We start from the raw sequence: 120,525 nt of genomic DNA, 5'->3' as shown, positions 1-120,525 counted from the left end.
TGGAAGCTTCTCCTGAAGCCTCTCTAGTACCTGTTATGGGGTCACAAATCCTTTTCTCTTGGGATCCTGGATACCCAGGGTTGGCATTACTGCCCTCTCCCCAACCTGGACAGGAGACGGTTTTTGGTTTTTTTTGCGGGGTATGGATTATGTGCACTCTGCACGTGCCCAGAGGGCTGCCTTCTTATTTTTGTTCTCAATTACTTCACACCTTTCCGGGCCGAATCTTGGCCCTCAAGACCGGTCCCGGTGTTCCTTTTTAAAAATTCCAATTATTTTTGCACCCAGCCCCTGCCCCCAACCCCGCAAGCCCCCTCCTTTCCCCTGGCCTGGCTGGCTGAGGGTTTCAGGGTGCCCGTGCTGGGCTTGGGAAGCCGTGCTGAGGAAGCCCGCTAGATGGCGGCACAGAGAGCCTCGCACGGGTTTTTCCTCGCTCGCTTCCCAGCTGCGGCTTCTCGCCTCGGTGGCGGCGGCGGCCGCTCATTCGGCACCGGCTCGGACCGCGAGCGGGAAGGCGAATCCGGGCCGGGGGTGTCTGGCGGGCGCGAGAGCGAGCGAGCCGTGTGGGACCCGCGGGCAGCGGCCGGAGCGCAGGTGAGAGACAGAGGGGGGCGGCCGCGCGTGGAGGGGGAGACGAGGCCGTGTGCTATCTATACGTGTGTGACAGAGTGCGCGTGAGAATGGGCGTCTAATTGGGGGGCACTCTAGAGTAGGAGGCGGTGGACAAAGAGGGCTCCTCGGAATATGCGGCTGCGGGAGGCTTGGAGGGCTACGGTCGTCTGAAGGCTGAGGGAGCATTGCTGCCTGCAAGCGCAGGAGGGGTGTGTGTGTGTAAGAGAGCGATCTTGGGCTTACGGCGAGGCGGAATATAATGTGTAGTGGGGGGGGGGCTCTGCGCTGGTCACGTATCTGGACCAGGCTTTGGGGTACGTGGGGGGGGGCCGTTATGAGGAGTTAGGATATGGCGGGCAATTGGGGCATCGTGAGAGAAAAGGGGCTGGGGCATTCTGGAGGTCAGGGCATGGGGGGAGGGGATAGGGACGTGGAGGGGAGCAGGCTGAGGTGTGGGGAGCTGACGAGGGGATCTGGGCCAGCCTGGGGCGGTGGGAGCTGCTGCTGGAGATGGAAGCTGCGAGGTGTGCCTCGAGGGCAATCTGCAAGAGGTGGGCTCCATGCTGCGGGCTTGCAACACCGGCTGGGGCTTTAGGGAGGCGGGATTGTTTAATTGTGGAAGCATCTGGTAAGGAGATCGGGAGCGGGCATTGTAGAATACGGAGGCTGGACTAGAGGGGTAAGGTAAGTGGCCCACCGTGGTGGAGCAATCCGTGGGGCAGGATGTGGGATGCTTTAGCGCCCACCCAGGGGCTCATCTGGGTCAGGTCAGGGATTGGAAATGGTGCAGGGTAGGCTGAAGAAGTCTTGGGGGGGGGGGGTCTGCAGCCATTCTCTTCTAGACTCTGGGACTTAATGGACTTACACTCCTCCTGACCTTAAGATGTGATTGTGGCAAGTCAACCCTGCTGCATTTCTGGCCCTCATCTGCTGAGTGGGGCACCAAACAACTGCCTCAAAGTCCTGCCCTGAGAGCGCAACTCTTTGTGTGTGTGGAGATGGGGGGGCAGGGCAAGAACAACATTATGCAATCTCTGGGGCCATGATTTTGTGTAGTAGGGGTGGGATTTAAAGGTACAACTATGGAATAGTAGGTAGGAATACTAGACTGAGAAGGCTATTCTGGAGTGGAGCAGGTTGCTGAGTTGCCATTTTGATGGAGGTTCCTGGATATATGGGAGGAGTGGGCTGTGGAAGAGGCCGATTAAGCCTCGATTAAGGGCTGGGGAATATATGGTGGGAAGTGGAGTGTGCATAGCAATGGGCAGAGGGATCAGCTGACTCAAATGTCAAATATAAGGATCAGCGTGGGGTGTCTGATGTGAAGTGGTCTTGCAAAATCAATGATGTCCCTAATGGTGTGCAGCTGTCACCCTGTGGAATAAGTCACAGTCTTGTGTCCCACTGAAATACAAGGGATCTGGAAGCCTGACCAGCTTGTTCAGGTGATAGAAGGTATGTCAGCCAAAGGGACTGTGTGTCAATAAATAGGATGTGTACATATGGCTATGAGGGCCACTTGATAAATGTAATTTCCCCTATAAAGCTGAACATGTGTAAAAAATCATGTGTGTAATTTAAGTGGGAAGCTGCAGTGGATTCCCAGTGAAAGCAAACTAGTGTGTAATTGTCACATTTCTCTTTCCGCCACACTGGTATAATGTAATAAGGAAAACACTGAACTGGCTCTCAGGTACCTTAAGAGTGGAGCAAGTTGTTTTGTATGTGCAAGATATCTTATGGAGACTCTGATATTGAAGTCACCAGCTTCTCAGTTAGTGACATGGCCCTAAATGTTTCCAATGAAGTTCACAGACTCAAATTGTCCTTCTCACTATCTCAGTTGGTCGAGCATGAGACTCAATCTCAAGGTTGTGGGTTTGAGCCACACATTGGCAAAAGATTCCTGCATTGCAGGGAGTTGGACTAGATTACCCTCATGGTCACTTCCAACTCTACAATTCTATGATTTCTATGAAATCTTCTTCAGCACCATCTTAGGCATGTCTGCTCAGTAGTGAGTTTTATTAAATTCAATGGGACTTACTCCCGGGTTAAATGTGTTTAAGGTGGATCAAGTTTTATTTTGAATGACAGCTAGAAGTCTGTGTCTTTCTCTGTATTTATAGCCTTTGACCTGCTGGGTTCCAGGAGGTTTTTGTCAGTTTAAATGGCTTGGTGAGCTAGACTTAGCCAGTCCTTTAGTTCTATCAATTGGGTCTTCAAAGTCATTTTTTTGTCTTAGCTCAGAAGGTTCTGTATGTCATTGCTGCTTTTGAGGAGGGGGTAGTGAACTAGACATTCAGAGTGCTGCAGTCCTTTCATCAACACCAGCATAAAACTTGCAAAGTAGCTGAGGAGGAAGGAAAAGTGTAGATTTCTCTGAAAGATTGAGAGATAATAATACTTAATGAAGCTACTCTGTTATGACCAACAGTATGAAGGGCTGCTACATGTGTGCTGATTCCCTTCTTCCTCAACCTGTTCCTATTTTTAATGTAAGGTCTCTAGAACTGATGTATTAAATTAGGATTTGAACTTTATGCTGATTTCTTTTTTCTTTTTTTTACCCAAATGCATTGTTAAATAGATCCTACATTTTGCCAGGTTCACTGCAGGTTCTGGCCTGTGTAGATTTTTTAAAATGCCGTACAGTATATCTCTTTTCTTTTTAATTTCTTTAGTCTGGGGAGGGGTGAAAGCACCCCTTTTCGTTGCAGAATCTGTTTGTCTTAACAGCTTGCAAAATGCACAACGAGTCCCTTGTGCTGCACTATTTAATTTTTATATTATTTCTTCTTACAAATCCACCTGAATGTTCCCTTTTGGAAATGTAATGGGTTCTAGTAGTAGTGTGATTTATTTAGTGGCTTTTGGCTGGCTGGCTGTAGTAAGAAGAAACCACCAGAAGCACTCAAAATAATTGATGCCCATCTACTCTGGGCTATGGAAGTGAAAAGCTATGTTACTCACAGGGCTTTCTTTGGGAACCAGGCACTGCAAGTCTGTCTTAGCATCTCAGCAAGTAAGACTTCTGGCAGCTGCAGGAATGGCTTTAACGCAGTCTTTAAAATCCTGCTTCTAAGAGATCTGCCTGAAAATGGACAGTTCTGTGTGATGACTGATGAATTTATAGTAGCAAGGCATGGTTTGGCTTTGTCCTGTTGGGATAAAAGGTGCCATTTTGAAAAGGTGACTTCAGATTGATAGTTGCAAAGAATAAAAGATTGACAATCCTGGCACTGCAGTACCTGCTTTGCAATTGGATCCATGCCATATAGGTCACATCCTTTGACAAGGGAATCCTTGCAACAACTGTGGAAAGCAGGATTGGGGGACCTCAGGCCCAGGGGCCAAATGCAGCCCTCCAGGTTTCTCTGTTGGGCCTCTGGGACTCCTCCCAGCCCCCGGGACTCTTCTGAACTACCCCACTCTTTGCAACCTCCTCGTGGGTTTTTGCCTGGCTAGAAGGTGTAATGAACTGATTATGCTTTTTGCTAATGGAGGTTAGAGAGAGAAGTGAGTGTGAAGAAATTAGCTTACTATACAAAGGTAAAACTGCTCTGTCAACCTCTAACTCAGGCACCACCTATTTCTGGTACATGGCCCCCAAAAGGCCAGCCAGAAGGGACTGTGGCCCTAAGACTGAAAAAGGGGCCACGTCCAAGCTGTAAAGTAAGCCAGTGTTGTTCTTTCCCTCTATTACTGAAATGGAGAGGCTGAAACTGAGAGACAGTGGCTTACTTCCTGGGGAATGAGTGGCTATTTGAACCAGTGGACTACCAGCCATGCCCCTAACACATCTGTATCAACAGATTTGGAAGAGCCATCTTGCCCATTTGGGGAAATGCTAATCATAGAATTGTAGAGTTGGAAGGGACCCCAAGAGTAATCTAGTCCAACTCCCTGCATTACGGAAATCTCAGTTAAAGCATCCATGACAGATGGCCACCCAACCTCTGCTTAGAAACCTCCATTGAAGGAGGAGAGTCCACAAGCTCCCGAGGGAGTCTGTTCCACTGTCAAACGGCTGTTACCATCAGAAAGTTCTTCCCAATGTTTACTCAGAATCTCCTTTCCTGTAACTTGAAGATAATAGTCTGGGTCCTATCCTCCAGAGCAGGAGAAAACAAGCATCTTCCATGTGACAGCCCTTTAGATATTTGAAGATGGCTATCATATCTCCTCTCAAGTGTCCTCTTTTCCAGGGTAAACATACCCAACTCCCTCAACCTCAATAATATCCTCTTATTATTTGGCTACACTGATACTGGGATAAAAGCACTGCACAGTTGGCTCCCTCTAATATCACTGACCAACCTTTTCACCCAAACAACAGAATAAGAGAGAAGCTGTAGAAGAAGCTGTAGGAGAACCAATGAGTGGATAATTTTCATTGGTAAAATATTAGCTGGGTGGGAATGAGGGAAAATTTTCACAGGTAAATTGGACTGGTGGGGGGGGGGGACAGCTGCTTTTCTTAAATACATGGTCCCAGCTGAGATGGGGCTCCCCCCATGGCTGCTTTTGGCTAAAATACAGATAGGTGAACCTATCTTTTATCTTGTCTAGTTTGGCCCTGAGGCTCTATTTATAACTGCACAGTACTTTATTGTTTACTCAGTCACACTAAGTTCAATGAGACTTATAATATATAGTATTGCAGTCTGAAAAGCCCTGTGTCAGACTAGAAGGTTTCTTTTTGAAGAAGGTCAGTAGCACCTAAAGGATTTCGACACATAATAGAGGTTTACCCAACCTGTGTTTAGAAACCTCTAATGAGATGGATAAATCAGTCTGCATCCAATTTGTGCAATTGCCCACCAATTATTTTGTTTCTTTATTATATTTAACCTACATCTATCTTCCTGTAATTTAAGCCCATTAATTCTGGTTACCTGCAGTTGCTGTGGAGACCAACTGGTTTTCAAGGTGTTTAAAGCACCTATTTTTATCTTAAACTGCTGTTCTATTGCTTTGCCCTTCCTCTCACACCCCTTCATCTTGTTGTCATCCCCTCTTTCTCCAGCCTAAATATGCTGAGTTCTTGTGACTGCTCACCCCTCTTCCTATCTACCACCTCTCTCTTAAGTCCACATGCAATTAAGTTCCACTGGCACTCTGGCGTGTCTTTCCAGACAAAATTGGCTTATATAGCACAATAAATGCATAATTATTGTAAATGTGCAACTGATATTCATCGGTTGTGCTGGATTCCTTGTCTTTCAAGGTACTGTCTTTGTTGTGGATTGAGTGAATATTGGAGAAAATGGCAAATACTGTATCAGTATTTAGATACGGGGAAAATGCAATTCATTCCCTGCTAATTATGTTATAAACTTGCCCAGTGGCATTAGGCAAGATGCTATTTCAAACCCCTATTGTATCTGGATTATGCTATGTGTGTGTGTGGTAATATTGAGCAACCTGCTTCCTCTTTAACCAGGCCTTTGGCTGATTGACATCTGATGTCCTTTTAAAATGTGTTGTGAAAGGGAGGAGTATTGCTTAGCCTTTGTTTTTGTTTTTATTATGTAATTTCTGTTTTTTCATATTGTGACTTTATGTTGTGAACTGCTCTGAGATCTACGGGTATAGGGGCAAATTTAATAAACAAACAAACTAACTAACAAACAAACAAACAAACATAAATAAATAAATAAATACAGGGTTGTATGGAATATTCCAAGCTAGTACAGTGTTATCTTGGTTCCCAAACTTAATCTGTTCCGGAAATCTGTTCCAAAACCAAAGTGTTCTAAAACCAAGGCGTGCTTTCTCATATAAAGTAATGCAAAATGGATTAATCTGTTCCAGACTTTTAAAAACAACCCCTAAAACAGCAATTTTGCTAGGTTTTTGGTTTTTTTTGCTACAGTTTTCTTAACCCTATCCAAATTACTGTAGGTTCTTTGAGCTTTAGCTACAAGCCCCTGACACAAGTAATACAGTCATGCCTCGGGCTGAAGTAGCTTCAGGTTGAGCGTTTTCGGGTTGTGCTCCGCAGTGACCCAGAAGTAACAGAGCGCGTTACTTCCGGGTTTCGCCGCTCGCGCATGCGCAGACGCTCAAAATGATGTCACGTATGTGCACGGAAGCGGCGAATCGTGACCGGCGCACGAGCAGAAGCACAGGCGCGGGTTGCGTTCGCTTCAGGATGCGAACGGGGCTTCGGAACGGATCCCGTTCGCATCCAGAAGTACCACTGTATGGTACCAGGTGTATATCACATTTAAACTGTATTCCTATGTACACACTCTTTCTTACCTATGTGTAAGTCCCATTGAACTTAGTGGAACATATTTCTGAGTGCATATGTGTGGAACTGTGCTGCTGGTTACTAACCATGAACAAATCAAAATCAAAATGGTGAATCAGTGGAGGGAATGATTTTTGAAGTGGTTGCTCTGCAGAAATCCGAAATGTGCACATGTAGGGGAAGTGGTTTCAGTAGAAGTGTGGGGAGGGAATTGTGGGGAAAAAGTTATACACTTTTTAAGAATAAGGATTTTGATTACTTTTCTACTTTGCAGTAAACAGAAATGCAGGTGGTCCTGAGACGGGTTGGGTGTATGTTGCTCTCCCCAATGGTACCCCTTGTAAAAATACCTTAGTCAGCTCTTGAAAGCATATAACTGCAAAACTGGGTACTGTGTAAGCTTGAAGCTTTGTCTTAATGGGATTATTGGTGGTGTGAGCCAAATGGAGCAGAGCTTGATTTCCAAGTGTTTGCTTGGTTGCTTTCTTGTGTTTTTTTATATAAGTAAAATTAATGAGAGAGTGCATTAATCGGGGAGAGAATGATAGGGTCTCTTCTGCACTCCCCATCAGAGAACTTCAATATGTACATTGAAAATGTTCCCAGTGTTAAGTTGAAATGAACAGAGACCTTAGCCCACAGATAGTCCAGATTTTAACATTACTGAAAATAGAGGGGTAATGTATTATTCCCCTTCCCATTTGGGGATGCAGAATCCTTCATGCCAGCCTTCTCCAACATGGCTCTGCTGGCTGGGACTGATGGGCGTTTTATTCCAAAACATTAGGAGGATACCAGGTTAGGGAAGGATGCTCTTACATTCTCTATGAATATGGTCTTGGATCAAGTTTAGATGCTTCACTTGCATTCTTACCGACTGGGTAAGGAATTGTAGGTGTTTGTATCTGCTTTGAACCAAATGGTTATTGGAATCTGGCTTTTATAAGCATATGAAGCTAGCCTTGATGGAACAATGCTACTTTTGAAGCTTTAGGCGCTGCTTTCGTCTTGGGGGGAGATAATAGGAATAAGTGACCTGACTTTAAAAGAGACAGTGACAGTTAAAACCTACGGCACTGAACTGCATGCTGCTACAGTCAAGTTATTGCATAAGACTTCAAAGTAATCTTACTGCTTCAAGATTTTGTGTGGAGTGCTGCAGTCACAAAGGCTGTATGGCTCAAACACTGTACAGAGTGTCATGTGTTGCCGTACTTGGAAGGCAGAGAGGGCTGCCTTTACACTGCAGGGCATTGACCCAACTCCTGTGTGGAGAACCTTAGCCACTTCTGCCATAAAGAGTTCTGCATTGTCAAATATAGCCCTGCTAACTCTGATTGCAAGAGAGGCTTTCAAGCATCCGTTTTTCTCCTTCTGGAATGCGTTGGCATCAAAGTGCTCAGGTTGGCCTTGAGTGGAAAAGTATGCTCCTAGCAGGAAGGGCTGGGTGCTGATTGCCTTAGAACTAGAGCTGTCAACTAATTAAATACTTTTTCATTGATTAATCGTCCAACTAAATTAGCATACTATAGAAGGATCAATATAATTGTACAGGTATTTGTGCATTATTGAAGAAACTATGATAATGTACATTTTAATAAACAAAAGTTGCCAATTATAGTTCAAAGAGGCCATCTCTAATACATCATTTTTCATTCTCTGACTGTAAACAGTAACTCAACAGATCAAAAATTAACTTCCAGAAATAAAGTGTTCCCATAATTTTAGCTTCTATTGATTAAAATTTGCCCTGTATCTTAAAATGGATCTATACCAAGTAATCAACCAAAATGTCAGTTGATCTACTAAGCAAACCAATGTTAAAGCCTGGAGTCCTACTTTGAACTGATCCACACAATTGTTTGGAAGGGAGAGAGATGTATATACAGTACAGCCAGCAGAAAATATACCTGGTTTGCAAGCCATAATTTGATTTCCTGCACTTTTGGCTTAGCATCCATACATGCTGCCTGAACACCTGACAGAGTGCTGTCCGCTTGCCTACATCTAACACAGCTATCCAGATCTTTTAGTTAGGCAGTAGAATCATGGCTACATGTACAGCAAGCAGGAGCCCATATGGCTGAGCAAGATGTGCCATTAGGCATGTGTATTCTGCAAAAGTGTACACAGTAGCACAAATCTCAATGAGTGGTATGTGCATTTGGCTGCCACCTTCCGAAATGCCAAGTCCTTGGGGCTAACTTGCTTCACTGTGTTCTTGGCCTCTTGTAGCTATCTATAGCAGTGTTTCCCAAACGTTTTTGGGCAACGGCACACCTGTTTACTGAAAAAAAATCTCGCGGCACACCACCATTAAAGCCCCGCCCCGTGACGTCAGCGCGCAGCGTCACGCCAGGAGGGACGCACAAAAGTGAAAGTTTTTTCCCTCCCCCTTGCCGGGGAACCTCCAAGCTTTGGGCAGGCAGGCAGGCAGAGCTGGGAAGGGGGTTTCCAGGGGACATGGCAGCTCCTCGAAAGGCTTCTCTCAGCTGCGCTCAATCCTCCTCGGAGAGGATTTCCCCTCCGGTCCCATGCCTTCGTTTGGGGCATCGCTCCGGCTGCTCCCTCTCCCGCCGCGCAGGAGCGATGCCTCTCTCTGGCTCTCCCTCCGCGCAGGCTGAGGGAGGGAGGGAGGGGCGCGTGTGACCCGTCTCTGCTGGGAGACCAAACCCAGCGAGGCAGAGTCGCACGGAGGCGCCCAGGCAGCGCTGCCGGCTGCGAGGAGAAGCGCCAGGCAGCAGCAGGAGGCGCGGCCTCTCCTCGCCGCCGCCGCCCCGCCTCTCGCCGCCCGACTTGCCCGCCTCCCTCCAGGCATCTCGCGGCACACGAGGCAACGTCTCACGGCACACTCGTGTGCCGCGGAACACCGGTTGGGAAACATTGATCTATAGTACCTGGTTGTACTGAATCTAACAGGGCTGCTCCTGGGATCCTTGCAAGCTTAAAACATTGCACAAAGGATTGATTAAAGTCCAAATAGTCTCTGGTTCTTCAGGATTACTGTTGTTAAACCTGTTCCCTCTTTTTTTGGATTGAAGGCCAAGATTTTCGAATTTATCCAGTACTCTGCAAGTGTTAATCTATATTGGAAAGTGATTGGAGTTTATAGTTCAAGCCTATTACATGGTATATACGGTGATGGAAATAATTGACAAATGCATGCCATTGTAGAGCTTTAACCTTTATTCGATTTAATTGGATAGGTTAACTGATCAAACATTTTAATCAATTGGAAACATGCCTTTGGTTGATTGGGCAGCAGACTCATTTTATTTTTAAAAAATCTTTTAATGCAAGTATTTATAAAAACTGCAGGGCACAATTGCCATCTTAAAGGGTTTGTAGCCTTTTCAGGCTATCCTGTCCCCTTCAGGTTATTCCCCACTTTCTCTCATATAGAACACCTTTTCTAAGATAATGCCTGCAGCTGCAAGCAAAGAAAGTGTGCTTGTGTTGTAGATTTAATCGATTACTTAATTGCAACTAGTGCAGCTCAGGGTTTACAATTTTCTAAATTTGGTGACAGATCTACTAAATTGTATCTAAACAAGCAGGAATAAGTTGTTGAGCTTTGGACAAACATAGTAATGATATTCCTGTTATGTATGAAGGCATTGTAGGCTGTATGTATGCAATGCAGGCCTAGGCCTTCAGGCCTCCTGTAGCTCAGGAGGTTCAACTGCATAACAAAAGACAGAGAGGATTTTAAAACAGTCCAATGACATTGTTTGTAGCTGGCAGGCTGTCAATCCCTGCTGAGATAGGGCCAGTGTTGTGATTTGCTAATTGCAGGATTAAAGTGACCTATCACAGGTGGTGTGTGTGTTTTGCCTGGGCTGGCTTAAGGTACATATACTGGGCCAAGTGTCCATGTTTGTCATTCTTGTTCTTATTCTTGATGTTCCAATAAATCCTTTTTGAGCTGAATCTTGGTTTTGGGTCATGCCTGAACCCACCTACACTTCAATACCTATTGAACTGTGTTATATTTTTGTTTATTATTAATTACTTGCCCTTCATCCTAAAGTCCCAGGGCTGGTTACAATTAAAACAATATTAAAAACAGTTTTAAACAACTTAGGGAGCACCCCTAAGCTGTGAACCTGCTCCTTTCAGGGAAGTGCAACCCTGACCAGCACAGGCCATCTTCCCACCTCCCAGATTTGTAACACATAATACCTCTATCTTTTCAGAATTACGCCTCAGTTTATTGGCCCACATCCAGCCCATCATTGCCTCCAAGCATTGGTCTTAACACCTCAGCTGCCTCTCCTGATTCTGTTGGAATAGAAAAAAGGAGCTGGGTGTCATCCTTGGCTGTTCACAGCACTTCACTCCAGATCTCCTGGTGTCAGGAATCAGACCATCAGTCTGTTTAGCCCAGTACTGTTGACCAGATGTGGTAGCAGCTGTTCAGAGTCTCAGGTAGAGATCTTTCCCAACCACATCACCTGTGATGGTGATACTCATCTGTACAGCTTAGGTACTACTTTTTTGAACTGTGGATTCTCTCAGTAGAGAAACACCCCACCCCCATCTGCTTAGCCAAACTTTTAGAGTTACACTTTCATGGGGAATGCAGGGTCAATTCACAGTTCACCACCATCACAAGCCCACATGTTAAAAGTCGAAAGAATATTGGAGGGGTGGTGAGCTGATCTTCTAGCTCATGAGTAGGGGACCAGTGCCCCCCCCCCAGTCCTGACTATTGGCCATTTTGGCTGATGACAGTTGGAGTCCAAAAGTGTCTAGAGGGCCACAGATTCCTCACTGCTGCTCTAGCTGGTCAGTTGACCCCATTCAGATCCATAGTTTAGCAGCTTTCAAGTACCATTAGGTCTGTTGCAAACACACAGTCAGAAAGAGGTCTAGAGAAACTCTGCCCCAAGTATTCGTTTGTGTTTTTTATTTCGCTAGTTATATCTTTACCTAGTTGAAAGGAGGGCTCTAGATAGGTGAAGTACAGTGGTATCCCAGGTTACAGATGCTTCAGGTTACAGACTCCGCTAACCCAGAAATAGTACCTGGGGTTAAGAACTTTGCTTCAGGATGAGAACAAAAATTGCGCAGTGGCAGCGCAGTAGCAGCAGCGGGAGGCCCCATTAGCTAAAGTGGAACCTCAGGTTAAGAACAGTTCCAGGTTAAGAACGGACCTCCAGAACGAATTAAGTTCTTAACCCGATGTACCACTGTAATTAATATATAAGATGACATCTCTGTATCAAAGTGTAGCACGTTTTAAGGGGTCCACAATGTGGCTCCCTTAGGTGCCACAAGCTTCTGCTTTTCCAAACTTTTATTACTTTTTTAAATGAGGGGGTTTGGGACCTTTTTTTGTTGCTGTGAGGGAGTTGCCTGGTTTTCTAAAATTTTTGGTCTGGTTTTCATTTGTTATGGGGTAGGGTGGGGAAACGGGATCTGAGCATTGCCCAATTTTCTTTTCTGTAATGGGTATTTCATGGTGCCCACATCAGTTCCTTAGATTTCCAAATGTGCCTGCAGGCCCAAATTTGTTGATTCCACAAAATACAAATCACTCAAGATACAAATCACTCAAGATGCAAATCACAGTATTTGTGTTCTGGAATTGCAAACAACTGATTATGAAAACTGAATATCTATTGTAATTGGGCGTGATTCCATTTGAAGTCAGACTGTAAATGAGATCCTGATTACGCTATTACACTCTCTCTTAAGTTGTTTGCTCACTGTCTTTCATGCGTTTCGGTTTCTGAGACTTCAGGGCCAACAGCACTGAAGCCCTCTCTGAAAAAGAGAAGCTTTTATGTGCAAGTCTCCCCACCTCCCAGCGTCCTATCAATGTTCAATTCTCTGAGTGGTTGATCTGACAGCAGTGACTTCAGCTAGTGGTACAGATTACTGGTAGTCCTTTGAACCACAATGTTGTCTTGTTAGGGTTTCCAATGGTTAAAGGGTAACCTCTTGATAAATAGAAGAGAAATAGAAGAGAAAACATAATATATTTTTAACACTATCCTCCCCCATAGACTGGTGTCCAAGCTAGAGACGATTGGACTCCCCAACTCCACCTGTCTCTGGGTTTTGGATTTTTTGTCAGAACGTTCTCAGAGGGTTAGAGTAGGGTCACATGTGTCCACAGCCCTTAGCCTTAACACCGGCTCACCACAGGGTTGCGTGTTGAGTCCCCTGCTCTATGCTCTCTATACGTACGACTGTACAGCCATCTACTCCAGCAACAAAATCATCAAGTTTGCTGATGATACTACGGTGGTGGGGCTCATTTCAGGAGGGGATGAGTCCGCCTATCGGGACGAGGTGGAGCGGCTCTGTGTTTGGTGTGGAGAGAACAATCTGGCTCTCAATACGGCTAAGACCAAGGAATTGGTGGTGGATTACAGGAAAAAAAAGGCGGACATTCAGCCCTTGTATATCAACGGGGAACGGGTGGAGAGGGTGGCGGAATTCAGGTTTTTGGGAGTGACTATGGATCAGGGCATGACTTGGAGCGCAAATACCACTGCTCTGGTGAAGAAGGCCCAGCAGAGAATTTATTTCCTCAGACTTTTAAAAAAGAACAATCTGAGTGAGAGACTGCTGGTGTCCTTCTACCGAGGCTCCATAGAGAGCATACTTACATACTGTATTTATGCTTGGTTCTCCAGTTGTACAGCTAGGGAGAGGAAGGTGCTCCAGAAGGTCATAACCACAGCCCAAAGGATTATTGGTCACCCTCTCCCACCTTTGGAAGAACTGTACGGTTCCCGTTGCCTTAGGAAAGCAAACAACATCCTGCAGGATCCATCTCACCCGGGATACAGTCTGTTTGCACTACTGCCTTCTGGCAGGAGGTATAGAAACATCAAGTCTAGGACAAATAGACTGAAAAACAGTTTCTATCCAAGAGCTGTGGCCTTTTTGAATGCTGTAACTCGATAGTGAGACCGGGGAGTTTGATGGGTGTGGGTGTGGGTGTGGTTGGAAGGTGGTTTGTTTGGTTGTTGCTGTTGTTTTGTTTTTGTTGTTTTTAAGGGTTGGCATCCAATTTCGTTGCACTTGTGCAATGTTGCACTAGTGTAATGACAATAAAGAATCTATCTATCATCTATCTATCTATCTATCTATAATATATACATCTTTCTGGGTGAGTTTTCACAAAATGAAATAGTGTTTGATATTCTCTGAACTTTGGACCTGAATGAAGTCCACTGTCTAGCTTAAATGAAGTCCACGGTCTAGCTCTTACTGCAACTCTGTTTGTCATGTGATAACTGCAGTCATCACATGGTTATTTGCTTGCGTGTAATGGTGTATTTACCGTTTTATCACCTCTGCACCATACATAACAGTGGCTATATCCTTCTTGATCCCGTGATTAATGGATCCATTCTACTCATTCTCTCAGACTTTGGTATCTGCTGGTCCAAATTAAGCCCTGACATGCATACTAAAGCCAACCGTTTGGGGAAGAAAAAAAGATTGCCAAGGTACTTCAGGTCAGGGGAAGCTAACACGATGCCTTCCAGATGTTGTTGGATTCCCAACACCCATCAACCTCAGCCAGTATGGCCAGTGATCAGGCATTATGGAAGGTGTAGTCCAACAAGTACGGTATGTATCCAAGCATGTAGATAGGGCCAGAGCCAGTCTGAGTGTGTGGTTGCAAAGCCTTTGTGGAGGATTTGCGCAGTGACCCATCACTCTACCTGATGTTGCAAATTACAGATCAGCAAGCAGCGGTTCCATGTGGTAGCAAGCTTTTTGGTGAAGGGCCTTCCCAACTGACTTAAAACACCTGTGTACCCCACCCCCACCCCGATTGGCTGCCCATTGGATCCTTCGGGGCAGGAAGGTGCATAAAGTGCTTCCTGTTCCCTCGGAGGCTTGCTTGGCTACAAGGTCTTCCTGTGATCTGGAGTGCTCCTTTATTCTGGCGTCTGTCCTGACCACTGACTCGTCTCATGGCCCCTGAGTCATTTCAGGGTTGGGTCGTGAACAGCAACAGGCTGGCACATGTTCATGTGCCAATGGATAGTTGGAAGGGATGAGTGACGTTAGTTCTCTGCTTACAGGTGCCATACCTTACTTGGACTAAATTGGGGACATTAGTATGTAGCTGATCTTAAAAAGAGGATTTTCCATCCAGGAGTGTGCTGTCCTTAAACTAACTGAAGAGCGTATTGTTAATCTTTTCCTCCCTCCCTGCAGGTCTGAGCTTTTAATTGTTATAAGCAGACAGAAATTCAGCATGTGAAGTATTTCTCATTATGACCCTAATACACTGGGAAGAGCTTCACCTTTTAAATTTCAGTTTTGTAGGCTGCTGTTCAAAGTCTCAGTCATGGGGGAGGGGAGGTGGCAACCCTGTTTTGTACACTTCATTGTGGCAAGCCCACGTTCTTATTTAATTATGTCACGATTTCCGGTGCTTACCAACTTTCTGACAGCTTCCTGCTTGTGTGTTAGACTGAGTGGAGATACAGCATTTAGAGTTAAGGGGGAATTGGGAAAACACCCTGAATAAATGTTGAAGAAGCACCTGAGTTTCACTGGTCAGAGTTCTGCACCAGGAAGCAACAGGTCTTGGTGTTGCTGATAGGATTCCCTCTCACTCTCCTTGCCAGATTTTTTTTGCTCCCCCCCCCATATGAACCTTCACAAGTGCTGGAGGCTGCTGATTTTCTCCATGTTCAGCGTTCCTGTGAATTAAAAATTGCTGGAGGGTGGAGTGGGGCTTTTTACAGTGGAAGAAACCCAGTTGCAGAATGCTCTCCAAGAGAGGCCCATTAAACATAATGTTGTCAGGTTTTGACTTGCCTTCGGGGGAAAAAACCCTACATCAGTTTACACAGGCATTTCTAGGCTATTAGTGGTTGGGCCTCTTTTTGTTTTATCCTTGTTTCATATTCCTAAATGGTTTTATTTTTAAAAAAGAGAGAAATCATGTTGCCATGTAAAGTATACACAAACAGAACTCCAGAGTCGTCTCAGATCATTATTTCTTTTAATAGGAAATACATATAACAATCTGAAACACAAATTGGTAACAACAAAGAAAAGCATCAGAGCAACAAGGAGTATAATACAAGCCTGAGCCAGGACTGGAAAAGGAGTGAAAGGTAAATATTTTCAGTACATTTTTAAAGAGATTCTCTATTTAAGACGGGGTGAGGAACTTCAGGTCTGTGGTCCAGAAGTGACTGTGACCCTCTGGCTGAAAAAGGGTTTTTATCCCTAAATTAGAGGATGTTGTCTGATGATTATAAAAATAAGGTTCTGTGCTTTGGTTTAATAGGTCTTAAAAGAACCTCTTCTCTTTGATAGTTGCACTAATAATCTGGTTTCCTTATATAGGAACAATTTACAGTGGTGCCCCGCAAGACGAATGCCTCGCAAGACGGAAAACCCGGTAGACGAAAGGGTTTTCCGTTTTTGAGCTGCTTCGCAAGACGATTTTCCCTATGGGCTTGCTTTGCAAGACGAAAACGTCTTGCGAGTGTTCCGATTTCCCCCCGCTTCCCCCCTTTTTCTAAGCCGCTAAGCCGCTAATAGCCTTTTAGCCGCTAATCCGCTAAGACTTTAATAGCCGCTAAGCCTTTAATAGCTGCTAAACCGCTAATAGCGCTAAGCCGCTAATAGGGTTGCTTTGCAAGACGAAAAAAACGCTAGACAAAGAGACTCGCGGAACGGATTAATTTTGTCTTGCGAGGCACCACTGTAGAAGCATTGAAAAATTAGCATCTGTCCATTGAGAAGTCTGCTCTGGTCTGTTGGTAAGTTTTAATGCCTCTACCAGAAAACAGATCTCCAAACTGTTTGTTAGTGTTTTCTTTCCAAATCTCCAATGTTCATTTTACCCATTTAGGGTTATGTTATGAAACATTGACTTTTGCAGATAAGAAACTCCCAGATTTGTAATGTCATTTTAAAATAATATTCTCAATCTAGATCAGTGCACTTGTTTTAAATAATTTTCTGTACTTCATATTGTATCAATGAATTTGTTTATTTACTGTTTTACTAGTGGATATGATCCAGTCCAAAATAAGCATGTAATAGTTCTGCTGTTCAGAGAGCTTCAATTGAATCTGTTAGCTGCTTTGATTTCCATTTTGTTGGGAAAAGCTCTGCCTGTAATGTTAGATTCACAATTTAGGATTTTTTTTAAAGTTAGGTATGTTAAAAGAGATTGTTATTGAAATTTGGAGGTAAATGAGTCCTTGAAATGCTCAGTGGCTCAAGATAATGATGAGATCCTTTGCAGAAACAGCCTATTATCCAAAAGAGCATTAGTATGCATTTTGGTGTAAAGTATTTTATAAGTATTTGGTGTGAGAAAAAAACCTGATGGAAATGTATCTTTATTGAGTAGGAGAACAAGTATCCTTGATGTCAACTTTATATAATTGGCTCTTGGTACCTTATATAAACATTAATTATGAATCTGAAATGAAGTAAGATTTTTTTAAAAAAAACTATTTGTTTTCAATTTTAGATGCTCTAATGACTTCTGAATGTTGCTATTATAGTCAAGCTCATGCTGAGATGTAAGACTTATTTTGCTTCACCTCACTAACGCAGTGCCAAAGGTTGACCTACTTTCTGATGACTGTGTCATTGTGCCCTTGCAGGTTCCACTTCCTAAGTCTCAATAATGTATATTATTAAACAAGCCTCTGCCTTGCTGGTATCCTTTTATCTCCCATACCTTGTCATTATGTGCTAGGCTGGAGCATACCCATCAGCTATGCCCCTGGAACTCTTGGGATTTTGTGTAGAATCTGGCACAGAACTTGGGTTTCTTGATATTGACTTTTATGTATTTTAAATAAAAATGGTTTTCTAGTTCTCATGGTTAAAAGCAACTAAGCCCCCAAAGTGTTTGGGTAGTGTCAAAAGGCAGCCTAGGAAATCGACCCGAGGACTGATTCTTCCAGGCTTGACTCTGTGACCTCTACTTCCAAGCTCCCTTACACACCTATGGATCTTAGCACCTGTACACCATCCTTATGCTACATTATCACAGTCTCCCCTGCCTCTCTGGGGTAATGTGACAATAAATAGGATAATCCTATGTCTACTGCACTGAGCTCCTTGGAGGAAGGGAGGGATGCCTATATGATGAAAAAAATTATAACGTCCTTATGGTTAAATGAGCCTTGAAGTCTAATGCATTTCTAGCTTGATGTTTGTTAGAAGTCAAATCACTGGGGCTTCCTTCCAAGTAAATGTGTGTTTTTGATTTAGAATCACATATGTAATTCAGCAGTCAGGGCTGTCATGCCAGCTTATTTGCTGCTGGATATAAATGGTTCAGATACTGGAATACAGTATTCAGGGAAAGCTGTCTGTGGCCAAGAGACAGCAACTGCTGTTGTGCGGTCCTTTGTAAGGAGCGATGATTGCATATGTTGGATGCACAGAAGTCTGCCCAAAGAAATCTTTGGACACTTTATACTCATACTTCCACTCTGACTCAAAGATCATTGATACATGGAAATGTCAGCTATCAGACTCTGTGATACTTCATCCTGGTACAAAAGGCAGTGCTAATGGTTCCCAGTGCTACTATGCTGCCTCTTGGCAAGCATACAGATTAAGCTTCCATGTGACACTATTGAGCAGGAGCAAGAGGTTATGAAAGTACAGAAATGTTAGTCTTTGGGAACCCAAATTTCTTTCAGCTAACATTAAGCAGGGTTTTAATTTTGTTGTAATTTTAAATGGGGTTTTGATTGCGATTATTGTAATTAGGGTTGTTAGCTGCTCTGGGCTCCCATGGTGGGCTATGGGGAAGAACGGGATGGAAATGTATGGGAATAAATAACTATTTTTGGGATGCTTTGAAGCAAGGCTACTGCATCATGATGTTCTTTGGGTGGGACTGAGTAAGGTCAATTATGATGGAAGTTTCCTTCCTGGGGTTAATAACACCTGGGGAAAGGGAGCATCAGGATCATGACTGGAGGGTAAAAAACTATTCTTATGCATCTGAGTCCTGATCTTGATTACCCCCATTCTCCTGCTGCAGCTTTTATTGGAATGAAAAAAACTAGTTAAAGGCAAATCATACATTTAACATTTCAGCTAGTTTCAGTCTTGTCTTCTGGCTGTCCACATTTGCAGGGTATTATGCAGTAAAAAAAGAGAGCTGAATTCATTAATCAGGATAAAATATGCAAATTAAGAAATGTGCACAAAATACAGAGTATCTGCAAGAAAGGGCAAACAAGTGAAGCAGGCCATTGATATCTTGCTGTCTGACAGCTAGAAATTCTACTGAGCCCCACTCTAGCTTTGGAAATTTCACCCCACAGTGCCTATTTACTTTAGAGCCCATATTTCAAGCCATAAGGACTAGAAACTTGTTTTGTATTTTTAAATGAAACCTGGATCTCTTTGTTGTTGGATTCTGTGCCTCCTGCTTTGTGGGTGGGTGTGCATCAGTGATCTCCCAAGGCGGATTTTGCGTTGACTTTATTTGATTCCAGTTTCCTTAATATTTCTGTTGTTTCTGCTTTCCTTATGAGCTTTTTCTCATTCTGTATATTTCATGGTTAAACTTTCCCTCTGGCAACATTTGATAGAGAATTGTCCTTTTTTTGCCATGGTTGGCAGTTCTTCCCTTTAAAATAAATATCTAACCTAGATGTCCTTCCACTTTTGCATACTGGGGTTGGTATGCAAAATCACTTTTGGTCTTGTTTCAATAGGAGTTTTGTATAGCAATCCCAGCTTAACAACAGCATCATCTGGAAACCTGGACTTGGCATGGTACAAATCAGGACCTGCTATCCTGCTCCAGTTCTTGGACTTTTCAGTGTGCATATGCTTAATCCAAGCTATCCATAAGAGGGGAAAAACTGTTGCAGATTAAATTTCTGTCTAAAACACAGCTGTGTGAGGCTGGCCTCAATTTATTCTAGCATACTCCTGTTGCTTACACTATTTGAGAATGGAAAATTGGTTAAAGGGTAATCAAGCCCCCCAAACCTTATCATGTCAATAGTTAATACTGGTGTTGGTATGCTCCTTGGTCATGGCAAGCGTCTTTCCCCCCACCCCATTTCTGACTTGGAATTGCTTGATTTGCCTAATGGTCTTTGCCTGACAACTGCTCCCAGCTACTGAAATTTGTGTTGCATCCCACTTGTCTTGGTGGAGCTAAAGGAAACCATTCTGATTCCCGCGAATGGCCAGAGAAAGTTATAGTAGCCTGAAGGGTTGTAGCTGGTAGACATTAAGCAGCCCCCAGAACTGCTGTTGTTTTGGGGCACTGGTACTGCTTTGCTTTGCTTGTTACTGTGTTTTTCTCCCTTTGCTCAACTGGTACGCTCGGCAATAAAGCCTTTTCTCAGTACTCACAAGAGATCTGACAGTGTAAAAGCAAATCCCGTCAGATACTTGAAACAGTAAAAGCATTTGTCATTGCTTTGTCTCTAGCCTGCACTGCATTATTTGGTTTGTTTTTGAGCATTGATACTCTGCTTTTCCAACAAGTGCTTAAAGTAGCTTAAAGAAAGGAGGATAAAACATGAATAGTATAAAATGATACCACTGAGTAAGAACATTGAGAGTTTAATTAGCAAATAGCCTCTACCAGGAAAACATGGTCTCTTGACACAGCAGTTGACAGCATCCAAACTCTGCTTGTCTTGGAACAGCTGGATGTCCCTGCTTCCCTTGACGAGCTGAAAAACTCCATCAACTCTCAAACGTGTGGTAAAGACTCAGGACAGGGCAGAATCCCAACAGAAGTGCTGAAAGCCGGCTTCACTTCCTCCCCTATGATGCACCTCCATGGTATTTACCTGCAGTGTTGGGAAGAAGGATCTGTGCCACAAGACATGCATCTCTCTGCTAAGTACTGTGGGGAAAGCCTTTGCCCAAGTAGTTCTCAACAGATTTATGCTCACTTGCTGACAGGGTCTATCCCAAGTCACAATTTGGCTTTAGAGCTTGGAGGTCAGTCAACAGGATTTTCTCATTGAGCCAGCTGCAGGAGAAATGCTGAGAGCAGAGACACCCATTGCACATCCTTTTCATTGACCTTGTTCAACAAAAAATGACTCTTCACACAGCTCAACAAGATGATCAGGTCTTTACAGGAGAACATGCATGTCACTGTCCAGTATGATGGTTCATCCTTGGACACCTTCCCTATAAAGAGTGGAATGAAACAGGACTGTGTTCTCACCCCAACTCTCTTTGGCATATTCTTCCTGTTGCTCTCCTATGCCATCAGCTTCCATTGAAGGAGCTATGGTGTCTGTTCAGCCTGGCACATCTCTGTGCCAAGACAAAAGTGTGGTGTGTTCTTATCTGAGAGATGTTGATTGCACTTGGTGCAGCCTTGACAGCGCACTCTGTGGGAGCTCTACAGAGACACATCAACCATTTTGCCCAAGCCTCCATGGAGTTCGGCCTCACCATTAGCCTGACAAAGACCAGCAACCTGAATCAGGATGTCACTAGCACTCCACACATCAGCATTGGTGACCACACATGACATGAAGGCTGGCAACATTATGCCTGCCGTATGGGAATCCCTTGTGGACGATTGCAGGGCCTGGAGACATACAGTCAGGTTGTGCATCCACAGCAGTGATCAGAGGAGGAATGACTGTCGGGAGCAGTGTAGAGAGAAGTTTGACTTCATTCCCAAAGATGTACTCTTCCATTGTCTCCTGAGACAGATGGATGCTTACAATTCATGGTTTACAGCTTGAGGTGGGATATCTGGAGTGAAGTTGTACACTATGACTATAATACCAAGCCTTTGGGATATGAGCTGGGATAGCTCAGTTGGCAGAGCATGAGACTCTTAATCTTCAGGTTGTGGGTTTGAGCCCCACATTGGGTGAAATATTCCTACATTGCAGGGGGTTGGACTAGATGATCCTTGTGGTCCCTTGCAACTCTGCAATTATATGATTCTATGATTCTGCTTTGGGTCTTGACTGACCTAGGTTTTGCTTATGTGCCTGTTGGTTGTTGAATTCTAGAAGTCAGGCAGGTGTTTTGTGCAGGTCAGATTAGTTGGTGGCTGCTGCTTTTGGGCTAGAATATGTTGGCCATTGAGATTATTTTCATCCATCTTCTTCCACCAATATCTGAGTATAATAAATATAGTTGGCCAGCATAGATCTTGATTTTCTGCTTTTCATGGATTCCCAAAGATGAGGCAGGATAGTAGGTGAGGAAAATAAATTTGGAGCAGTTTTGGAAGATCTCAGAAATATAATTTTGTGCATATGTGTGTTTGCAGATTTGCATGTGTAATAAAACTGGAGTATGAAAAGACTAAAGTTGGCTAAATTGGTATGTGAACCTTATCCTTTTTCCTGCCCCTTAAATCTTACCAGGGAGCAACCCATATGTAACCTGCAGAGCAAATCCAATTTCCTGTGACTCTGATACTATTGGGGGATGGGGTGGACAGTGGCTGTAAACGTCACTGCACCCTGGGCGATATTTTATAATCATAAGCTGAGCTTTTCCCTTGACTGAACTTTGATGGATGACTTATTCTAATCTTTTACGTAGTCAGATAATCTCCCCTCCACTCCTCTCTGCTGGCATTAAAATGAAAGATTTCTAAGGAGTAAGGACTGGTCTGCCAATCCAATCCAATCCTAGGATGAGTTAACTTCCCAAGATTGCAACAGTTCTAGGTAAAAATTTAACCAGACCTTTATAGCCAATTGCTTGATTGTCCAGACCAAAAGCTACGCACTGATCCCAAACAAATGAGAACCTTGGAAACTGCTGTAATTACAGCTTTACAAAAACACAGATTCCACCATCTGTCTTCTCGTAGACCCTAGATGAGGAAAAGGTAAGCACAAGGAAGGGCTAGGGTGTCCACTGCTGATCTTGCCTGTGTTTCTCTTGGATACCTCTCACAGAAAAGGAGGTTGTTGACTCTGCCCTGCTGCGATGGTTAAATTTTAGTCAATGTTTGTGTTTGCTTTGCGATAAGGGAGGGCCTGCTCTGAGGTTTTTTCTCTACAGGCAAGAGCAGGCTGGGTGTTCTGTCTACAGCCAATCACTTTCTAGAGGAGTAAACAGGAAAGGTAACAGAGTTCACTTCTTATTTGCTTTTTAGAAACCCAATGCTGCTTTTGCTTCATTTGTAACCAATAAGGTGGCATGATTTCCAACTATAGAATGTCTGGGTTGAAGTGCATTCTTTCATCATCCTAGTTTCTTTTTCATGTATGAAGCTAAGTTTTGCCCAACCTGTCTCAAGGCTCTTTAACATGAACATTAGGAACCTGTTTGTTATCAGATTTCTTCTTACTTCAGGTTATATGCACAGTTTGGAGTATAAATGCGGACAAATGAAGGAAAGGCATAATAGCAGCAGATTATGCTTTCTTAACATGGAAGAGAAAAGGGGTTAGTTTGTGAGTTTTGAGGAAAACAAATGGGAGTCACCCTAGAGTTCTTAAATTATTGGTATAGGAACTCAATAGAAGCTTGTTGAAAGCCATGCGGTCTGAGCTGCGGCAACCAGCTCAAACCTCCTCACATGGGAACTGCTCCGTGGCTAACCCTGGCAGGACAGCTTACTCTAGCATTAACCCCTTCGTGCATGCTGGTTATATGATGTTGGTTATCCCATATGTATATTTGTGTATCAATTAAAAAAACTAATGAAACACAAATATTTATTTGCCAGAGGGGTATAACACAACAGAACATTTAAGCACACAGATAGGTGCAGACTGCTACTTGTCTCTGTTGACAGTACTGAGCTAGATGGGTCCAGTGATCTGATTCGGTATAAGGCAGCTTCACATGTTCAGCCTCGTGGCAGTGAATGTCATAGTTTGTAAATACCTGTTCTTTAATTGGTTAAACTATGCATGTAGTTAAAGAATGGGTATTTACAAATGAGACCAGATTTAAGGTGTATTTCCCCCTCTTCACAGATGCATTTTATAATTAACTCCTGCCTCCCAAGTTATATAGGGCACATTCTGACTGATAAGACTTTGTGTGATCATAATAGAAAATAGCACAAGGAGGTGAGGTGATGGTGCACTTTATAGCTTATGATCTGTCAGTCTTTGTATCTCAGTTCCTGGTGTGTTCACACAAATCCTTGCACCTTATTAAAGAGATACACAACTTGCGCAAATGGTTTTACATTGTCTTTGCTGGGAATCGTCTCTTTCCACTTTCTTATCTGAGTGAAAAGCTCTATGCACCAAATTAGTACCACATGCAGCTAGCTGTTTTGCTGTTATTTAACAGAACCTTCACCCTCACTACTCCACTATCCTGTTATTTCACTGTCTCACCTCTGGTTTTGGTTGAAATTGCTGTTGATCAGTAAATTGCCACAAGTCCACAATTTTGGAAGCAGAAAGCAAGGCCATATTCAGGAGTATTTTAAACACTGTGGGATTAAACTGACACGAAATGCAGCAAGTGATGGTGTGAACACAGCCTTAATTTTTGGATGTTCCTTTATATCTTTTATCACTATGAAACTTTCATGCTGAACCTGACTGCTCTCTTGTTCTGGGCAAGGTATGAGACAATGGAATCATGTGAGCAGCACATATGGATGCCAGATGCTTGCAGCTTTTCTAATAACTGGATTTCACAGTGTCAGATGATGAATGAGATAGATGTGTAGAGTAGGAATGGGGAACCTGTGGCCCTCCAGATGTTGCTAGACTACAGCTCACATCATCCCTCTCATATTGGCTATGCTGGCTGGGGCCGATGGGATTTCTAGTCCAACAGTACAGTGGTACGTCAGATTATGAACCGTCCTACTTATGAATGCTTCGGGTTATGAACTCTGCAAACACAGAAGTAGGTGCCATGGGTTGCGAACTTTGCCCCGGGATACGAACATAATGGGCTTCCGGGGCCGCGGGAGGCCTATGTAGGGAATGTGTGCTTTGGGTTAAGTGCGGACTTCTGGAACGAATTAAGTTCGTAACCCGAGGTACCACTGTATATTGGAGGCTCACAAGGGAAGGGCGGTAATTCAGTGGTATATTATCTGCTTTGCATTTAAAGGGTCCCACATTCAATCCTTGGCATCTGTATGTAGGGCTGAAACTCTATGAAGCTGCTGCCAGCCATTGGTCTTCAAGTGGTGAGTTGGGTCCCTTAGTGGGCTGCAGTTTGACCTATGGAGAGATGTGGTAGCAACATTAATATATGATGCAAAATTCACTTGTGGGGCCCCAAATGCAGGTTTGAGTTAAAGGGGGTGTCCCCAGTCCGATAAGCTGAAGGAGTATTGATGTGAAAAAATACTGAGCTAGATGGAGCAATGGCCTGACTGAATAATAATGATGTTTTCCACCTCTGGCAGAGACTTTTTGGTTAAGTGCTCTGCAGAATCACAGTTCTGGCAAATAGCAACCTAGGTAACATTTGAATTTGGAATCCCTATTCCATGAGAGCAGGTGGGTTCATACAGTACCTATACCAAGTACAAAAAGCTAGCTTGACTGTTCCAAAATGGAGTTTGGGAACTTTTAATACGGATGTGACATCCCTATTTTAGAAATCATGGTGTTGACAGGTCAGGATCCTCACATGTCACATCAAGTCAGAGAGAATAATTACATAGTTTTTCAGGTTCTCTACTCTTTCATGACATTTGCACTAAAAATGATGAGCCCAGGAGGAAGCTTCAGGTGACGCTGTTGGATCTGCTTAATGTGCCGTTGGCTCAGAAATGCAAAGAGGATTTCTTGCTAAAACAAGTGCTTGGCTGACTCATCCAGGTGATCATCTCTATATGAAATATTTAAATTGCAGGCAGGGGCCATGTGGGTTACGAGTTCACTTTTGTTGCCTTTTTGCAGTTGTGTGCTTGAGAAGGGACTGTTATTGTCTCTTGTAGGAGATTGTTCTGCCAATAAACATGTTCATCTTGTTTCTTGCATCGTAAATGGTTGAACAAAGGCTGGTTCATGTTGAGCTGTCCATGTAAGAACTCAGAAGGTGGTTGCTGTCTTGCTTTAAGAATTGCCTTTTGTTTCCTCACAAAAGTCTTTCATTTTTCACTCTGCACACATTGGCATGATTTGCAGAAACCAGACAAAATTTGTGTTAGTGAGGCTGTGTGGGCTCCCAGGGAGGAACTCATAGCAACTTTGCTTCATCCTGGTCTACATTGGCCTAAGCCCAATGAAGCTGTGATTCCTAGAAATGACAGCGGCCACACCATCTAAGAGAAGGAAAACTCTGATCCTAAACCTTCGCTACCTTTGAATAAATAAAAGGCCAAGGGGTAAATCAGAGTGGAGTACCTAAGACGGTTGGATGGCATCTTATATGCCTCCTTCTGGCAACTCCTGCAGCCAAGTTGGTGCCAAACTTATTGCTCTGCTTATCTTTGGACCACATCAGTGAGGCCAGGAGGTGGGTCTTATTGTCTGGGCAGCCCAGGACATCCATACACACTACCCAAGCTTATGTCTCGGGGAGGTCACTGCTAACATAGTGGTTTGACTTCACCCTCAGAGGTGCACCTCTCGAGACAAACAGATGCCAACAATATAGTACATTGTAAGCACTGAAAGCACTTCACGTATCTCAGCAATGTGGGAAAGTATTCTTTCTGCAGTGTAGAGCAGCCTTTGCCAACTTGGTGTCCTCCACTGGACTGCCATTCCCTTGGGAAGCTGTAATCCAAAACACCTAGAGGACACCAGGTTGGTGAAGACTGGTGTGGGCGGACGCTGGCACCAAGTGTACACCTGAGACACCGAGTACATGCCAAGAGGAGATTTGGCCTGTGGACTTTTCAGCTGGCATTTTTAGCCACCATAGCACACATCCAAAATGTTGTGTATCAGATGATTTTTACCGAGTTGGATCTGCTGCACAGTTACTTGTTTGCCCTTAGACTACAGAGGAGTACTTTGGGATAGTCTCACGAAACATACATGAATATGATGGACTCCTGTAGCGCACTCTTGCCCATAGAGTGAGTGACCACCAGTACAAAACTAAATTGTGAGACAAAGCATCTGACCATTATGAAAGGCACGACATCTTTAGCAATATAGTAATGCCTGACTAAAATCCAGTGGAAAGGACGTTCATTACGGGACATTTCATTATTTCAGAACTCCCCCACCCTCCACCCTCCTAGGTTCCTTTTCTAAAACCTTTCAGCATCTTGTTTCCGTGTTCCTTTTCATAGTAGAAGAAATATTTGCCACTGGGTAGGCTGTTTGCAGCAAGCCTGTCTGAACAAGGCGTAGGTGTTTGATTTACACATTGTTGTTTTTGTCTGTTGAAGGTAGCAACCCCCCAGAGTAAGCGAGAACCACGTTTAGTTTGCTAAATCGTGATCTCTTGTTCAGAATCTCTTTTCTCATTAGTTGCTTGAAATTAACCAACAGTTCTTCTGATGGCAATGGAGTTAAGCAATGTGGAGGAGATAATATTTTTTGGGATCAAAGCCAAACCAAGCACATGGAAATGAGGCAACAGCATTATGTTCCAGTAAATGGCATTTAATACCTGCTATACCAGCATAAGGGCTGTTCTGTTTAAAATCGGATGCTGGTGAGTGTGGTTGGATCTGCCTTGAATCAATATTTTCCTGTTTTGATCCATGCTAAAGGTTCTGGGTTTCAGTGAGCCTGCAACTGGGAATGGTTGACTAATGACATATTAGCCATTTGAGCCCTGAAAAGTGGTCTTGGATGGCAACCCTGCTCAAAGGCCCTGTTGGACAAGATCATATTGCTTCATCTTCAGTCCAGGGACCTTTAAAATTCTCAATATCAATATGTTCAGGCTGATTTATCTGCTGTATGTAACCCACTAGGCTTGCTGCTTCATGGTTCCAGTCTGCTGTTCCTGGTTATAGTTTGTGTGCTGGATATCACTTCCTCTCTGGTCTTGAGCCAAATCTCACCACAGCATCCACATTTACATTTGACTTTCACCTTGCTCCCTGTTGCCTGATCATCTGATCCAGACGCCCTATGTGCTTCACACACGATGCACCATTAACTTGTTGATGCTTCAGTTACAGATGACGAATACACTCTGCTTGGGTATAATGGCTTCTCCCGTGTGGGAACAAGACTTGATATTCCAAGAAGCCGGTTAAAATGTAACCTCAGAACTTTCAGTTGCAGGAGAATGAGGGGTGTGGCAGAACATGCCTAAGGGAATGCTTTAAATATGCTTTCGTTTTTTATTTGATATTTGATAATTGAAATGAATACAGGAAGAAATAATTGGCAGTTTTGTGAAACGTTGTATATGCCATAGAGTTTTGGTAGCAGTGAAAGGACTTTTGGGTTAACGTTTCCGGAAATGCTGTTACTCAAGCATAGCCTTATTGCACTGCTTCCTTATCTATTGTTTTCACCAGTGTCAAACTTTTTATATACAAGGAAGTTGGGTGATTATCCATTACAGCCTGCTTTAGTTACAAAGGTGTGTCGTTGTGGATAGGTTAAAGTGCAGCCACTAGCAAGCCCTATGTATAAGGGACAATCCCAATTTCATGACAATTGTGCCCAGGGGGTTGCTTTAATTTTTTTGCTAGATTGAATTGATAAAATAACCATTCTGTAGATTTTGATGTTAAATCTCAGTATAGGGCAGCTGCAGTCTGATACTACTGACACATGCATACATGCCAACACTTAGGAGAAGTGTTAAACTCCATTTTACATGCTGCAGCTGTTAAGATGTGAAATGCTGATTATAGGGCAATTGTGGTATTACTGGAATAGCTTTTTAGCCAATGGAGAAACAGTACTCCCCCCCAACTTTTAAATTAGTTTGGGACAGGCTATTGCAGAATAAATAGGTACAGCAGGCAGGGAAGACCTTTCTGAAACATAAAATAGTGGAGGAGTTTTGGAAATTAGCTCCACTGAGATCTTTAGGGCCATTGTTGTATACTTGCAACACTCTTTTGTTCATCTGCAAAATGTTGGAAGACATGATTTTAAGCTGCTGAAAGACAGGATGTTGGATCCAGTAACTTACAGTTCCTCTTGAGAACCTTATAATGTTTGTTGTTTTGAAGTCTGGCAAAGTAGTAACATTGTGTGCTAGGGCTGATACATAGCTTCTGTTTTCCAGATGGGTGTTTGGTGGTGGGGAGAGGGATGGGAAAGAAGGAAGAGAGAGATTGAGATCAAGCGGCTTGCCTGAAGGCACCCAGTGTATTCACAGGTGAGCCAGCCTTTTCTTCAGCTTGTTTTCACAATTGCTTACTCAAGTTGTGTTATAAGCAGTAACGTGATACTGCTGCAAACAAGGCAAAAGGGTCCTTTGTACTGTACTGCATTGTATGTAATATTGGGGGTGGGGTGGGTGCACAGTCATCTACATAAAATTGCCTGTTGTGATGACTCATTCCATGCCGTATCCTGTGATCAGTTGCTAATCTGCACTCTTCTTCCTGGATGCTGTTTTTTAGTTTCTTGCTTGCACCTTATTAACAAGGTAGAATTTTTTGAGCAATTTGTCTAGACAGAAGCGTCCCTCTTCCTGCCTATTGGTTTCCAGAGCTCCTGCATTCCTGCTGCTTTCAGGTTTCTAGTTCTGATGACCAGGCTCATTTCAAAACCAGATGGCAGCAGTATTAAGGAAGGTGATTCTCCATCACTCCCAACTTCTGCTTTTGCTTCCCAAGAAGGGCATAGAAGCCTCCAGCCTGCTCTTCTCATATTTAGACCCTTCTTAGCATGCTGTCCCTGTAATGTGGTTGCTGACAGGCATGTGGCTTTCTGTGCTTCCATATGATAAGCCAGGATGACTTGGAGAGCTGATAGATGGAGCCAGCTGGTAACTATGTTGTGAACCACATCCCCAAATGCTTGCTTCATTAAACGCTAGCTAGTAGAATAAACCTCGTAGATGTCCTCGGTCCTCAAACTAGAGCAAGCAAAATTCCCATGAGAGCATTCTCTCTAGCACACACCACACACAATACGCAAAGCAGCATTTATATTTGATAGCTCTTTTCCTCTTCCTGCAAACCATGTGGGTGTAGCTTTGTTTCTGTGCAAGGACGGTCATTCATTTGCATGCTTCCTTCACACTTAAAAAAAATATTGGCTGGCTGTCCTCTTTTTAAGACCTTAGGAACCACTGGGACCTGGCTGCTGACAGAACGGAATGGAAATGCAGGCAGCTGCTTTCAAAATCCAGTACATGGCATAGATGCTGTTATGCATTAACATCCTGTTCTACTTGTGGTGGTCCTATGCAGTATTTAGGTAGATTAAGCCCATGGTCAAATGCAAATCATCCTTCTTAATACTAGCTGGCCACGTGGGAAGTTCACATGTCTAAAGATGGGAAGGCAGACTGGAGGAGACTTAGAGCCCTTGCACCAAAGGTTAGGGAACCTGTAGCTCTGCAGGTGATGTTGGACTACAACTCCCATCAGCCCCAGCCAGTGTGGCCAGTGATCAGGGACAATAGAAGTTGTAGTCCCCGCAACATATGGAGGGCCACAGGTTACTTAGCTGTGTCTTTCCAGGAAGCAAAAATAGAGGTGGAGTCCCCAGCCACTGGGGAAAGAGGAAGGAGGAAGAATATACTTTTTTAAAAAAGTCAAAAGAAAGCAGACAAACAAAGAAGTCCACCTAAAGCTTTATGTTACAGAGCATTTGATTTCAATATCGTGACCTTGATGCCCCAAAGATGAGCTTTTCAGCTTAGGGGCTTAGCATGTCTCTTGAACATTCCTTCAGTTTAATTTGATGTTTCTCCACATTTTCATGGTCAGTGTCTGGAAGGTCTAAATGACAGAAAAATCCTGGGCAGAGGTTGGGCTATATATAGAGGTAGCCATTGGACATCATGTGGGATTAGGTAATGGGAATAATGTTTTAAAAACCACTTACAAACCTGCTCCAAGCGTAAGGAGGGAGGGTAAGGTGATGACAGGCAGTAATAGGTGCCTTCTACAGCCATCTGACCATCTCGGAAGCTTGCAGAACCAATTTTCTTCCAGAGCTTGCACAGGGAGAGAAAAAGGTGCGTAACAGGTGCCATGTTTCCTTTCAAACTGTCGCCACTGCTCAGAAAATGTTATACAGCCTTAAACTGATTGGGGTCAAGGAGGTTTGAAGATGGCCATGATCTCATATGATCCTGTCTACTTGTTAAGATCTTCAGAGGAGGTTCTGCTCGTCATCCCACTTCTATTTGGTGTTAGGTTGAGAGCTGACCCTGTTGGGCAACAGAATGAAGCAACCTGCTAAATGTAGCAGTGGAGATGAAGGCAGGGATTGGTGTCTGGTACAACAAGTTAAAGGGTTGGCCTTGGGTTTGGAGGGGGGGGCGATTTGAGCACTGCTTCAGGCAGCAAAATGTCTTGAACCAGCAGTAGCTAAGTTGATGGTTGGTACAAGATGAGAGCTTTCAGGCTTGGCTGAACAGGTTTTTTTGGTGGTGACTAGGCTGTAATACTTCCTTGGGATGCCTGCATGTACGGTATGTTTGTTTTTCTGGCATATTATAAACCATTGCCTTTTGGCAGGCTTTTCATGACACCCCCCCCCAATTTTGGATTGTTGTACGTTAGTTCTTGGTGTTTGTGAGTTTTATCTTTTGTTGCTTTTTCGTTATTTTGTCATTTAAAATCTTCCTGCGAGCCACTTCAGGGGCCTTTAGACAACAAAGTGGCATAGAAATGCTATGATAAATAAAATTAATACTTGTCAACACCATGAGGGGGGGAGAGGAGATAATGGGGAAGCTTGCTGAAGGGAAGGCTTCGACTTAACTGCTTTAGGCAGGAATCACTTTGTACTGTTTATCGCTCACTGAACTGCAATGGAAAGGCATAGGTTATGATCCAGCTAAAGTGAAGCCCTTTTTCTGCCCCATTGATTCTAACCAGAGTGATTTCAGCATGTGTTTAACTCCTCCTGTTGAACACAATGGGACAAACTTTGGCTGGATGATAACCATGGTGTTTACCCTTGGTTTTCAGTTTGGCTATTGATAAATCTCTGCTACCAGGCAAGTAGAGGGTCAAAAACAAAAGCTTCACTTTCCAATCTGTGGCTTGTTAAACACTTTTAAGATAAGGATAATTGGCCTTTTGCTGTAGAAGGTCATAAAATGTACCTTACCCTAGTGTCTGTCTGTGGAGAGCATTGGTTGACTGGTGTTGTGGGTTTACACCCTTCTTTCAGAGCTTAGGCACTGCTAGATTCGATAAGATTTGTTAGGCTTGGGCCTTACCATTTTCAGGATAGATCTGAAAACGCCTGTTCTATTGCCCTTGAGTAATGTTTAGTCCAAAGGGACGCGGGTGGCGCTGTGGGCTAAAGCCTCAGCGCCTAGGGCTTGCCGATCGAAAGGTCGGCGGTTCGAATCCCCGCGGCGGGGTGCGCTCCCGCTGCTCGGTCCCAGCGCCTGCCAACCTAGCAGTTCGAAAGCACCCCCGGGTGCAAGTAGATAAATAGGTACCGCTTACCAGCGGGAAGGTAAACGGCGTTCCGTGTGCGGCTCTTGCTCGCCAGAGCAGCGTTGTCACGCTGGCCACGTGACCCGGAAGTGTCTCCGGACAGCGCTGGCCCCCGGCCTCTAGATGTGAGATGGGCGCACAAACCCCAGAGTCTGTCAAGACTGGCCCGTTCGGGCAGGGGTACCTTTACCTTTACCTTTAATGTTTAGTCCACCCATAATATAGGTGAGAGACCATAGCTCAGTGATAGAGCATACACTGTGCATCTCAAAGGTCCTAGGTTCAATCCGTGGCATCTCCAGTTAAAAGGTTCAGGTAGGAAATAATGGGGAAAGGGCTATGCATCAGAAGACAGAAAGCCACTGCTAGTCAGAGTACTGTTCCAGATGGAAAAATAAGCAAAGAACATAGGAAGAGCCTACTGGATCAAGCCAGAGGCCCATTTAGTCCAGCATCTTGTTCTCAAAGTGGTGAACCAGATACTTATGAGAAATTTGAAAGCAAGATCTGAGCACAACAGCACTCTCCCCTTCTGCAGTTTCTTGCAACTGGTATTCAGAAGCACCCCCCCCCCAACAGTGAAGGGAGAACATCAGGGTTAGTTGTCATGAGGCATATTGTGACTTAAGAAGGTGGGGCGGTCCTGGCAGGATCTCTCAGAAGGGGAGGAGGAATGGGTAGAAATTATTGAGTCTGTTGGTGGGAAGGGGTCTGGAGAGTCTGCGGCGAGACTCCTCTGTCCAGCTGCTGCTGAACATCCCCACCCAGCTGCTGCTGAATATCCCAATGGAGGAGGGAGAGTAGCAAGCCAGCCATCACCCCATCTCCAGAGTTCAAGATTGCCCGGTTGAATGCATTGAAGTGAGAGACCCAGCCTTTATTTTGTCTGTCCTGAAATTTACAAAGACCTCCTTAATTGAATGTCCACTGGATTCTAGTGTTAAGAAATAGGGAAAAGACCTTTGCTCTGTTCACGTTATCCATGCCATTAATAAATTTATACACTTCTGTCACTTCACCTCTCACTCACCTTTTCTTTAAACTAAAAAGCCTCAGATGCTGACTTCCTATGTTCCCTGATAGAGGTGGCCTTGGAGGGGTATAGCAGGGGGTCCTCATGTCCTTCAGACCCATAAGTCTGGATAAGGTGTGTTCCAGTATACAAGGGACTGGGGGATGGGAGAGAGCATCTCTCAGGATCTGAAAATTGCCTGTCTTCAAAGCAAAGTGTAGCTAGTTCAGGCATCCAGTCAAGTCTCTTGCCTTGATAGGTGAAAATGATGGAGCTTCTCCACTGGCTACCTTGACATACTTAGTTTTGACTCTCCTGCAAATGCCATCTTTGCTGACTGGGTGCTGGTGTTAAGGTCCATAACGAGTTAGAATAATTGCAATGTTTGTCATTGGCAATGCCATGGGCATTCTTCATTTCAGTAGATGCTCATGATGCTTCTGCAACCTCATTCCAGATGGCCCACTGAAATTTACAGCACCAAGTAGCTGGGGAAAGAATAACACTTCCTCAGCAATAATATATTGTGTGTTGAATGTGAGGAAAAGGCAGTATCCTAAATGGAAGCGTTTCTTTGAATGATGTTATTTGGACGCCATCATCAGGGTAGGTTAGTCTTGAACATTCATTTGTGGTTTTAGGCTGAATGTTCTTCTTTAGCCCTAGCTCGAGTTGGGGTCATGGTGGTACATGAGCTCTGAGGTATCTTTTCTGCAGCTACTTTTAGAAGTCAGCTAACTTAAACCAGTACATGACTTGTTTGAAACAGGTGTCTGACTGTGGTGGAAAGAGAAGGTCGGGTAATAGATTTGGGAGATAGATGAATGGAGTACTGAGCATCCGACACACAATTGTGCTTGTCAGTATTCTAGTGCTAGTCTTGCTGCTTTGCAGAATTTGAGTGGATGAAAGGGAACGCCAGGAGAGGGATCTGTGAGGGCAGCGCCAACAATTGCTCTTGAGCATCATCCTTCTGTGTTCAAATGCTTCAAATGGAAATGTAGCACTACATTGAATTCTCCCTTCTGAAGCTTATGGAGAACACACAGTCTGCCCTTTTACATGGATCCTGTTCTTAGACGTATGGATCAGCCTAGAGGGACTAGAAGAATCCACACGGATGAAAAACAGATCCTGTGAGAGGAAACTAGGTTTTGTTGATATTTCCTGCTGCTCCTCTTTCTCTTTTTGGGTTTAGAGCAGGGATGGGGAACATCAGAACTAGGGTCTGAATTATGGCCTGAATTACAGGTATATCTGTCTGTCCCCCAGCCTCTTCTTGGTCCATGTCGCCTATCCCTAGGCTACAGCACTCTGGCTCTGCTTTGTGCCCCCCATGAGTGCTTTTGCCTGGCTGGAATATAACATGGAACTATGATAATGTCTCTTGTTTGTGTGGGTGGTAGTTAGAGAGATGTGTGGATGTGTGTAGGGTATTGGTGTATGTAGAAACTTCTGGTTTTTACTGTACAAAGAAAAGTTTTGTTGCTCTACTCTCTTTTGCTTCTGGTCCTGCCCAACAGGTGGGATGTGGAAGGTTGTCCCCAGAAGGTTGCCCAGGTGGGAATGAGGCCCTGGGACTGAAAAGGTTCTCTCACATCTGGTTAGAGAGTATAAGAGCCCTTTGCAGAAAGTATCCCAGCAACAGTCTTGGAATACCATTTTTGGACCTTGGTCTATATTTCCTCCTCCTCTTCCTAAAATGCACCCAGCTAGAACATTTTAAGGAGTTCAGAGGTCTTTTTGATGGACTTTTGAATCCTGCACTGCACTGCCTTTCTGTTCACTTTGGAGTGGGCTTTTTTATATCACAGTCATTTATTTATTTTTGGCAGAGATTGAAATCCCCTCCCCCCCGCATAGTGTCAGGGTTCAGGCTGGGCTGTGCTCAACCATCCTGCTTGTTCCCTCCTACTGCTGTGCTGCTCTCCAAGCTGCCAGTCTCACCCCTTGTAGAAGGAAGCATTGGATGGTTGGGTGACCCTGACTGCACTAAGAGGATAAAGCTATGGTGGTTACACTCACTTTCTCTTTTCTAGCTGAGGACCTGTAAAGAACAGAAGAGACCCCAAATCCAGTAGTTCAGAGAGCTGTTGTACAGAGGTTTCAGGTGTTTCCTTCCTAAGCGATACAATGTTGGCCATTTCTCCATCTCTCTCTCTCTCTCTCTCTCTCTCTCTCTCTCTCTCTCTCTCCTGCACCTCCACACATTTCCTAACAAACACACAGGGAAATCTAGTGTCTGCATTGGCAACAACTGAAACACATGTTCAGATGTTCTCTTGAGTCTGTTATTTATATTAGCCATATAAGCATTAGCATATGTTGCTTTACCTTTGTACGTAGGAATGGAGTGCTTCAGGATTTCTTAACATATTTGTGGAGGTCGTTTTTCTTGTAGCGTGTGTTTGTTGGTTTGGTTGGTTTGTTTGTCTTTAATTGTAACGTTTTAACTTGTAATAAAGCAGAATGAAAAGGTGCATGAGAGTAATCCATATATTCAATAATATTCATAATTACTGCTAACCTAATTGAAGTCTGCATGTCAACAAATTTTCAACGCCTTCTGTGTTGCTTGCATTATAATAATGAACTGGCTAATTTGAGTCTCTGCTTTCTCTGGCTTCCTGAATCCTCCACTTCTAAAATGCAGGCTGGATGATGGCAGAAGCTCTGTGTAGAGTTTGTCATAATATAATTAAGAGGGCACAAGTAGTTGTTTTCAGTGTAGTGATGGATATTGTATGTTTCCCTTCTTCCTTGCTCTGTGGTTTTCTGCACCTCTCTTGAAGACCCCCATAGCTACAAATGCACAGCTTCCTGGTTTGTGATCATATGAACATGATCTTATGTGATCATAAGAACATAGCAAGAACCTGCTGGATCAGACCAGTGACCCATCCAGTACATCATCCTGTTCTCATAGTGTCCAACCAGCTGCCTATGGGAAACTTGCAAGCAGGACATGAGTGCAACAGCACTCTGCCCACCTGCAATTCCCATCAGCTGGTATTCAGAGGCATACTGTCTCTGACAGTGGAGGCAGAACACAGCTATTGTGGCTAGTGGCCATTGATAGCTTTATCCTACATTGATTTGTCTCATCCTCTTTTAAAGCAATAAAAGTTGGTGGCCAACTCTACTAACTGTGGGAGTGAATTCCATAATTTAACTATGCACTGTGTGAAGAAGTACTTCCTTTGTCTGTCCTTAATCCTCTGTGCTGTAGGACTGCAGTGGGCAACCTCAGCAGAAAAGTGGTTTTCCACCGCTGTCCTATGGCACGTGTCCCTTGGAGCAAGCAGGGTACCTGAAAGACTGAGATAGGAAATGAAGTTTCTGATCTAGCTCTGTGGAATGGCAAACTCTGTGATCTCAGCCAGTGTCTGTCCAAGCACCTCTGATTTTAAATAAAACCAAACAAAAGCTTACATGATACAAACATGTTTACCTTACCATGCCCACATATCTAGCCTTGCAGACATTCTCCTGTTGTGAATGGCAGAGAGCAGAGAAGCAAAAGCTGTTAGGAGCCCGTCCTACTCTCGAGTAGGACCCTGGCAGAGACACATGCCAGACTGGCATGTTCTCTCCCTCCTGGTCGATCGTTCGGTAGCTTCAAAAGCTTTCTTCTGCCCGAAAATCACAGTGACTGATGCCAACAGACATTGGCACACTTAGGGATGTTTGCAGTTTGTGTAACAGAACTCAGCAACTCAGCATTTTGGCTAATCTACTTTATTTACATATACATGGAGCACTGCAACATGGCTCCCTCTCTCTCTAGCATCAGACAGCAAAGAGAGAGAACAAAGGACAATAGTCCCACTTCATGGAACACAGCAACACAAACATCTTGTCTCCGTCACTTCCCACACTGTGGAGTCAAAACATGCACCGTCATGTGATAGACAACAATCCTATGACTGCAATCATGGAGCAGGAATCTTAACAAACGCCTGGCTCTGTTTTTGTGCTGATTAATGATACTCTAGTAATGTTCATCACTCTGCAAACCCTAGCTTAATGAAAGCTGGTGGCATGAAGGGAGGCTATTTTTTTGCTAACAGGCATGTGGGAGAGCATTTTTAGAGCTGGCAAAAAACAGCAAAACAGAAAGCAATGATTGTTATCTGATTTGAAATATATTCTGAGTTGTCAAATAGAAATGACTCTTCCTTCTTTGCGTGGGTTCCTTCCAGCATCTGTCGGACTTGCATAACTCATAACTAAATGTGTGTGTAGCCTCCAACCAACAGTAATGAGGTTGTGGAAATCTCCTGGATAGATTCTTTTCCTTCCCCAGCCTCTGCTGCTTTTTGTTTTGTTTCTCCTCCTAGAAAACAGCTAAACCTCATAAATTGCTGTCTCTGAGGGTGGCCACCTGCAGCTTTCCTTCTCCCCTGGAGCCGAATTTGAGCCAAGGTGACTTGCACTAATTGGCATGGGTCGGGTGGAATCAGGGAGCAAGCAGGGAGCTTTGTCCTCAGCCTTTCACCTTTGGCAGGTACCCGTTTAAAATTAGAAACCTCCCATAAACAGTGCCATCTGCTGCCACCCCAACAGGCTTCCTTTTATAGCCTTTTCAGTGGTGTTTGGGCGTACCTCCTACTTCAGATACAAAATCACAACAGTGTTGTATCGGTAATGTGTAGCACCAGGGAGGTGGCTAAGGATGGGTAGGCTTGATGGGGGTTTAAATCCACAGACACATTGATGCAATAAAGGAGAAAAGTAGGTGTGTGCACTGCAGAATCCCATAGGCCTCATATACCCAAGGAGAGAAGGTAGTTCAGGACTGAACTAAAGTACAGACTTTTTGTCCCCAACCTCAAGCCCATCAAGAAAGAGGCAGCCCAGAGAACATATTCTTCTTGACTATCATGAATTCACCGGAAATGGTTGGAAAGCAAACAGTTGCTTTCCAACCATTTACAGTGAATTCATGATAGTCAAGAACGTGCTCTCTGGCCTGCCTCTTCCTTTCCGGAAGCAGCTGCAACCACAAATACCCATCTTGGGTTCATATTAGCAGGCAGAGAGAAAGCTGAACTCCCCGAGGGATTTCAGTCCCACCATTTAATTGGGAAATCATTGACTGTTGGGCAAGTCTGAATGTCTCCATGCCACTGGTGGTGTAGACCAGCCAGTTGGGGCAGCTGCCATGTTTGAGAGAATCCTGGGCAAGGTGCCTTCTGGCAGCCCCTGGAAGGGACAGGTGTTGGCAGACAGGCAGCACCAGGGACAGTGCTTGTGAAGAAAAGAGCTGGGCGAGGCTGTTGAAGCCAGTTGCTGCACCTTCATTATCTCTCATGGCCCTGGGCCCTACCTGTGATGGGATAAGGTGCTGAGGACAATGAAGATGGCAGTATCTGTCTCATCTGGTGGTTCTCTTCACAGCACTGGTGCATTAACTTTATTTCTTTTTTAAAGGGATATCAGTGTTGTTCGTGGTGGCGCTCCAGGTGCAGATGCATCAGCACCACGTGGTGCTGATGCCAGCATGGTGATGAGTCCTCAAAAGGTAGAAATGGCTTGTGAAAAGCCAATTATGAGTAGACATTGTGCCCCTGAGCTTAGGTGAAACCTTTGCTTAGCAAAAGGCCAATGAGTCTCTCAAATGGGCAGTTTTAGGAAGTGGGTAGAAAGGGAGAGAAGTGAACTTTGGCTCCCTCCTCAGTAAACTTTGGAACAAAAATGGAAAGTAGTAAAAGATAAGATGGCCACAGCTATGATTCGGGGTGGCTATAAACCCAGTATTCCCATGGGCTCCACTGGAAAGGAGGAAAAAATGTATTAGGGATTAATTCAGATTTTGTTTTTCATGTCAATTATTTACTGGATGACGGTCCTGTCTCTGACATGTTTTTCACCCTATTGTTTTATTTTCTTACGCCACAAATGCAAACAACACAATGAGCAAAATGACTCATAATAAGAACAAATAAGCATAGAAAGCTGCCTTATAATGAATCAGGTTACTGGTTCATCCAGCTCCTTGTTGTCCATACCAACTGGCAGCTGCTCTCCAATATTCCAAACAGATTCTCTTCCGGCCCTTCTTGGAGATGCTGGCAACTGAACATGGAACCTTCTGCATGCAAAGCAGGTGTTCTACCATTGACCTATGGTTTCTCTAAATGGGCAAACTTTGCACTCCCTGATCCATTTGTACCAGGTATCCATGATGTAAGGCAGCTCCAATCAAATAGCTTTTGGCAAAGTCTGGAGAACTGAGACCTTACAGGTGCCTCCAATCAGCCTGCTCCTCCAAAATTCTTCTCTGTCTGAGGAGTGTGAATTCTTCAATGGCTTGCCGCAGATGGTCTCTCTTGCCTGGCATACTTGTGCCAATGAGCAGGTATGTGTGGAGCAGGAGGTATTTGGTTCTTCAGGTGAATTGGGCTCAGGGAGAAGTGCCTGCTAAGCTCCTGACTTGGGTTCTCCATGCTCTTTTCCATTAGCCTCTGGTTCAGAATCCAGAGTCTGGTTCCATTCCTTTTCTTATCACCAGTGTTATTAACATGAAACCACTGGGTGCGATCATTAGTTGATTTGGGGTGAGGGGCTATCTGTATGCTGATGACACTCATTGCTACTTCTCCATAACATCTGAATCAGAAGAGGCTGTGCAGTCCCTGAGCCACTGCCTGGGCACAGTGGTGAGATGGATAAGGGAGAACAAGCTGAGCCTGAATCCTGGCAAGGCAGAGGCACTTTGGGTAAGCGTCTCCCGTGTCTGAGAAACCAGCCAATTGCCTACCCTGAATGGGGATGCACTCCCCCTGAAGGATCAGGTTGGCAGTTTGGGGGTGCTTCTTGTTTTAGAGCATGTGCTTCTTGTTTTAGAGCATGTGCTTCTTGTTTTAGAGCAATGATACAGTTCCCATGTCTTGCTTATGGATGTATGCAAACATCTGAAACAAGCCCACTAGTAAAAAGGCAATCTGCTTTTCTTGTGAGGTTCCTTGCCTGTATGCATAAGATTTATTAGATTCTGCAAAACAGCTATGTCATAGTATTTGCAAGCCTATTATGTAATCGTAAAACTTGCACATTCTTCCAGTTCTGAGCTATTCATAATTTCTCACCTTTCAGCTTGTGAATTATAAATGCTTTATTGTTGGAAAAACTCCACTTTGTTCCATGTGTCATTTAATTCCATGGCACAACCGGCACAGTTAGTAATACACCCCACCTCCATATGGGTTCAGTGGGATATTCTGGCCTAACATTGCCATTTCTGATGAAATTTAAACCCTAGCACAGACTGTGCAGTTATGCATATCAAAGTGTCTCTGCTTCTATCTCCATCCGACTCCATTCCAATTCACCTGCATAAAGAAGCACATTGAGGTCCTCTGTTAAGAGGTTGCATGTATTCCTAGATATGAAGCATACTCCTCTTTCTGTAGAAGCTCCATATTTCCTGTGGATATGATAATGTAACTCTGCTGAACAGGAGTACTGAACACAGCTGATAGCTACAATGCTATTATGTTCACTGCACATTGTGTGATTATAGCTAGCATGTCTGCCCTCCATACTACAGTGGTGCCTCGCAAGACGAAAATAATCCGTTCCACGAGTCTCTTCGTCTAGCGGTTTTTTCGTCTTGCGAAGCAACCCTATTAGCGGCTTAGCGGATTAGCGCTATTAGCAGTTTAGCGGCTATTAAAGGCTTAGTGGCTTAGCGGCTAAAAGGCTATTAGCGGCTTAGCGGCTAGAAAAAGGTGGGGGGAAAGCGAAAAAAATCGCAAGACTCGCAAGATGTTTTCGTCTTGCGAAGCAAGCCCATAGGGAAATTCGTCTTGCGAAGCGCATCGAAAAACGGAAAACCCTTTCGTCTAGCGGGTTTTCGTCTTGCGAGGCATTCGTCTTGCGGGGCACCACTGTAGATGCTTTCCACAGTGTGTAGGTTCAAAATGAAAGATCTTTGTATGTGGTAAAGGGAAGTTTGAAAAAGCTTATGGAAACTCTTTCTTTTATGGAAGCTCATTTTTTAATGTAGCCCTTTTTACTTATGGGTGTTGAAGATTTCTTCCCAGTGGAAATCTGTTCGGCTTCCTCCTAAAAATGTCTAAGGCAGAGGTGGCAGACTTGTGAGGTGGTGTAGTAAATGGTACTTTTCAGACTCCTGGAAGTGAACTGCATGTTAGAATGCCACCCCAGACTTTTGTTGCAGTTCAAAAAAATAGGGGTTGTCTTATACATGGGGGCGTGTTATACACGAAAAAATACAGTACGTACTACTTTTAGAGAAGCCTTTGTCTATCTTTCTGGTGTCCTAGCACTGTAGCTGCTTGGTGAGGAAAGGGTAGGTGAGAAATATGAGGTTTCTTTCTATCTGAAAAGACAGATTTATAGCATTGGAAGGGACTCAGAGTCCCTGTAATCCAACCGTAAGCTGCAAGGCGGAAAAATCCATATAACCATCACGAGTCCCTCTGATCCAGATCATCAAAACACTGCAAGCAATGTTTATTGAAAAGTTCTGTATTTTTTGCATGCAGAACTTTAAATTATTTTGGCACAGATATATGAACATGAGTTGAGAGTATTAATAACAAAGGAAATGAACTGAACAGAACACATCCTTGTCTTGTACTTTCTCTTTTAGCAAGAGTGTTCACCTACTAAACTTGTGACTTTCTTTTTAACCAGTAAAAGGATGCATTTGCTGACTACTCCACAGCTTGCCTTGTTCTTCAACACATTGCTGTAACACATTTTAATTAATACAGCATATGTCTCTGAACAACTGCTGTCGAGAAACACTCTTGCGTGTGATTTATTCTAGTGATTGTGTGCCTGAGATGATGTGCTTGCGTGCCTATGTGTTGATTATGTTAGCTGACATCATGCTGATATTGGGGTATTGGCACGCTCTGCTAAGATCACATGAGGATGGTTCTGGATTATTGCCACATTCCATAAGGAAATTTTCTGTCTCTTATATACAGAATCAACATTTAGCCTTGGAGAGGTCAGATTTCATTAGTGGATGTACATATTTGGTGTTTGAATGTTGCAGGTATCGTGTTTGATAGTGCCTCCAATGTGTTTGCATGGAAAGAAGGCAGAATTGTGTTGGCCATATTGATAATGTGGATAGTATAGATGGTTTTCCTCTGCTACAAGTCTTATGGGGTTAAAATGTCTTTGTTGATTTTGATTTGAGAAATAATGTAGTATTCTGAAACAGCATGTTAAAACCTTGCTTGCTATTTTTTTGCATAATCAAATGTTTAAAAACAAAAGTAAAATATTTAAAATTCCAAAATCTTTTGAATGCTTTTTTTTTTTAATTGTTAGAAGACAAAGAAGAAGTAAACATGGGGAATAACTATTCCAGTTCTTAGGCATGCTTCAACCTTTTGGTCTTCAGTGGCATATAAATATCAATTATCTGATTAGCTGTTCCAGGATTGTCTAAATTGGAAGTCATGTTCTTGAAACAAAAGTATCACATCCTCATTCTTCTGGATATGGATCTTAATTGCAATCCTCCTTCAGGTAAACATCCCGTGGCTGGGATGCATATGGTTTCTTGCCATAGTTCTAATCTGGTGTTCAGAATCCACAGGAACTCATGAAGCTAGCAACATCCCATTTATGATGATTCATGATCTGCTCAGTCTTAATGTGGGGGCGGGAGGCACCCTCTATGCAGGTAGGGTTTCCAGCATGGGTCCGGGAACATTAATTTAGCAAATCTTTGCTGTTTCCTACTTAAGCCTGGTAAGTTAGTCAGTACCTGCGGGGATCAGGCTATTGCTTATTGAAGAAGTGACGACTGCAGATCCAGTACATCGTACTGTACATGCTGAGATTGGAGCTAATTTTTAATTTATATTTTTGAACTTTTTGAAATTCTTTCTGAGAGGAAGAAGCTGTGTTATTGAATATATGTGTTGGACAAGGAGTGCAAGTGGAAATGTGTTTGTTATATTTATATCTTGCCTTTCCTCTGAACTCAGGACTATTATTTGCACCCAAAGCAACCTTGTTACATGTCCAAAGCCAACTAGTAAGGTTGACAGCTAGTAGAGTTTTGATATTGGGAGCCCTGCATTCAAACCTAACACACTCTAGCCATTGTACAACACAGCTTTAGAATTCTTTTGCAGCCTAAGCTGAATTACGTTATGGAACGATCGCCAGTCTCCACAGCTGCTATGACATAATAGTTAAGATGGAGAATCCAAAACTTGCCATAAGCTCTCTCTGAGTGCAGTCCTCTCCTCCAAGGTTAAGCATGTAGAGGATTGAAGCCTGTCTCAAAGGATAATATCAACCTACCTTACAAAGTGATTGTAAAGCTTATTGAGATAATGTATGCCAAGAGCTTTGTTATATCAGTTCTAAATACTGTACTAAAAATGACAATTATTAAAAGAGGATTAGTAACTAGTATAGAATATTGAGCTACATGGTAATTTTTAACAGGAGTTTGCAGATCAAGCCCTGCCCTGAAATTGATCTTTGATGAAATAAACAACTGTTACTTATGTGAGTTTGAATTAAACCACTGATGTTGCAAGGCATAAAAATGCAAAATATCCTCATTTAAGCACTTTCCTTGTTGTGTTAGGAGTTTTAGTGCCTTGCATAAAATGTAGGAAGATGGAGAATAAATCACAAATAGCATCTTGTTCTCTCCACAAAACATTTCGGCCCAAATGTTTAATACATGGCATTTAATGATGCAGAAGGAATTGCTAACCTAAGTAGCAATGCTGCGCCTGCTGTAGCAGAGCAACGTCCAGAGTGTGAACGCATCCCTGGAGAATCCAGTTGTGTGAATGTTTAGCCAGTTGTTAGTAGCCCTGGGATTTAATGAGAGCAACTTTCGAAGCTTGGTAAGGGAAAACAGTCTTTGCCTTTTAAAGGATCTTGTCACGACTCTAATGTGAATGAATATGCAGAGGCCCAAGACAATTTCCCATATGCGACACATTAGCTGGCAATTGGCGGTTGATTGCCTGAAATGAAGCAGAAGGGAAATCTGAAATATAGACTAAAAAAAAAAAGAGTTCTGTGGCAAATATTAAAGGTGCAGAATTGGGAATGGTAGTGCTAAAAAGGAGTGGAAGGATGAAGAGGGGATATAGAGTTCAGTGGGAGGCTTGGGGCACAAGTCAACATGCAGTAATGGTGGGCAGTAGAAACCAAACTTAAGAGATGGTGGGTAGCCAAGCAAAAGCAACCAGCTTTATTTTGTGTCTTCCAAGTTCTGGGAATGCTTAAAAGCTAAAACCAGAGAACCTAGACTGTTGTGGTTAAGCAGATTCTGATACATCTACATGCTTGGTTTGTCTTTATCGTTTTGGATAGTTGAGGTTATTTTTTTTTGAAATGTAACAACAATAGCATCTAAAGGAAGAAGCATACACAATATATATAGCTTGGTAAATGGCAGATCCAAATGCTCAGAGCACCAGAGCACCAATAGCACCAGAGACTGTGGAAGCAGGAGGAGCAATGTGATTTTGAGGGCTTTGCAGACCTTTTTGCCACACTTTCCATTTACAAGTGAGCAACACATGAAGAAGGCTTGAGTTAGTGGTAAATCTTGGGGATAAATTTTATGAGCTATGAATTCTTTTAGCACTATTAAGAAGTAATTTATTATTACAATTATTGTTTTTTAAAAGCTTCTATTTTGCATTTCAGGAATCCCTCTGTGGCCTCCAGTGACACTCACCAGCTCAGCAGGAAGGTTCTCCAACCATCTCAAGGTTTTCTTGTAGAAAAGGGCTGTGTTGCCCAGTGGGCAGCAGCCTTTGTCAACCAGGAAGAATGAGAAGGAATGTACCCCTTTATCAGATGGTTCTCTTTGTGGTTGCTACAATGGGATATCCCTCCAGACGCTCTGCTGTAGATTTGGATGCCACACCCCGAATGACAATTGTCTATAACGGTAAAGAAGCTCTCCAGGTTTGCCTGATTTATCATGAACCACTTAGCTGGGCAAGTTTGCAATGTATATGAAGAAGAGAGATCTATGTGCCTAAATGGTGATGCTTCATAGCTGCATACACCTTGGTATGCAAATCCCATTCTCTCTCCCTTTGTTATCTCCATGTTTGGATTTTCAGTGCTTATTTACATGATTTCAGCTTTCCACAGTTACTAATGTATGTATTGACAACCTCCTCTGGTGTATATTTGCACAAGAAGGCAATTACACCGACTGTGTTGGGTAACCTATACTTGCTATGAATGGTAAAGCCCACATAGTTTTACCTATTCAAAATGTTTTTCTTTGAAATTGTTTTCATGGCCAGTTATACTGAAAGTGGAGGCGGGGAGCCCTTGTTAATCCAGAGCCTCTTGATCTAGTAAACAAATCTTAGTGTGAAGCAAGTTAGCAGAGACTTTCTCCGTAAACAGGCCTTCAAATATTGCTGTGAAAGATCCCTCTATTGCACTGATGCAGCCTGTAAGTGCAGGAAAAATTGCTTTGAACTGTGCACCCATGTTAGGGGTGGATGCTCATGGCATACAAAGGAATCTGTGGCAAAGGTTTTGCAGTCTGCTGTCTGGTATGCTTATGTAGTCTCCTCTTATATGGGAATGGCGTAAAAGTTGGCCATTTAGGAGTTGACAGGACCAGCGCTTATCTAGTCCATAACCAAACACAATTGGGAAAAGGCAGAGAAAACCTGTTGTGGGCATATAAAGGGAATTTATTGATCGGTTCTTGATTCTTTGACAGCTTTTTGAATGTTGCAGACTGGGGATTGCTGGTAGAGCTTCTTGGAGATATTTGCCTTACGTATGATTTAATACTCAAGTGATGAGGGCTTTGTAGTTTTGCACATTTTCTGTCCGTTGTGCTGTCACAAAATGAAGATTGTAGGAAGCTAAGCTATTGGCTTTAAAGACTTGCAGAAGATGATGTAACGCTTTATAAGAGAGATGGAGAGGAGGAAGGAATGCTCTGTTATATAAACTTCTTTCGACTTCATTTGAAAAAGTTGCTTGTGTGTAATAATCAGGGCATTACCTCTCCCTTTTTTATTTTCCATTTGATGATTTTTATTTTTTAAAAAAGCTGCTTCCAAATATTGCAATAATACAGCTCTCTCTCTCTTACTTTTTGTATCAAATTTGAGATGTCTCATTTCACATTCAGGTGACAAAATTGTGATTTGCTGCTAGGGTTGCCTGCAGTGTTAGAATCAGAAGTTGGTATCATTGGGCACCTGCCAAAACCCACATCCCAGCATGAGGTCCACTACTGTCCTATGGTCTTGCTCCATTTCCTCTTTGATACCGATTGACCTGCACTCTGTATGAAGAATGACAGGATCAAGGGGAAGGAGCAGTAGGTTCCATTTGCCTTTCCATCTCCTGGGTAGTGGTGCAAATTGATCCCCAGGGAAGAGGACACTTGTAGTGCTGAAGAGATCGGTCCACTCAGGGAGGAGTCTTACTGAAGGCCTCTTTCCCAAGGACCCTGCAAAACCTGGAACTGGCACTGGATGCCTCTCTCTCCAGACCTCCATGGTATTTACAATTGTTCAGTCCTTCAGTGCAAACAGAGAGGAGATTGGAAATGACTTTGTGTTGTGCTTTAGTCTATTACTTTATGATTGGCTAGAAGGCTGAAGATGAAAGGCAAATATAGGTAGATGTACATGCCACGGGTGGTTAACATGAGGTAGAATTAAAACCATGACAAAACTGCTGATACTGTGTAGAACAAGGGATGCCAAAGTGGTGCCCTCTTGATTTTGTTGGATTACAACTCCATCAAATTTCAGCCAGCACAGACTGTGGTTAGGGATGATGGGAGTTGTAGTCCAACAACATCTGCAGGGAACCATCTTGGCTACCTGATGTAGAAAGAGCACAGCTTGGTGTTATAATGATGACAGTGGCATACAGGCAATTTTCACATTGTGGTATGCTTGGAACAACAAAGGAAATAATTACTTTTGAGAGGCTTCTGCCGGGCTCCTGCCCTTTCGTCCCACCTTTCTTTCCTTGCCTTCCTATTATGGAAGAGGGAGAGAGGGAAAACCTGTTTTGAAAGCCGTGTGGGAGCTGCCACTGATTATTATATGCCAGATTGGTGCTGTCAGCACTGCTGTCTTTCGCCTCAACATGCATGTCTGGTTACATCAGCATCTTGGAGCAATCTCCTCTGCTCCAGTTTCCCGGGGACCCTGAGGCACTACGAACACATGATCACAAGTGTTTCTGAGGGTGCAGGAGAAGGGGGTCAAGAATTTCCTTCTGTTTGCCTTTGTTACCTTGCACTCAAATCTCCTGTCTTGGGTAGCTTATCAGTTCTACAGCAGTATTCATCAATCCCACCACCAGAGTTGCTTAGTAAAGCTAAGGCTTTGTATAATCTGTGCTCCCTCCTTAATGGGAAGGGGTGTGTGAATCAGATTTAAGGGAAGCACAAATTCATGTACTTTGAATAAAAACGTTATGTAATTTATTCCGATTTCTGTGAACACTCACAGAAGCCTGATCAGGAAGCAGGCTGATGGCTCTGCCTATAGGTGCTGAATAAGAGGACTTACCGTAGTTTATGGACTGCATATTTTTGGACCATTTGTCTATGGTTCTTGCAGTTCTCATTATCTTCAGCGTTCTTCCCCTCCTTTAGTACCTCCAAGATGGTACTGGCATGCAGTGTCCTAGAGCTTAAATGATGCCAAGATATTGGAAATATTTTCATGCTGTTGCCAGAGATGGGCAACCGGGTTGTGCTGGGATGGTAATGTTTGGGCTTTGAAATTCTTGGAAAGGGTTTAAAATAGTGGAGGAACTGAAGATCATATCTAACCTGAAGATTACCTGGAGAAGGGTAAGGAAAAGCAAATGAACAGAGTTCCACCTATTCCATGACCACTGAGGTGTCTACTTTCTGAGTGTTCAGCAGACTATTTCCTCTGCACTTACATGCATCCCTGCGCATCTATGCTGGTTTGTAGAAACAGTGAATGCAAAATGTTATTCTTAAGATTTCAGATTCTGAATGTGTGTGTGAGAGAGAGCACTACAATATGTAGCTTGATTTGAACTATTAAATTTGTCAGCTCAGAGAGTGCTGGTTTGCAGAAATTGCTGCTTTTCAGTTGTTGGCTGGCTACCCATAAAACATATTTTAAAGGTTTTGACGTAAGATCCATGGGTAAATTATAACAATTCAGTTAGCTATTAGTCTGGGAAGACATAGTTAAACATAGGACAGGGTCCAAACAGTTGGAAGTTCAAACTAGAAGAGATCTGAATATTGAAAAACATGGATTTAGTGCAGTGAACCATCAGGCAATCCTGCTAGTGGGTTCCCGATTTTCTAATGGCATTTAGTTAGAATTGGATGCCTCTCTAAGGAGCTGCTCTGGGTGATTAACAGCCTCGTGCCCCCAAAACAGCATGTTATTAATCTAGGATTGCTACACTGAAGATTTTTAAAAAATTGTTGCCCTAGCCCTCCTCTGAGCTGTTAGGGTTCCTTTGACCCATCTCAGAGGATGTGGCACTTAAGGAAACAATGAGTCATTTTCCTCGTTAAATTTTCTAATAAAATAATTGGGGAGGGGGAGAGATTTTAAAAGATCTTTGAAACAGAAGACACTCCCACCCCGCTTCCCAATGATACAGTTGGTGATACAGGAAATGTAACATTAAGCATCCATTTCCCATGGTTTCCTTCCTTCCACCCTCCACTTTCAGCCCACTGGTGTGGTAAGTTCTGTTCCTTACATATTAAACAATTTACAGTTATCATTCTTCATCAGAGATGAGCAATTGACTCTTAAAGTTGTAATGGTGTCTCTAACATGTTCCTGGCTATTGGCTATTCTTTGTTATTATTGTAACCACATGCGGCAATGGTAGTCACAATGTTGGCCATCCATCATGTGGCTGCTTAGGATAGTTATTGTACTCCAGGAGATGACAGGGATCCATCCATCCTAGTACTGCTTGGAAACTTGTGCTTCTACTGCTTAGGAACAAGAGGAGAAGTAAATGAAGGCTTGAAGCTTTATGGAAGGAAGGAAGCACCAGGCCACAAATAATCTATGGAAACAGAATCCAGTGAACACTGCTCCAGATGGTGAGCTGCATGAGTGCAGTTTTTCAAGGGCTTCCTGTCTCAGTGGCACTTTGCTTAAATAACAAGACAACCCGAGTTCTGTTGTGCTTATGTGTTCCCTTTGATCTTGACTCTTGGGTTGTTCTCTGGCTCTTTATTATTAGGCTTGAGCTGCTAGTTTCTCGCCCAGCCCTGACAAGATTTGTAGAATGGTACAGAAGATTTGATGAGTATCAACTGGGGGTGTTAGTGGTGGGGCTGATTTGCTCAGCTCATAGAGGAGGTGGGAACTCTGTTGTGGCTCTGGATTGAACCACCAGCTTTAGGAGCTCAGTGGCCAGCATGGGGGTGAAGTAGTGTGACTTTGTTAATATTTTGCTTGGGGTGCCCTCAATAATGGTCAAGGTATTAGAATGGGCCTTCTTACCACACTACTACCTGCTGTGATAGATTGGGACAACTAAAATATGAACTGTGTTCTACTATCCGTAGTGTCCAGAGAGCATTTGGGATTTCTGTGGAATGAAGTGCTGTCTAAAGGAAATACTTATCAATGGAACAGCAAGGCATTCCGTGCCAGTACTTGGATAAATGCAACTCCGAAAGCCTGTTAACATATTTCATGTGGGAGGGTGTTAGCTGATTAATGGCTTTTAAGTTCATTGTTTTTATTTAATTCAGTCTGTTAGACAAATTAAATAAATAGCTTAGCCTATTAAAGCAGACCCAAGCAGCCTTGCTTCACTGTATTTCCTCTGTTTGTGTCAGAGGAGCAAGGCCTACTGAACGAGGTGCTCAGTATATGCCATTGATTCACTTCTACCCATTGTCTGAATCATGGGACTGCAGATTATTGATAGCAAGGTTACTGTTGATTAACATCTTTGACTGAAAGTTGCTGCAATTGAAATATGACAAAAAATTAAGCTACAAATAATTCATTGCCCCTCAATTATGGCCTATGACAAAGGTCTCATTTAAGATCTTATTCTCCATTCCCCCAAAGAAGTCACATCTCCCTTTGAATATACAAAGCAGAGAATGGGTTCTGTCTGGCAGGTAGCTAGCTAATGCTGCAATAGCCCATCTCCCAACTTCCAAAAGTAGTGTGGCTGACTTTTGATTGGTTAGCCACAGCCATCAGTCAATCAATGTCCACCTGGGCCAGAAACATTTAAAAAGATGACCAATGCCAAACAGTCCTTAGTCCCTCTATCTTACCATCTATGCTGCTATGTTAGATGAGAGGCCTGTTTGGAAGTGTCTACAATAGGACAGACTTTCCTTTCCTTTTAAAGTACTGTTCTGTTTTTACCATTGTCTTTCTCTGTTTTTTAATTCTTAATAAAGTTCATAAGATTTGGCTGTTGGGAGTCTTGGGAGCCAAAATGTGAAGGTTCTCTTGCATGACTGGCCTACCTTGATGGGTAATTGGAATGAAGTAGCCTCTTCCACCAAAGTGTCCACCTTATCCCAATAATTCAAATGGGAAATGGCCATTTTGCTGTAAACTTCACCAGAGCTTTCTGGGAACAGCAGAATGTAGCTACACATTTCACACAATGTGTATAACAAAGCTGTGTGTGTGTGTGTGTGTGTGTGTGTGTGTGTGTGTGTGTAATGAAAAACACCCTTGGGATGCTGGTCTTCAGCCGCCTGTTTGGTATAGAGGTCCAGCAATTTCAAGCCCTCATTTCAAGTGGTGAGTAGTCATACCCACTGCCTGATTTTCAGCCTGCCTTCCTTTATGTAACTAGGGCCCCTCAGCTTCTCTGCAGATTCCCTGGTGCAGTGTGGGGGGTCTTGCAGCTGGCGCAGGAGCCATGAGGAGGAACTGGCACTCAGCCTGCAGGCTTTTCTCTGAGACTTTTCCCACAAAGCATCGCTAATTGCATTATGGCTATCTGGCAGCCAAACTGAGAAGACCACAGTCCTTACCTTGTAGAGGTGGCATTTGGATTAGCGAGTTTAACATGTTGCAAATGTTACCTAATGCCAAATGGAACAGGAGTAACCGAGTCTGTTTATGGAAATATTTTTTTACATGTAGAAACAGCTAAACCTTGCCTGACACAGGCACTATTTGTACAATCAAAATACCAGCTTAGTTTTTGTTGAGAACAAGTTGGTTTGATCTAAAATGCCTTGTTATGGCAGAAATATGTAATTGCTGCTGCTATGTGATTCTGCTAGTTTATAAAACTAGTTTGTTGGGATTGTATGCCCCATCATGCATATAGCTGTCTGAGACATCTTGATAACTTTAGTAGATTTCTGTCAACCTCTGCTCCCCTCCCTCCTCTTTAAGGTATTCTACCACTCGTGTCTGGAGGGAGGGTTTAATATCAAATCCTTGCATATAGATCATACCATCTAAAGCATGGATGATTGACCTGTGGCCCTGTAGGTTATGTTGAATTCCTACTCCCATCAGCTCCAGTCAGCATGGCCATTGGTCACGGATAATGAGAGCTGTAGTTCAGTAACATTTGGAAGGCCACAGATTCTCCACTCCAGTCTAAAGAGTGAGATCTTGCTGAGGTTTCCCATGGTTAGAGTGTATGCTTTTCTCTGCAACCATAAAACCAAGGAGGTTCTCCTCTTCATTTTCCCCAGATGAAGACTGTAGTTTTCAGTGTTCTAACAAATTTTGATTGGCCTGGACAACATTTTCAGTAAGCTAGCCTGATTAGGGTATTTGCATACGTTACCAATTTGCATAAAGAGCTGGATTTTGTTACTTGCAGGGTCAAGAATAACTGATGAAGCATTAACGCATCACTTCGGAGATTTGGCTTTGGTTCTTTGGTCTGCCACTCACTTCACTGTGTAAACTGCCTGCTCTGTCAGCTCTTTGCATTTCTTTTGACACAATTCTATGTACTGTACGTATATTCAGAAGCAGGTCTTCTGAGTGAGGCTTACTGTCAAGTAAGTGTGTGTAGGATTGCAGCTGATATTTCAGTATCTGCACATACAAGCTGAGGATTTTGGAAGTGCTCAGTACCGAAAAATATGAATGCCTCATAGCTGACCTTTAGAGAAGCAAAGAGTAGAGCTGTTCCTGAAATCAGCTCACTGCAGAACAAGTAATGAAGTTAGCCTTGGGGTTAGCATACTTTAGAAGTGGCATAAATATAATGGGGAAGAAGTGAACTGATGTAACATAATGGTGCCGTTTTTACACAAGTGTTGACATGGGTGTATGAGTTGATAATGCTATTTTATTTTATTTTTAAGCCCCAAAAGACTCTGGACCAGTTAAGGACTGTCTTGCTCCTTATGTCTCTTCCTGAACACTCTGATCATTGGGAGATATACTCTTGGTGGTGACTCTTACTCCTCCTCTCTGCTTCATAGTTGTTAGGAGCAGGGTGTATAGCTCTGTAGCACCTGCTTGGTAGAACTTTCTCCTGATTAGTATCAGACAAGCATTTACTCCCTGCCCCCTGGCAAAAACTTATTTTATAAAGACAAGCATTTACAATGCCAACTTTTAAACACGTGCTCAAAACTTTTTTTGTTCACTTGGACATTCCCTGAAGTGTGACAGATTACTGACCATGGCAAATACCATTGTTCAGTAGTTTGTTGTGTTTTTATATTGGATTGTATACCATCTTCTTACTCCATGTTATCTGATATTTACATCTGTTAACTAACTGACTAGTTTCTGATGGCCAGTCCAAAGAGAAAAGAGCCCTTTTCTAAAGGACTGACTTCCAACAGGGGTGGACACTTCTATGGGTTAAATGTTTCATGTGGGGCCTTGCATTTGAATATTTGCATGTTTCAGGTTCAGTTTGATTTGTAAAAGTTTGGTACAGTGGATGATGTGTTAGCTTTAGATGTGTGGAGGCCCAGTCTCAAATTCTTGCTTTATGGAGCACATGCTGTAGCTTTCTGTGCTAATTACTTCACAATGTACTTGTTGGGATTTATAAAGAATTATAAATTGCATCATGCTTGAATTTCAGTGTTGCTGAAATTCCTTTGGCCACCAAATCCCATGTTTTGCTACTCTGAATTCAGACATTTTAAAGTCACCTCAGTTCTCAGAAGCATTTAGATTAAAATAAAATAAAATAAATAGTCAGTATGCAGGGAGGCATTTGATGAATTCAGGTAAAATTTTCCTGAGGTAATAGTAGATCATGAACTTTTAAGGACTTGATGGTAAGGGAGAGTGGCCTCATGCTGGTGTAGGATGTACATCTATATTTGTCTTTTTAAAAGTTATATTTCAGCAGAGTCATTTATTGAACATTAGTATATCTACAAATTACAAAATACTTTTCCTGATTTTCCTGATTTTTCTTCAAGTTATTACTTGAAAGGGCTATAGTACTTTTGATTTCTGACTTCTTACTTCTCATACTGACAAAGCTTGTTGCTTCCAGTTGTTGTTGTTGTTGTTGCTGCTGCTGCTGCTGCTATTTTTGACTACACATCCACTGTGGCAAGAGGACTGCTCTCTTCCTTTGAGTTTTTGGAAGCAATGGAGAGTTGAGCCTGTTCCCTTTCCAAGTCTGATGTGGTTTGACAGCTCCTTTGTGGGTCTTTGCCTTTCGGATCTCGTAGGAGGATAAATGGCTGTAGCTGGTCACTGAATGATGAATTTTAGCAGCTGGAACTGCATCCATCCATGAAATAGAGACGATGCAGACTCCCCTGAGAGCTAAAAGGAGTGATTGAAAATTAATATTGTTTGAACTGAACTCCTTAGGCCTTTCAGTTAAACTCATAATGCAGGCAGCAATTACAATCGGATCTGCTACAGTGTGTCACCACAGCAGAAAGCCTCTTGTTATTGTTTCACAGTGGTATTGGGCATGCAATGTGTGGGGTAACACCTCTGAGTAGTGCATGTCTGTTGGTATGTGACTGGGAGGAAAGCATTGGAAGACAAAATGTATTTTACCAGAGGACTCACTGCTTGGCTCATCCAGATCTGTACACATCCATTTTCTATTCAAAACAAGCATTAAATACAACATCAAGAAAAATGATGGCCTAAATATCAAACTGTCTTTAGCATACGAGGTATTCACTGGAGGCGTGTGCAGAGGGGCAAGTCTTCCGGATATTTGCTGTAAGAATTACAGCATGCTTGTAAACATTACTTGTCCTTGGGTGATGTACGCAACCATGCCATAGGAACAGTTTGAAAAGGTAATTGTAGGAACATGTTGGAGTGTTTGCAGTCATTCTTGTAAAGAGAAGGAGGGCTCTTGAGAAATTCTTGTGGCAGGCAGCTCTTGCCTGAAGCTTATGTTTCTGATGGAGCTTATAAAAGGTTCTAAAACAACCTGTTTTATGGTTTTTTAACCCAGAGTTTATCACCCCTTCCCCCCACCCTGCTACTTTGAAACTCTTGCGAGAGAGAGCAAGAGAGAGTGAGAGATGTTTTTCTTTGAAGGACATCCTCCCATTACAGAGCTTAAATGTGGTAGTTTTGCTTTTCAATCTCCCAGAACCTGCAAATTAAGTTTCTACAGAATCAAACTGCAGCAGCAGAAGGGGGATTAGGACCATGGTGGTGCAAAGGAGAAAACAGCTCTGATTACTCAAAATAATAATTCTAATTCGTAAGGAGAGATTTGCAGTGGATTACATGTGTTGAATCACTCTAGTTAATGACTCAACGTAATCCAAATAGTGACAGTTTTTATTACATTTATACAGTATTCTGCCCTTTCCCCACAGTTTTTGTTTCTCAAAAAGAAAAGAAAAGAAAAAAGCAGAAGATCAGCACTTCTGTGAGATTGGCAGAGGTGAACTTCCACCTAGTCTCCATAACTGAGTCCCTAAGGCCAAATCACTGCAGTGCATCGTCTTAAGTTTGGAAAAGTCTTTTTTAAATAGGCTGAATTCAGATATGCTACTTTATGTATAATCTGAGCATCTGGATTTTTTGATAAAGTTTATTATTATTATTATTATTATTATTATTATTATTATTATTATTCCTCCATGTTATAATTTATATAAAAAAGTGATAAGAATGATAGGACCAGACAAAAATTAAAAGATGAAAAACAGCACATGACTCCGACCATATGTTGAACCATTCAAAAGATGTGCAAATATATTGGAAAAATCAACTTGCTTTAACATCAGCTTGTGAAAATGATCTGTGAATATGTGCTTAATTTGGCTAGGCAGCAAGGGCTCTATTCCCTGGCAGGTGGGATTTCAGTGGTAAACAATCCTGCATTGTGGTATGAGACTGAATTCTGGTGCTCTGGATTCTAGAAACTGCCTCCCACCCAGTTTCGGGCAGACTGATTCTTTTATTATTGAGAGCAATGGGGTTTTTGCTGCTCAAGGGAGCCATGAATTGTAACACCGGCGATGGAAGGAATTGTCTGAGCCTTATAAGAAGCTGTGTGAATGAAGTTCTGTGTTGTACTATTATTGATGTTTTAGATGTTTGTGTACAGTATCATTTAATGCTTTTACAAGCTCCCCCGGGAGTGCCAATTGGCACTGAAAGCTGGGATATGCATCAGAACAAGGTAGTTTCCATAGTGCTCTCCAGATGTTGTGGTCTACAATTCCCATTAGCCTCTGGCCAGCATGCCCAATGGGCAGGGATCATAGGAGCTGTAAATCACAACATTTGGAGGGCACCATGTTGTCTACCCCTGCGTTGGAACAAAGATTCAACAGCTGGGGGTATGTTCATCTCAAAACTGTGAAATCATGCATATTTTATGGGATGATATATCAGTTCAGTCCATAATCGGTTGCCTTATCTTAATAAAATCTGAGAAAACTGCCCACCACATTATCTTAGTGTGGCTGAAATTTGAGGAGGAATTTGTGGTCATAAGAATAAATTACTTAAGGGGCCTCTAAGAGAGCTAATCCACGTTGGTACTACTGAGTGGTCTGGTAAGGAGAGGCAGCTGTTAATACAATCTTGTTCCCTCTCAGTGACTTGAATAGTGCATGAAGTATGTAACCCTATATTATAAAATACCATGCTGCTTTAAACCTCCCCAGCATGATTACTGGGCATAGCTATGGAGGCATCCTCGAGACCTAGTAAATAACGTTTTCATTTTTCGACAGGAGTGATGGATGAATGCGGCATCCTTGCTGAGGATAAAGTGAGAAACAGCTGTCATTGTACAGAGCATTTAGCTATTGCTTATTGTTAAAGCCTTGGTGCTTGGGAAAACTACTCTGATAAAACTCCTGGCCAAGACTGGAGCCTTCAGGACAGACAGCTGCATTGTGAGAAGTGAGATTCAGGGCAGACCTTGATTTCTTTTGGTTTCTTTGTGATCTTTTTGGAAACAGTTATGATAGCATTGTAAACAAGCCCACAGAAGTTCCTCTCCTGGTTTTTTGTTTTGTTTTTGTAAACTGATTTGTGGTTTTTAAATAATCAAGCGGTGTGTAAATTCCATGAAATAAATAAATAAAAATAACACAGCCAGCAAGGCTGATGGAGTCTTGTTATGGTGGGTGAGTTCTAAACCATTAGTGCTCCTTCAGGGAGTACATTTTTTCATGCTGTTTCTAAAGGAGCGGCAACAGGAAAATCTCTCCACAGGCCATGCTTTTCAATGCATCCCTCTTCCATTTGTCAAAGGGATGTTCCTATAAACATAAACAGTGAATGGAAGCTAAGTAGCTGGCTCAGAAGTACAGAGGGTGAATTCTGCCATAATCTTTTGTTGTTTGATCTCTGTGGGAAATAGAAGCAGGAAGAGAGGCTGACAGGCTGCTTTCTGTGCGTGTATTTATTCTGACATACCTTGATGGAGCTTCTGGTTGTGTTGTTCCATTGTCTCTCTGGTGTCCATGTATCTAGGCTGACCTAAGGCCTTGAATCCCCAGATGCTATGGATGCACTCCGCTATGGGATGATGTATTTGGCACTTGCCCCTGGAGGTGCTCATGTGTGAACATGCCCATATTTATAGACAGGTTTTAATCTAGAAGAGTAGGTGTTGTGTACAACATATAAGAAGTGGACTAAAACATTCTGGCAGGTTTGCAATGACATGTAGATTTTTTTGCTCTAATTTTGTTTTAGCACTTCAAATAAAAACCAAAGCCAAGTGAACCTAGTGCATAAAATCCAAATTGGGGAGAACTGTCCAGCAGTGTGAAGCAGTTGTTTCTGGCTCCTAAATGTTGATCTCATTTCCATAAAAGGAAGGGAATTGTCTCTCTTTGAGACCTAAGCATCCTCTGTTATTGTTTTTTTCAAGAAAATAGAGCCACTTTCTCCCTTTTGAAAGCACCCCGTCTTTTTCCTCTGCAAAACAAACAAAAACGGTCGTCCTGGCTGGGACTTACTCCATTGCACAATCATTTATCCTTTTATGCTGTTTTTCAAAGCAGCCTTCGTTGGACACCAAACTGTTCCCCTTGAAATGGAAGCATCAGGAGGCTGTGCAAGCAAAAAACATTCAGAGCTGCTTCAAAGTAGACACTAGGATTATAAGGCTCTGGAATCTAGTCTGCCATCCACATACTAGTTTCCTATTTTGTGTAATACAAGGGGTGCTGACTGTAATTGTATTATTAGAGCATAAACTAGCCTCTAAGGTTTGTAGAAATCAATGGGACATACGTACTAGGCAAATGGAGGTAAGCACACAGGACTCCAAAGTGCATGTTCTTACAGATGCAGACTTGCACTTGCTTCACTGAGCATTTTAACTTGTACAGATTCACACAGTTGTCTGAAATGCTGCAGAAGCTGACACCCTGAGGGCTCAGTAGCACATATTTCCTGGATTTGGCAAGGGTTGGAGGAAGGCAGCACAACCCAAAGGAGACAGAGAGTGGAGCTGAAGGCAATGGAGCTGTGCAAAACAGCAAAACAAAACAACTGTACCCACCAACCCAGAGCAGAAGGGTATTCTCTGGTCTACGGAGGCTAGAACCCAGTGTGGCTAAAGACACTTCCCAGTTAAAAGGGGCAAGAATAATATCCAAACACTGTTCTCTTCTACTGTGTTGCACAGGAGAATTTATATTGGTCAGATGTTCTACACTTTTGACCTTACCCAAATATAAGGCTGATCTTATTTCCCGAGGAGAGAGGCAAAGGTTGAGAAGGATAAATTGAAAAACTGGTCCAAGGTGAACTGCTGGAACATAGTGTATAGAATTGCTGTCACGTCAGAATACTTCCTCACATTAAGATGTGTAAAACACATTGTGAGATTCCCATTTGGAGCATGGATGGTGCTTTGAAGCTGAAGGTTGCCAACAGAGAAAGCTCTTGGCAGAGAAGGCAGATTTTTCTTTCAATCTCTACTGTTGTGATTGTAGAAGCCGAGAGGCCATGAAACCAGTTTGACTGGAGATTGCTGTGGGTAATCACTCTTCCCTCTAATCACACGAAAATGAGGAAGTACTAGAAAGATTTTGGCTCAAAAACATGCAGTGTTGGACATGGCTCCACAGTGAAAAGTATTTAGTAGAGGGTGGTCCTCTGGATGTTGCTGGACTACAAGTCCCATTATCCTTGGCCATTGGCCATGTTGCCTGGGACTGATGGGAGGGCCACAGGTTCCCCATCTCTAATTTAATGGAAACAGTGCTTAAAAAAAACCCTGTGCAAAGTAGTTTTGCCAAAAGAGTTTTTGAACTTTTGGACACTGTTAACATTGGTTGCTGTACATCGGGAATTTCCTGGACATTTCACACGATTTCCTATTTACTGCTTCTGGCTGCAGTATTCCAGGTATGTCCTGGAAATTCCAGACATATGGCAACTCTGCAGTGGATCAGAAATGGACAATATAAGTATTGATAATAGAATCCTATTCCGCTGGCACAGCTCGGTCATATTTACCATTCAAGCTGCACCTGTTAGTCATTGGTTCCCATATGGAATCTCTCTCACTTACCTGGATGGAGGGCAGAGGAAGTGTAGCATGGAAGGTGCTTGTTGTACATGGGTAAAAGTCTGATCTGGTGCTCCACCCCCTTTTGTTTTGGGCTCCACCCATCACTGGCAGGTTGCCCCTGAATTGCTGCTCGTGAGTTAGTGCAGCCTTTGGACTGAGAAAGGTTCCCCATTTCTGATCTAGACAGAACAAATTTGATAGGTGCCAGTACTAAAATGTTTGTGGTAAATGAGGGGTAGGGACTCCTTTTGGCCTGGAGGACCAGAACTTTATTTCCCTCGGACTTCATGGGCCAATGTTTGCAGGTGGGCAGGGTCACTCTTGCTGATCTGATGACTGACAGGTAGGCAGGACCACTCATCTCTCAGAGTTAATCCATTGAGTGGGAAGAGGGGGGGTTCAGCTAGTTGGGGTTCATTCCTGCTGTCTGCAGGGCTCTACACCCAATGTGACTTACATGTAACAGGATCCCACTCATAACTCTGGCTATGCATTTAAAAAGTACAGTTTCTATTTCAGAAGGGTATTGATGGGCTTATTTAAATTTCAAGAAAGCCTTCAAGCTGTTTTCTTTGAGCCAGTTCCACTGTCACATTTCGGCTTTACCAATAAGCTTCAGAAACTCGTCCCATGTGTGCAGGCATGTAAAAAAATTATTCTGCCCAAGTGACACAGCATACATCTAGGTTATCTCATGAGCTGAGGTTGGATATGTGGATAGTTCTAATACATAGGATTATTTACCAGCAACTTGTGCATGTGCACAAATCTAACAAATATTTTGCATTAATTAATGTACCTATAGGATTCATTCTCCAAGCCATTTTGTGGTTGCTTAATATTGCATCAAACCTGGTTTTAGCTTCAGCATCTCACTTCCATAAGTGATAGATTTTGTTCAAACAGTTAAATCAAGGACCAAGTCTTTGTTCTACTATACTGGAGAAAGCAGCTCTCTTAACCTCCTTTCAAGTCCTGGGGTTGTTCTCTTAAAAGCTTCCTTTTCCAACAGCACTGCATCATCCTCAGTAATTTCTGATTCACTTTGTTCTTGCTTCCCAGTATGGCAGGAGCTTTTAACTTGCCCTGCAGCCATTTTCCTCCTCTGCTGCAGGCAGAGGGCAGAGCATTTTGCTCTTTTGCAAGTTTTAACTGAGCCTCAGAGAGAAGGTCTCTTGCGCTCTCTCGCTCTCTCTCTCTCTCTCTCTCTCTCTCTCTCTCTCTCTGTGTGTGTGCCTTTCCATCCATCCCTGTGTTTCCAGAGCATCTGATTTCTTGGATCAGACAGATAATACCAAAAAATCTTCATTGATCAAATAGTTACACTATGGTGCTGAATACTTTATGTGGAAGTTAAATATGTTTGGAGCTTACTCTCACACCATAATTTTGGCTTCTCAGAGTTAATATGTTAAGGTTCCACCCTAGCACTGAATCTGAAACAAATAACCTTTCATATTTATTCCACACATGTTCAAAGTTGCCTTATGAAGTAGTAGTAGTTCGTTTTTCCTGTTTACACTTGAGAAAACCAAGTTGGGCCTGCTCAAGGTTATTTTCAAATGGACAGATAAACTGGGATTTCACTTCTGCTGCAGGCTGAATGCTTTATGCACCAAGACATCTTTTTAATAGCAAATAAATGTTTCTCGTGGTCCTTATGCACATATGAGGACAGGTAGCACTTGGTTTCCTGATATTTACACATTATCTGTTGCATTTTACTTGTTATCTGTACAGAGGCGTACCTAGGCTCCCCCCTCTCCATTTTGCCCCTTGGCAAGAAAATGTATCAGCACCTCTGAAGCCAGGAGAGACCATATATCAGAAACTCAAAAAACTTTATTCTTGTTGCCTTTCGTGCTCTGCCAATGACTTCCTCTGTAGCCTTCAGGATCAGGTCTGCTCTGCTCCACCTCTCCTCCTCCTTCTTCTCCATTGATCCGTCCGTCCATCTGCTTGCCTGGCTCCCTTGGCTCACTGCTTTCCCTTCTGGCTTCTGGTTTCTTTCTTTTTTCCTCCTCCTGCAACTCATGCCTGCTCTCTCCCTCTTTCTTCCCTCTGAGCCCTGCTGGGTGCCTCACTCACACTTCTAATAGCACCACCAGTCAACTGTGGAGGGGGCCCTGCAGAACCCATGCCTGTGACCAGATTCCTCTGCCAAGGTGCCCGGAAGAGCCTGTGCTCCTTACCTGGGTGCCCAGAACAGCAGAGGAGCGGCCTGGGGAGTGCACAAGCAGGTGGAGGTCTCCTAACCGCTCCGAGCCAGAGTGGAGAGGTGTGATTTTTGCATCCCTCTGGGTCTGTGCCCTTGGTGGCGGCCAACCTATCCAACCCTTAAGCATGCTTCTGTATCTGTATGCATGCAGAAGAGGCCTCAGCCCTATTTGACTTGAAGCAGTTCTCAAATTGGTAAGAGTGGCATCATTTGAATAGCACAATACAAAGGTTGGGGGCAGAGGGGTAGCCTTTTTTGGAGTAGTGGAGATGTTGTGCTTACCTGCCATACTTTCGTTTGTAAATCCACAAAATTCAGTTTCCCTTCTCAACGTCTCTTGCCTACACACATTTATTTTTACTGACAACTGGGCTGCTCGCATGCTTTGGTGTTGTTTTGTCACACACTTGCATTTTTTCAGTCTACAGCTGCTAGCAGCCATCTTCCCCTGCCCCCAATATCTCACCCAGAACCAAGGAGGTGGATGAGAGCCATTTGTTTAGAGAGCTACTCCCACTACCGGTCTGGCTTATTCCATGCCACTTCCATTCCATCTTGGACAGCAGAATAAAGTAAGCTTGCATTCAGGGCATGGGAAAGAGAGATTCTATGGTAGGCAAGGCTCCCCTTTGTGTTTTGATGCCAGTACTGAGAACAGAGCTCTCCGCTCATAAATTTTACCAGCATTTGTCTGTTTAAGGAGATCTCATCCGCTTGACATTTGGATTAGTTTCACCCTTCCCTATCCTCATGCTGATGAATAGGTTAGCTTGTGCAGTGTGGAATAAACATTGATTAGGATAAGTGGACTGTTCAGCTGAATTACAGATTCAACCAGCCACTTCTCATACTTTGCTGCTTCTGCCTGTCCTTTCTTACAGAGGAGGTTGGTTCAACTAGAGCTCTGCACATGTCCAGAATTGTGTGTATGGTTTTGCTTTGCTCTAGTAATGAGAGAATACCATGTGATCATCACAGGAAGCCCCTATTGTGTGAGGCTGCGCTGGTATAAACTGGAGGTACATCCAGTCACAAGGAGGTGGTTCCACTGTGACCCAATTAATTCCAAAATCCAGTCCAATAGCTAATACATCTAATGCCTTTTTGCATTCCCTAAGAAGTCCCATTTCAGCAAGGATGAGAGCACTTTGCCATAAATATCTGTATTGGCAGAGATATCCCTATGTCTCCTATGTTTCAACCTTTGGCACGACACCAAATTAACTGAACTTGGGATGCACCATGAAGTCTCCACCAATGTCCTTTGTTATGTAATGTCATTTATGTCTGAGCCTGGACCCTTTGTAAAAAAAAAAAGCCCTTTCAGAAACAGGGCAAAGCTATTGGATCAGTTTTTCCTAAAACTGGGTACATAAAAAAATCCCAGTTTGTTCAGCTTTTGGGGAGATGCTTCAGGAGACAGGAAAACCACCACTTTTCATGTGACCATTTGCCTTTGATCATTCTTTTTCTCTCCTTAAAATAAAGCTGGATATTTTAAGACTGCTTCTGTAGTGACATTTTAGTAAGACACATAGCTCTTCTGCTGTTTATAAATAATTTCATATTAGCAATTTAAATCTTTATTCATTCATAAATAAATAAATAAATAAATATTACAGTTGCAGCAACAGTGTGGCTGTTCCTGGTTCTCTGTAGGAAAGATACTAATATGCAAAATCCCACAAATTAATCAAGGTTATCAAAGCAAATGCAATTCTCTCTGTGTACATGCGTAGTGTTATTCATTATGCTTCCAGGCATGTATAGTCGGTACAGATTTTCTGATGCCCATACAAATGTTGCCTGTCAAATGCTCATTGTGGGGCCGATCCTGACCTTCAGGTGTGAACTCTAATCAGCACTGACCCCATGCAGTCTGTGCGGTTTTCTGTTCTCTCTAGAAGTGGGAGATTATTTTCCTAGAAAACCCTGCTATTCTTGCGAGGGGCTCCTTTATGTACATACAAAGTCCTTCAAAGAATATTAACAACCTGAGTGTCTTGCAGAGGCCTGGAACTGATGATCCGGACCGGCTACAGATTTGATCAGTTCAGGCAACCTTGGAAAGGAGAACTGTGTGAAATGACTGAGAAACAGGCTGGAAAGGGCATCCAGCAGAACGCTTCCCACTTGCAAAGCGATTTGAGTGTCACCTTTCATCGTGGCAGCACAGGTGGGGGGGGGGGAGGCTATCACATTCTCCCTCAAAGCTGGAGCTAACTCTCTCTCAGAGGTAGGAAGGCTGTGGCTCACCCTGCAGTTCTGCATTTTGGCACAGCAATGACACTTCAAAGGCAGGTACCTGCCATCTGTCACCGATCTGATCCCCCTCAAGGTAGGGCTGCCGCAACACCAAGAAGGTGACTCCAACATTTAAGCTTTGCTCAGGGAATTTATTTGCTCTACGTAGGCAGGTTTAGTCATTAAGGCTTATAACTCTGTAAACACCTTACAATTTGAAGTGATTGGTCTGCCTTCCCTGTCTGGTGCCTCATTCATGTACAATGTCACTGCCATTGTTCATGCACATCGACAGAGCTGGTTTTTCATAAGTTGTATACCATTTGAATAAAATGATTGTTTGCATAAAGTTCCAGGATGAGCTCAGAGTGTTCCAAATCTCTCTCTCTCCCCCGCCCTCCCAATCATCTACAGTGGTACCTCGGGTTAAGAACTTAATTCATTCCAGAGGTCCGTTCTGAACATGAAACTGTTCTTAACCTGAGGTACCACTTTAGCTAATGGGCCTCCCGCTGCTGCTGCGCTGCCAGAACACGATTTCTGCTCTCATCCTGAAGCAAAGTTCTTAACCCGAGGTTCTATTTCTGGGTTAGCGGAGTCTGTAACCTGAAGTGTATGTAACCTGAAGCATCTGTAACCCTAGGTACCACTGTACCTTTTGGGGAAATTGCCCATTCTGTTGATGGGACAAACTAGAGACATGTCCATACATCTCAAGCTCCATTTTTCTTTCTGCAAAACCATCTTTTTCCAAGAAGTGATGGAAGTATTTATAAATATACTTTCTATGGCAGTTTAGGTTATGCCTGCACTTGCTGTATAGTTGAGGTCATTGCTTGCTGTGTATATGATTCATGTCAAGCTGGCCAGGTCCACGTTGCACACACATTCCTTCATCTACTGAGTATTACCTGTAATAAGGGAAATTGTGTCAGTGTATGGTCTATGATGTAGCACAAAGGGTACATATCACTCAGGATCTGTGGTCCTCCAGATGTTATTGGATTCCAACTCCCATCAGCCGCAGCCAGCATAATCTGTGATCATGGATGATGGAAGATATAGCTCAACAACATCTACAGGACCATAGGTTCTGCAATCCTGATCTATATGGTTTAAATAAATTACAGGTGCGGGCTACCTTCTGAGGCATCGTGTGTGTCAGTGAATCGTGTATATTTGAAACACCATTGAGAAAGCCTGCAAACACCCTGCCCCTTTTTGTGAATTTTCGGGTCATTTCTGGATTTGGTTGTGCACATTCACGCATATATTGAACTCATATATGTATGGTCTTTTAAATGGGAGGGGTGTATTTTTTATTATGCTATATATTTTTGTGTTTTTATGTAAACTGCCCTATTATCAGATGAATGGTAATATAGAATTCAAATCAATCAATCAATCAATCAATCAATCAATCAATCAATCTTGCCCCTGAACACTTCCCATGCTGATAACAATAGGTGTTCAAAGCTGCTGTGAACTGTGGTCATATTTTCCTTTTCCAATATCCCCTTTTTTTATTTGTGAAATGCTAAATTTCAGGTGGTACAGTTATACACAGAGAAAAGTATGGGCGTGTACAATTGTACAAATCTGTACATAAGCCAGAGTGACACCAATACTACTAAGACACTGGTGGAATCTTATCTATTGTGAATTCCTTTTGTGGTAAACACCTGACTCATCAGATAAGAGGGGTCAGCTGCAGTTACATGGCCCTGAACTGCTTTAGGATTACATGGCTGAAACATCACACAGTTTGAATAATTGGGAGCACTGTTGCATTTCAGTCCACACTGGGGGTGGCAAACTGGACTACAGGGGTGTTGCTGGACTACAGCTCCCATCATTCCTGCTTATTGGCCATGATGATCGGGGCTGTTGGGAGTTGAGATCTAACAGCATCTGGAGGGTCAGTGAGCTCCACCCCTGGAATGGGAGGGAATAACATGGCAAAACAAAAACATACAAAACACCACATTTCAATACTATCAATATAACAAGATTGCTTAAACAACATGCTGCATCCAATAGAAAAAGTAAGAAGGGAGTTTCACAGGTTCACCTTAGTCCTAGAAGCACTCCTCTCATAATGTTGCTCACAGTCCCTCTCCTGCAGCAGCTTCTGATAAGGCTTCCAAAGCCAAAGGGTGGGGTGGGTTCAAGTTAGAGGTTCCAGATAACAGTTGCAGACACAGATTGACAAAGTTTGCTGACTAACAGGAAGAAACTAGAATATAGTGTATAGAATGAAAATGCAAATATATCAGTGGTATCTGTTACAATTTGCTATTTTTTGCTCAAATACTCATCCTCTCCTCCTGTTGCTTTCAGTTTCCAGCATATGCTAAGAATTCTTTCTACCAATGCTGAAATAGTTCAACAAAATGTATTGGAGTGGGGTGGGGCATACCCTTTGTTAACATATTGGCAAATAGAAGAATGATGCTAAGAAGTGGAGCTCACAAGCCCATGCTTTGCATCAAGATGACTTTTTGGAAGACATTGTTTTCTCCTGCTGAGCTCCCTTCCCTCCCGGGTTATGAATCAGATCACACAAAAAGTAAAGTTTGTGTAATAAACCAACCAAAATCAAAGGCCAGTTCACATGTGTACATGTGTCATTTGATGATGAAGATATGTGAATGAGCCATCCCAGATAGTACTTAAATATGGAAGTTTTCAAAGGGGATCAGTTCACATATTTGGTTGCAAGTCATCAAGTGACAGAAAAGAATTAAATTATGTCTATGCAGATGTGTCTATGCAGATGTGAACTTTGGCTCCTTGTTATTGCATGTTAATTGGGTTTCATTTTTTTAAAAAAATGCTCAATTTCTGTCACTTTCTTCTTGCAGATCTTGCATTCTAACAGCATTGTCATTGTCACGCTCCTGTGATCCCTCACAGATTTTTACTACACTCATATCATAAACAACAATAAACACAATTTTCCAGCTGCACCTCTCCAACTGAGCTGAATTTTGAGTGGTATTATTCTTATTTTGACATAGTACCTTCTAACCTCCAAACAGCTGTGATTTCTTTTTACAGCAGCCTAGTTAGTAATCAGGAGCAAACACTGGTATTTTGCAAGGGAGAGAAAACACTGATAAACCAGAAGTGCCTTTCACCTTCTTCTGCCACAGGCATTTAAATGACCAGGAGTGGGGAGGGGAAATGATGGTTGTGAAAGCGGGAGGGCTCAGGACTCGCTGCCTGACCTCAAACTGTCTCTCAGCCTGCCATCCCTGCTCAGAACTGGCCTTCTGGTGACTCAGCCTGAGCAGTTCTAGGTAAGGGATATAAATAGCACTTACTATCAAGGCAACTATCTGCCTCAGGCATTTGTGTCCCAATCAAGATTGTTGGTTTGTCCCTGACTTCCCTCAAGGGACTGTGGTTTGGAAAGCAAGTCTTACCTCCTTTAGCTCAGTGTGATTGTGTGGAAGAAGACATGACTGGATATGGCTGTATGAATGTATGGAAGCATTTTCTTACATGTTATGAGGCAAAGTATATAACACTATTTGCTCACAGTTTCTACTTGTGTCCACACCAGACATTTACAGCTCATGACTTCCTCCAAAGACTCCCTGAGAAGTGTAGTGCAGGGTGCTGGAGCTCTGTGAGGTGTAAACTACAATTCCCAAGATGCTTTGGGGAAGCCATGTGCTGTGAATGTATGGTGTGGATGTGTCCCTTTCTCATTTTCACTTAATAGCAGGCTACGGTATATATGAAGGGTTGGAACACAATATTGATCAGTTTTCAGTAGGAGTTTAGGCACTTGTCTGAAAGGGGTGCTTTTGCTATAAAAACGTGGTGCTCTAATAACAACTGGAGGAAATTCAATTGGTTTTTCACTGCAGCTTGGACAAGGCTAGGGTTAAATTCCTCTGGGTGTATTACGGTTTGCCTCGGTATATTTATATATGGTTTTCTGCTTCCTTCAGTGCTCCCATAGGGAATGAGGACTCACATTCTCAAGCAGTCAGATACTGATTCAGTTTATCCACCTTCCCTTTCATTCACTCGCCCACACACGACGGCTCCTGAAAACATGCATTTCCATGGTATACTTGAAATTTCCCTTGAAAAATATGGGCTTTGTAAGTTGGAAGGAATCTTCCATAATCAGTTTTCACTGTTCCACAGAGCATAACTTCAGACTGTATTTCTTCTGCATGCCCTGTTCAAACTCTTGATTGATACCCACAACGGAAGAATTTGGGACATGAGGTAGCCAGAGAGAGAGACGAAAAACCAGAACAGGTCACGGTGTGCAAGCATTAAGGCTGAAGTCCAGGTGTGTGTGTGTGTGTGTGTGTGTGAAACCAGGGCTTCCAGCTTACCTCCTGCTCCCCTTTGCTCAATTCCTTTAATGAGCCTGGCAGACTCTGGAGTTCAAGGCTGCAGCACTAATCTGGACATCCAGTCAGCTGACTCTATGGGTCAGTCTCAGAGCACCAGGCCTTTTAATACCCTAGCCTCAGAACTAGCTCCTTAGTTTAAGCCACTTGACTCTAGTGTAAAGACTCTGCCTTACCTGGACTACCGTATTTTTCGCTCTATAACACGCACCCGACCATAACACGCACGTAGTTTTTAGAGGAGGAAAATCCGTAGGCATGCCACCCTCAGGCATTCCCTCCATAACACGCACAGACATTTCCCCTTACTTTCTAGGAAGAAAAAAGTGAGTGTTATGGTGCAAAAAATACGGTATACAGTTGCTTCTTTGGTAGGGTTGCCATATGTCAACACTGTTTCTGTCCAGATTTTCACTTTTCGAAATATGGCAACCCTATCTTTGGTTCTTGTTTGCTGCTCTGAGCCTTGGTTCTTGCCTGCTTTAGACTACACTTGGGGCCAGCTCCTGGGATCCCAGAACATGACAGCTTGATGCCTATGCTTTCTGGGGTCTAAGGGACCAGATAGTGTTGGCTAAGACATCTAGGCTGCAATGCTGTGCCTACTTACCTAGAAGTAAATCCTACAGAACTCAATCAGACTTAACTTCTGTGTAGATAGGCATAGGATTATGCTGCCACTTAGGGATAGCTGTGCTGCTATTTTGTGGGTCGCTTTGGCTGTGAAGGCTAGAGAGAGACCTCTTAGGATTGACCTTAGAATTCGTAGTCCACCTTCACGAGAGAAAACATGCTTATGCAAAAGGGAGCAGCTTCAGGGGCCCAGTGAGTGGCCTGGGAACACCCGAGGCTGCAGAATTGCTAGTGTCCCTCGGATGGGAAACCAGTAGAAGCTGTTCGTAAGAACTGGATATATAAGCATAATCAATCTTTCAAATGAAAAGCAGTTTCAGATGTCATCACACTCACAGTAAAACAGTTTTAATGGGAACTTGAGATGCAGCAGATACTGGATCAATGATGACAAAAGGCCAGCAGTGGGTTTTTTGTGTGTGTTTTTTTAAAAAAAGATTCATGTTGAAGGCATTGAGATCTAGTAAGGATGCCCATAATCAACATGGAGGAAAATTAGAGTTTAGTTTTTGAGCAAAGGTCCCTATGCTTACAAGGTGCAGCTTCTCTCCCCCCTCCCCCCCCCTTTGGTGTCCCCTGATCTGGGGTATTATTGGTGTCTAAAGATTACACACACACACACACACACACACACACACACACACACACACGGGGTCAGGGACGCGGACTTATAAAAAATATTGGGGGGGCCCGGGAAAGCTCGTGAAATGTAAATAAGCTCATGAATATGCAAATAAGCTCATGAATATGCAAATAAGCTCATGAATATGCAAATAAAGTGGCGCCGCCCCCTCGTGAGAGAATAGGGGAGAGCGTGCTGCTGCCTATTAATCAGCTCCGGAACAGCTGATAGGCGGGAAACCTGGGGCTAGAGGCAGGAGCCCCCGCCCCCGGGGATTCCCCTGTTCTCGCGGGGGACGGCCGGGGCTCTCCGGCTAGGGCGCGCGGCTGGCTGGCTGGCTGGCGAGGGAGCAGGTGGGGAGGAGGCGGGGGGCGGCGGCGGCGGCCGAGATTATTGGGGGGGCTGAGCCCCCCCAAAATTTTTTTTGAGGGGGCTCAAGCCCCCTCAAGCCCCATGGAGTCGGCGCCTATGCACGGGGTAGATGGTTGATGGAAGGATACTTAGTGAGAGGCAGGGAAGGGAAGACTTCCTCAGGTGAAAGACTGGGAGAAGAAAGGAAAGCTCCTAGGTGAGAGGCGAGAGGGTCCACCACTTCCTGGGTGAGACAAGGATCAAGAACTACCTTTGAGAGAGGACTCTGCATTTTCTTTTCTCTTTCTCTTTCTCCTTCTTTTTCTGTTTTTGTTTTCCTTAGTTTCTTCTATCTTACTGTATTATGATAAAGCTTTAGTAAAATATTATTTTTTAAAAAGAAAGCTAGTACTGTAAATAGGTTTGGGCCAGTTAGGAATACTCCCAATTTAAGCAAGGTGAACTTGTACTCAAAATATTTACTGCCCAATTTGCAGTTTTATCCATTAATTTATAATGTTGATCCAGGGAATAGCCATTCAGTAATTTTTGACCCAGCCAAAGGAATGACTTCCGCATAGGCAGCATTGAGAGCTGTGCAGTTTTGGACAGCTTGATTTACAACTTGAAACTTATGAGGGATTTATATTAAGCAGCTAGCTAGAACCTCTGTTTAATTTGTTTTTGTGGTTAATGGCATGATCCTAGTCAAGCTTATCCTAATGTAAGGCTCATGGAATTGATTAGGACTGACTCCCAAGTAAGCTCAAGGTTCCAACCCTAAATACACTCCCAGGGGAGTAAGCACCATTAAACACAATGGGACTTCTGAGTCAACATGCGTAGGAATGAGCTGTTAAGTCTGTAAAAGCACCTCAAACCTGACAACTTTTTGGTAGTTAGTTATGTTTGTTTCTTTAAATGTTGCTTTAAGATTTTGGGGCCCCCACAATATCCCTTTGTCATAATCATGTACGTATATCTATCTATCTATCTTTGTAATAATCCATTTAAAATTTCAAACTATTGCATTATAAAAATTCTGTTTGCCTTATTTTGAAATGCATTGGGTTTGAGAAATGTAACATTCTGCTAACAAAATTCACTCTCTCTATGAAGAGGAGAGGAAACACCGAGTAGCAGGTCATGCCTCCCTTATCTTCCAGTATGCTTCTGAATACCAGTTGCTAGAAACCACAGGCGGTGGGTGGAGGAGGAATGCTGATGCCTTCAGGCATCTGATCAGCCACTGTGAGACTGGGATATTGTACTAGATGGGTCATTGGTCTGATCCAGCAGGCTTTTCTTATGTTCTTATGGCAACCTCAGGAACTGTGGGAAAACTGAGAACTGCCTTATCTGACAAGGAACTCCTGGAGGAAGCTTGCAATGCTAATAGGGGACTGGTTCTTAACAGTACCTATCTTTTCAATATGTATACTGTCTAGAGATATTTTTTAAAAGTGTACTGCCTGTTGGGGTGCCTTGCAGGTCTGCGTCCTCCTAAAGCAACAGCTCAGAGCCATATCAAACAGCTTTACTATTTCAAATAATTACTATGTGTTCTCCACCCATGCTTTCAATTGAATTGCCAGCATGACAAGAGGCTTCACAATATCTTTTCCTTTCTGGCCCAATGAAGAACATTATCAACCTGGTGCACAAACAAGTTAAGTTAGAACACATGGGCTGATCCCTCTACATATCCCTCTTGACGTCAGTAATGGGACTAAGGCTACAAACCTTCGCATTCTTACTTGGGGATAAGCCCCAGTGTATGCAGCAAGACTTTCCACCAATTAAGCATGCAGAAGGCTCTGTCTGCACTTCATTTTAAGGGCTCTGATTTACCGTAATTGAGCTGAAGATCAGGCTCTGTATCTTTTGAATCTCTGGGTTAAATGTTGATCCATGGAAAAGTTTAAAGGCTTTCCCCCCTTCCAAAATTGCTGCATATATTGGATAATATTTGAAAATCATTTTTGGAGGCCCTTCAAAGTGATCAACTTCCACACTCTGTCCTGATTCACATTTTGGTTTACTTTTGCATTTTTCTGTTCCCATCTTTCAGATGTCGGACAGCACAATAGTGAGCCTTCAGTTCAGCTGCCTCTTCCAGCGTATCTGGAGTGCCCAAGAAACCTCTGTGGTCTTGCTTTTTAAACAGCCTGTGTTTCTTTCCCCAGATTTGACCACTGCAAGACGTTTTAGCAGCCATGCCCAGAACTACACTACCCTCCTGCTAGAGGATGAGAAGGGAATTCTTTATGTTGGGGCCAGGGGGGCCATATTCTCCTTAAATTCCAGCAACGTTTCTGATGGCTCCCATCGGACAGTAAGTGCAGCTTTATCCCACTGGCATGTTCACAGTTAATTCCCTTTGCAAATTTTGGTTTCCAAACCCATTTAGGGCTACATTTGTACCTTCAAGGAAGAACAAGTACAGCTTTCTCTTTATTTAAACTTTAGAATCTGCTTTGATTGGGGAGGGATCATGGCTTCATGACTGAGTCAGCAAATGGCCAATCCATGCTGTGCATATCAAATTTCTGCTCTAAAGTAGAAGACTAGATTTCACCCCGAATCTTACTGCATATGTGTAAAATATGTGATGAGTGCATTTCCACAGCAGACTCACTGCTGGAATAATGTATACCTGCATACAGCCTTTGTTACATTAGAGTCACCAAGAGATACACTGAAAACAATCTGTTCTGAAAAACTGATAAATGCCTCCTCATTAAAAATGGATGCCTCTGTCATGAAATCTAGTTTCCACAACAGATATAGACAGATATGGACCCTTTTGTCTGCCTCGCATGTTAGTGGAATGGGCTGGGGCCAACCCTCACTGGTAGCGAATGGGTTCCTGAACTACAGCTCTCACCATCCTTGACCATTGGTCATACTGGATGGGGCTGCTGGGAGTTAGAGTCTAACAACACCTTGAGGGCACCATATTGGCTCCCCTTGCTGAAGTACACAAAGGTCCTTTAAAGTACCTGGAAGTCTCTGGTGCCTCTTACCAGGTATAACATTTGTTCACTCTCCTTTGAGGCCCTTTATCTCAGTACAGTTTCCTTTCTGTGCCCTTGTTTTTTATGCAAAATGGGAAGGGAGCTCTTGAGCCTGTAAAACTGAAGTACAGCAGCCACCCTCTACTGAAAACCACTTGCTTTTTTGGTCTCCTTCCCTCTCCCTTTCTCCCTGCTGCTTCCTTATGGTATTTGTAACAGCCAGGTTCTCATTTCAGCCAAGGACCTTTAAAAGCAAATGGGCTACAAAAATCTGCAGTGCTCCCCCACTTTGCACTTAAATAAATCCACTTATTCTGAGGGAAGGCGAAGTGTGAACTTTGAAGAGCTCTTGTGAGTTTCATGGGGCTTGCTTCTTAATGTCACGCTCCACCACTATTTCCTGGGCTGGGATGCCCCAGTGAATAATGATCCTGCTTTGTGTTTAACTTTGTAGATTGATTGGGAAGCCTCTCCTGAGAAGCGGGGAGACTGCCTGAAAAAGGGCAAAAACAACAAGGTATGTGCTCCATAAGTCTCTGCCTTTTTGTCTCTGTTCCTTCGCTTCTGACCTGTTTGTGCCTGTAGCTGATGAACAGGCCATTGTCAGGACTCTTGACTCTGTCTGCAAATGACACCCTCCCTTCCTCTTTTGCAGACAGAGTGTTACAACCATGTCAAGCTTTTGCAACGGCTGAACACAACCCACCTGTATGCCTGTGGCACATATGCCTTCCACCCGCTCTGCACATACATTGTGAGTAAAAAAAGCAAAAGAATCTCCTCCACTGCCTTGTTGGGAGTCCCTCTTTGCACTGAAACTGACTGACAGGCAGATATCAGCCATGCCCTTTGGTTCCAGAAGCTGTGCAATATTATTAGCCAGTCAGAAACCAACTGAAAATCACTCAGATTAACTTTTCTGCACATGGAACTGGTTGTAGATGAACTCTATAGGCAGGTATCCAGGACAACAAACCAATCCCAAATCCTGGCTCCTGTGTCAGTAATTCCTGCCAAGGAACGGAAAGGTCATGAAGACCAGAACTAATTTTTACTGCCTGCCAGAAGGAGGGAGGTCTGTGGGGAGGCTCTCTCTTCCTGGTGTTTTGTTCTCCAAGGCTGGCTGTTGATTTCTGGGAAGCCTAAGAACCTGGACTGAGCCTTTAAGGTGCCTTGCCCATGGGTTTGCTAACATACTGTCTGCATAAAGAACCAAAGGAAATGGCCAACCCTACCATTAGCAATGAGACAACCATCTCAGGTGGCCTAGTGTGGGGGCACTGATTATTTATTTATTAATTAAATTTCTATATTAGTTTTTAATATATAATCATACAAATTTCTATGACAGCAGCCCCTTCCCCCTGTTCCCCTCTGTGGAGGACAGAACTGTGTGTGCCCTGTGCCAGTCTGGAAATAAGATTCAAGTATCATTCGACTCTGCTTCTCTACATGGAAGGGGTGGCAACTTGTCTTTCATCATAGGCAGACCCTGAGAAGCATAAGCATGCCTTTCTTTCATTCCTTTAAATTCACATTCAATGTGTTAACATTGGGATGCTTTCCTGCTGTTTGGCATAGTGGGTAGAATATTGGACTGGAACCTGGGAAATCGGGTGGAATTCTGCATTGCACTCTTCCAGTTGTTTCATCTGTGCAAGCTTTGCCAATGACAACCGCCCCGCCCCCTGCGTGCTGCTGTGGGGGTTCTCCTGACCCAGAGTCAATTGGGGGCACATGGAGGGAGGTGGGGGAGAAAGCCCTGTTGTGCAAGCAGAAGTCCTTGTGCAGGGCTTCCACTTATAGTGCTGGTTAGGTGACTCCTGCCCCAGGGTTAAAATCCCTACTCAGCCATGTGGTTAATGAATGATCTCGTGGCATTGTTGTGAGGGGTTAAAGGTCACCCTGGGCTCCTTGTATACACCATCCTGAGCTCCTTGGTGGGAGGGTAAGAATACACACTTGTACTAGATACACATTCATACTAGAGATATAATACAAAATCATCATCAATGTAAGCTAGCGGCTGGATACACAAAGGAGCTTTGATAAGCAAGCCATTTAAAGAGCTTTGCAGGCAATTTGGGGTGATAATGGAGGTGTTATTATGAAGCTGTTTCTCAGTTAGCAGAACCCATCTTTCCTGAAGCATTTGTTTTTGTTGCAATGTAATGGTTTTTTGGTTTGGGGACGCGGGTGGGTAAAACCTCAGTGCCTAGGACTTGCCGATCATATGGTCGGCGGTTCGAATCCCCGCGGCGGGGTGAGCTCCCGTCGTTCGGTCCCAGCTCCTGCCCAACTAGCAGTTCGAAAGCACTTTTAAGTGCAAGTACAGTGGTACCTCGCAAGACGAATGCCTCACAAGACAAAAAACGCGCAAGACGAAAGAGTTTTCCGGTTTTTTGAGTCGTTCCACAAGACGAATTTCCCTATGGACTTGCTTCGCAAGATGAAACGTCTTGCGAGTTCTTGCGAGTTTGTTTCCTTTTTCTTAAAGCCGTTAATAGCCGCTAAGCCGTTAATAGCCGCTAAGCCGCTAATAGCCGTGCTTCGCAAGACGAAAAAACCACAAGACGAAGAGACTCGCGGAATGGATTAATTTCGTCTTGCGAGGCACCACTGTAGATAAATAGGGACCGCTTTATAGCGGGAAGGTAAACGGCGTTTCCGTGTGTTGCTGGCCACGTGACCCGGAAGTGTCTTCGAACGGCGCCGGCCACGTGGCCCGGAAGTGTCTTCGGACGGCGCCGGGTCACGGCCTCTAGAGCGGGATGAGCACACAACCCTAGAGTCGGTCATGACTGGCCTGTACGGGCAGGGGTACCTTTACCTTTACCTTAATGGTTTTTTAGGGACGCGGGTAGCGCTGTGGTCTAAACCACTGAGCCTTGGGAGCACCGCAACCCCAGAGTCGTTTGTGACTGGACTTAACTGTCTGGGATCCTTTAGCTTTTTTAAATGGTTCTTTATGTATGTTTAGACCCAAAAGCACACAGCTTTGGAGCTGTATGACGGACCTCCTCCTTCTGCCTCCCTTTTTTTGGATTTGGGGCAAGAATGGACTTTAGTAAAAAGTGTCTGCAGTTTGTTAATTTGTGTACAAGCATTTGCCTCTCATTTTATGAAGACAGACATTAATAAAAGGAAAGCAATAAAAAAGAACAGAGGGGCAAACTGTACCCTTTCAGTGATGGCAAGGCCTCCTACCTGAGGCACATCGCCCTACTAGTGATGTATGTGGGGAGAACCTTGTCAGTTTAGGCAACTCACCAGAACACTTTATTCTGATGATGGAGGACTTTAAACTCATACCTCTGCTCTGTTGCCAGTACTGCAAGTGACTTATTTGAACTTTCCTCTACCACCCAGTAGTGTTTCCTGCATCATGCTTAAAGCAGCAGAGTCAAAAAGCTAAGGCTTACTATTTTGTTCCAAAACTAATTGTTGGAGCCTAGTGAAATTTCACTTTCCAGGGCTGGACCACCAATAGGAGAATGTCCAGGTTTGGCTTTGCCAATGATTGTTTTTCACCCAGAGTTTATTTTTTATTTAATTATTGATTCTCGTTCCACACTTAATGCAATCCTTTGTAAGTTTACTCAGAACAAAGTCTCGTACAGATCAATGCTGCTCACTCCTAAGTAAATTTATTTAAGGATGCAGCCTTAGAATTCCAATAATGCAGCAGGTAGCTATTATTGTGATGTTTTGAGTGTTAGGGTCAAAGATCCGAAAGCAAGTATGTAGTCTTTTGTCATTGACACCAACACATGATATTTTAGATAAATTTGTCAAATGATAATTGAACATCTCTCTGGGAAATAAAGTGTTAGCTCTTCCAGATTAAAGAGTGGCCATATTTTCAGGAAGAGAGATGATAAAACCAGTGGCACCAACTATTGGTCATGCTGGACAAAGAACATTGTGATTGATTCTGTAGTCTAATTTGGCCGTTCTGCAGAGAGCATTCCACCTTTAGATTGATCACATTGGCTAGAGAACCTCTCTGTACTAGTTCCTCAGCATGTTTATGCAGGATGTCAGAGTCCCACCAGCCCTCATTCTTCGAAACATGTTGCTCCCCAGAGTCCCAGCAGTCATAGAAACAAGGAGGTAACATCCTTCATTGAACTAATCGTCTATACTGGCTAACAAAGATGCTGTTCCCCCCCCCTTCAATTTGCAGCCTCTAGATACCTGCCACCTGTTCAAACAGTCATTTAGATGGATCATCTTCTATTTTAATAACATTTTCTATAATCCAGAGCTTGCCCTGGACAGCCTCATCTATCTTGTGCTCATTTTTGTGCCTTGCCACATTTCTGCATGCCATTTTTAGCTTCACTGCCCAATTGCCTCTCTTCCTGCCTCTCTGTGTAAAATACACTTGGGTTAGAACCAGTTACAGTGGCGCTACCCCAGCCTCAGCTTAAAATGTGATACATGTGTGACCTTTGAATAGCTTCTTCAAAGTAGTTGGGCTTTGTGAAGCTTGTCCCAGAGGTCTCCTTTCCAAAGCAAGCCAGGCAGCTTGAAAGAGAACACATCTCGTCTCTGCCTAACTAAAGGCTTAAATCCATCAGTTAGGGTTGAAAATCTGCTCTGGCCAAGACATTTTCCACACAAGCTGCCTCCTTTTTATATCCATTATCTCTGAATCATACCCAAAGCCTACCTGTTATGATACCGATTGGGCCATAAGAGGCTCCTGAAGGATAGCTACCCTCACAGACTTTGCTGTTTAGCAGCCCCTTCATCCACCTCTTCTTTCTTGTTCTTTGCTTTACCAGTAGAGTTGTTCACTTTTTTTAAAAGCCACCAGTACCATACATCACTGATGGTTTAATAATTTCCTCTGTTCCGCACCCCCCCCCTCCCCGAGCACGGGTTTCCTTTATAATACCTGTTCTCAAAACAGTTAAAGAATTCCCTGCATTCCTGCTCTTTTCTTTACAAACAAACCCTCCACAAGTGCCTGGTGCTCTCATCTGAGCACCCTCCAATGCATTAGTCTCCTGCTGGAAATAAGTTGTTTGGAAAAGAGCCCAGCATTTTTGACTGATCTATGGATTCTATGAACAGCAGGAAAAGGTGCCATTTGTTAGCCAGCAGCAGGTTCTGCTACTGTCTGCTGTTGGAATGCTCCAATCAACCACAATCCTCTTTTGCTATCTACCTTGCTTTTCAAAAAATATCAAATGGTGACCAACAGAGAAGCAAAAATTAAATAAAGATTAACTCTAACAAGAAAACAACGTAAGAGAAAACCCAAACAGCAACAAAATGTAAAGCCAGTGGGAAGACCAAAAAGAAAGAAAACCCGGTAACAACATTAGATTCAGACTGATGCTAAAACACACACAAACACAGTCTGCCAAAACCTGGAGGTCTTCATGGACTGGTGAAAGGCAAGAAGTTCTACGTGCTCACCTGCCTTATCTTGGGTCAGCGCTAAGCTGAGGCTCAGAGTTCAGCATCTATATATTGGGATTCATGTTTGTACAAACTGCTCTCCCAGGTTAGTTTGCACTTTGAACTGCACACCACACCCAGAGCCAAGAATTATGGTTTAATCAGAATCCTATCCAAGAAATGGTCCTGCTTCTTTTAGCTAAAAGTTCAGAGCCAACTGACTGAAGCTCCTGAATCACTAAAAAATGAAATAAGAAGATTTGGACCTGATCCCTGGCTTCTTTTCTACAACAGAGGGCTACCCTACAAATGGAAGATTGAACAGGATCTCCTCCAAAGACTGGTGAAATGGAGCAGGTTCAGGTGGGAGGCAGCAGTGCTTGAGTTATCTTGGTCCCATCTATTTAGGGCTTTATGGTGAAAACCAGTGCCTTGAATTGCACCTGGCAGCCAGTTGGCGATTCAGTAATTGGAGTTGTCTGACATGCACACTTACCGTATTTTTCGCCCTATAGGACGCACTTTTCCCCCTCCAAAAATGAAGGGGATATGTGTGTGCGTCCTATGGGGCGAATGCAGGCTTTCGCTGAAGCCTGGAGAGCGAGAGGGGTTGGTGCGCACCGACCCCTCTCCCTCTCCAGGCTTCAGGAAGCTATCCGCAAGCCGTGGGAGCCCGCAGGTGTTCCCCCGGGCTCCCACGGCTTGGGCAGAGCTGCCTGCACCCCGAAGCCCCGGCTCGCTGAGCAGTCTTGCCAGAGCTTCGGGTAGCTCTGCGCAAGCCGCAGGAGGGCTCCAACGGCTTGCGGAGAGCAGCCTGTCCTGGGGGCTGGGGTTGGGGGAAGCTCGGGCTTCCCCCGCCCCAGCCTCGCACCTTGGGGGGAAAAATAATTCCCCCCTTTATTTCCCCCCCAAAAAACTAGGTGCGCCTTATGGGCCGGTGCGCCCTATGGGGCGAAAAATACGGTAACTTGCTCCATTGGTCACATAGATATCAAGACTTTAAATCTGAACAAGCATACATAGGATCAGGCTTCTTCTTTGGCGCTTGGTATTTGGATTCCTTTTATAATCAGAGGGAGTTAGTGAAGTTATTTTAGGAAAGGAAAGGCAGAGATCAGTGAAAACATTTCCATGAAGTTGGAATAAAGCTATGATGCATTCTCATCAGTGTTTGCGTTTCATTGTAAACACACTTCCTTCACTGACACCAGCTTAAATGGGATGGGGTGTGGGGAGGAATCAGACATGAAAGAAGCACACATAAAACAAAGGACTGTTTATATTCTTAGTGGAGAATTGGATGGTTTGATTGCCCAAAATAGAAACTGAAGTAACTGGACACAGTTTATCACCACCTCAATGCTTTGAATTAAGATAAGTGTGTATTTGTGGTAAGCCACTTTGGACACAGCTCACTGTGGAAAGGTGGCATATAAATAAATATTTCACCAAACATCCAGATTCTGTTGCGTACATTGTGATGGTACTCATGCAGGTTTCTAAATCAGTGTGATGCAGAGCACAGCTTTAAGTTTTGGAAGTGGTAGATGTCGGTTTTAGATCTGTGCTAAGCCTTGAACTTCCATGCCTGTGGCAGCCCAGTGGGTGATCTCCAGAGATTGTTGTGAAGATAATGATATAAAAATGGCAACAAGTTGTAATGCCCAGAGCATGAGTAACGTTCTGGCAGTCCCTGATTCACATCTCAGCTCATCCTTGAATTTGTTGGCTCATCTGAGCTAAGCCGTTGTTCTCTGAACCTTGACCTCTCATCTGAACATTGGGCATAATACCACCAACCTATATGACAAGCTGCTGAAGATTACTGCGAAATCGTCAACTAAGTGCTGAAAAAAAACAACTGTGCTTTTAAACGTACAGTGTGGAGGTGGCCTAGACCTAGCAATCAGCGCTACTGAAACTTTAGCTCAGTGGGAGACTCTTGGGCAATGAGGGTTATGAAGGAATGAGAGTCTTTGCCACAAAAAGCATTCCATTGTTACCTTTGGAGAGCAGGATCTAACGGGCCCTGAAGACCTGTCTCTTCTCTTCTCTCTGAAAGAACTGTCCTACTTGTTTGTTTCCAAGCCTTTGGCCTTCAGGATCATCAGAGGAATTGATTACTTTAATGGATGCAAACAAACCCTGTGATCCCCTGCCCAGAGGTTGATCTGTTTCTTCTCTTTGTGTTCTGCAGGATACCAACAAGTTCACACTGCCCTCTCACTTTGAGGAAGGGAAGGAAAAATGCCCTTACGACCCTGCCCGGGGCTACACAGGTCTCATTGTGGGTATGTACGTGCTTTCTCCTCCATATAACAGTTCGGCTTGGAATCCAGCTGGAGTGGGAAGAGCAGGCAGTGCCTCCTTTGAGTGGGGGTGTGGTGCCCCAGTGGAAGGCCATGCTCGCTCGTCATCCATCACCTGAGGGCCCACTGCATCTCCATCTCCCCCATCCCTTACAGCACTTAAGTTTCCTTGGTCTTTTTGATGTCAGAGCAGCTGTAATCTCCCTGCCTGTGCAGCACCTCGGCCTCGCTAGCCACATGGTGCGGCTGCTTCTCTTCCACTCTAAATGTGGTCGGAGTCATAAACCAACCAGGTGCAGCTGCATGACAAAATGACAGGGAAGTCATGGGTAGGTGATGCTCTGGTTATTCCTCGAATGCTCTCTTGGTGCCTAGCTCTGTAAGGGAGTTATTATGCACCGGCACACACAATGGCCAAAGTCAATAAATCTCGGGAGCGGGTGTGTGGTTGTTATCAAGGGTGTGCTCTTCCTGCTTAGAGCAGGTGCAGAAGGGTTAGCTTAACAAGGAAAGAAGCCTTTCGGGCCAAGTATTGTTAGAGGGATATTGATCAGACGCATCCGTGAGCAAAACCATTCAGAAAACTGGCCTTTCCTTACTACTTTTCCTGCATTGTCTCGCAGATGGCAGTTTATATACGGCGACGCGCTACGAATTCCGCAGCCTGCCAGACATCCGCCGCAACAGGCATCAGCGGATTCTGAAGACTGAAGAATCCCCCTTGCACTGGTTGAATGGTAAGCCCCAGTAATCACAGAGCAGTACCTCTGGGATCTCTTGTCTCTTCCCACACTGGAGGTGGAGGGAGTCTTGTGTTTGTAAGGCCCTAGGTAGTGGTGGTACTCTTCCCAACTCTGAAGCCAGAGCGTGTCCTATTCCACTGCAGAAAGGAGCCTAACTGACTCCTGGATAGATCTGAACCCAGTTTGTTCCTGGTTCTCCTCTCTGTTGCCTATCCCAACGCCATGACACCCAGGCTTGAGATCATTTAGAGTTGCTGTGTGCCTCCTTTGATAGCTCACCATCTAGTAACACCACCTAGTGCCTCCTTTGGTAGCTCTCCTCTAAATATTGTGCCAACCCTTTCCCTCTTTCCTTGGTGTTTTCAGATGCTGAGTTTGTGGCCTCTGTGCTGGTCAGGGAGAGTGTGCGCAACCCTGTGGGCGATGATGACAAGATCTACTACTTCTTCACCGAGAGAGCAGGAGAGGAGAGCACTTCTGTATTTGACAAGGCACAAGTGCCCAGAGTAGCCAGGGTGGCTCGAGTGTGCAAGGTAAAGAGACTGGTGTGTTGGAAAAAGCTTGAGTGTGCTGAAGGGCACCAGGAGGATTAATTCAGAATTTTATCTAGAAGTGCTTGGTGGTAGTGGGGAGACTCTTTCTCCTCATTTAAAAATGCCCCTCTAAGCCCTATAGTTACGGAGTCATTAATTTAAAAGGGAGCTTGGGATCAAATGAGATGTGTCATGGAAGATCTCTTGAAGGACATCCTGATATATTGGGTTAAAAGGAATTGTGGGGGTAAGCTTTGAATCAAGGATGTAGTCCTAGGCAAGGCTTTCCCCCCCAGCTGTTTCTCCCTGTTCTATTTTGACAGCTTTATCCCTTGCAAAAGTATATGTTGATGTCCCCCCCCCCACCGTCTTTTCTTCTTCTTCTCCCCCATGGCCTGGCAATATAGAAATCTAAACATTTTTTTTTAAACAAGTCATTTCCAGTCTTTTAAAAAAATAACAGTTCAGAAAGGTCAAACAAAAACATTACTCTTGAAGTGGTGTTTATACACTGGACCTTTAGGGACACATGGCTGACTTTTTACATTCAAAGAAAAAGAGCTAGGCTATGCAGATAAGTATCATCAAGCAACACTAGAAAAACCCCAGGTGCTTGGCTGCCCAAGTGCCCAAACATTAGATAATGGCACCTGACGATCTCGAGCATAGAGCCAACCTTGCATGGGACAGACTACCTTAAATGTTAAATATTTAAGAGTCGGAATTACGCACCCCCCCATCTCTGACATTATGTATAAAGAGGCTCAGGCAACTCATATATATGAATCAGTCACCCCAAGAAAGGCTATAGGGAGAGGTAGTAACTCATCCAAGTTATGAATGAATGAATGAAGACCCAAAGGCCCTTTTTCCTGGTAGGGTGACCAGATGGCTCCTGCACATTTAATAGTTGTGCGCAAGAGAGAAATTCAGCAGATGCAGCTTGCTTTTTCACCTGAATGCTGCATATGCTGGCAGGTGATGCTCAGGCCTGGTGTGTATCTTCAGTTAAAACTAGAGTTGAATATTTGACTAAAGGGAGAAGGGCCACTTCTTAAGCAAGATCCTGATGGGGTGCAGTGCACAGAGCAACTTGAGAGGTGCAGGCTGAAGTGCAGTTTGGTCAGCCATGCAGCCCCGTATGTAGCTGTGGAGGCTTGAGCCTCAGCTTTAGCCCTGCATGGACCTGGTGCTTTGCTTCAGCCACATGTAGATTCCCTTTGCACGCTGCCAAGCCCTTTATTGCTCAAGTTCTAGATTGCAAAGCCTTATTCACAAGTTTTATCTGTGGCAAATATAACCATGATTATCCCTGTTAGCCTATTACTGTTCTATCCTGATTACCCTGTTGCGTCTCTTGAGATGGGTAGTGTCCATGGCTAAAACCCCTTTACAGCCCCTTTGTGTTGTTCACTGCTGTAGCAAAACTAACTACTGGTGCTTAGGTGCCACAAAGTATCCAAAATGAAAGGAAGAGACAGTGTTGGACAGAGGGCTGAGTTTGGACCAGGGAGATTTGCAATATGATCCTAACTAGGGTTGCCATATGTCCTCTTTTTCCAGGACACGTCCTCTTTTTCATGGGTAGAGTGGTCATAGTGATCCATAGGTAAAAGTAGAAGTTGGCAAATGTGTCTTTCCCCCCTCTCTCTTCAAAATACAGCAACCCCAATATGTTTACCCAGAAATAAGCCTCACCAAGTTCAGTGGGACTTAGGGGGAAACACATATGCTTGGGATAGAAAACCTAGGTCTGCTCAGCCAGAAAACTCTAGAGTCCCTAACTCTGAACCTGGCCTATCTCACAGGGCTATTGCAAGGAAAATGTCAAATGGTCCCTTGGGCACTCCTTGAGAAGAGCTGTGGCTCCAGTGGGAGGGAGGCTAGCTAGATTTTTTTATCCTGGGTGAAACCTCCAGGGGGTCACCATTGAGGATCTCAGACTCTGTGTGTGTGTACACAAATGCACATGGGGAGTGCCAAACTGGGTCTTAAACCCGGGTGAAAGAAAACCTAGTTTTGCCCTTGCCTTGAGGGTGGTGGCAAGCTGGGGGGGGGGGGGATACAAATATGATAAATGAAAAGGGCTAACCAAACCAACTGCAGTATACTGCAAGGACGAGCACTGAATCTCTTCTGCATGTGATGCCAAAGCACAAATAGCTCAGATAGAGGTGATACAGGCTTCTGTCTGTGCTCATGGCAAGGTGCCCTTGGCCCCAGAATGAGCCCTATCACTCTAGTGACTGCGGCAGTTAGCACTGGAGTTGGTGCTCACGAGGTTTTTGAGAGAGAGGCTTGTCAAAGCAGAAGTCCTTCCACTGGGTCTCCTCTGGGAGCTGCCAGCTCTGCTCAGGGCTTTGCAGTGAAACCCACGTTCCCAAGGAGGCTATGCTGCCCACCCCTCCAACCTCTTATGACTGCAAGCCTTGGTGGCTTGAAAGCCAGAGTATTCCAAGTGCATCTAAGTGAGGGCAGGGCAGAGTCAACAAGGCTGCATGGGATCCATCTTTCAGCTGTTCTGACAGATGGTTCTGGGCCCCGGGAGCATCCAGGACTCTGCTTGTGGCTCTGAATTTATGCATCAGTCACCTTGGCTGGTTATACCTCAGTCCTTGTAACCAGGGCAGCAGCAGCAGCAAACTGGAGCAGGCAGGCAGGGAGAGAGAGAGAGAGGAATGGGAGAGTGAGCTTGGCCACGAGAGATTTAAGGAGCTTGAGATGTGTGCCTGATCACAAGGTTAAGAGGCTATTTGATTACTGCACATAAGTATGTTCCCAGGGAGAAAGCGCTGGGAGGGAGGCAGAAACAAGAGTCAGCAGCAGGATGTTAAAGCTATGTACAATCAAATTGGAAACCAGGTTCTTACGAACAGAAACAAAGCAACAAGGGAGATTAGCGCCAACCGTTTGTGAAAGGGATGTGCGCCATTACACCCAGAGCCCTGTGTCTTTGGCATCAGGTGTTGCTTGTTTTCTCCAGGGCCTGAGGCTTCAGTTGCATCTTGGAACGAGAACGGTCTTATCCGGAATACACAAGCTCCCCTTGGCATTGTGCTCTGATCGCTGGCTTTTGTCACTACAGGGGGGAGGGGTGATCAAGCCTCTCACAATCCTCCTCCAAACACTGGTCTTGCTGTGTTTGACTCACAGGGAGGCAGAAACACTTGCTTTCAGAAAGATCAGCCCAGATTATTTACCCTATTATAGCACTGAGAGATGTTCAGGGGGCTCGTTTTACAGTAATTTTGAAAAAGTATTGAGCCTTTCCTAGAGTGAACTAAGTTGTTAATCCTGGTTTGTTAATAGGCGGTTGTTTTCAGACGCCATAAGCAGACCCATGTAGTTTCCCAAGTGTTGTGCATTTAAATGATTTTGATGTAAATGTTTAGAAGCTGCTGATCTGTTTCAGTAAAGCTCCAACTGAAGATGAGTTGGAGCCATCCTAGAAGACCTTAGTCCCAGCTTGGAGCAAACCAACATTAGTGCAAAACGTTCTGTTCACATATAGAATTCCCCTTGTTTATGCCCACAGTTTCCACAGGGTAGACCTCTTGCAGCAAAACCAACAAAGAGCCTTGAGGCACATCAAAGACAAACACGTTTATTATGACATAAGCTTTTGTGGACCTATAATCCGCTTCATAAAATATATGAAGCCGAACATAGTCCATGAAAACTTGTGCCATAATAAAATAGTTGGTCTTCAAGGAGCCACAAAACTATTGATTGCTCATTTGTGCTTCCCTCCCGCACTGTCCTTGGAGTTTTCATGCATGGTGAAACTGTTCAAATGGGACCTTTCCATTGTATTGGAATCAGAGTTGGCCTTGTGCTTGGCTTTGCCTAACAGATATAAACTGAATTGGGACTTGGCTTTAGCCTCTGCCTCTCTTTCTTTTTCTGCATGCCAGAATGATATTGGTGGCAAGAAGATTCTCCAGAGGAAATGGACATCCTTCATGAAAGCAAGGTTGGCCTGCTATGTTCCTTACTATGAGGTACTGAAGGATGTTTTCAGTCTGGATGGTGGCGACTGGAGGAGCACCGTCTTCTATGCAACATTCACTTTATCAGCACAGTGGTAAGCCAAGCATGCTAACTGCGTGTTGGGTACTCAAGTAACTGTAACCGTTCCGAAAAGATACATGGAGTCCGTTGAATTACACAAGTTCCATGTGCTGCCACCAGCAAAAAAGACAAACTAAATGCTAGGGATTATTAGGTAATGGTACAGAACACAGAGCAGGACATGTCACGGTACCCTTGAGTACCGAATGTGGTTCTCAATCTCCTGCCTGCTGCATTGCAGAACTTGACGTGCAGTATGGTGCAGGACACAAAGAAAGCAGATAGGCTGTTCAAGCAAGGGAATCTGGCCTTGTGCATTTCAGCATTCCAGGGAGCTTCTTGGGCAAATTGGTTCAGTCTCTGTATTCCAAGGCAACAGGTATGGATTCACTCCACCTCAGTGCCTGTTGTGGCACAATCCAAACATATGACACACTGTTCAAAGCCTCATAAAAGACACCAAAGGAAAGTCTACTTGCATTGAATGGAAAGAATGCTATTGTCATTTGGTCCTCAGAGTAAAGAGGCTTTCAGCTGCTTAGACTGCGCTGGCTCTGGCAGTACCACCTGCTATATTCTCAGATACTTTTGCCCTCTGCTTCTGAGTGAGGCAGGAGGCTCGCCCTTCTGTTTCCAAGGCTGGCCTGCCTGTGCTTTTAAGCTGGACAGGGTCCACTGATGCTTTCATCCCACCTGAGCTCCAGTCAGTGGTGTGATGGTGGATGGAGGCTTTCAGTTTGGTTGCCAGCAAAATCCTCCTTGCCCTTGTAAGTATTTTGGCACTTGTGACTGATTCAGTTTGCCTGAGTGTTTCTTGCTGAGGGCAAGGAACAGATGGGACACTCTGAGCATTTTGTGAGACAAAAGTCCTATTGGTGATCATCCGTAGAATAGATTAATAATAGCTGTATATGCAGGAGGTGGTGTGGGATAGGAAGGGGAGTCAGCTTAGAATTCTAGAAGGGCTCACTTTGGCTTAATTGGGAGCAAGGGCCAAACTGTTCACCATATGGATTTTAACCACAGCAATAGGTGCTGTGCGACTTCACTGTTTGTGGACTGAGCCCAGTCTGAAGTCATAGCCAGCCTTTTGCACTTCCTGTTAGTTTTTAATGGTGGTATGAATTTTAACAGGTTGTCCTCGGCTAATTAGTAGCTTTGTGCTTGTAACATTTATCAAGTGGAAGGTTCACACTGGCAGCAAGATGGCACCCACTGAGCTACCATCCTCATGAGAGGGGAGCTGAACATCAGAGGCATTCATTAATGAGCACTGGCCGTTACATCTCAAAGGCTATTGAGAACGCACGGGGTATTTTGCACGTGGCCTTTTCGGGGATGTCAGGGAAATGGTTAAAGAGACAGAACTGGGGCAGCTGGTTGTTGTTATTATGTGACGATGAAGGAAAACCAGGGGGCGTTGCAGGGCTGACAGTCTTCCCCACAGAATGACAGGAAATGAGGAAACCTCCAGGATTACACAGGAATATCCTGCTCGTGACAGAAAGTCATTTGACTCATTTGTCAGAGAAGCAAAAGCTACCACTTACTCGCAATCTATTATCTAGACCTGGCTTTGCACTGAGAAGAATTTCAGAGAGCAGGGTGCGTAAAGGAGACCACTGCCAAATCCAGGGAGGAGTGCAAAACTAAGAACTCACCATACAGCACAAAGTCCAGCAGGGGAAACAAGCATTTGCAAGCATCAGCATGAATTAACACTACAGGGATAAAGGAGTCCAGTTGGAGATGGCCCAAAATATTTTGGTGTTTGAGAATGAAGATATAAATGTTGCTACTGTGACAGCAATTTGCTGTTGTTTAATGGTACCTCCAAAATGCCTGGGGCAGGCAGACTTCCCATCTAATGGTGAATCCAGACTCCCCAAGTCCAGTATATTTTGTGCAGACAGGCCACACAGGTGCAAGGTAACATTTTCCAAATACTGGCTGGAAGTTCATGGAGGGATAGCAGGAAGACAGACGCAATGATAGCCAGTAAGTGGTAGCAAGGACAGGTGTGATTATTTGATATTTATTTATTTCATAAAATGTATACATCACTAGATTGTTTAAAAAAAAATATTCAAAGTGGTTTACAGAGAGAATAAAACAATGCTGGGGATACAGCTGCAGAGAGAGGGCAGGGACCCTGAGAGAGAGTCTTGTTCAGATACAGAATCAGGCAGAATACCAGGACTGGCTCCAGGTTTTAAAGGCCAGAGTGCCAGCTGGCAAACCCCAGCAGACCTACCCGACAGTGGCAATGGGGTAGCAAGTACCAGGCAGCACCACTGCAATGCAGTGCTGAGCAGCTGGGCCCATAATGATTCAGAGCAGTACTGCACTGGGGGTCATTGCAGAAAATTTCAAATAGCAGCTCAGATACAGCCTCCCAACAAAGGGGTGGGGGTGGGAGGCATAAGCATAGCTGGGGAAAATTCTGCTGGCGCTCCAGCAGCTGCACAAGCCTTCTGCATAGGGAACTCAAGTGAGCCATTTCATCTTGGTGCAGGGACTGATTACTCTTCCAAGCTCCGCCTGGCAGCAGAGAGTGAAAGGGATTAAAGGTGTTGCCCTGTCACTCAGACCTTTACACGGTTTATGGCACCAAAGCTTCTTGATGAGTTATGGCTGCCTCAAGCAAAGGTTCTCAGAGGCAAGTGGAGTCTTGGGTAGTGGATGACAGTGCCTTGCATATCAGCTGGCCAGATGCACAGGAGGACAGAGCATCTGTGCTTTTAACTGTTGAGCAGAAGAGGGAAATTCAGGAGGTGTGGCTGCTGAAACTCCCTCTTCCATACAGCCATTAAACTTACAGGAGCCCCATCCTCTTGTGCATCTGGACACTCCAGATCTATAGTGAGGTATATAAGAACTGTTTGTACCAGCAGCTGCTCCTGCTTTTTAAAATAACTTGTTCAATTACTTTTAATATAAACGTGTAAAACATTTTAAAACTTTTACATATGCATGTTTCTCAGCTACTGAATTGTTTCTTTTGTTCTCCTTTACCAAAGGCTGCTAGTCTGGCTCCACCCACATTCTGCCAAAACATTAGAGCAGGGGTCAGCAACATTTTTCAGCAGTGGGCCGGTCCATCGTCCCTCAGACCATGTGGTGGGCCAGACTATATTTTGGAAAAAAAGGATGAACGAATTCCTATGCCCCACAAATAACCCAGAGATGCATTTTAAATAAAAGGACACATTCTACTCATGTAAAAACACGCTGATTCCTGGAACGTCCGCAGACCGGATTGAGAAGGCGATTGGGCCGCATCCAGCCCACGGGCCTTGGGTTGTCTACCCCTGCATTAGAAAGTTCCAGGTATAGTCCCTATAAAGGGGCAGTGCATGGGCAGCCAACTGCTTGAGAAAAAGGTTGCTAGAATGCTGCCTTACTGGTAGAAACAACTACTGCTAACTGCTAGACTTAAGAACCCTGTAGTCATGACCTAACTCTCCATAGCCAAGATAGATTTTGCAGCTGATCTTGTGGCCTTTTTTTTTTTTAAAAAAGGCTACTGCCTGTCCCTGAAACAAGAAATGTTCCCTGCAGAGAAGGGCAGGGGTGCTTCATTCATGGGCCAGGTTTTATCCAATCTTAAGGTAAAAGGTAAAGGTACCCCTGCCCGTATGGGCCAGTCGTGACCGACTCTGGGGTTGCGTGCCCATCTCGCTTAAGAGGCCGGGGGCCAGCGCTGTCTGGAGACACTTCCGGGTCACGTGGCCAGCGTGACAAGCTGCATCTGGCGAGCCAGCGCAGCACACGGAAACGCTGTTTACCTTCCCGCTAGTAAGCGGTCCCTATTTATCTACTTGCACCCGGGGGTGCTTTCGAACTGCTAGGTTGGCAGGCGCTGGGACCGAGCAACGGGAGCGCGGGGGTTCAAACCGCCGACCTGACGATTGGCAAGTCCTAGGTGCTGAGGTTTTACCCACAGCGCCACCCGCATCCCTCCTATCCAATCTTAGGCGCTATCTAATCCGTTTATCTGGAACGGGAGAATAATTTTCCTGTAAGGCAAATTATCACATTCTCCTCCAACATGCAGTGTCATAGATGACCAACATAAAGGACTATCAACAAAACCGGCAGAGAGGGACTGAGAGAGATTTGAAGGCCTCGGACGTGAGGAATCCAGGCTAAGAACTGATATTATGGACATATTTTGGGGACTGAAACTGGGAAAGGGGGGGGGAGAGAATTTTTGAATCCAAAGGGTGTATAATTTTATGTTTTTTCTTTCTTGGTATGTTTAGTAATTATTATAAAATTGGGAAATCTGTGGAAGGGAATTTGGGTCGACTTTAGAAAAAGACGTAAAAGATTAGTATTATGAATTAAATTGAGGTATAAGTTAAATATGATTAATGAAGAAGAATTTGGTTAAAAGAACAACAATAATAAGGTAAAGGTGGGAGATAAGAACTTGCTGAGTTAACTATTGGAATTAGGATGTATGAGGGGGTGGAGCGGGGAAGTCAGGGGAAGTGGTTAAGAAAGTAAGGATATGAAATTATGCATGTTTGTGTTTGTGTTTGTGTGTCTGTGTCGTGTCTTGTATAAAATCTGAAAACCCAATAAAAATTTTACAAAAAAAAACCAACCAACATGCAGTGTCATAGACTTTGTTGAGCCATCTGGGTTTAGTTCATGAAACCTGTTCCCAGTTGGTCAAACCAGATGATCTTCAGATGCCTTGCAGCCCTATAGTGCTACAAGGATCGTTCTATGTTGAGGGTGGGGAGCATGTGGCTCTCCAGACTATAACTCCCATCATCTCTGCCCACTGGCCATGCTGCTTGGGGCTGATGGGAGTTAAATAGTACAGCAATATCTGGAGCACCACAGGTTTCCCATACCTGGTTTCTGTGGACCCAGAGGAATTAGCAAGAAGTGGAAGGCTCTGGTTCTGTGCTATGACCATGTCACCATGTCTTTCAGGAGGAGCATGGAGGTGTCTGCCATCTGCAGATACAACATCTCTGAAGTGCGGGCAGCCTTCGAAGGGACTTACATGGAATACCAGGACTCCTCCCGCAAGTGGTCCCAGTACACCGGGGAGGTGCCAGTGCCCCGGCCAGGATCAGTAAGTTACTTACCCAACTTAATAGCCCTTAAACATCATTGATAATATTCTATTTAAGTCAGTTCGGAATAATGACTGGCTTTTAGTTTTTGAACCTGAGTTTTGTTGGGTTGGTACTGGAGGTTTTAATCAGTGTCAGACTTTATGGCTGGATTTTATCTACTGCTGTGTTGGTTTTTCTGATTTATAGTTTTACTGTTCATTTTAATTTTATCTATTTGTCTGGGTGCATGTCACCTAGAGAACAGTTTTTTATTAGGTGACTCATGCACAGAATAGCATAAATAAATAACATCTTATTTTGCCTCTTGTCTCAGATAAAGGAGGCGGGAGGCCCTCTCTTCCTCCCAAGGAACACAAGAGTGCTCATAACTAAAACAGACAAGTAGAATCCCTAATATGCACAATTTCATACTGCGGGTGAAGGTTGAGGGCTCCCCTACCCAAAATAATCCATACCAGCAGAAAAGTAGAAGATCCTCCAATTAGGCTTTTCACAGGCATTCTAGGTTTGAGTGAATAGGTTATATTGCATGTAGGGTTGTGTTCAGTCTCTTACCTGCAGAGTGAAATACAACAAGCCTGGCAACTGGTGTATCAGAAGGGGCATTTGTTTGTATGCTTTAGCTGTTAGAGCAGGGGTGGAGAACCTGTTGTCCTCCAGTTGTTGTTGGACCCCAGCTTCCATCAGCCTCAGCTAGCATAGCCAAAGGTCAAGGATAATGGGAGCTGAAGACCAGAAGCACCTGGAAGATAGGTGTGCAAATAACGCCCATTTCTCCTCTGCAGTGCATCACTAGTCGGGCTCGCAAGAATGGCTACAACACCTCCCAGGACCTGCCCAATGGTGTGCTGGATTTCATCAAGCTCCATCCACTGATGTATGAAGAGGTGAAGCCTACGGATGGAGTCCCCCTGTTGGTGAAGAAAAATGCGGTTTATACCCAAGTAGCCGTAGACAGAGTCCGAGCCCTGGATGGGCGAGTGTATGACATGCTCTTCTTGGGAACAGGTAGGTGTGTTTGCATTCCCCGTGCATATCTAAGTGTCTGTGTGTCCTCATCTGTTAGGACAGAACACACATCTAGGGAGGTTACTCGTTGTTCTCACCCCTCTCAACCTTGTATTGGAATGTAGAGGAGACAAAGAGTGCAACCCTATTATGCTTTCTAAGCCTTCCAAACCTGTGTAGCTGAATCTGTGGTTGTTGTTTTTTAAGGAGAAACAGTTGGGTTTCTGTATGCTGCAGAGCCTCCCTTTCCCTAAGCCGTTCCAGTGCCGCTCAGTTCTAATTGACAGCTACTATGCTGTGCTTAACACTACTAAGCAGCAAACAGACATACCTGTAAACAGGTATGGTTGCTTTCCTCCCCACCCCCCAAGGTGAGCCTTGCTTTTTCTGGCTTTTGCTCTTCAAAGGACACAGAGAATCAAAGGTTGATTATCTCTTCTTCTTTGCCCCTTTCCCATCACTTAGGCAGGCTTTGTGGGTTTTTGTCTCTCTCAAACATAAAAGGTTATATTCCTCTTAAGTTCTACTCCAAGTGATGCTTTTTTGATGACAAAGCCCCAGCATCAAATCAGTTCTGGAAAATTGCTCTGAGAAAAGGAGAGGTGGCTTCATGATTGCCAGTGAAGTTCCACTATGGAACTTGGGCAGTTACAACTTTGTGCCTGTTTAGAATTCAGCTGAACTCCTCTCAGAACCACAAATCCCATTATTCTGAGGAGAGGAAAAGAAGTGACAAAACTGTTGTCCTGCAGCATAGACCAGCTCTACAGTGTTCAGGCACACTTCTGCTTCTCGTAAATCTGGAGGTAGACAGATCCTCTCACTTGCCAACCAGACCCTACACAGGGCTGGCACCTTGAATTTTGCCTGCATGACTGATGTCAAGAATGAGACTGTGTGGGAAATTGCCTTTTTAATGTTTACTCCCATTTAACAGGTAATGGATGGATTCACAAGGCTGTGGTCATTGGTTCCATGGTCCACATCATTGAGGAGATCCAGGTCTTCAAAGCCCCCCAGCCTGTGGAGAACCTTGTCATCTCTAAAAAGCAGGTACATGTGGCTTCGGACCCCACCCAAATGCTTTTGGTGAAGGCACATATGCACTGTGAAAAAGCAAAGCACCAACAAGGGTGCAGTAAACAAATGTTGGGAACAGGCCTATGTCAGCTGGAGAACCAATTCAGGATAGTCTGGACTTCATTGCTAACCTACGTCCTGCAAACTTCTCTCTACCAAAGTTGTAAGATACCTTTTCTTCACACCACCGTAACAGGAAAGAACTATCCATATTAGCAAACGCTCTGTCAAGGTGTGGTTCCCCTTTGCACCTTTCACCTTGGAAGGAAAAAAAAAATCATAAGCTTGTGGAACGTGGGTGATGTTTTTCTTATGTATTCTGACTCTGTGCTGTCTCTGCCAATAGGCAGCCCTCAATAAAACTGTGCCTCGAGGGTGTTTATTTGGCTTTGCCTGTAGCTAAGGTGGTTCCCACCCAGTGTCCAAAGGCCCTGTCATGCGCTGTCCTGCCTTCGTGGAGCCCTTTGCTCAGCAGTCTAGAGCTTGTTCCTCCACATTCCTTGCAAAGCTGCTCAAGTTTAAAAGCTTCCCTTTCCAGCTCCCAGGAAGGACTGCCATTTTTTGTGACTTAACAGATTCAATTCTGTATGCATAATTTGCATGCCGCCTTTTCACCGTCCAAACCATGCTCAAGGTGGCTTACGACATAAATTCAGCATAACAAAAGGAGTAATAAATAAACAAAACATCAAAACATACACAACCAAACTGAACAATTTCCGCACAAATCACAAGGTCTAAAATAAAGATACACAAAAACCAACAGCAACAACGCCCCCAGCAACAAAACACCCCAGCCTAAGAGTCTGTTCAGCAGCCTAAGCTGATCCAGACCCCACCCTCACAGGCCAGGTGGGAAAAGGATTGCAAGGCAGGGAGCAGGTCTTCCAGCCAATATGCTTTGTGCCTCTATGATGGCAGGCAGGAGGGGGAAAAATCACTAGATAAGAACCTCCATCCTAGCAAATGCTGCATCTGTTGAATTCTTCAGTTCCCGTCAGGCAAAACAGCAACAGCCCTATTTGCAGCTCAGTCCCTAGTTCCTTTCTCAGTGGTACAGCCTCCCTGGTACAGCTGTCAGGGGAACCTGTGTGATGTACTGCAGGTGGGATATTTTAGTACTATAATATGTGCTGTCATGTGTGGTTCTGCAGGCTCCTCCAGATCTTGTTAAGACTACAATTCCCATCATCCTTGATCACTGACCATGTGCTGGGGGGGTCATAGGAGTTGCAGTGCAGCTACATATGGAGGGTACCACATGGGCTAACACCCTTCCTGCTTTCTCTTTGGGCTCTTTTTCTAGGACTGCCACTTTTTTGTTTTTTACTGGCTCTGCCCCAGTTCCTTGCATTAACCATCAGCCAGACATGCAAATATTTAGTTGGTTGTGTTTTTCCTGGCTTGGAGATAAAAAGGGTGGGGAAAGCTTAGCCAGGCAAACGCCTGCATGTCATGCTGCTGTTAAAGGGAAATAATGTAGATGGGATTCAAGGAGGGACTTTTCCTGGCCTTTGTTCTTTCTCTTTCATTTCAAGCATCTCCCTCCAAGTGGTTAGCAGGGAATGCAACTCTGCCCTCAGACTTTTTTTGATGTTAGGGTGGCTTTGGAGAGGCAGCAAATCTATGCACCAGGTGATGAACACGTACAGCAGTAGGATAGCGGTGAGCTGGGAAGGATAAATGGCTGCAGGGTGACCCTAGTGATTTACTCTGGTTCCCTGCTTCCCTCTGCTGGTCAAACACTGGTGCTGAAGCTACCTGTTACCAACACATGATATTGAATGATATAGCTGAGCCCAGCTTCTATAAAAATCCTGGCTTCCAGTTATGCCTTTTAAGTCATTCCAAGGTATGGTCTGAAAACCACCGCCTTGCTTAAGTGAAGCAGGTCTAGTCAGCGCCTGGAAGAGTGGCTACCTGGGAACAATGTATTTGCCACCTTAGGTTCCATGGCAGAAGGCAAGATATGAATGTAAGAAAAATAATACCGTGTTTTTCCGTGTATAAGATGCCCCCATGTATAAGACGCTCCCTATTTTTGGGAACTCCAAATTAAGCAAACACCCCTCAGCACTACCCGTGTATAAGACGAGCCCCAATTTTAAACCTCATTTTTGGTTTAAAAAGCCTAGTCTTCTGCATGGAAAAATACAGTAATTAACCTGGGCCTTGAAGCATTGCACCTTACATTGCCTTTCAACAGTTAATTGGATGTTTCAGTTCCCTGCCCTTGCATCTCTGCTGAGTGCATGTCCTGTCTTTTCTCTCTTTGCAGAGGAGTCTGTATGTGGGGGCTCAGAGTGGAATCCTGCAGCTACCATTTTCCTCCTGCAAGCGCTATGTCTCCTGCTTTGATTGTATCCTGGCCCGAGACCCATACTGTGGCTGGGATGGTGAGACTTGCAGAGAAGTAGCCGAGATGCTGGACAGGTAATTAAAAACTGACTACAAAGAACTGAACGTGTTACAGTGGTACCTCGGGTTAAGAACTTAATTCGTTCTGGAGGTCCGTTCTTAACCTGAAACTGTCCTTAACGTGAGGTACCACTTTAGCCACCCGCTGCCGCTGCGGCATCACAGTGCGATTTCTGTTCTCATGCTGAAGCAAAATTCTTAACCCAAGGTACTATTTCTGGGTTAGTGGAGTCTGTAATGTGAAGCATCTGTAACCCGAGGTACCACTGTACTTGCATGAGGAGTATACTTGTGCACAAACTGGAGCAGGGCGATACTTTTAAACCTACCCTGCTCTTTCCCCAAATGCTGGATATTTGGTTGTTGTTTTTAAACAACTGCCCATTGGGTGTGTTTGTCTGACTAAGGCAGCCAATGTGTGAGCTCCTGCTGGCACTCCACATGACTGGGACACCAAGTTGCCTGGATGTCCCAGTCAGGCAGATGCCCTGCAGGAAAGGAGGAGCTCATACATTGACCATGCTCAATGCAGCTATTAAAGAAAAGAAGACTTGAGGTGGGTTAAATATGTGCTCCCCACTCTGGTCTGTACTCAGGCATGTCCTACATATGAGTAATGCATGCATACAGCTTGCATCCAAGACCTATGTTCGCCAACACGGGGTTCTGTTAAGGCACCACTAATGTGCTTCTGCATTGAGACCTATCCTACATTGCTGTTTACTGGATCAATTGAGTATTAGTTTGTGCTTGTTTGAGACTTAACAGCATTCCATCACTCTATCCCTCCCTATTGAAAGTGGGCATTTGACAGGACACCCCTGTTATTTGGCTTTAAACATATCAGGGCATCTCTCTGTCTCATACAAAACGGGTTAGGTTTAGTGGATTCTGATTTTGCAGGATATCTAAGAAGCTGTAGTCAGCGGACAGTAATGAGAAGATATTCCAGAAAATTTACATGCTTTACCACCATGAAAGTTTTGAGTGTGTGCATGCTAAAATATAAATCCATTACAAGAATCACAGCATAAATGTATAGATAGGGCAGGCAGTTAAATCCCATAGGTTGTTAAATCCCATAGGAACTCACTGAAAGCCTATTTAAATAAACATGCTTTACATTGTGCCCCCCCCCCTGCAAGCTTGGTCTCAGATTGGGTCTTCCTTAGTAATATCTTCTCTTTAAGACCTGGACTACAGCTGAGCAGCCATAGCTCCATACTCTAATTAAAGGGATCACGCTGAAGACCTCTGTATTTTGTCGCTGGAATTGTCTGCTGGCTATGCACGTGCCCTTGTGTGAGGTGACATAAGCAGGTGACTCGGGAGGTTTCAGCAAAGCCTGCAGTTTGTGTATTGGATATTGTGCAGCTGTGCATATTTGGGTGCTTATGCTGGGGAGGCGTGCCTGCTGGAGCATGTAAGATTCTGCCCACAGGTGTATTAATGCCCACAGATTTCATCAGGTGTGTGCTGCATGCAGGTGAGATTGAGTATCTTTGCGCTGCTGCCTTTTCCCAGCTGATCAAGGTTTTGCTTATATTGGCTTAGGAGTCTGCTGATCCAGGACATTGTGCATGGCAATGTGGGCTGCTCGAACGACTCTGCCCAGGGTAAGATTCTGAAAGTGCCCCTTCTGGAAGCCAACGGAGCCTTGCCTCTGCTACCTTGGTCTGGTGCTCTGGGTTGAGAGAATGGATAATGATTCCTTCCTAAGGGGAATTGTTCATCTGTTTCCAACCTTTGCTTGTAAGAGGAGCAAGCTTCCCTTCTTCCCACCCAGACTCAAAGTATGTTTCCCTTAATTAATAGAATATTTTCAGCACAGGGTTATGTAAAATAACAACAGAAAAACCACAAGATTACAGACACAAAGTAGTGCAAATTAAGTGGGACAACATACATTTCTTTGCATTGTGGGTTTTTCTTTTATCAAAATTATTCTTTCACTCATTGTTTTCGTAGTAGGGTGGAGTAAGGCAGGCATCCCCAACCTGCGGCCCTCCAGAGTTTTGGCCTTCAACTCCCATGATCCCTAGCTAACAGGACCAGTGATCAGGGATGATGGGAATTGTAGTCCAAAACATCTGGAGAGCCAAAGGTTGGGGATGCCTGGAGTAAGGGAATGGGGGAAGAGAGAGCCATGAATGAGGGATGTTTTATGGGACAGTTTTGAATACTAACCACTAACTATAGGGGCTGTGCCTATCCCAACTAAGGGATCTAAGCTTTCTAGAGCAGCATTTCCCAACCTTGGGCCTCCAGCTGTTTTTGGACTACAACTCCCATAATCCTCAGCTAGCAAGACCAGTGGTCAGGGATGATGGGAGTTGTAGTTCGAAAACAGCTGGAGGCCCAAGGTTGGGAAACACTGTTCTAGAGGCTGCCCTCAAATTCCCTTTATTATCTGTACTTTTAAGGAGCGCTTTTGCTTTTAAAAATAAAACAACCCTCCCCAAACCCTTTGGGTGTCCCACCTCCTCAGCTGGAATGCCCAGAGTGCCTCTTCCAGAGTATTAACTGGCCCTCCAGTCTGACACCTGAATTGTTGTGGCTCAGGTGGGGCAGCACGCCGGTGCTTACCAGGTGTGTTTGTGTGTCTCCTGCAGCCACACCCATGCAGAAGAACCGGACCGTGCTGTGTGGTGATGACGTACTCCTGCCCTGCGAGCAGGTGTCCAACCTGGCCCGGGCCACCTGGCTGGTGAACGGCAGCAAAGTGCTGGCGGAGGACGGACAGGGCCGCTTCCGCCTTGGGGTGGATGGGCTGCTGGTGACGGACACCCAGCCGGAGCACAGCGGGGAATACCGCTGCTACGCGGAGGAGAACGGCCTCCAGGCCCTGGTGGCTGCTTACACCCTGAACGTGCTCCCTGAGCAGCGAGTGCCACAGCAGGCATCCACCGTGTCGCACCCCTACTGGCACGCCGCCAGCGCCACTTACGGGGACGTGAGGTTCATCTACATTGCCGTCATCACGCTGCTGGGGGGGCTGTGCCTGGTGCTGAGCGTCGTGCTGCTCTATGTCTCCTGCCTGCAGAAGCGCAGCGGCAAGTACAGCCTGGGGGTCCCCCAGGCGCCCAGCGTGGAGCTGCAGACGGTCTCTTCCAATTGCCTGGGCAAAGGAGGGGAGGAGGAGGAGGAGGACCCGGGCACCTACCTGGACGGCTGCCTGCAAATCATCCCCGGGGAAGCCCCCACCGTGCCGTCGCCCTCCAAGGAAACGCTCCCCATCCCACCGCCGCCCCCTCCTCCGCTCCCTGCCGAGTTCACCAACGGCATCACCACTTTGCCCAGCATGCTGCGCAAGATGAACGGGAACAGCTACATGCTCCTGCGGCAGAATGAGGAGCCATGCACCTCTCCGCTCTACAACTCCTTCACAGAGGAGCTGAGCAAGATCTTGGAGAAGCGGAAACACACACAGCTGGTAGAAAAGCTGGACGAGAGCTCCGTGTAGGGCAGGGTGGAGGGCACAGGGAGCCCACTTTGCTGTGAACTAAACCCCCTAACTGCCCTCTGTGATTCCTCCTCCCCAGCCCAGCAGAGAAACAGTGTTACGACTCAGCAACTACCTCCGGCCGGCCCTCCGGAGCAGCCACAGGCTCCATGCTCATTTCCTTCTCTCTCTCTCTCTTTTTGGTTGTTGTTTTTTCCGTTGGCGTTGATGGTTTGTTTTCCAATTGCTGTAAAAAAAGATCTTATTTAAATGGAATTATATTTATATATAAAAACAATGATCGATAAACAGGAGCCACAGCGATCTGTTGGGTTTGTCTGGGTGGGGTATATCGGAATGTGCCCTTGGCTTGTGTGGGGAATGATGCTGTCAGGCTGGACAGTGGGGTGGTTAGAGGGTGGTTTCCTCCCAATAGTTGCAACGGCCAGAAGGGCATCAGCAGTCATAATGAGGGGACAGGACGTGCAGCTGCCATTTCAAGAGGTAAGTCACAAAACATCTTTGTTACATCCAAATTACGTCAAATTCAAATCACATTTCAAGTACATCTATATAAATAGAATTAGGGGTATTTTTTTCTGAGCATCAGATATAAATGATGGCTATTGGTTAATCCTTCAGAGGTTGGGTTTTCCTTAAATGACATTAGGAGATGCTTTCAGTTCCTTTGGGGTTTTTTAGGCACTATCACAGTCCACAACTTGTCAGTGTTGGCCCATAGCAAATGGTCTCTCTGCTATGGTATTAGAGGGGCTAGGCAGCTGAATGGAGAAACCTTAGTATATCACAACTAATGCCCAATAGCTTCTTTAAAAACAAATTAAACTATGGCTTACAGCCCATGAGATTTTGAATGACATCTTGCTGGTGCAAAATAACTGAGCTGTTTCATCCAAACTTTGCTGTTTGCTTATGTGAACCTGCAGGAAAACAGTGCCCTCTGCTGAAGTTGAATTGCAATTTGTCCATACTCTCTCCTGCTGCCCTGAGAGCAAAGTGTTTGTCTCACTGTCATTTCACCTGTCTGGCAACAGGCCTCCTGCAAGAGTAGTGGGTGAGAGGACAGGTTTCAGTACAACCTTAATAGTCTTTAGAAAGTTTAGTCTTGCCTTCTCCAATGTACAAGAATAGTTGTTTTGCTCCTGGTCTGAACTAGCACGGGTCTCTTGCTAAATCTAGATCATAGTTTCTCCCATCTGAAATTATTATTGCTTTGTCAAACTGGGGTAAGGGGTAAGAGTGACATCCCCTAATACAGTGGTACCTCAGTTTTCAAATGTCTCCATTAACGAACATTTCAGTTTATGAACACCATAAACCCGGAAGTAAATGCTTCGGTTTTTGAACACTCCTCAGAAGTTGAACATGCCATGCGGCTTCTGCTGAGTGCAAGATCTGGAGGCCTAGCTGTTGGAAACCATGCCTTGGTTTTTGAACGTTTCAGAGGTCGAATGGTCTTCTGGAATGGATTACGTTCAAAAACCGAGGTACCACTGTATTCACTGTTGTGTAAGGCAGCACCATTCCTAATGGGTGACTAGAGAAATCTCTTTCATAGAGCTCATAATGGTACCCTAAGGACTAATCAAAAGAACCAGCAATGTCTGGCTGTGCACTGCCATGGGCAAGCACTGGTGTCTGAGTGACCTGTGGGTGAGAAATGACAGGGAAGTAGGAGTAGAATCTCTTAGCCCAATCCATCTGCAATACAGGGTAAAAAACACCACTAGTCTACATACCGCAGAGTTTAGTCTTGTAAGGATATATTTGTGGTGCACTTAAGGAAGTTCTTGTCACTGTCATCGTCTCTCATGATCTTCTATGAGCCTTTAGGAAATCTAATTTATGTGTCATTCACATAGCATTGGTACTGGAGACCTCAGTATAAATATATCATGCATTTCAGACCTAGAGGGAGAGTGCCACAGGCGGCAATGTCATTTATGACATCTTACACAGCCTTGCTTTCAACCCAATGGACGCTTAACACAATTGCTGCTCTTCTCTGCCTTGGGTTCTATCATAGAATTATAGTTGGAAGGGACCTTGAGGGTCATCTAGTCCAACTCCCTGCAATGCAGGAATCTATGATAAGGTTTTCATTTACATGGGATTGGGGGAAACTCTCCACCTTCAATCCTCAGTTGCCCTTTCCCAGCTCTGTAGTATCCTTTTTGGTGAGACATGCAAATTATACACAATATTCTAAATATGTGCACACTACTGTTTTGTGTTAAGGGCATTAAGATACTTTTATTTTCAGTTGGGACTGGGAGACCCAGTATCTGGCGGCACCAGGCTGGGAAAAGCTGTTTTTAAACTTGTACATGGACCCTCTTTTTACTGTTTTGATGTCAAATCACACCCTTTTTAGAGAGATCCCTTGCAGGGCTCTTTGCAATCTACTTGGGTTTTCACCACTCAGAATAACCTGATGTCATTTGCAAACTGGGGGGTACTGAGAAAGCCATCTGGTGATTATAAGGAAGGCTTCAAGAGCATTTTCAATGCACTCAGATTATACAAGTACAGAAATTTATGAGTGAAAGTTTCAGCATCTTCAGAAACTGCTTTAGTTTTAATAAAAGCAAGTTTCTAGTCTTTGTGACTGCTAATTACATTAATGTTTCTCACACAATACAAAGCTGCAGTTTGGTACACACTTCTTCTACACCTTCATTACTTAACCTGAGCATGAGATTTTAATAGCTAATAGTCAAAACATCCAATACAAAGAATCTCTCCTAATAATGGTCTTCTCTCCAATCAAAAGAAACCAAACTACATACAAGACAGAACACAAGCATAGGGACAATCCCCTTGAAGGGTTGTATACAATGCTTCTTGTATGGAGTTCTGCTCACGCAGTGGGGTATCCCCTTCCTATCTCTGCACGTCCTCAAAATCCAAGGTGCTCTTCCAACCCTCTGGGGCAGATTCTGAGTATGGGGCAGGGGACTAGGGCTGCAGGGGAATAAAAAATTCCATTGTGCAAGCACAAGCCTGTTAACAGTAGCAAGCGGCATTAAAACAAGGCTCAAACAGGAGAAGGAAGCAAGCCAGGAATTTATTGGTCACTGGGACAATACACCAGACAGATTAGGAGGTTGCTGTTCAGAATCTTGAATACTGATGTAATCCTGGAAATAAGTCCCATTGAACAGTGTAGGACCACCTGATAAGTAAACCTGTATACGGAACATGCATGCGTGTGTGTGTGTGTGTGTGTGTGTGTGTGTTGCCCTTCACCCAAAGATCACAGGGCAGTTCACAACATAAAAATATGTTTGCAGATTGCAAGCTGTATCTACTAGTGTAACGCAACAGAAATGGAAATCCAGGAGTTATTTTCATCCCTTTCAAGCAGTTTCTTTTTGCTGGTAGTTCAGAGACCTGCCACTGCCATACATCCTATGAAGACTGAAAACATGGCATATGAAGAATATAGGTTGGGTTCAATCTTGCACTCAGTGGAATTCTGCTTGCACTGGAGAAAGCAGGTGGGGAGGCAGTTTTTACGAACTGCCTTCTCCCTGCGCCCTCCCTCATAATCTGTTCTAGAGGTTTGAGGGATCCCCCCAGAACAGCATGGGAAATGCTCCACTGGATCCAAATTTCTTCCATTAATAGAAGGCATTCATGGAAGGGAATGTCTAGAACCAACCCATTAAGTGCAAAAAGAATTTGTTCTTTCATCAAAACAACATTCCTGGTCTGCCTACATGCTGCTCTGTCTGCTTCTTGCCCTAGCTTTCTCATTAACTGCAGCTCATGCCAAACTATGAAAGCACTTTCCTGCTCCAATCTCTACTCCTGTTAATGAAACGTCAGTACTTCTAAAATAACATTTTAAGTTCTTGTTTAAAACATTTAAGAGCACAGCTCAAACCTCCTGAATGATATACAGTTTAACAGAAAGGTAAAATTCAAACTGATCAGAATGCCATAAAATGAATTTTTACTCAAGATCTGTTGGACTGGTGTTCCTGAAAATAGAAGTATCATTTGCTGGCATGTTAGAGAAGTCCCCCATGTCCCCGGGAAGCAAAAGTTAGATACTGGTTGCTTCCTCCCCTCGCTAATCAAAGAAGCGTTATATTCTTCCCATTGCTGCACAACCTGGTGAAGCTGAAAATGCCAAGGCACCATGAACTGTTGCAAAAGGCCCACACTTTGCAAACAAACTGCAAAGGGAATGTAAACAAAGGCAGCACGTGCCCAAAAATATGCCCTGACTGTACGTAGGGCCATATTACATACTAGTTTAATATATTGAGCTGAAGTGATAGCAAACTCTTCTTTTTTATGGAAGCCAGGTCATAGCTCTGCAACAAATTAAATGCTTTGTGTGTAGGGAAGCTTGAGTTCAATCCTGATCACCTCCAGTTGGATCGGGGGTAGAAGGGCTGGGAAATACCTCTGCCTGGAATTATCAAAAGCTCCTGGCAATCACAATAGGCAGAACTCAGCTAGACAGAGCAAGGACCTAACTCAGTTTAAGGCAGCTTCATATTCTTACCCTTATACCAAGGTAAAAATCCCATTTCACGTATGTAGTTTCTTCTGCCAAGACTCTGGCGCATGTTGATAATCTATGACAAAATCTCTGAAAGGAACCAGATGAGAACTTGCATCTGCCAAGCTGCCGGATGCCTTTTTTCTTTTGCTGCCAACATTGCTAATTAATTGATTCAGATTCCCCAGTGCTTTCCATTAATAAATGGCAGGGGTTTTACAAGGAGGAAGGGTTCTCTTTAATTTATATTTAATAGAAGGGAGGAGAGATGGGGCAACTCGTATAAAGGCAATGGAAAGCAGCCACTGAATGTAGACAATGGTGTGTAATTTGTTTAGAGAAGAGTTCCAGCTGATTTCTACTTCCCTTAATTCTCTCTCTCTCTCTCTCTCTCTCTCTCTCTCTGTGTGTGTGTGTGTGTGTGTGTTTTTGGAATGGTTTGGAAACCAGGTATGAGAGTTTCAACTCCAATATCCTAGCCAAACTGCTGCTCAGTGCTAAATGATGTTTCATTTCTAGCATCTCCAAATAAGAAGATATCTGGCACTACATCTGAACAACAGCAAAAAAGACCTCTAGCCCAGACTCTTATGAAATTCCAGTGAATAGGGGGATTTTTATACATTTGCTAATTCAACGGAAGGGTGGATAACTCATTACTTCTTTCTGTGCTGGCCAATGAAGTTTGGTAGTGTTTCCACAGGCTGAATGTCAAAGGTAACACTATTTCAGCACAAATTAATCCTTTCTATACTGTATGCACAGGAAACACTGACTCTTTCCTGCAGAACAGTACATGACTCTCCTTTTAAAGTTGTGTAGATGCTACCTCTGAAGGCATAAGGAGCCAAACCTCACTATGTTGCACCAAGGAAAGCTAGCAGAATAGGGAATCAACACCTCTATCATCTTGCCTCCTTCCATCTGGAGCAGCCAAGGGCAAGGTACTCAGACTTGGTGAGCAACTCAGCACCACCTCTACAGGCATTTTCATGAGTATGTAGAGGCAGGAGGGAAGGTTGAACAAATGCAAGCACCACCTTCAAAGACCCCTTCAGACCTTCACTCACTTAGCTCAAAAACCTCAAGAAGACTTCCAGGCATGTTCAGCTGAGCATAGCTAGAAGCCTCTCCAAGATCAAAAATCCTAACAAGCCAGGGTCCCTGTTTGTGTAAAATCTTCTATAACTGGGATCAGAAGCCCTCTCCAGACCTTTGTACTAAACATGCAAAAGTCAGGGGGAGGAAGGAGAGTGAGTGCCTGACATGCAGGGTACACCATGGGTTAAGGTGCCACATGCAGGCTTGGCCCTCTACAAACTTTTAGCCCTCCCATGCTTGAGTTGAACACTAGAACAGGGCTTAGGAAACAATGATGACTGGCTTCGCAGCTTCCAGTGAAGGCAGGTATTCACAATTAGTCCTCTACTGACTTAAGCATTTGCAACTCAAGGCATGTTCATTAGCAAGAAAGCCCTCAGAGAACCTTACAGGTAGTTCCATCCATTTATTTCCAATTCCAGCAGGAGTAGCATTAGACGAGGATAACATTCAGCACAAAACATGGATAAGACAAGCTACCAGCACAAGTAGCTGGTGGTGCAGAGAACAGTCGCCTCTAAAGTCTCTGCCACTCTCTTTAAGAGGAGCCAGTCCCATCCAGTTCTAGGCCTTGTTCATCATTGACCTGGGCTGGCCTGTGACTTAGCTGATAAAACACAACAAATCAGGTAGGAGATTGTCCCATGTCAACATATAGTAGTTTGGAATCCTTTCAAAGCCCATTTTCTTCAGGAGAGGGATGATATTCTTCCTCCAGATGAATTATATCAACGTAGCTTTATGATCTTGGCCTGGATACAAGAAATTCCCACTCACAAAAGCCCCGGGCGGTTTGCACCATTGTAGATTTAGTTTTCTGGGGGCTGGAGAAGCTGCTGACCCACAGCTTCCACATTGAGCTTGCTGGGCTTATTTGTGAAAGGGTGCCACTGGCCTTGGATACTGGGGTTATCTGTATGGAAAGGCTTTCGGATACGGATGATCTCCAGGCCAGACTGGCCTGCCAGCTTCTGGATGACCTTTGCAATCTCATCCACTGTCTTGCTGGTTAAACACTCTACCTTCACGGTTCCATTCACTAGAAAGAAAATTAGGTGGATAAAATGTGGACCAATTCTTTGTCTGTTTGGGGAAATAAGATTCTCTGGGCACTTATACCCAATTCCCAAGGATTTTTCATTGATGAACCTCAATAAATCCACACATCTACCCTCCTACTCCTGAATGTTACAAACTAAGGCCTAATTTACAGCGCCTTGGTGTGTAATTCTTTCAGCAGATAGCACACATCAATTGCTGCTGAGCGTTGCCTTAGAAGCCTTGTTGAGACAGTGTGCACCCTCCCCGCTGATTTTTAGGAGCAAGTTTCACAGGAAATGCCAATAACAGCCAACACCAATCTCTCGTTAACATGGCTCTAATGCAAAGCTGCATTTTCTATACTTACTGTATTCAGCAGTCAACGTAGGGACCCTGCACTGCTTTGGAGCAACGTAGAACACAATCCCAGGGTTCTGCCTGGCAAAGTCCACCACCTTTTCTTCAATGTATTCTCTAGAACAAAAAAGAAAGGAGTCACTGAGGTATTTAAATAACTGTTCTTATGAACAACTGAAGGAGAGCTCAGGAAAAGCTGCCACCACCATCTGCAATTGGGGGACTTCAACTGCAGTAATTCCCATTGGGCAGCATTGCAAGCTACATAAACTGCAGGCCAGGTAAATATTTCTTCATTAACTATTCTGTGATTCTATACAAAATTATTCAGAACAACAGAAAGGACAGGCAATTCCCTTTTGGCAGCCACCTACACAGCTAAAACGGTTAGCTCAAATATTTAAAATATTAGTAGAATAAACATATGGTACTAGGCAGGCACCCTAGTTATAGTGTTTTAAATCCCTGCTAAAAATATTATTTCAACAGGCCTACCCCAACACACAGTTGGGATATGTGATTTTAATGTTTGCTGATTTTAACCAGAGGTACCAATGTACTCTCAATAAGCCAGTGAATCAAAACCAAAAATAATGAAAAAAATATTCAAAGCCATCAACCAAGTCAAATCTTTGTTGCTCTTGGACATTACTTTATTAATATGAGTCAGTAATATTTCTACCTGAATACAGTAGTACCTCGGGTTAAGAACTTAATTCGTTCTGGAGGTCTGTTCTTAACCTGAAACTTTTGTTAACCCGAGGTACCACTTTAGCTAATGGGGCCTCCTGCTGCCGCCGCAGCGCGATTTCTGTTCTCATCCTGAAGCAAAGTTCTTAAACCGAGGTACTATTTCTGGGTTAGTGGAGTCTGTAACCTGAAGCGTTTGTAACCCGAGGTACCACTGTACCAGCCACCTGATGTACAAAGACCCTCTTCCACAAAACACACAATTTTCTCATATGCCTATTTTGATCCTGAGCCATAAAGCTAAAGCTCCCATACATGGAATATTAGCTTTCTCTACTGCCTAGCCAAGTGGCTACTCTAGTATAATCACAAACCTGAACACAAGACATGTATTCTTGTACAATATCACATGTAACTTCTGAACAAGATCCTGCAACACCATACCGGAAGGGTGGAAGCTGAGTATAATTGCTCCAATATATAAAAAGGGTGACAAGAAAAATCCTGCCAATTATAGACCTATTAGTCTGTTAGATGTAGCCTCTAAACTATACGTCAGGCTCCTTCTTGGCAGACTGGAAGAATGGGCAGATACAAATAAAGTGATATCGGAAGTCCAGGCAGGTTTCCAAAGAGGGAAATCTACATTGGACCAGTGATTTGTGATGAACTTTTTGTTATGTAAATACATCCATAATTTGAAGCAAAAACTATATATCGCTTTTATCGACCTAAAGTCAGCTTTCGATACAGTCCCTAGACATGCATTGTGGCAGAAATTGGAAAAGGCAAATATAGATCATCGCTTATTATTTCTCATCAAAACATTATATACTGATACATCAATACAAGTAAAAGTAGAGCTCGTCAGCCATCTCACTACTAGAACAAAGACCATTACTGGAGTTAAACAAGGATGCATTTTGGCGCCTTTTTTGTTTAACTTTTATAATAATGACATGGTTAAAGAACTGGATGGACTACAGTTTGCCCCTGTTACAATCCTCACCAAAAACTTTCAGTCTTAATGTATGCGGATGACCTAGTACTTGTATCTAGAACCCAGGTGGGCCTGAGACGGCTGCTTGCAAAATTAGGTTCATATTGCATGGGTAATGTTTTATCTATAAACTATGACAAGACACAAGTCATTGTATTTGGGAAGCGCCCTAAAAAGCATGTTTGGCGCCTGGATGAACACATTATAAACCAATATTTGGGACTGGTCTACTCAGAAACGGCCTCTTGGAATATACAGCTATCTAATATTAAATTGCAATGTGCAATCTGCCATGGTTAGGCTGGAAACTTGTATGTTGAGCATAGAGAGCCAAATAGATAAAAGAATCCTCTGCTACTGGTTCAGAGTTCAACAGATGGACAACACTAGGTTACCAAAAAAATAAATGCATGCCTGATTGAGCTCGCAAATGGACTACCCTTTAAAAATTGGGTACATCATGCAGCCCAACTAATTGACAAATATGACCTCTCAGTGACCAAGCTCAAAGAACTTTCCCTACATTCTCAGAAAACTATTTTAAAATGGGCCATAAGGGCAGTGGCTACTAAAAACGACTTAAACTCCATGTACCTATCCACATGCACCCCATTATATTTTAAACTTAAGAGAGGCCCACAAACATATGTTTTACTTCAATGAATTGACTTTTGTACAACTCCAGAAAGCTTTTACAGAGTTACAATTAAAAACAATAAACTCTGCTTATAGAGATGGGAGACATAGAGGCATACCAGTAAATGAATTTGTTTGTATTAGGGGATGCCCTGAATTAGAGGACCTTACACATTATATCTTACACTGCCCCTTATATAATGAAGCAAGAGAATGGTTTTTGACACCTATAATGACAAGGTCCCTGGCCAAAATCCCTCTGACATGATTCTTTATCTCCTCACAGACATAGACAAGTATGTGACCTGGCGTGTAGCACTTTTTGCAGCTGCCGCCTGGAAAGTTAGAAAAAATTATATAGCCAAGATAGCTATCAACTGCAAAGGAGATGAATTTATTTGACCCCATCTACACCAAGCTGTATCTTTATCACTAAACCTTCTACATAATTGTCTATTGCATTATATTAGTGGCCCCACGGTGATTTTAGCTTATAAAATTTAATGTCTGATGTTTTAATTTGTATATTAAGGAGTTTTTATTGTTTTGTGCAGATTAGGTCATGTTTTGACAATACAAATGTTTTAAGTTTTGTATCAAACTAGTATATATTTTATTGAATGACATTGTATATATTGCAGCAGCCTTTGGCTATAAGCAATAAACTTGACTGACTGACACATACGCATCCCCCCCATCCTAATCTGGAAACTTCAAACTGAATTTCAAGACCCTAAAAAGCAAGAATTCAGTGACCCCCTTGGCTCAGATATGAAAGTCAATACAGTATTCCAGTGGCTATTCCTCTTCCCTCCTCCTCCCTCTTTCTTTTTTTGCACCATGTATTTTACCTTTTAATGGGGGGGGGCAGGGACTGTCTCCTTTTAAATTGAACCATACTTTATCATAAATGAGCAATATAAAGTTTTACTTAGTCAGTCAATAAGAAATCAATATTGCTACACAGTGCTTTTTTTCTTTAAAAAATGTTTAGGGGCACTCTCATTTTGACTCAAGAAAATCACCATTTTCAAATCGGGAAAAATAAATACAGTAAGTGGACAAAAGTACTGTACAAAGATTCACAAATGTTTAGGGGTATGCGTGTCCCTGCGTCACCCCAGGAAAAAAACCAAACGTTTTTTGGAACCTCTCGGCTGAAGGGCAGGGTGAAAGCGGCCCACGACTGCAAAGAGAGGCTGCAGCGTCCGCGGTGCCCAGAGCCGAAGAGTCAAGCCCCGCGAAAAGCCCTTCTATGGGGGAGACCAGCAAAGGGCGCTCAGGTGAAGCCAGAGCCCCGGCACCTCTTTGCGGGGGGGGGGAGCAGCCTACCTGGCGCCCCGCGAGCTCGGCGCATCCCGGCTGACCGTCAAGGTGAGGCGCTGCAGCTGCCCCACGTAGCGGCCCACCCCGTTCCTCAAGACGCTGGCCAGGAAGCGGCTCGGGGTGCCTCGGCTGGTCATGGCAGATGAAAGCGGGATGGGAGCAAGTTGGCCGCCTCCCTCTCCTCCTCACCGGAAGGAGAAGCAGCGGAGGAAGTGACGCAGAGAGGGCGCTAGCGCCCTAGAGCTACTTGGAGGGAAAATCCAACGAAGGCCACTTTTTACGCCCGTCTTTTCTTTGCCTGCCCGGTAGAAATAGCCAAAGTCAGCGCTAGTCTGTGCACTTAGAAGCGCCTCACGCGCTATTATACGCTCGCCAAGTGCTAAGGTGGGAATGACGCTTCTTTTCTTTCCTATCTCTATATGCTGGCTCGACGTTTGAGGTCAGGATCCCCGCACGGAAGTGACGTTTCCGTGTTGTGTTGTTGTTCCGGGGCGCGGCGATCGCGCGCTCGCCGCAGCCGCACGTGGGGGGAAGGATGATGCTCGATCCGAGACAGGCGCGGAGCTCTCCCATCGCGCGGTGACAGGAGGGCGGGAGGGAGGGCGGGGAGGTCGAGTTTGGGGGCAGGTGCTGCTTGTTGCAGCGGATCGGGGCTTCCTTCAAAGCGGCCGGTTGCCGGGGGCTGAAATCTGGGGCTGGCGCCTCTTTGCCCATCGCAAGGCAAAGCGGGGTTATGCGGCGGGACTTGCGCCGCGAGCGAGGAAGCGGCGAGAGGGCGAGTCCCTGCGAGGTAGTTGGGGTGGCCGGGAGGGAAGCGGCGAGACGGAGGAGGGGATGGTTGAGGACGGAGTTGTTTCTCTGACGAAGGCGGTGCGCGCGCTCGTGTGATTAGGATTATACAAGGTAAAATAAGGCAGTCTCGATATGGGAGAGGTTGCTCTTGGGAGAAGGTTTCCCAGCAGAAGTTTTTAGTGTGCCAGTCTGGAAGGTTACTGCCTTGAGAGGATGCTCTTGGCAGGCATCTTTCTGCCACTGGTACAGAAAAAATGTGGTTCCTCACCCGCTCCTTGTGCAGTCGTTCAAGCCACTGGCCCCTTACGGGCAGGCTGATCCTTGCAGGGAGCAAATCCTGCAGATCTTACAAGAAAGAGACGCTTCCGTCCCCAGAAGGGCCAATCCCCCCTGTTTCAGTCACAGAGATTCGCCAGTATCTGAGGGCGCAGGGCATCCCCTTTCATGATGGCTATAGTTGTCTTCACGTGCCCAGTATTTTTGTGGAGGAGCAGCAGCAGGTCCGCCATAGCTACAGCCTCTTCATCGACAAGACCACTGGCCGCTTTTTGTGCACAGCTTCATTGGCTGAAGGTAACTGGCAAGACTTTCAGGCCAGTGTAGAGTTGCGACATAAAGGGATGGCTGTGGGTGGCCTGGAAGAGGCCAGTGGGCAAAGAGACCAAGATGGGAAAGATGCCATGCATATATGGGAACGAGCCCTGCCTCTCTGGGAACTGCTGGATGAGCAGGAGACGCAGGAAGCCAAGGCTATGTTTGGCATTTCCAATGTCTCAAATGCCACACTCAAACGGTTTGGAGTACGTTACTTGCGGACAGCGCGGACCTTGGTTTTCCCTTGGTTCAGCCCCCGTGGCACCAGCCTGAAGGGGTTAAAGCTTCTGGGAGTTGAGCGCCAAGGGGAAATGGTGCACTATGTGGAGAACACCCTACCTCGCCCTGCGGCCTATCACAACCTCTTTGGCTTGCCTCTGATCAGCCGACGAGATACAGAAGTTGTACTGACTGGCCGTGAGCTGGACACATTGGTGCTGCACCAGGTGACTGGGCTACCCACTTTGGCCCTGCCCCGGGGGATTTCCTGCCTCCCGCCAGCCCTTCTCCCCTACTTAGAACAGTTCAAGCGGATCACCCTGTGGTTAGGGGAGGACCTCCGCTCCTGGGAAGCTGCCAAACTCTTTGCCCGCAAGCTGAACCCGAAGCGTTGTTCTTTGGTGCGGCCAAGTGACCAACAACTACAGCCCCTGGAAGCTTTCACCCAGGGCATGAACCTCACCAAGATTCTGCGCTCCGCTCTACCAGCTGGCCACAAGTCCATCATTTCATTTCGCCAGCTGCGGGAAGAGGTGCTTGGGGAGCTGGCCAATGTGGAGCAGGTGGCAGGTGTCAAGTGGGCTCGTTTTCCAGAACTGAACAAACTCCTCAAGGGCCATCGAAAAGGGGAGCTCACTGTATTCACAGGTGTGTAGCTATGTGCTTTGTGGCACTTTAACTCTCATTCTCCATTCACTGTGTGTGTGTGTGTGTGTGTGTGTGTGTGAGAGAGAGAGAGAGAGAGAGAGAGAGAGTATGTGTTCCCTTGTAAATCTCAGCTGGATGTCTTCCCTAGGGTCTCTTCAAAGGATACTGCCAGTAGCTGACTGACTTTTCATTCACAAGTCATTTACAATCAAAGGCTTATTGAGCTTTCAATTAGAAACTGATGCAGTATGCTTTAGTACTGTGTGGTTCTTGACTTTTTGTTGTTGTTGTAATGCCTGCTTGCCAGCTCAATAACTTGTTGCAGAGTTGGGCTACCTCAATCTGGTGGCTCTTGAGCTGTTCGTTTTTTCCCTTCAGGAATGTAAGGAGTCTAACCTATATTTTGCTATTTTCTGCCTTGGGCCAATTTTCATGTCACTACTTGCCATGAATTCTGATTGCCGTTACTCCCACTAAATAACTTTTTTTTTTGTTTACATCTGAAGTGGGTGGTCTTTCAGAAGAAAGGGCGTGTTGGTCTACACATGAAAACTCAAGGTGAAAACCATCTGTCCTGTAGGTTGCAGCAACCTGTCCTTGTATTAATTTTATCCTGTCTGTGGAACAGGCCCAACGGGCAGTGGGAAGACAACCTTCATCAGTGAATATGCCTTGGACCTCTGCACTCAGGGAGTGAACACTTTGTGGGGCAGCTTTGAGATCAACAATGTGCGCTTGGCGAAGATCATGCTTACCCAGTTTGCCATGGGGAGGCTGGAAGAGCAGCTGGAAAAGTATGACGAGTGGGCAGACAAGTTTGAGGATCTTCCGCTCTACTTCATGACTTTCCATGGGCATCAGAATATCAAGTAAGGTTCAGGGTTGCAGCTTCCCTCCTGCATGTCATGGGTTAATGTTCTTGATGTGAGGCAGTGGTGGGCATGAAACTATGTTTTAGTTGCTGAGATACTAAGGCAACATTCCTTTTCATATTTCCATGTGTAACCCTTATTTCAATCCCTCCTTTTTCAGGTTTGATGATGAAAGATGTGTGTGTAATTGTGATGGTCTCTTCCATGCAGGACAGTGATAGACACCATGCTGCATGCTGTGTACATGTATGATATCAGTCATGTGATCATTGACAATCTCCAATTCATGATGGGCCAGGAACAGCTCAATGTGGACAGGTAAGCTCCCCCCCATGCATTCATCCTTTGGCCTAGACTGTTGGTTTTTTTTACAACACTTTATTTCTCCTCTACCTTTTTAAAAAAATCTCTCAGTGTGTCACTTATTTACAGTGACCTGAAAATAATTGTAATCATGCCGGTGCAAACAGTAGTCCTGACTGAGTGTGAATTTTTTCCTTAACCGTAAAAAGGTAAAGGTAAAGGTATCCCTGACTGTGAGGTCCAGTCATGACCAACTCTAGGGTTGCGTGCTCATCTCGCTCTATAGGCCGGGAGCCGGCGCTTGCCCGCAGACAGCATCGCGCTTGTCCACAGACAGCTTCCGGGTCATGTGGCCAGTATGACGAAGCCGCTTCTGGCAAGCCAGCACCAGCGCAGTGCACGGAAACGCCGTTTACCTTCCCACTGGAGAGCGGTCCCTATTTATCTACTTGCACTTTTGAGGTGCTTTCGAACTGCTAGGTGGGCAGGAGCTGGGACCGAACAATGGGAGCTCACCCCGTCGTGGGGATTCGAACCGCCGACCTTACGATCAGCAAGTCCTAGGCGCTGTGGTTTTACCCACAGCGCCACCCACGTCCCTTCCTTAATCATAGATAAGCGTTATTTTGGTAATGACAGTAACTACAATTAGGCCTTCTAGTCATTTTTACATTTTTTTTTTGTGGTCATTTTATGGTACAGTCATACCTCGGGTTACAGCCGCTTCAGGTTGCGTTTTTTCGGGTTACGCACCCACCGAAACCCGGAAGTACTGGAACGGGTTACTTCCGGGTTTCGGCGGTTGCGCATGCGCAGAGGTGCTGAATCACAACCTGCATGTGCACAGACGCGCTGCTGCAGGTTGCGAATGCTGCGGGTTGCGAACTTGCGTCCCACATGGATCACGTTCACAACCCAAGCATCCACTGTATTTGGATTTTAAAAGTTGTACTGTGTTTTAAATGTCTTGTAAGTCACCTTGAGACTTTTTATAAAAAGCAGTGAACGTAATAAATAAATAGGAACATGTTCAAGAGAAAAATACAGTGGTGCCTCGCAAGACGAAAATAATCCGTTCCGCGAGTCTCTTCGTCTAGCGGTTTTTTCATCTTGCGAAGCAACCTTATTAGCGGATTAGCGCTATTAGCGGTTTAGCGGCTATTAAAGGCTTAGCGGCTTAGCGGCTAAAAGGCTATTAGCGGCTTAGCAGGTAAACATCAAATTGTGTTCTTTGTACGGTGGTATCTCGGGTTAAGTACTTAATTCATTCCGGAGGTCCATACTTAACCTGAAACTGTTCTTAACCTGAAGCACCACTTTAGCAAATGGGGCTTCCTGCTTCTGTTGTGCTGCTGGAGCACGATTTGTGTTCTCATCCTGAAGCAAAGTTCTTAACCTGAAGCACTATTTCTGGGTTAGCGGAGTCTGTAACCTGAAGTGTATGTAACCTGAGATACCACTGTACTTCACTATTCATGTGTCTAATGTAATTACTTTTGCAACAAGGTATATTTATTCCACCATGTTGCCATTCTAGGCTTGCTGTGCAAGACTACATTGTGGGTGCCTTCCGGAAGTTTGCCACAGAAAACGGCTGCCACGTCACTGTGGTCATTCACCCCCGGAAAGAAGATGAAGAGAGGGAGTTGCAGACTGCCTCGATTTTTGGGTCTGCAAAGGTGAGTGTTTGTGTGGAAGTTGGCAAATTTGGTCTTTGGAGAGCATATATTTCCAGCTTAGCTCAAAGTGTGTGTACTTTATCCATAACAATCAAGACTTCATCGCACCACTCTGTATCCCTAACATAGTGCCTGTTGGAATTGCTAAGTCTGGTATGCAATCCTCTGTTCCTTTGATCCCTTCTGGCCATAGTGGGTATGGGTAACCTGTGGACCTTCAGATGTTGTTGGGCTACCCCTGGTTATCCTGGATGGGGCTGATAGGAGTTGGCGGCCAACAGCATCTTGAGAACCACAGGTTCCCCATGTCTGGCCCATAAGAATCCATTTTTCTTGCATATTTGGGGTGGTCTAACTAGACAACCCATAATCAGATGATTTAACCATCTTCTGCCTGGCAACTCCTAGTGACAGAAGTAGGACGGCTTCAGCTGGCACCCTTTGATGTACTTGTGCTTAATTTTCTCCTGTTACAGTCAGTGGGATTAAAGTGCTTACTCGTTTATTAGATTGTATCGTTCTCACTTTTAAAGAGAAGTGCCATTATTTTTGATCCAATGAAGATGCCTACATTGTGGTTCTTGATCCTTAGCTGGCTGGAGGAGCTGAGAAAAATACTGCATGTTTGCAGGGAAAACTGTGCAGATAACCTGGGGAAAGTGCAGCAAGATCACCTGACTGGCTTAAGACCCACCACATTCAGTACAATTGTATTCATATTGCATGTACTCTAAATCTGCTTTTCTTTAGCTGCAGGCTCCTCCTCCTCATACTGCTGAGATACATTCCATGCTGTACAAAATGGCCGCCCCTTCTCCCCCCAAACAATAACTTTCCTTCTGCGTCTCTTGCGCAGGCCAGCCAGGAAGCCGACAACGTGCTAATCCTGCAGGACAGGAAGCTGGTGACAGGCCCAGGAAAGCGCTATCTACAGGTCTCCAAGAATCGCTTTGATGGGGATGTGGGAGTCTTTCCCCTGGAGTTCAGCAAAGCATCCCTCACCTTTTCTACCCCCGTCAAAGGCAAAGCCAAGCTGAAGAAGGTAAAGGATGACAATGGTGTGCCTGCCAAGAAACCAGCAGGTGCCAGTGGAGCTTCGAAGAAGCAGAGGTCTCAGTCCCCCAACAGCACAGCCCCTTCCCCAGGGACCTCTCCTGATGAGCCCATCAAACCAGGAGGAGGAGGAGGAGTGTAGGACTTGGAAAAGGGTTGGAAGCCAGCAAAATCACTGCCTCACATCTTATCATAGGAATAATCATTGGACTGCAAAGAAAGGCACTGGCGGGATATTTCCTGCTTAGTTGCCTGCTTTCCGTTGGGATAATGTGCTGGAAATCTGTATGACAAATCTGTGGGGTTGTCACAGGATTTCCAGTATCATTTTACTAATCAAGCAATAATCTGGAGAGGAAGTAGCTTTGTTTTGCCATCTTCGGCTTAGCCTTGGCCTGGACTCAGTAGCTGCGAAGAGTGAAGACTATATCAAAAGGAACATTGAAAGTACTTCCAAGTTGTTTTGTGTATTTCTTGCACTAGTATGCATACAGAAAAATGGTTTGCTGCAGCCTAGTAAAGTGTTAGATCCCTAGCATGGGATCAGAGGGCACTTGCTGTATCCATATGCATTTCAAAAATCACTGGTTAAAATTGCGAATGTTGCAACAGGAGCTGTGCTTTCTCTCCTAATCTCAGGGCTTGAATTAGAGAGAATGGTTAAATTGAACCGAGGAGGAGTCAGCAAATCCTGAGATTTAAATGAGCCATGGGTTCAGCAAAGGGGATTGACAAAGCACTTAGCTGTGGAGGTTGAGTAAACGGTTGGCACAAAGGTAAATCGCTCTGAAATGCCCTTCCTTCCTTCGGATTATTTCTTATATGCCTGTTCCATACTGGCTCTGGACTTTACTGTTCTAGCCTAATGTGAGTTCAGGAGAGGAGATTACTTGAAGGAAAAACCACACTATTAATGTATTCCAAAGGGGGCTGTTGAAATGCTGTCATTAAGAAAAGTAGCAAGTTTGTTGAAAACCTTTTCTAAAGCATTCATGGTTCTATCAAACTTTTAGATTGATCTCCCTGGTTTTGAGGCTGAGAGTGGGTTTAGGTTTGGTCCACTTCAGTTTTAGCACCAAGAGATACCTCTGTTTAGGATATAAACATGTAGAAATGCTGCTTTTTGAAAACCTATCTCACAACTGACTCTGATCAATGCATAAGCTGAAATGCTTATGGAAGTAAAAGTGTGTTCCCTCAACCTTTATGACTTTAATAAACTGAACGACTCTTGCGGGGCGGAGGGGCAGGAATCCAAACTAATTCTGACTGTGATTTGGTTTGGCCGTGCACACACTGTCTGTTAACGGTATTTGAAATTATCTATGCATTCTAGAAATTACGGGTTAATCTACATTGTGTTGGATGTTGTGTCATTTATTTAAATTAAAAACAGTACAGTTTGTACTTAATGTGTGCTGTTCCTTATACTGTCCACAAGAGGCCAGCCTGTTCAAATGGAAGATTTACATAATATTCCCATGCTAACCCACAGTACCTCCATCACGTGCCAAGCACTGGCATGCTTCTTTGAGCTCTGAAATCGCAGACACAAGAGTATAGCAGCAAGTTCACTAAAACAGGTGATTTGTGGTGTTACTAGCAGTATCATCTAGCCTAAAATTCCCTAGGTTTAATGTCCCTGATAGATGCTCAACTACTCTTCATAATAATAATAATAATAATAATAATAATAATAATAATAATTACAGGTAACTAACTTCCATAACCTTCCAAGTTCTTATTCTTGCAATTAAGAGGGTCCCTCACTCAACCCAAATATGTATATTAATCCACCTTGAGCCTCTTTCCTGCTTGTCCTGTTCTGATGTTGCTCAGCAGCTGTTACCCTTTTTCTTTGGGCCTGCATTTTAGCTAGTTAAGAACTTCTGTAATTATCAACATTGCCTGCAAATGATAATACTTACTTCAGCCTTTACTCACATGTTTTCCATTCTGATAACCTGACCTTGTATTTAAGCAATCACTGAATAAGAGCAGACCTCAAAAAGCATAGATGGACCAGCAGAAGTGATGCAGGAGATGTTTGGGAGTAATCGTTTTTGTGAGACAACATGTAGGGGTGTGGCGAGAGCAACCCTTTTCATCTGATCTTAGGGTTTCAGGGCTTAATTTGCAGGCTATAAGCGCTCCTTGATCATTGGCTATGCTAACTGTGGCTGATGTGAATTGTAGCCCAAAATGTCTGGAGGACACCAGGTTGAATCAAGGGTTAGTTGAAGGTGATGATTTATGCCATTGCCAATAGAAAAGAGCAGCAGGTCCACACATAGTTTGTTATGATGCTGAGCGCATAATTGCCCACTAATGGGATGGCAGCCAAATGTTTCTTAAATGGACTTCCATCATCCTTTAAAAGCATACTTCCTTTTGCATGAACGTGGCTGTGTTGTATCTTTAATCTCTTTTGCCTACTCCTGAGTTGGACATCATTTTGGTAAAATGCATGGGGAAATTTAAGAGTTCCATCCTGCACTTTGTAGGAACATGAGGAATCCGCCTTACACTGCATCAGACCTCCAGCCTATATAATTCAGTACGGTCTACTATCTTCTTCAACCATGGTTCCCCAGATGTTGTTTTGGACTACAACTCCCACCATTGCTGACCACTGGCTTTGATGTAGTCCAACAACCTTGGGCCCAGCACGAGAACAGAGGTCTGCTGCACTGACTGCAGCAGCTCACCAGACAGGAATATTTCCCAGCCCTCCCTGCAGAGCCTGGGGACTGAAGCTGGGACCTTAGGCATGCAATGTGTGATCTCTACCTCTTCCTCTCAGTTCTGTCTCATTGGTCCAAGCAGTGCCAATTCTAGCTTTTTGGGGTGGGTGAGTGGGCCTGGACGAAGTGCTGTCAGTGTGCCTCATTCATGAGCACGGTTGCCACTGCCTATTTGCTTACCTTTCCCCTTGGGTCCAGTTGGTACCGCCTCCCAGAGGGAAAGAACAAGAAGTGTGCAAGCCATTGTTCTTTCTCCTTGCTCCTCTCACTACTTGCTTGCTCAAGGGAGCAGGCAGCAGAGTCAAGCAGAAGATTCTAGAGGCTGCAGAAAGGACAGTTAACCTGTGGTGATGTCGGACTCCAACTGCCATCAGGCCTAGCAAGCCTGGCCAATGGTCAGGGATGGTCGAAGTTGTCTTCCAAGAGCAGCAGGAGAGTCACGCATTCCCCATCCCAAGGCTATCATGAGTGGCAGTGAACCCCCCTGCTCGAGGCATAAGCCCAAAGAGAACTATAAATCGACTGAACTGAAGAGTTGCTGAATTAAACGGCATCCCTGTCAATCTGGATGCTGAAAGTGGAGTCTGGAGAGGAAGTATTGGCATTTTGTTGAATGTCCCTGGCGCCCAAGGCCTCTTGTGCCATTTTGTTGCTCTGCTTTGCCAAGCCTGGAAAGCGTTGCTGGAGCCGGACAGTTCTGCACCTCTCCAAATCAGCACCATCAAGTCTCTGGCACGAGGCCTAACTGCTATGAGAGGAAAGTTAGCAGTTAGGGCTCTCTGCGAGGGTCTGGTAGCACAAAGACCCTGCCAAACAGCTGTGCCGGGTCTGTTTTCATGGTCTGACACAGACCTCTGTTTTCTCACACTTGCCCTCATTTGTGTCAGAAAGCTACATGCCTGGGGGTATGATCAGGTCAGGGTGAGGTGAAGAGGGAAGGTGCAACCTTTCTCTAGTAATATGTTTTTCTCTGTGGCTAGGTTGTTTTAGACTGTTCCTCCCCCTTAGCAGCAATTCTTTTCCCTCCATGCCAATGTTTGAATTGCAAGAGGGAACCAGCCCCTAATGTCTTGCAATGGCCCCTGCTTAGAAAGGCTACAGGGAGGACATGGTTGTCTAAAACAGGCCAGCAGGGAGAAGAAGGGGGCTTGTGGATTTTATCATGAGACTCTTCCAGCTTCCTCCCTATAACTTTAAGTGCTGGTTTTGTTCCCTTCCTCCATACTGGCCTTTATCAACCTAGTACCTGACAGCAGTTTTGGACAACAACTCCCATCAGCCCCAGCCAACATCAGGCTGTCCAGGCCTGATGGGAATTGTAGGCCAAAATGCATGGTGGGTGCCATCTTGGTGAAGTGAAGTACACTGTACAATTGCAGGTTCCAAATGTTTATCCCACAGCAGAGGGTGGCTGATCCTGGAAGGACTCTTTACTACATACCCTGACTTAGTTCAAGTCAGAGCATTCTCCTCTGTTCTGTAGAGGGTTGGAAAGGGACCTGGGCAACTGCAGCTTTTAAGAATTAGCTTCTGGCAGCACCAGGGCAGGATGAAAAGAACTTGGCCACTGAATGATGGGAACTGGAAGGAGGCAGAGGAACAAGGGCCCAGGGCTGGCTGAGAATCGGGTCTGAACACTGAGCCATGGGCAGGGCCTATTCCTCTGAGAGGATGACCCAATAGCCCGGTTCCCAGTTAGCCTTCAGCTTGGCAGCAAGGGATATTTTGAATCCAAACATCACACATTGCAATGTCTGGACAGAGCGGCACACCAGACTCTGAGCGTGTTTCAAACTCTTCTGCCTCTTGATTTGTGGTTTGAGTTGAAACCAAGGCTGGAGCCTGGAATTCAAACAGGGCTCATCGGAAGCTGAGCTGTGCCTGGAAGCGATTTCCTTTGCTATGGCTAGCTGCTCTTGAAGCATGATTCAATCACAGGCTTCCACCCTCCCTAACTCAAAGCTGTGGGCAGACCAGACATTTGCATCTGTCAGGAAATAAGTGATTTGTGCAACATTGGACCATCTGTATTACAACATGTTTTTCACACCCTTCAAGGAGCCCCTCCCCATGTACCCCTATGAGGTTTATTTGG

At 44.3% G+C, this 120,525-nt stretch overlaps 3 protein-coding genes and 1 long non-coding RNA gene across 6 annotated transcripts; 2 read left to right on the top strand and 2 right to left on the bottom strand.

Annotated features, from left to right (window-relative positions):
• The first annotated feature begins 447 nt into the window (after positions 1 to 447).
• SEMA4G (semaphorin 4G) lies at positions 448 to 98,993 on the top strand. Of its 3 annotated transcripts, XM_082225078.1 has the most exons (16): positions 448 to 594; positions 15,865 to 15,972; positions 44,989 to 45,235; positions 71,893 to 72,041; positions 73,178 to 73,240; positions 73,379 to 73,477; positions 80,333 to 80,426; positions 81,068 to 81,181; positions 81,554 to 81,720; positions 85,635 to 85,804; positions 90,742 to 90,886; positions 91,676 to 91,898; positions 92,836 to 92,951; positions 95,257 to 95,411; positions 96,951 to 97,012; positions 98,009 to 98,993. In XM_082225078.1, the coding sequence occupies exons 3-16, from the start codon at positions 45,115 to 45,117 to the stop codon at positions 98,857 to 98,859; spliced, it is 2,529 nt and encodes an 842-aa protein (XP_082081204.1). In that variant the 5' UTR covers positions 448 to 594; positions 15,865 to 15,972; positions 44,989 to 45,114; the 3' UTR covers positions 98,860 to 98,993. The 3 variants fall into 3 exon arrangements, with proteins under 3 accessions (XP_082081204.1, XP_082081205.1, XP_082081203.1); XM_082225079.1 differs by lacking the exon at positions 15,865 to 15,972 and having other exon boundaries at positions 469 to 594; XM_082225077.1 differs by lacking the exons at positions 448 to 594; positions 15,865 to 15,972 and adding an exon at positions 16,563 to 16,626.
• On the bottom strand, positions 63,860 to 66,061 carry LOC309533562. Its single transcript, XR_014220279.1, has 2 exons — positions 65,793 to 66,061; positions 63,860 to 64,632 (listed from the first exon to the last, which is right to left on the bottom strand). It is a non-coding gene; the product is annotated as an uncharacterized lncRNA (long non-coding RNA).
• Positions 98,994 to 104,867: 5,874 nt separating the features above from the next.
• Positions 104,868 to 109,736, bottom strand: MRPL43 (mitochondrial ribosomal protein L43). The gene is made up of 3 exons (XM_082225081.1): positions 109,533 to 109,736; positions 105,885 to 105,991; positions 104,868 to 105,515 (listed from the first exon to the last, which is right to left on the bottom strand). The coding sequence occupies exons 1-3, from the start codon at positions 109,661 to 109,663 to the stop codon at positions 105,286 to 105,288; spliced, it is 468 nt and encodes a 155-aa protein (XP_082081207.1). The 5' UTR covers positions 109,664 to 109,736; the 3' UTR covers positions 104,868 to 105,285.
• Positions 109,737 to 109,995: 259 nt separating this feature from the next.
• On the top strand, positions 109,996 to 117,098 carry TWNK (twinkle mtDNA helicase). The gene is made up of 5 exons (XM_082225080.1): positions 109,996 to 111,779; positions 112,408 to 112,648; positions 112,862 to 112,969; positions 114,492 to 114,633; positions 115,490 to 117,098. Exons 1-5 carry the CDS (start codon positions 110,573 to 110,575, stop codon positions 115,826 to 115,828), a joined length of 2,037 nt encoding a protein of 678 aa, XP_082081206.1. The 5' UTR covers positions 109,996 to 110,572; the 3' UTR covers positions 115,829 to 117,098.
• Positions 117,099 to 120,525: the final 3,427 nt, after the last annotated feature.

The sequence above is a fragment of the Podarcis vaucheri genome (assembly GCF_965113315.1).
Source record: "Podarcis vaucheri genome assembly, chromosome: 5".
Taxonomy (NCBI): Eukaryota; Metazoa; Chordata; class Lepidosauria; order Squamata; family Lacertidae; genus Podarcis; species Podarcis vaucheri.
This window is presented reverse-complemented; position numbering and strand designations above follow the sequence as displayed.

Coding starts and splice junctions, on each gene's coding strand:
- SEMA4G (XM_082225078.1), top strand. CDS start 45,115: ATGAGAAGGAATGTACCCCTTTATCAGATGGTTCTCTTTGTGGTTGCT. Junction 73,478..80,332: donor ACCCGCTCTGCACATACATT/GTGAGTAAAAAA, acceptor TGTGTTCTGCAG/GATACCAACAAGTTCACACT. Junction 85,805..90,741: donor TTCACTTTATCAGCACAGTG/GTAAGCCAAGCA, acceptor CATGTCTTTCAG/GAGGAGCATGGAGGTGTCTG.
- MRPL43 (XM_082225081.1), bottom strand. CDS start 109,663: ATGACCAGCCGAGGCACCCCGAGCCGCTTCCTGGCCAGCGTCTTGAGG. Junction 105,992..109,532: donor CCGAGCTCGCGGGGCGCCAG/GTAGGCTGCTCC, acceptor TTTTTGTTCTAG/AGAATACATTGAAGAAAAGG. Junction 105,516..105,884: donor TACGTTGACTGCTGAATACA/GTAAGTATAGAA, acceptor TTTTCTTTCTAG/TGAATGGAACCGTGAAGGTA.
- TWNK (XM_082225080.1), top strand. CDS start 110,573: ATGTGGTTCCTCACCCGCTCCTTGTGCAGTCGTTCAAGCCACTGGCCC. Junction 112,649..112,861: donor CATGGGCATCAGAATATCAA/GTAAGGTTCAGG, acceptor TCTTCCATGCAG/GACAGTGATAGACACCATGC. Junction 114,634..115,489: donor CGATTTTTGGGTCTGCAAAG/GTGAGTGTTTGT, acceptor TCTCTTGCGCAG/GCCAGCCAGGAAGCCGACAA.